This window comes from Molothrus aeneus, chromosome 1 (genome assembly GCF_037042795.1).
Source record: "Molothrus aeneus isolate 106 chromosome 1, BPBGC_Maene_1.0, whole genome shotgun sequence".
Lineage (NCBI taxonomy): Eukaryota > Metazoa > Chordata > Aves > Passeriformes > Icteridae > Molothrus > Molothrus aeneus.
The window spans coordinates 48,395,347-48,518,771 of NC_089646.1; the positions used below are offsets into that span (position 1 = coordinate 48,395,347).

General features: G+C 39.9%; 3 protein-coding genes across 3 annotated transcripts; 2 read left to right on the top strand and 1 right to left on the bottom strand.

Annotated features, from left to right (window-relative positions):
- Nucleotides 1-2,438: 2,438 nt before the first annotated feature.
- Nucleotides 2,439-18,219, top strand: NME8 (NME/NM23 family member 8). Its single transcript, XM_066572179.1, has 15 exons — nucleotides 2,439-2,471; nucleotides 2,565-2,622; nucleotides 3,498-3,604; nucleotides 4,633-4,704; nucleotides 5,732-5,848; nucleotides 6,754-6,820; nucleotides 8,014-8,090; nucleotides 9,339-9,431; nucleotides 11,183-11,328; nucleotides 12,607-12,785; nucleotides 14,326-14,470; nucleotides 15,286-15,390; nucleotides 16,087-16,235; nucleotides 17,259-17,403; nucleotides 17,997-18,219. The coding sequence occupies exons 1-15, from the start codon at nucleotides 2,439-2,441 to the stop codon at nucleotides 18,217-18,219; spliced, it is 1,716 nt and encodes a 571-aa protein (XP_066428276.1).
- A 6,594-nt stretch (nucleotides 18,220-24,813) lies between these two features.
- SFRP4 (secreted frizzled related protein 4) lies at nucleotides 24,814-34,936 on the bottom strand. The gene is made up of 6 exons (XM_066572192.1): nucleotides 34,359-34,936; nucleotides 34,123-34,203; nucleotides 33,967-34,032; nucleotides 31,200-31,398; nucleotides 28,448-28,511; nucleotides 24,814-25,966 (listed from the first exon to the last, which is right to left on the bottom strand). Exons 1-6 carry the CDS (start codon nucleotides 34,798-34,800, stop codon nucleotides 25,778-25,780), a joined length of 1,041 nt encoding a protein of 346 aa, XP_066428289.1. The 5' UTR covers nucleotides 34,801-34,936; the 3' UTR covers nucleotides 24,814-25,777.
- Nucleotides 34,937-36,523: 1,587 nt separating this feature from the next.
- EPDR1 (ependymin related 1) lies at nucleotides 36,524-65,153 on the top strand. Its single transcript, XM_066556619.1, has 3 exons — nucleotides 36,524-36,788; nucleotides 60,861-61,069; nucleotides 63,098-65,153. The coding sequence occupies exons 1-3, from the start codon at nucleotides 36,526-36,528 to the stop codon at nucleotides 63,286-63,288; spliced, it is 663 nt and encodes a 220-aa protein (XP_066412716.1). The 5' UTR covers nucleotides 36,524-36,525; the 3' UTR covers nucleotides 63,289-65,153.
- The last annotated feature ends 58,272 nt before the right edge of the window (nucleotides 65,154-123,425 follow it).

A 123,425-nucleotide genomic window follows, 5' to 3' on the forward strand; every position in this document is an offset into this window, starting at 1 on the left:
CACTTGTCTCACAATTTGCAAGTAAGACAGAGTGAAGGTAGATTATTAATTAGGTGACGAGACTAATTTTCTCACATGCTAAAAGGATAAGGTTGACTCTCCTTAGGGTAAAGGAAACAGAGGAAATGGTGACGTTTCCTCCCAGCCTTTCACTCTATTTCAGCATGCCTGTATCTCAGCTGTCTGTGCCATGTCAACCCCAGACTGATAAAATAGGGTGAGGGGGGAAAATGACCCTTGGAGATGGAGCAGAGATGGGGCTGGACAGATAAAGGATGGGTGAGGCAGTTAGGGCCGTTAAGGGGCGGCAGTTGGGTGGCCACAGAGTGTCCCCAGGCAAGTGGCTGCTCCAGGATAGGTGCAAGGGGGCTGGGGGGGTCTGTGGGCTCCTGAGTGGACTCCCAGCTCAGGGCTGAGTGGTACCCAAGCCACTGTGCTGTGGTGTGCTTACTGTGGAGGGTGTGTGACAAACCATGGGGTACATGAGTGTCTGGGAGCTCTTACTGGTCATGACATCTGGTGTAGAGCACTGTTGGCCCTGAACTGGCCTGTGTGTGTGCATTTGTTCACTTACACGTGTTTCTCACTTTGTGTGTGTGTGTATGTGGCCAGATGATCCACCAGAGTGCCACCTAGGAACTCCCAAGGATCCCCTGTCATGCACAAGAACTTATGCTCAGGGTGTTATGTGTGTATAAGCACATACACACAGCAGCATGTCAAAATCTCACAAGCTCTTGGTTGGCTATCTTCATGTATATATGTGTGATGAGGGTTTAGGCTAAGATGTTGGATGGCTATCTGCAAGGACTGTGCATATTTGAGTATCAGTTTGAGAGTGTATCTGAGTGTACACTAGGTCTATTTTTATGTCTGACTAGTTCAAGGAAGCAGTTTTGGTTGTAAAGAGTGTAGTAAGACATGCAGAGTTTGCACGTCCATGGTGAAGTGTGGATAGAAAAATGTCTTTTGTCAGGGTTAGAGAAGCATGTTGCCTGTACCATGGACAAAGGAGAAAACATGCTTGTCTGTCCAGGTTTAATCAGTATAGTACTGATTGCATTATTGAAAGAATGTTATGTGAATGTCATGTGAAAATTTTAATTAAAAGTATAGATGTCACGTGTAGTCTTCACATGTCTGTCACATACAGCTACTATGCCAGACTAATGTGCACATTTGCATATTTTCATACAGCAGCACATGTTTGTGCTGCAGCACTTTGCTTTGCCGTCTGAGTGTGTATGACTGCATATTTTTAGTTGGAGAGCACGTGTAGAACAATTGGGATGTATAGACCATTTTCATGCACTGGTTTATATTTTGCAGAACTGATCTTGCAAAGAATTGATTGCCATTACTCAGTGGCCAAAGGTAACAATGAAAGATAGATTATTTTCATGAAGATTTCCTACTAATATGACGTATTTCCATCTGCCAGTTCCCGCTAGTATCAGTAGGCAGCATCATCTTCTTAGAGTCTTTAAAGGATAGGAATTAATGCCATGCTTTGTACCATCACCTCGTTTAAAGGATTTGAAGGAAGCCTGCTTTTAAAATTATAATTCTTACCAACAATTTTACATGAAATGTGAAACAAGAACACAGGTAAAAGCTCTCATATTGTCTTCTGTGCCTCAGCCTGTGCTGAGAAGGGAACAGCTTTGGTGAGTGTATCAGGATAATTCAAATCCTGGACATATTTGCTGGTTGACTTCTCAAGTAACAATGCCAGAGGAGGTCACATTCAAGGGGGCTCAATCATTTTCCCTCAGGCCAAGACCACCATCTTAACCAAGAATTCTAAAAACTCAAGCTGCCTATGCTGAAGTCAAACTCCACCCACATATGTATCAGAATTGTTGTTCTGTCCAGTTCACAGTTACTTGTCTACCATAAATATATGAAGGACATTATTTATTAATGACAGAATGATGAATGTATCAGGATTCAGTTTGGGAGTTTAGTTATGGGGCACAAGTATGTCATTGCTTTTTATGTATCCCAGCAGACAGGAAGACTGATTTGATGTTATTAGAGTTGAAGCTCTTTAATCAATATTTTTCTGAAATGGTCCAGTGTTACAGCTGCTGTCATCCCATCAAAGTGCCTGTGGCTATTCTGAGCAGAGTGATTATAAGCTTGAAAGATTGTTGAGGTCAAAAGTTTTGCACACCCTAACAGATTAAGATACTAAATTTTCTTCTGTTTCTTGTGCCATGTGGGTTTTGCAAACAAGTTGTATATTTCTCCACAGAATTCCAAAGTGGTGTATTAGCTACCATCATTGTAGGGGCTTCAGTTGAGTTAATTGCAAAGGGAATCAGAAGGCAGTAATACTTTGAGAACCATAAAAATCAGTTCTGTATGTCACATGGTCTTTTAAAAAACTTTAAATATGCTTTGGATTTCAATATTTTTCCTATAATCACAGGGAAATGGCTGGCAAGAAGAAAGATGTTCAGCTCCAGGTATAAATCCTAATTACTTGAACAACTTTAGAGGGAAATAGATGCTTTTTCTGCTTTTTTAGAATGTTAAAATGTTAATTAATTTTGTTTCAGACCTTAATAACCGATCAAGAGCAGTGGGATGAAATGCTGCAGATAAAGGGTATAGTAGGTACTAACAGCTGATATTTTCTTTTTAATCTTTCATGGACATATGTGCATGTTTTCATATTTATATATTAGCTTTAATAGATACTCTAGAAGGCTAGCACCATATCTTTTAAAGAAAGGCTATATTAATATATATTTATAAAGGTATATCATAGAGTCATTGAACCATACAATTCTTTCATTTGGAAAAGACTTTTAAGACCATATATTACAATTATGAATATACAGTATCTTATATGATAAATTCTCATCAAAATAATATTTATTTAAGTCTTATTTTTATATACTGCTGCAACCAATGATTAGAAAATATCTTTCCAATATGGTATTCTCTATGGTAGGGAGTTGGATGCTTCTGTGTGTAAAATCTTTCACAGATTAAATAACTATTGCAGCTTTCCAGAGAGGGCATGTTCCATGACATGCATTATTCCCAGTTTTCAGTTCATTTAGTCCAATAACTGTCTCCTAGGTCTCCTAGGAACTGTTTTTTGGTAAAATGAAAAAATCTGTAACAGGATCATATCTGCAGAGGGATAGTAATAGGCAGGATAAGAATGAAAACCAACAGCGGGAGAGAAGAAGAGAAAATAAAAGCAAAAGGAATATGAGAGAAAAGTTGCTTTTTGGATTAATCATCTCAAAGAGTATTCTGAAGTAGGTTTCCAATGTCAAAAGTAATTGAAATTAAAGAGTATGTATCCAGTAATGTATCCACTGAATCCATTGATGAATTCATGATGCATTCATTGTCTAGAAGAGGACTGAGAGATCCACATAAATGCCTTCCCAGCGCTGCTTCAGTGCAAACATAAATGTTTCATTTTATAAGTTCCTCAAGTCATCTGTTTATAATTCCAAACTATCACCTTTTAGTAATAGATGTGTATCAATCTTGGTGTGGTCCTTGCAAAGCTGTGCAGAACTTATTGAGAAAACTAAGGATCGACTTTGGTGAAGACAATATGCTACATTTTGCTGCGGTAAGGACACAAATCCTGTGTGACCATATTCACATTTAGATTTAAATATATCTTCTGATCTGCATATGCAGAGACTTTCATCTTACTATCCTTATACTGAGTTGCCGTAATTTTGGCCTGGTTGCTTTCCCTGCATATGTCCTCATAAAACTTTGTTTAGAAGTAGATTAGAAATGGCAATAAATATGTAAGAAGATATGATAAAAAAGAGCTGATATCCCACAACTTTTGTTTTCCTTGATGAGATTGAAGAAATATTCAAATGCCAGACTATACGACTTTTAGTTTCAGGTCTCTGCATTAAGGACCATTGCATTTAAAATTCTAACATCCCTGAAAAACTGTTGCATATTTTTTTTGAAAATGTTAACTTTAATTTCATTTTTAAGAAAACAAAAAGGGGGAAAATTAAAAAAAAATCCCAAAACTGTAGTAGTAAAAATATTTGTTTACACTAGCAGTATATATATATATGAGTGTATCATGCCTCCTATTTAAAGTAGATAAATTTGTTTCAAAGACTCAGTTTATCCAAGATGTTGATCAAGTTCATCATTTTTCATGTTCGTGAAAACTTAAAATTCCATGATGAAAGAACTTTTCAAAAAAAACCATGAATTTTTTATACATGAAAAAGACAGGGAGTTATGTTTGAAGTCTATCTCACGTGCTTTCCTACAGTTGACCGCATTTCACAAAAAAATTAATACACCGGATAAGCTCTTCCATCAAGACTACATGGGCTACTCCTTCATTTATATATGCTATTATAACCTACATGACAAAATAGCATCAAGAGAAGATATTTTTCCATGATTAATTGCTGTAATACAAAGGGAGGACAATCCCATATTACCAAAACAGTTCTTTCTTCATCACTATAAGGACTGTCAGTTGTATTTAGGACTGCAGTTTGAGTTCGCAACACAAAAGTATTTAAGAGTGGGGTCTTCCTGTGAGTAAAAAGGTTTTCTTTATATATGCATACTTACTTATGTGAGCAAATAATGATTTTTGTCTGACTTCAGGCAGAAGTTGACAACATTGAAATTCTGAAACCATTTAGGAGGAGCTGTGAACCTGTGTTTCTTTTTAGTGTTGTAAGTACATCACATCAGCTTCTTTTAATGTGCAGCCTACTTCTGTCCTAGCTTTTCAATAGATTTTAAAATAGATGTGAAGCTGTACAAATCCTATCTTTACATTTTATATTATGTAGGATAGTACTGTCTGATGTTGTTTTCTTGAGCCACTTTCCATGCCTGAATCTGGTGGTCCTCAGGCACATTTTTGTTGTAGCTGTTGCACATACAGCCACAGAAGAATTTTGGTAGTCACTGTTTTGGTGATAGTGAGAAGTCCAGGCAAGTTTTCCAGGTTTGCCTTACATAAAGTGCCTACATGTGGTTACACTGAAATTATTTTATACACTGTTTTCATCATGGAAAGAGAGTTTAGATTTCCTGGCATTATAAGATTTTTAAGATAACAGATAAAATTGTGTTTTCATACTTGGGGAACTGTAGCAATTAATCATATATTTATTATATCTCACTGATGAACACAGAAAGCTGGTTCTCCTCAGACTGTTCCCTTAAGAAGAGATGAGGGTTGTTTTAACTTGAGGGTGCCAGGATTTTGAATTTCCATAAGTGAGGACCAAAGATAATGACACTTTCAGGACTCTTTCAGGTTTGAATCTGAATGCTGCCTAGAAATGTTAGCAGTATTTTTGGTCACCATTAGCTTCACTACTGTGCACCTGAATGTGGTAGAGAATGCAGTGAAAAGTCACACACATACAAAAAAAAGATGGAAAACTCCATGGTACAGAAATTAAGAACAAATAAAATCCGTATTTGCATTTTTTTCCAACTGTATTATTAGTATTGAGCCTAGAAATAAACATGGAAAATTTGGTAAAGAAGGAATCAAGGAATTAAATGCACAAAAGTTTCATTCTGAAATAATAAAGACAGTAGTAGCTTTGGTATTCACTTCAGTGGTCATAAGAAATGATTCTGTAGCTGGAAAAAATTAGCAAGATATTGCACGCTTCAAAATTTCAAGTAAATGTGTAAATTAAGTGATGAAAAGTCCCTGAGAGTGTTATTTTCTCTTCAACAGCATGGTAAAATTCTTGCAATGGTGAAAGGTGTAAATGCTCCTCTCATAACCAAGATAGTAACAGATTTAGTGCAAGAAGAGAGGCAAATTGCAGCTGGAGAGAAGGAACGTGCTAAGGTACTCACAAACCAGATACTTATGCATAAATGTATATTTTTATTGCACTTACACTGTTTCTCTAAATGTCTATGATGGTGTTTAGATAATGTCTAATTTTTTGCGTTTTGGTCCTAACAATAAAATTACATATATGATGTGCCTTTTTTTAAGAAATTAAGTAAAATTATCTGGGTTCTAAGACACTTTTAAAGATCATCTAGCTCAACCCTCCTTGCCACAGGCACCTTTCACTAGATCAGTTTGCTCAAAGCCATGGGGCTTGATCTGTACCTGATGAATCCAGTTTGCTACAAAAAACAAAGGCCATTCAACAAGTGTATTCTATCACCTTTGACTCCTGACTTCCAGGTAACATGAGGACATAAGGACAGCTCAGTCTGACCTCAACAGCCTGCACTGTGAAAGGTCCCACAGTTGGAATTCACAGTAGCAGCATCAATCCTCCCTTGTTGCTTGTTCTCCTCAGAACCCCCAAATTTCCATTATGGTACTTTATATAAACTTGACAAATTTACAGGTGAGCCTAGCAATGCAAGAAATTGAGAGATGGATGAAATGTCACTAGCCCATAAATGTTTTAGTAGCCTTTTTTCTTTCATGACTATTGTTTATATATAACTTAGGAACTGCATCATATGAAACAAAGACATGGGAAATAATCATGTCTCATTGCTTGTTTTGTTTAAATGGAGATGAAAGAACTCCACTTAGAGAAAAAAGAGCTTTTTAACAAACAGAAACTCAGTTAAGGAAAATCAGACTGACCAAAGGCCTTCTAAAAATTGCTTGCTTTCCAGGGTAGCAAAATTAAGATAAATGTGTTGTAAAGATGTGACAGCTGTGTTTGGTGACTTTGCTTTTGCAATGGTGATGCACTTTTACTCCATTTGCAATTACCTTAGGTAGAAGAACTCATTTTTCATGATGAAGGTTCATCAGATGGGTCTGCTGAGGAGGTTGAAGAGGAAGGTAAATATATTTGATGTATTTTAGAAATGTTAATGGAAAGAAAGAGAGCAAATATCTTTTGATTAATAATTGTCTATGTCTAGCACTAATAGACCTTCTTTGGGTGTGTTAACAAAATGCTATCACTGAGCTTTCTTCTGTAAGGAATTAATGTACTGGGCTGTCAGCATCAACATTTTCACCCCCACACTGGGAACCCTCAGACTTTGGACAGAAGTGGGATGTGCCAGGGAATTTTCCTGTGTAAAGTTAAGGCCTGAAAGTCACTTCTACACAGTCCCTGTGTGAGAAGTGTACTTCTGTTGAGGTGGAATACCAAGATGGGGCCAACCTGAGAAGATTGTAAGAGTTAATCTGTGAAACAATGGCATGCCTTCTCTCAGATTACTCTTTCACCAGATTAGATTTAATAATAGATTTTTAAAGTACATAAATCCATGCTAGTAGGATAAGCTTCCAAAAAGATTGAAAAATAAGCACCATCCCATTTAAAAGTCCTGTCTGTGATTTATCTCAGGTTTTTCATTAGCTGAGATCTACATCTTTTCTATTTTTATTGTTATCTGTGGTTACTGAATGTTCCTACTGCATTATCTATGCAGATAATGCCATTCTACAAGCCTGAGATGGAACAAACTCCTCCATCCTCTCCTTCTTGATCTTGCTTTTTCTTTTCCCTGTGAGAGGCATTAGATCACAGTCATGGCATCCCTTTTCCTTCCTCTTCATGTTTTGGTTTGGTTTTTTATTTAATTGTATGGTTCACCTGACAAATTCCTGACCTCCTTTAGCCTATATTTTTTTCTCATAAACCCTGTGAGACCCAGAAGAACAGTATTATCATTTAGCAATTATCTACAGACTTATTAATCCCCAAAATCTAAACATGATAGAAAATCAGAAAACAGAGCTTTAGGTCAGGTTCAGCTTCAGGTTACGGGATCTCTCAGACATTGTAATACACTAACGTTTGGCAGGAATATTTTCCTCAACACATGCAGTTGCTTAAGTGTTTGTAGTATTGGTAGCAAGTAGTAGTCTGCTGTTTCCATTATCACTATCTTAAATTATTCTACAATTTTTGGGACCTGATTGAGCTACAGTCAAACACTTAACTGTAAACTTCAGGTCCAGTAAAGATGATCCCTTTATTTTGATGTATGTGTTAGCACATCATTTTTTCCCTTTTTCAGAAGTACTCACTTATTCTGTTGGAATTATAAAACCTGATGATGTCTTAGCAGGACGTGTAGAAGAAATTAAAAAAAAGGTAGAGAGAATTTTAAAATATTCATTTATTCTATTTATTTAAGAGACATAATGGCAAAATGTAAGGTTAAGTAGATCCTAATTTATGCCCAGACTTTGGAACAGAATCTGATAAAGCTTCTCTGCTAAGGATGATAATAGCACAATAATTTTTACCTGAAATAATATGACATTCAAATCTATACTATTGCTTTAATATTCTATGCCAGCAGAGGTTAGACATTGGTTCATATTGCTTCTCTTATGAAAAAATAAAAAGCCTTATGACAATACATATCAAGACCAAATTAAAAGAATTGTAATAAGTATTATGACAGGGACAGTGACCTTTGCAGGAAAGGGAATCGGAGTGCTATATGGGTTGTTTCTGCAATTACTTAATTACTTTACTTTAGCTGAAAAGGAAGGAAGTTCAGTAAAGGAAAAAAAAAAAAACCAGGAAAAAAAAAAAAGCAGTGCTTGAAAAGAGTTTAGCTGGAGCAGCTGCTACTTGGCTCATGAGGTGTGTTCTCCAACACAGGATGCACAGCCAGCCTTGTCAGGGCAGGCTGAAAACACTCAGCAGCACCACAGGGGCTTTTACAGAGCAGAGTGCTGGTATACAGGTTAATTTTGAATTTTGTTGTATCATCAGTACTGGGGCTGGATACTGCCTTGGCTGTAAAAATACCAGTATATGGTACAAACCTCACACCAATGGATTGGGAACTTTGATGCAAGTCATGTGTGCATCTCTCACAAATGCTTGCATTTAGTGCAGTAACGTAGCTCAAAACAGAGAATCATAAAGTAGATTTAATTTTTTCCTCATTTGCTGTTTCTAAAGCCAAGTAGTTTAGCCTTATACAACAACTGTTAACAAGTGCACATTTATGTGACTACCAAGGTTACAATATAATTTATAATTTCTTGCAACATAAGTTGCATGTTGACCACTCACAGTGATCCAAAGGAGTTTAATCGATGTGAAATAAAAGGGATCATTAACTTTTGAATGAATGTACTTCATACATTGAACTGAACTATATTTCTTCTCAAACACTAACTTAGGGGTATTGTAATCCTGAAGTGAAGTGCTTTGAAAGGCTGGAAGTTCAGTTTAGACAAAGATAGAGATTATATTTTGAATATTTCAGAGAATTTATTTAAGTTAGCTTTCAAAACCAATCAATCTTTAGATTTACAATAATATATGATTTTGTATGTATCTATTTTCAAATGCCCCTGAGTAATAAGTGAATAATTGCAGATTATAGATGCAGGATTTGGCATTGAAGCAGATGAGGAGAGAATGCTTACTGAAGAGCAAATCAGAGTATTTTACTCCCGGAATAAAGACGAGGTAAAATCAAACTGAAAACATAAATGAGAGGCTCAGGTAAAACATATAGTTGTTCCTAGATGTACTTGCAAATCTCTGTATGGTAAATTTTAGGTATATTGAAGAACTGAATTAATGTAGATTTAGTACGTAAAAAAAAGATATATTCCCTCTCCCTTTTTTTCACTGACTCATATAAATATCACTATGTAGCAGTCTAATATTCCAACCAAATTAAAATGGCCTCCAATTAAATACTGAAAGATTTATTTCTTCTTTTTGTTATCTAAATGTGCATGATCCTTAGACATGAAGCTAAATTTATAACACTATTTATCAAAATAAAATTATACTGATTTTAAAATGTGTTATAACAGGCCTAGTGACCTTTGTAGGAAAGAAAATTAGAATGCTGTATAGATTATTTCTGCAATTACTTGACCTTGGCTATTAGGTGCTGAAATATGGCACAAATCCAAAATCCAATGTCATCTATGTGAGAGTGTATATCTATTTGACATATATTATTCCAGCCAGAAAATAAATTATATTACATATTATACTTTTTTTTTCTTTCTAGATTTTCTCATGGGGTTGTTCTGGGAATAAATATGTGCACAGGCAGAGAGGGAAAGCATCTCAGCCAAAATCTATTAATTTTTTGTGCCTTGTCCTATATTAGGGGACAAAAAATAGCTAAAGTCAGATATAAAGTTCAAGAAAATAATTAAATTAGGCTGTCCACCATTATATGGCAGTGGTCTAGCAAACTGGAACCTGGATATGGTCATATTTTCCAGCAGTGTGACAACTAAAATTAACTCTTCAGAAGGATGGTTTAAAAAGGAAGTAATGGGGAGATCTTGTAAGAAACCATGAAGAGCTTGGTTTTAGCAAAGCTGGGATTGTAGGTTAGACAGAGGCAATTTTGAAACAGAGGTAAAAGTAATTCATCTTCATGGGAATAGCAGCCAAATTTGAGACTAGTTTGTTAATCTTGGGAAATGGGTTAAGAATATGCATAGATGTGAAGATAAGTGAAAGAGAAAAGCAATGAATTGAAAGCATATATGTGAATACTTCATCCTTGTATTACTAAAGGAAAAAACTATCATATGCAATGACATGATGCTGGCTGATAAGGATTTAGTCAAATATTTAAAAGGAGAATAGATATCCCCAAGAAAAAGGTGGCATGCAAAAAAGAAATAAAATTAACAATTCACACCATAAGTTTCAAAACTCATTTTTCTGATGGAAATGTACTTTTATAGGATTGTAAGTTGAAACTGAAGAAGTGAAAAGCACATAGCAAAGGAAATGAAGGGAGAGCCTACAAATGTCTTGCAAACAGCTCAGTGTTCTATATTTATACTATGACTTTTAGTTTCAAAAATTACTCATGGAACTGTATTGCAGTTTCTTATGTCACACTACATGCTGTATTACAAGCATAGCAAGTGATCACATTGAATTTCTAGATAATTTTCTTCATTCTTGTCATTTGCATTTTAACCTGGAAGAACATCTAGTACTTGTTTAAAGCATTTATATGACTTTCTTTATCTCAATTGACTTTCTTTTTGGACATTTGATAATGTTGTCTCAAATGGTTGATAAAAAAATATTCCCAAACAATATATCAGAGTTCTGAGGAATGTATGTGAATGCCAGTTTCAGGAACAGGAATGTATGAGTTACTTTAAAAGTATAATTGTCTCATTTCCAATGACAAACTCAGAGTTCATAGGGGGGAAAATTTTGTTTTTTAGCCTGACTTTAATGCATTCGTTCAATTCATGACGAGTAGACCATGCCATGTTTTGATAATCACTAAAAAAGAAGCAACTGGTGCTATTCCTCATTGGATAGAACTACACAAAACAAATGAGTCTGGTGAGCCTGAGGAGCCAGTCAAGTAAGTACCAGTGAAAATGTGTATCTATGATTCAGTCAGTGTTCAGAGCACACCATAAGCCAAGGCATGTTCCTACAGATGCAGGTGTGCCCACATGTGCAGGTCCAGGGAGCAGGCAGTCCACAGGACCACCACTAGAGATGCAGCCCTAGTCCTCATGGGAATTCAGAAATTCATTGCTTCCCAGTTAAAGATGACAAGCCAGGGTCATTGATCTCTTTGAACTCACCTTCAGTGGGTTCTCAGAACAATTGGAACAATGACACACTTCAAAGCTGATGTAGTCCTTGTAATTCTGGTTCACCCATGCCACGGGACTGCTTGCACTGCTTGCACTAAAGGTTGCACTCTTTCCCATGTTTATCCCTATGTTCCTCGGGAAGCTGTAGATATGGCCCAGGACAGACCAGGGAACGCCTGAGACATGCTCTTCTCCCTGGGAACACTGTAAAAGCCAGCAGAGAAAGGGAAGCATACTGGGTTGGTGTCCCCACCCTGGTCCAAGATGCAAAAAAATTTGTAAGGATTAGCTGTTCACAACCATGGTATCTTGAAATATGTGGTTTTCTTCTATGCCAAGGGTTTGAGGAGAATTTAAAGGATGATAGTTGTATACACAGCCTCAGACAATAGAGTAGTCACAAAAATTCAAATATCAGATCAAGTTTTATATTTAGACATTTACTTAACGCAACATGAGCTTAAATACTTTGTCCAAAAATTAATTTGTTATTTGTAATTGACATTTTTGTCAATGCCTGCTGCATCCCTTTCTGCATTAATTAAGTACAGCTGGGGAATACTGCATTTTCTACAAGTGGCCAGGAGGGACTTTTTTTACACAGCTAAACAAACAGGTGAGAAAAAATGAGAAGTGTCTCTGTTGTCAACAACTCTGTAGTGCTATCATTTTTATGATCATGTGGTACGTAAATTAAGCACAAGACTTCTATTGATCATTTGTTATACACTGTACACTTGTCAATAGTAATTCTATCTCATGAAACAGAGAAACTGTTTTGGATAAGCTAGAGGGGAATTGTTAAAGTGACCTGGCTGCGGTTTCTCCTTCAGAGCACATGATCATGCACTTTTTGAGAAGATTAATAATTCTCTTCTCAGAAATGTTACTTTACTCATGAATCTGAATTTAATAAAAACTTAGTTTTACATTCTATTCTTATGTTTCACTAAATTTTAAGAAAGTACGTCTTCAAAAATTCAGCTTGTTAACACTAATCAGTGACTTAAACGCTGTATTACTTCATGTTTCATCAGGTTGGCACCACTCAAGGAAACCGACAGTCTGGTAAATTTATGTGATGTGCAAGACAGTATTGAAGATGCCAGCAGACAGCTTGCCTTCTTTTTCCCAAATTTTCATATTGAGGAGGGAGGGCATCATGCTGAAAGGACTTTGGCCATAATTAGACCTACTCTCTTGAAGGAAAGGCGAAGTAAGTGTTAATAACTGCATTTTCTATCAAGGGTATATAAAACTCTCATATTTGAATTTTGAATTAAAAATTCTAACTCAATTAATGATATTTTTTTCAGTTATACCATCTCTCCAGCATTAGGCCAGGAGTAATCTTTGGAATGAAGTTATGAGGTTAATTGTTATAGGAGCCTCCTCGAGTCAGGTTTTATAAGCTCTTGGAGGTCTATAACACACCCAAGATAGCTCAGCTACCCTTGGAGGCATAAAAATCAGAAGGGTGGCTTGTGTTGCAGTGTTGGTAACAAAAAGGTTTCATAAAAGGCAAAATAACAGAGAAAAACCGAGCCAGGTGCCAGAGGTTCTTGCTCCCGGTAAAACACCTCACAAAAGTGATTAGTTTCTTTGTTCACTTCTTTTTGTAGTAAATTGCCCAGGAAGGACTTTTTAGCTCTGTCCAATTGGCTATCCTTAAGTTTGAGGTGAAGTTCCCCACGCCTATGAGGTGGCTTTTTCACCTAATTGACGAAAGAAACTTCTGGGCTTCTTTCCTTTTAGAGGGGACAAAGGATAGTTTTGTCACTCCCTCAACAGGGGGCACACTCCTACAGTTAATGTTTTTCATATATTGAGAATGCAAATGTCAATGATTTTTTGTTCCTTCAATTAATTTTTCAAGAAATTCTGCAGATGAAATATTTCTAGAAGACCTCTCTGAGAAGCTTGTATTTTCAAATATAGTATAAGGGACTAGATTTCTCACCATAATAAAGTAGCTGATATTCTTGAATAGCAGACTCAGGATAAATCAATGGCAGGGGAGAAAATATCCAACCAAAGATGTTCTACGCTGCATGAGGCAGTGCTGCTCCAAGGCAGTTCTAAACAGACAGCATTTCTACAGATTAAATTAAAAAATCTACCCCATTACATGAAGCTTCATCCAAACAAGTTTACTTTTGTCCTCATATATTTACATTTCTTCCTAGATTTCAGATAGTATTTTTATTTCTAACTTGAGAATCACTGTACTTGAGCAATCTTATGTGCAGAGAGCTGAAAGACTACAATTTTGATCTTTTCTTGTGAATTTATGTCACTTATGGTTGTCTAGCATGTCACTTAGAGCAGCAGTTCTGCAGTTCATGTTCAAGTAATTACACATTAATTTTGTAGGTAATTTTGACTTGTGCCAAATACTGCTTACTTACCTATGTGGCCTTATAAGACTTAGTTAAATAAACATTTCACCTATTCAAATTCCTTAGACCTTCTTTTGCTGGTAGTAACATGTATCATATTTCTCAGTCAGGATTTCCTACCAAGACTTTTTAAGCATGAGAAAGCCTAAATATGAAGAGGATCAGTTTTCTGAGTGTCCAGGCAACTAGTGATTCCTCCTAGCAGTTGCTTTAAATTAGTTTCCTGTTCTTGAGTTTGGAAACAAATTCACCCATAAAAAATTTAACATTATCATTGAAAAGTCTGTGTCATTTCTCTACAAGTGTTCAAATGAATGAATGGATGGCAATTTAGCATTATTTAAATATATTTAACAGATTCCATCATTCAAAGGATACAGGACGATGGTTTCCAAATAGCAATGCAGAAAGAAATAGTTCTAACTGAGGAGCAAGTACGTACATTTTACAAAGAGCATGTAGATCAAGACTACTTCCCAGTCTTTCTAGAGCAAATGACCAGGTAAGATTGAAATTTTCACATTTAATAATTGTTGAACCAGAGACTCACAGAATGGTTTGGGTTGGAAGGGATTATTCTTGCCCATCTAGTTCCAACCCCCTGCCACAGGCAGGGACACCTTTCACCTGAATAAGTTGCTCAGACTCCCATCCAACCTGGTGTTGAACACTTCCTGGATAATACATGGCTCCAAGATACACATGTGTCTAAAGGTTCAGTAAAACACAAAACAGGAACAGATAGCTGCAGATAATGGAATAATTTCCAAGTACAACAAATTAAAAAATCCAGCCTTTAAAAGTTACTAGCTGTCCCATATTGCTGTATGTATGATGTGTCAGTGGCCAAGTCCACTGATTCGAGTGAAAACAGTTTAGGTCTGCTCTGAAAAGGCTGCATTTAGGTTGTCTGTAAGAGACCTCTGAAATCTTCAACCCGGCTATGTGCTAGATAACTTGGGGAAGAGAAATAAATCATGTTTGGATATTCCCTTCATGGCTGGGCGTGATCAGTCTTTCTCTGTCTTGCCATTGTGACAAAACACAGTAACTTTGCAATTTAAATTCATATTTAAGCCCCATAAACTTTTTTCAGCCTGTACCTGTTTAAACAATCAGATCAGTTTTAAAGTCCCCCAATACCTGGGCTCATTTTCCTAGTCTAGGCTATATATAATCAAATTACTTTCTAAAAGTTCCAAGAGTTTGGGTTTTTGTTTGGTTTTTTGTCGTTGTTGTTTTTTTGTTTGTTTGCTTGATTTTTTTTTGTTTTGTTGTGTTTTGTTTTGTTTTAATGCTACTTTTCCCCTTGTACAGTGGTCCAACTCTTATATTGGCTCTAACACGAGAAAATGCTGTAGCACACTGGAGAAGTTTACTAGGCCCAAAGATCCTTGAAGAGGCTAAGGAAAATCCAGAGAGGTAATAGTCACAGAAGTAAACCATCATTCACAGCTTTCAACTTACCCTCACATTTCTCATCTCACTCCACATTTCAACTAGTGTAACTGTAGTGCCACCATCTGGAAACAGATATGCATTTCTGCAGTTTTTTAAGCTTTTCTTGAAGGTAGTAGTGTATTACACATAGGAACCTCAGCATTTTTTGAGATATAATGGCTGCTAAACAGAATTAAAATCTAAGTTTTAAAAAGAGCAATGAACTGAAAGGGGAACTCTTGAGCCAGAGAAAAAATGCTGGTAATACATATTCTTAATGGGGGGGGGGAAGGAGGTCTTAAAATACCACCATTATTTTTTCTTGAAATACCACTAAGATTTTCTTGTAGCTTATTGAAAACTTTGCATCAGTAGAATATTTTGTTTGTGACTAAGTTTCTCCTCCACAGTTTATAAACAGACACCTTAGTTCTGCCTGCTTATCACATTGCTTTAGAAAACTGCAATGGTATCACCTTACCTGCTGCTGACAGAAGTGCCATCTCATTAAGAAATAAGTGGTATTTCTTGGAAATACAACAACACCAGTGTTGGGAGGGAGGGTGTTTATATTTCAGATTTCCAAATCAACAGTCATTTATATTCCCTGGGTTGAGGCTAATTATAGTTCAGAGCTCAAAATGGCTATTAAGTAACTTCCCTCTTTTAATGACTTAGTCTGCGTGCACAGTTTGCGTTTGAACATGTACCTATCAACCAGCTGCATGGCAGCTCTACGCCCAGCGATGCTCAGAAGGAACTAAAGTTCTTCTTCCCTGAGGAACACACCTTTGCATTAATCAAACCTGATGCAGCTACTCATAAAGGTAAGGCATTTAGAAAGCATGGGCTGTATCTAGTGATGCAATCATTTCTGCAAAGGCTTAGCAATGCACACTAGAGTAAATCACATCAAATGCATTCTTCTGATTCTCTGAAGTACATTTTCTGTGCAGAGAAATTCTTTTACATGGCTTGCATAATTCAGATCAAGATCTCAAATGTGACATTTCTTTTGGTTAAGCTGCCTACGGGTCTTTCTTCACTAGAATAGTGATGAATTAAAGAAAAAGAGTTCCTAGCTAAGTTAAACTGTTTAAGGCCCTGCCTTACTTCTGCAAACTACCTTCCCAGCATCTTTATTAGTCAAAGGAGAGAGACACTTGCCAAACCTGTATTACTTATTTCAGGCAGGTATCTCTACTGACTCAAAAGGGGTCATTGCTCAGTTAGATGCATTCCCATCCTTGATTTAACTTACCATTAGTCTAAGGGAATAAGGAGAAAAAAATCAAAATAAAAAGAGCACTATGCACAATTCAGAATCTTGCCCTAAGCATGTTTGCTGCCAGTCTTTAAAAATCTTCTACCTAAACCCCCAACTTAGCATTAGTCTATTCTCTCCTAAAAAATTTTGGTAGTTTTTCTAATGCTAATTCATCATTAGCTTTTGTGAGTCTATCTTCCCCACTTGTGAAAATCCAGATTGATTTTGGCCAGCCAGTTGATGTTTGATACAGCTTTACAACTACAATCCACATTCTGTTCAATGTGAGAAATAACAGTGAATGCTATTGGCATAGTTTATTACAATCTGTGTTTGATACATGCATCAAGATGGATAATGCAGTGACATAGGTTTCTGCCTATTTTAGAGGACTGTTGAAGTGTTTCTTGTGTTGTCCATATTTGGTTTGATATTGTAAGAAGAATTCTAATAGCTATTGGTGATTTTTTTTAGAAGGCATCCAGTATTTTCTGAAACTTTTGACGTTTGGGTGTTTGGGGTTTGCATTTTTTGCCTCTAAACCATTTCAAATCAAAAATGAGCTTGTTTGTCACCCTCCTAGATGAAATTATGAAAAAAGTTAAAGAGGCTGGATTTAGCATCTCGAAGGTAAAAGAACAAGCTTTAACTCGGGAAATGGCTTTACACTTTTACAAGGATCACGAAGGAAAACCCTTTTTTGATGACCTGGTGAATTTTATGACACAGTAAGTGTCTTGGTTTACAGTACTGAGGTATGTAAGTACACATCACACTTGCTACAGTGCCAACAAGACATGCTACATCATAACTGGCGCAAGGATTTTACAACCTGTCACTCTTTCTGGCAAGTTTAGTGGCTTCTAGCAAATAATACTCTTCCTTTAAAAGGGAGATTCAAAATTCTTTCAAACTTATGGATAGTTTTATTTTGGATTTTATTTTCCCTGAAAGGGAACTGCTTCCCAATGGGATCTTTTTTCTCCTCATGCAGGACAAATATTTTCCTCATAATATTGTTAGTATAGCTGATAAAAACAGTATGTATTGTCTTGCTTCAAAAATTATTGGGTGAGAATGCCTTTTGGACAAGAAGTCCAAATCCAAATATCAGATCATCACAATCTCTTTGGCTTTCAACTATGGGATTTTTCCTTAAACAAAACATGCAGAAACAAATTTTATTATTTAAGCAGTTTAATAAAATTAAGATAGTTCAATGCTTATTATAACCCTTCATGGTACCTCTGACATTAAAGCTAAGTCTGCATCTCAGAAATCTCAGAATAGTTTAAGAGATTTCTTTATATTGATTTTACAGGGGTCCATCAGTGATAATGGTCTTATCAAAGGAAAATGCTGTGGAAGAATGGAAGAAACTAATGGGTCCACCCGATCCAGAAGAGGCAAAGAAGACCTGTCCTGAATCAATTAGGGCTCAGTTTGCACACGATATTTTGGCTAATGCTGTTCACGGTTCATCTGATATAGAACAGGCAGAGAGAAGCATTCAGTTTGTATTTGGAGAGCTAGATGCAGACTAAACAATTAAGAGACAGCCTCTGAAAATTGATATTCATGTAATTAGATGGATTTGTCTACCCAACCACTATATTTAAGACTACATAAACACACTTATTTTTCTTCAGAGTCCATCCAATTTTAGTTGGGAAGGTTTTGTTATCAGCTCTTCCATATTGCAAAACATAGCAAGGTAACAAGTAACATCTGCTAGGAGTTTGGCACTAGTAATTGTTTCTTTATGTAGGCTTAGTAGATGTTTTTTCTTTTATCATTTTAACAGATTTACGTGTTTCCAATAGTTCCAGGATTCTAAATAGTTCCAATAGTTCCAGTGCTTTGTGTATAGCTGTCTTAAAAAGAAAAAGGGCAAGGGTCAAGGTAGGTGGCTAAAACACCATTAATGGCACGACCAATGGTGATGTGGATTGAGTTCTGCAGTTCCAAATGTGAGCCAAATCGGGCTCCTGGACCCACTGGCCAATTGCGTGTGTGTGCATCCCTGGTGAGACTACTCTGGGCTGTTAAGGTCTATTGATTCCCTCAGGACCCTGAAAAACATTTGCATTGTTTATTCATCCTTTTCCTAAAGATCTTCTAAAGATTACTGTCACAGGTAGGATAATAAAATAAAAGGTCCTTTCCAGTCCATTTACTTAATTCAAATACATCAGAAGAACTAAAATATAAAGCCAGCTCTTACATAACAGCTATTCTTGACACGTACCTCCTTGCCAAACTAGTGAGTTCATATCCTGTCCAGTCTAACTTGGCTGGCCTTCATGAAGAACACAAATATTATCCTGTAGCTGATGTATTCTCACATTTGTTGTCTAAGTCTGTTGAAGGTGGAGGTTCTAAAGAATGGCATTCACTTAAAGCAATTTACTTGCATCGTTGATTTTAAGTGTGAAGTCTAGAATTAACTCCTTCTTATACTTTCTTTATTGTTCCTACCGTATTTAATACAACTAGCTGCTATAAAGACCTTCCTGACAAATATTTCTGTTGTGATGGGGCATTTGTTATTATACACATTCCTCCAGCAGAAGTTGGACTGAGCATTCTCCTGGTGGCCCATTTTCACCTACAGCTGCTTTACTGCCACAAACTCAGCTTGAGGCTGCTAGCCTGTAGGAGCTTGTAATTAGTGCAGAATTTATATGTTGCCTCACAAAGGTGAGTGCTGAGAAACATACTTCAGGATTGCTGTATGATCTTTGGCTTCTTATTTACTTCAAAAACTCATTAAAACTGTTCTTCCTGGCATTATTTAAGCACTCTGGGTCTTTTGGGTCCTGGCATGCTGTACTTTAAACCAAGAAGCAGCCTCACAAAAGAGCAGATTGCTTGAGTAGTGCAATTTCACATACATCAATTCAGCTTATTTCCTCAGATCTTTGCTGGAGTTAATGGCTTCTCAACCAGTGGGACAAATACAAAGGTGAAAGTTTATAAGGATTTATATTTTGACAGGAGCAGAAATGTTGAAAACAGCAAAGTGCTTTTATATCTTATTAAGAGTCCATAACATGTCCGGTGGAAGTTCACAACCAAAGAGCTTGATAAGTATCATAAAGAGGTTATGAATATAGTGAATCACTTATTGCTCTGGTGTGAGAAATTTCAGTTTGCTGTGAGGGTACCATAGCTCTGCCTCTGCCTGTTTAAGTATGGTGACATTTCGTATACCAAGTTATTGCCCTTGCTTAACTATTATCCTCTATGTTGCATCACATCACTCTTAAACAATGTAACATTTTTGTCAGTTTGGTTTAACTATTGGATGTTGAAGGATTTTGTCTATTTGGGGTTCCATATTCATGTGTGTCAATTACAATCCCAGTTTTATGCTTGTTTAAAGTGATCCAGTAGATTCCATTGAAATATTATGCATAGATTTGTGACAGTTTTTTCATGTTGCCCAAGTATCCAAATCCCAACTGTAATGTGGGAACGTTTCATTTATTAATGCTCATCTTCTTCTCTTAAATACGTTCTTGAAGTCTTCTAGAAGATTTGGAAAGGAGAAATTTAACAGATGCATTTTAAAATATCAAACGTAACTGTTTCATTCAGATGATTAAGAGATTCAGATTTGCAAAGCTTTTATATCTTCGAGAACAGAAGATTGTAGATTTTGTGCAATTATCAAAATATGCATTCAAAAGAATGGCAATCAAAATACTGTCAGTATTTTAAGAGATTGCTTTGTCTCTTTAAAAATTTAACTCACCCTGTAGGTATTGCATACATTATTTAAACTGCCATCCGCTCTACTTTGAAAATTATATTACTGTGATATAGACATGGATGCAATTTTTAAGAATTTGAACATTTCTGGTGGGGTCAGCAATTATTTGATTTATAGAGTCAGGAGGACTCTGTTCCAACATAAACTCCATGAAGTCTCACAGATTAAAATCTTCCTGCAATTAAATTTACACAAAACTGCTGCATATAAAACTTACAGAAAGTCTGACTGTGTCTGTTTAGCTCATATCTAAATGCCAGTTCAAAAGAGAATGTGGCCTTTACAACTGTTTATTTAGAAAACATCTTGTCATTCATCATAGAATTAGGTGATGCAAAGATTTGATTATAATTCTTCCAAGACTAACAAAAGATAACATAATTATTCTTCTGATTTTTGTCCCAGCAGGAGAGAAATGGAACCACAGGGCATGTTTATTTGTACCACAAACCACATATTTCCTTGTTTAGGAACTTTAATGAAATCATAACCTGACACTAAAGACTATATTAAAGAACTGTTTCAGTTTAGAATGATAAACAAGCGGGTCATAAATCTTAAAATACTGTTTTAGAAGAATAAGTATGTCTGATTGTTCTGAGATTTTGTACTGAACTACTACATAAAAAAATAAGACAAGTGGAGAAAAAACATTTTTTCCCTGCCAAGAAGATGGAGTCAATCAGCTTGTGGCTCTGTACCACAATTTTGCCTTTGCTCTGACTGCTGAATGAACTACACTGGCAAGTCAGACATTTCAAATATCTGTTCAGTTTATCCACAGCTCTTTGTGAGCAAATTATCAGCTCTCTGGTTACCTTGCTCAGAGAATACATACTGAAGTTTTCAGAGTATGTACAAATTATAGTTTTCATCACACTATAACCACAAGTAATCAAAATACTTAGGGTGTTCTGTTTGGGGCATTTCTTGGTTACTCTGATACAATCATTAACCTTCTATCTGGGTGTAGACTGCCTGATATATTTAAGGTACTTTTGGGGCTTGATCTTAATATCCCCATCTAGAGAAAAGGAGTGTTGCCTTCCCTTGTTTTATGCTCATTTCCATAGTGGTTTATCCACCAGACTTTTGGCAGCAGCAGGAGCCAATCTAATATTAATAGATTACCTGGAAGCCCTCAAATTGACTGCATATCCAAAAGCAAGTTTGAAATGCTGTTTAAATTCCAATAAGGCTGTTGTTTAATTTCAGACATGTGACATGAAATATAGTGTTAGAAGTTGAAATTCACTGCAATTTTTCCAGAAAGCCTTGGCTAGCTCTAATCAGAAGTAATGCACTCTTACAGAAATTAATTACTTGCAAATCATTGGGGAGTGGGGGTATTTATAAATGAAAACATAATTTTGAATGTTTGTTGACCCATATTGATGGATTATATTTATTTACAAAATTAATTGCTGCTGATGTAGCTTACCTTAAAAATCTGGTTGAGGAAATGTTTTCAGAAGCGCATTTACATTCAACTGCTAAGCACAACCAAAAGGCCTGTGTCGGTTGTGCATAATTGGAGTAAATATTTTTTCAGGTTTCATTCATTTGGAATCTAGGTTACAATTCTGGGTAAAAGAATTTAAGAGCTGTTTGAGTATTTTGGACAGGAAAATCTTCTTTTTATTTGCTTAGGAAGTATTTCTCAGTCATATGCACTGACTGGACAAAAGTTGCAACACTGAATTGAAGTGACCGGGTCAGTTAGCTCTTGTTGGAGGAAGGTTTATAGGTTTTTTAAAAATGTGTTTCATAAAAGAGTCTTGATTTGTATTTACAGTGAGCTTCTAAAATGGTGCCAATCATTCACAATTAGAGTAAATATTTTTTCAGGTTTCATTCTTTTGGAACTGAGGTTAGAACATTCAGTGAAAATACTGAATGGCACTTCTAACTAAACTGGGCACATGTGTGTGGGAGGTAGTAAGAAACTCACTAGAAGCATATGTTTGGTGTTCCAGGCAATTTTTATTTTATATTAAAAAAATGCCAAGCCCCTCAGTAAGAAGGCTTAGCAGCAACACTGAGAAAAAATACATTTAACACTTCAAGAATTTGGCCTCTTAATTTTTTTCATCTTTAAATAGTTAGAATAATTACATTCACCCATCAGCAAACTATTTGCCTCCCTTTGCTGAATGGAGGTTTCACGACTCCAGTGCTGGAGTGCACCAGCACAGCAATGGCTACACATGGCCATGGATGTGCAGGAGAAGAGGTGAGTCTGACCTTTAGCCACATGCCAGAGGGAGCAGAGGTGGGGACTGCACCCTCTGGGGAGGAATTTGCCTGTTCAAACAGCCCTCACTGCTCCAACACTTATTTTGTGGGAAGGGAAGGGAAGGGAAGGGAAGGGAAGGGAAGGGAAGGGAAGGGAAGGGAAGGGAAGGGAAGGGAAGGGAAGGGAAGGGAAGGGAAGGGAAGGGAAGGGAAGGGAAGGGAAGGGAAGGGAAGGGAAGGGAAGGGAAGGGAAGGGAAGCAAGAGGGTGCAGATGTTTTGGGTCTAGATTCAGCTGGCAATTGATAACTTCACAGGGAGTTAATAATCATAGGGGATTTTCAAAATTGAATGATTTGCATTAGTGCTAAATTGAGTTAACCTATAGCTTCTTAAAATATGGGAAAAAATGGTTTTGGAAAAACACACTACCTTTATTAATTTATCCCTTGTATGTCTGTTCTTTGTATTATGATATCCTGCTTTTTGTTGTATTGCCTTTCATTCTTCCATATTTTTACCATATTAGGTTGAAAGTTAGTCAGCATAAAGTATACATAAAAATGTTAAGGAGTTTGGAAACACCTGGCTTGGTGCATCCATGTCTATTCCAGCGTATTGGAATGGTCAATCTAATGACAGCAACTCAGAGAAGGAATGGTGACAATTCTCTGGAGAAAATAATTTGTACATTTTTTCCTCTGGCAAAATGAAAAAATAAGTTTGATTCTAACAGTTGTAAAATAATATGTGATGTTGCTGTGGAGTCTAGGTAGCTGCTCCAAAAATTTCATTTAACAAACACCACATTTGACTATGTTCACAATAAAATTTCTTGAAGTGATATATCATGACTTCAGTATTTGTTATTTCAACATCACATTGATGTGAGTGTCACTCATTCTTTAATGACTAACCACATATACATTTATTGGGGTACTTGAAATTGGGACCAATAGGTAATCAAAACTTAAGAACTCCTGCTACAGAGTACATAAAACTATTTCAGAAGTTTTCCAACCTTTTAGATCATGCTTACTTAAGCCAGCATTTTCAAACCTGAATTAGTCACCTGCAAGTGAAATTCTGTCTTCTTTGATTTCCATTTCAGTTCTTCCATTTCACTGAACATGATTAAGGTTCCACCTATAGGCTGTATTTAAGCACCTAAGTTTGTAGTCTGTTTTTTTAGACATGTCAAACACATAATTCCTACTAAAGTCAACATATCCTATATATGCTCAGCATTCCTGGCACCTGGAATAAATTTTAGATCTAATTCTGCAGGTGTTCCATGTCAACAAAGTACTGCACCTGCCCAGAATTACCAGTAGTGCTACACTCAAAGCTCAACAATGACCATTTAGTTTGGTTTCCCCCTCAAATTATTCTATATGCTATTATTCCATTTTCTTGTAACACCTGTGTCTGTCTTAAACATCATAACTTGGCATCTATGTCCCAAATTCACGTTAGCAAATTACCAAGTATGATTCTGCTACCAGAATCACTCCAGCATGTTTTGCTGTGAATTTCACACATGCAAATTTCATTGGAATTTTTGTCATGGCAAAGATCAACATACTGGTATGACCAATTGTTATTCCTTATGATAATCTACACAGAACTCCTTTTTTTTTTTTTTTTCTGATGTAGAACTGCTCTATTATAAAAATCCTCATTTTACCAGAATTGACAAGTTCTTAGTCTTCCTACAGGAAATCTGGAAGGTCTTTCAGGCATCTATCATGAGCTCTTCTGATCTTAACGTTGGTGATCTTCTTGCGTGTTACATGAAAATGAAATCAGAATGTATTGTCTATGCTGCCTCATTGAAGTACACCTCAGAAGGAATAGCACAAATGCCACCTTGGAGTTATATTGATTAGATTTATATCACCATTGTTGTTCTAATACCTCATACAGAAAATGTTAAGTCAGTAAACTTAAGACATAAATAAAAAAATCTGTTTTCCTGTCACTCTTTTCAGAGTAAATGTTACTTTCTGATAAGAAAAACTGCAGATAGCCAGTTGCTTTGAGAAGCTCATTAATAGGGACAAAGCTGATTTATTTATTTATTTATTTATTTATTTATTTATTTATTTAATCTCAGAGAAAGGTTAGAAATATTGTATCAAATGATAAAAAGTTATCCAAATGATTACTGAGCCACTTGAAGCCCTATCTTCTCCTTAATACTGTACAGTAGCTGTCAGTTATCTTTAGAATAAAGCTTCAATTCCAGTTTTCATAGCAAAGCTATATTACAGCAAATGTGTTACTTTTAAGAATTCTACAGATCTGTTAACTTTAATCGGTCCTTTCAAAAAAATACAGATTTTTCAATTAGATGTTTAAATATATTTGAAATTAGAACAACAGAAGCCAGCCTGAAGTACAATTTAAAAAATTAAATGTCTGCTTTGAATGCATTTTTTACTACACAAACCCACAAGATCAAATAATATCACTGTAAGCATATTTTCGGCACACTCATAAAAATAATCACATAATGCATACCCAGATGCTTAATGGTAAACTATGCTTTTGAACACTCTGAACAAGGGCTGTGATTCCAAATAGCAGATATGTTCAGCTCCAGCAGCTGCAGTCATTGCTGCCTGAGATATCTGCCAGAGGTTACCATCCTTCTGCTGCTCCTCAGCTGCCTTGGTCTAATGAGCTCTCAGCTAACTCACAGACTAACTCACCAACTACTACACCAGCTGAGGAGAGAGAGAAACTCCATGCAGCTCTCCAACATCTGGCAGGGAAACAGACCAGGCCACTGGTACAAGGAGTCAAAACCTCTGGCAGCCAAGGCTAGTTCTGTCTAGATGGGAAATCAGAGCCCAAAGATAAAGCTCAGTCAGCTGGAATATGCCTACCTCATATTAGTGCAAACCTACGCTCTATGGCTTGCAGTGAAAGGATAAGCAAACCTTGTAACAGTAAAGTGCAGCAAAGAGGTCTATGTAGAAAATGACATAATTCTTTAAGTCGATGAGTTCCAGATTAATAAAACATGCTGACCAAGCCAGATTGTGACCCTTGTCGTGCAGGGAAAGTCCTTCCTTTTGGGAATTCACACTCATACTTTTTTGGGGTTGATTTCTTTCTGGCCATTTCTTGTTTTAATGGGCTTTTTGGGGCCACTGATCAGTGGGTTGTTGTTCTTGGTTTGTGGTTTCAGGGCTCCACTCTGACCACTGCGTCCCGAATTCTGGCTCTTACTGCGCGCAGTTCGCCGCTTTTGTTCTTGCAGCCTCTGTTCCCACCTCTGTAGAAATGCAGAAGACAAAGAGGATGAGTTAGGGAAGGACATAATTATAAATAATTACATCCTAATCAAAGCTATCCAGAACCACTGATGCTAGTGCTCCCTTTAACAGCCTCATGCTCTATATTGCAAGGCCATTGATGTCAGCATGTAATGGCTATTTGCAGGGAGTGTGTTCTAGGTTAGAGGGGCACCAGTTGATGGAAATGACAATTGCCCATCTCATGTGCATGCTGCATGTGAGTGCCTTCTCAGAAATAGAGGGGATCTGGCATCATGCCATCAAAAAGTCAGGACCAGCACATTGGAGCTCCTTCATAAGGCCCTTCCTTGCTGTCTTGCTGGATGTGCTACTTGACTTTTCCTCAGAAAAGTCTACAGGAATCAAACCATCAATTCACAATATACATTTAAGCACACAGCCACAAGGGGAGCTAGCATTTACTTTCTGCTTCTGCTTTTCCCTGGGGTGGAAAGGACTGGGCAGGAACAAGCTTATGCTATGGACAGGCAATAGCAATGATCACAGTGAAACCACAGTGTTGAGAGTTGCAATAGCATGGTTTGAATAATGCACCTGCAGCTTTATTCAGCAGCATCCCCAAGAAATTTTGAAAAGCACCAATAACAGCTGTCAGATTTTCATATCCAATAATGCAGTAGTTACAAAATAGGTTTTTACAGTAAGTTTGACTGGTCAACTCTCCAAAACATGGAGGGATCCATAGAACAGCAACAGAGACTGCAGACTTTGACCTCTAGGAACAGAAATACCTACTTTAAGGAAAACAAGGTAGGCAGTAGAACCCAGAAAGGATCTCACCTCTCCCCTCTATTATCTTTCCCTTCTGAAATTGCTAAAGGCAGCGGATTTACCCAGTGATCAGAGCAAGAGAAATGTTCTCCAGCTTGCCTATTCAATATCTCTGCACTGACTTTGTTGTAGCTCAGACTCTTGCCCTGGCTAAAGAAAAGACCAGCAATGTTGTGGTTATGTTAACAACTGTCTTCTGTGGTTGACAGCTCAAAACATCCATTGTAAGTGGTAACTCTACACAAAATTTGGATGCAAGTCTTCAGAGATGAATGATGGGCATTAAAATGAAGCCACTGTGATACCTAGCTCCATACTGGCTCTGTGTGGTCAGTTATTTTATGCATGTTTATAAAACCAAAACTATCAGCAGACATTTAGTTGTGTCCCACTCAAATATGTTTAAATGAGGATTTAGTTTCTGAAACTATTAATATGAGAGGAAATTACATGTGCTTTGAAGAGCATTTTTTTGGCAGTCATGCATCTATTTGACAATCTGAAAACTAAAGCCCAAACATGATTCAAGACACAATTAGAAATGACAAAACAGTGTGAGGAGGTGACTAAAACACAATGTGTGCCAGCAACAGGCCATTAAGTTGACAGCTAAAGGATTTCAGGAATCCAAGTCATATGTCAATATTCTTCTAAATCCCACATGGCATCCTCTGCAATTGCCATGTATTTATTTTTTAAAGATTTAAAGCATGTTTTCTTTTCCACACATAAGTTTCAGATGAGTAAGTGAAGAGGGTAGGAGAGAAGCATTGAATTGAAGCATTGAGAAGCATTGCAAGAAGCTGGTCTGTAATCTAAAAGCTTTTTCTTATGGATTCCTACATCTCTTTTCCTCCTCTCTATCAACTGCCAATCAACTCACAATTAAAACACACATGTATGTCCTTAAACATACATGTATGCCCTTAATGCTCTGAAAACCTTTCTGATTTCCAAAAATAACTTTCTTCCATGTCTAAAACTGGGAGGAAGAATCAGACCTTCTCTCAATGCATCCTTTCTTTACCTTAAAAAGAGGAGTTTACAAGCAGAGAGTGATATCAAATGCTATCCTGAAGCCCCAAAAAGCAGGGGCATCTGCTGTGTCTGCCACCCATGTCTCTATACTAAAGACTCTTCTTTCCAGTGTTTCCTGAATCCAGAGAGACAATGCCCAATCCTTTGGGTGGGTCTTAGTAGGGAGTACCTGGTGAGAAGTGTGTGTCTCCAGCCTGTAATCTTTAATGCAGCAAAAAAACATTCATCCAGTGCAGAGGATTTTAACTTCCTTTCTTATCTAATGTGGGCTATGTACTCATCTGCATATCACCTTCACTTTCATATCATTGCTCCTTGTGGTAGCAGGGAAATGAAAGAAATTCCTAGAGACATTACTGTAAGAAACCAGAGTTCATACAAAGATCATCTCACAGGGTAAAATTAAAGAGAAATACAATTTTAGAGACCCTAAACCACAAGATTAAAGTATTCAAACTTTCACCTATACTTGGGTAACTATAAAGGCTGAAAATGTTCAAGTGAAAATAATGATACTCACTGGAGTTACAGATATCTGAAAGTCATCAAAGTTAATCAATCTGAAGTAAAACAAAGGTGTTTAACTTTTTATCAAGAACCTCAGCATTCTTTTCTTTGGTTGTATTTACCTTAAATCTTCTGTTTAGTTGGTCTTTCCATTTTTCAACTAGACATCCATCAAGAAGCATCAACCTGAAATTAAGAAATACACACAAATTATAGATATTTCTGATTTTGATTCCTGAGATGCCATTCCAAATGATTTGACACAGATTGGAGTTGAAATGCACCCACAGGTACTGGTACTGACAGGTTTTATGGATGGGATGATGGGATACCATATGTTTCTCTGTCTGTTTGTGTGAAGAGTAGATTAAACAGATGCATTTTACTTCTGACTTTAAAAAAGAAGCTGTTTCATATGCGCCAGCTAATACAGCTTAGCTGAAAGACAGTAATATAATTATATGATCCCTTACAATTGTATCCTTTTCTACCTATAAATACATGAGGATGGTAGTATGTGTTTCCTACATCTAACTCTTTAATGAGTCCTTTGAGGTGAATTTGGAAGATGCGTGGTTAGTGATACTTGCCATACTTGCCTACCAGTGAAATCTGGCTAGCCCCTGCATGAAAACACTGAGTCTAGTTGTTATGAAATGAACAAAGCAAAAATGTGACTATTAAATATATATGCTTTAAACAGCTCCTAAAGCAGCTTATTCTAAAGCAGGCTGATGTCACAATTTCCATGTTCCAGCCCAGTGACAACTTTTTGAGGCTTTTTTTGGTTGGTTGGTTGGTTGGTTGGTTGGTTGGTTGGTCAAGATACCAGGCCTTAACATGCCCTAATATAAATTCCACTAAAGTTCTGGTTGTATTTAGACACCAGTGCTGGCTGGAAACATCAAGACATAGTTATAAATGCACATAAGATCACACAGCACTGTTCTGGCTGGTGAAGGTTAAATAGTGTAGCAGGACCTGACCTCCAGTTTCTACGAATAGCATCACTGCTCTTAGCAGCTCAAACACAGTACAAAATGCTGCCTCTTGTAGTCATTAGCCTCTGTGCATCCAGTTTGACCACACATAAAAGGCCTAATGTGAGTGCAAACCTTGGAGAATCAGGACCAATATGTTGTACTAATGTAACAGGACTGATGCCAAGGCCATACGGCCATGGATGAAACCACAACATGGAGTACATCTGGCACAGCTTTGTTCAGGTCAAATTATCCAGTGAGGCTCTAACCCTAACAACAGGCAATAGGTATTTTGCCATTGACTGCAGAGGAGGTACAGCTTCCACTCATTCTGCCTCTGTCATTTTAAAAAGCTGCTGTAACTCAAAACCTTCTGTTTTCCTGCCACTGAGTTCAACAGGAAGCACATATAATAATTTATGTTTCTTTTTCAAATCCACTTTAGTACACTATATGAAATTAAAAACCTCAATGACCTTTAAAAACCATCACAAGACATTTAGTGAATCACGTGTTTTTTTCCATAATAATGGAGATGCTGATTGTGATCTTTGACTTATGAAATCTCCCTTTCCTAACAGCCTCCAGAGGATCCTCTGCAACCCAGAGCTCCTCCATTGCTGTTCTGGTCATAGTCCTTCTACATGAGTCAGAGCTTGTATCCCTAAAATCACTAACACAAAGAGAGAGCTCTACATTAATATTTGTGAAATACTTCCAGACCTAGAGGGGCAAAGAGGTGAGTAATAATATAATGCTGTGTCTGCTAGCTCACAAGACAAAAACAAGACAAAGTAGTAAGATATCAGATGGTAAATTTTAGAAACACCTATAAAATGCTCCCAAAATATCAACATAAAGCTCATTAAAAATATGGGCATGGCCCACCACGTCCCACATGTGGATGTTCCGTGGTCCTTACAAGTGTGTGTGGACAATTAACAGTAACATCACAGTATGCAAAACCAGCCTGCACATTTTACAGACAGCCTTGCCTCCAAACTACAACACAAAGGCCTACACAAAACCTGTAACACCACAACCTGCTCTGCTGGCATCTACTGGTGCGCTTGGGGTGCTAATGTGGATGGGATGTTCCCTTCTGCCTCAAGGAACCAGGGAGAAAAGGGAGCTGTTATTCATCACTCCTTCCCATCCAAGCCAGCATGCTGGATTTCCTTCCATGCCTGGGGCTAGGCTGACTGCCAGATGAAAGGTCTGGTAAAGTTAGTTTTGTTTTGTTTTTAATTTTAATCATACAGCAGGACTGGCAAGCTGCTCTAAGAGTATTTACTTTTCATCTGCCATCCGGGAGCTGGAGCTCCAATGGCTGCAGCTTTGGCTGGTCCCGGTACGGCTGCGGGATCAGAAACATCTCATTGACGGCACTGGTCCAAAGTATGGACAGGCCAGTGGAGAAGGCCTGGCTCGGATTCCAGCAGCTCTGCTGACAGAGGATGTGTATCATCTTCTGCCCACTCCCCTGGTGAGGAAGAACCACATGCCTTCCATGTGGTCCTGCCAACACAGACCATCATCTACAGGCACTACTGGGCTTGTTGCACACTAAGCAGCTCATCCCCGTCAAAAGTGGTCCTGGAAAAACACTCCCAAGCTGGAGGTGACTGAACTGCTGCATGATGTTTTATCAATGTGACGTCAGCACCTAATGCCACCAGATTTTACACTTTTTGCGTGAGTCAAATTTTGTAAACACATCATGGCACAGAGCTGAGGCTGATGAAAGTCAGCTGTGAAGGTAATGGAAATATGTAAGTGTATGTATGAGTAGGCTAAAACAAGCCTATGATGAGGAAGAGAGATTTACTGGTCCTCCTTCCCATCCCTCACAGCCATCTCTAACACTTTTCTGCAACACATCACGGCTCACCTTGAGCGCCACTCATAGCACATAATGAGAACATCCTGCTTTGGTTGAAGAGGTGGGCACTGGCAGGAGGAATTTGTAAGAAGAGGCACTTGGGACAGAGGAATTGGCGTTGAAGACTTGAGTATGTCTTTGACTTCAACCACAGTGGTTATCTCATTGCAATTCCCTCTTTCTATGCTTTTTACTTTAGCGTGAATGACTGCAAATAGAAAAACAGAAGAGCGAGAACAATAAACAGTCTTGGAAATTTAAATGCATCTCAAAATTAAATAAAATATATTGAATTGGAAGCTGTTGTTTTGGTTGTGAAACTAGAACTACTTCTGCCTGTGTGGGCATGAACAGTGGCTTAGAATAACAGAGGCCAGATCTCAATTTGGTTTTCAGTAGGACTGTTGACAACTGTAAAATTAAACATGTGCTTAAGTCTTTGCCAGATCAGACCAACCGATCTTGCCTGGAATCACACACACAAACAACTCCTTCAACTCAGACTTGAAGAACCCTTTGCATAAATCTAAGCCATCCTCCAGCCACATCTGGCTATTTCTGATTAAGTAATGAATAATTTACCTCACAGACAGTTGTCACAAATTCAGTCTTTTCAGTAATAAAATCATTTCCTGTAGATTGTAACCAGGAAATATAGTATTTTCTTAAATATAAGAAACAAGGGAAGGCTAGAAACAATAGTCAAAAAACTAAGAGGCTTAGGATTTCCATGACTTACTTGAGCTATACCTTTTTTCATCTTTTGCCTTTGGATTCTCTACCAGTAGTGAGATCCTTATATAATCGAGATACTGAAAAAGGTTCTTCTGACTCTGAATACACAATCATTTGTATTTTTACCTTTCATTGAGGAAAACTGCATGTCTGCACAGATGCAAGAAGCTGAAGCACTGTAGATTGCTCTGAAATGATCCCTGGGCTAACTTTGTACCTACAAAATTCTGGCATCACCTACCACTCCAGCATTTCATCCCTTCTCTCTTGTGAAAAATACCAGATCTAATAAATTAAGTATGATTTTTACATAAAGGATTTTGTCTCTAGGAAATGTCAAAATAGAAAGGGTTCTACTGTCCAAAAATTCTTCAGTGAAAGAAGCATGAGAAGTGTACAGACCACAGGATGATCAGCCTGCCCCTGCCAGCCACGGGGTCAAAAGCTTCCACATAAACCTCATAACATTTCGAATAAACTTCACACAATGAAAACAGGAGACCAGCACTGTTAATGCAGTCTGGGGTTTATGTGCTACCTTTATCAGGACATGTATAACAGACACAAAACATGTGAGGAATTTCAGTTTTGGAGACTCACAATCCATTTTCAAGTCTGTTTGGTACAATTGAAAGCACAATTTGGCAGTATGTCTTATTTTAAAGGTTTTCAGAAAAAAAAAAAAAGATTGATTTTCATCTCATTAAATCTTGTCCCTCCATTCATTTTCCATATAAATAGGTCTATTTATCTCACAGGCTGCTGAATAAATACTTACATCTCAAAAAGAAAAATCTTGATTTCACAAATTCAATGGAATTAAATTTTGGACCCCGACATACAGGTTCTACTCAAGGAACACTCCTACTGAAACCACTGGAATCAGAATTTACACAGCTAACACCTGTCTTTCATTTTGGAACAGACATTTGGTATCACTATTTTCATATGTTTCAGGCAACTATAGAAAATCATTGGTCCACCTAAACATATCTCTATGTTGTACTGACACAGATCAAAGAATTATATAAAAAGAATAAGTCATGTAAATGCACCAAAATGCTATAATGAACAAAAATTGTACAACTACCTAAGCTAGAGGTTCAGCTTGATTATTCCCACCAAAGATGCTAACAAAGAAGCAAATAGCTACAAACTTGCTTTTATCTGATATCAAACAAATAGGAACTGAACTATATTATAACCCTACTGCAGAAGAACTAGATAAATGACTGGGAAAAAACTTGCCATTGAGAAAATACCCACAAAGTGCAAAATGAAGCAATACTGCATATAAAACTCATAGTTAATAGGGGCTTTGTATTGACACTAGGTTTAATCTGGCATTTATCTAATCTTAATTAGAATTCTTCCTGACTCACACCATCAGAAAACTGAGGCAGGGGAAAGCTAAGGGGAAAGAGGGCTGAATACTTATTTTTGTTGCCAATGTCACCCAACATCTAATAAAACGATCAGCTATCTCCACGGCTGGATGGTGCAAATTGTCACTGAATTCAGTTAATCTCTGACAATTCTGCACCAGCCAGAACTCAGGCTAATAAGTAAAAGCATATACAAATTTCTAAAAACTTTTTACTTTGATGCAGCTGGTTCACATTTACGAGTTTTATTTGGGTAGAAAAACCCTGTTTATTCTATCTGCTGGATGAAAACAGGAGCTGGCCAAAGTCATCACACTCACATAAGGCATAACTGCCTTTACTAAAGTGACCTTTGCAGCAGCAACCACCCCTTCTGCAGAGCAGAAGGGTGCACATTACTGACATTTTACTGCATTTGTCAGAAATACACCATCATCTGTGCCATTACTACTACTGCCTGCACATGGTGTGTGCTACAACTAGGTACTCCCTGGCAAACACTCACTTGGAAAGGCTGTGTTGGAGCAGTCTTCCCATGCCACACTTGCTGGATGGGGCCTGATGTGGGTTCAGCACCCACACAGAGCTGCCTAACTTGCAGGGACACAAGGAAGATGGTGGGGCAGGCCAAGTGAAGCATTTCCCCATGCACTTACTGTAGCTGTAGTTCTTGGCCAAGTAGGTTGACAGCGTAGGCTTTGTCTTTTTGCACCTGCACCGCTCTTCAAAGGAAGAGAAGGGAGAAAGGTTGAGAGGTGTCAGATGGACCCTGTCTCCAGGGAGGTGGAGGAGGGGGATCGTCCTAGGCTCACCCTGGCCACGGCTCCTGCAGTCAGGCTCCAGGGGTCTGTCCGGCACCATAAAGCCCTGTGTGAAGTCCGTCCATTTCACATCTGCAAACAGAGGCGCGTCAGAGAGTGAAAACTGTCGGTAGAGGCTCCAGGACTGGAGCGTGGGGGTCCCGCAGCCCCCCCGTCCCAGCCTGGGACCTCCCGCGGGGGTGGAGGGAGTCCTCCCTCCCACCTCTCGCTGCCCCCAGGGTTCTCACCCTCCGGCACGTCGGTGACGATGGCCTCTGGGGAGATGCAGACGCCGCGGTCATAGACGGGGAGGTCGTCGCAAGCCAGGCTCTCGGGCCAGCTGTGGTTGTATCGGCGCATGATGGGCTCGCAGCCGTCGCGGGCGCGCTGGCAGACGGAGCGGCACGGCTTGATGGGGTCGTAGAGGAACTCCAGGGTGCAGATGGGGGCGTACATGGCGCAGAGGAAGAAGGACAGGACCGGGCTGCAGCCGGTGGCCACCAGCTCCTCGAACTGTTCGATAGCGAGGACGGCGTTTTCTTGGGTGCTGTGGTGGAGGTGGTTGGGCATGCGGGTGATATTCCAGGGCATGGAGCGGCACATGGGGATGCGCACCGCCTCGCACGGCGCGCCCTGCGCCCGCGGGCTCACCCGCAGCCACAGGGACACCGCCACCAAGGCGCGCAGCATCCTCTTCCTCCTCCTTCTCCTCCTTGTCCGCCGCCGCCCGCCGCCGCCCCGCGGGTCCCGGCGGCCGAAGGGAGAGGAGCGGCGCTGCCTCCCGGAGCCCGGCTGCAGTCAAGTCGCGGGAGCCGCCGCGCCGACAGCCATGGACATCGCGGGACCGCATTTATACCAGTGGCACGAGTGACGTGGGGCCGATCGCGCTCCCTTGGCAGCCCCGCTCCTCCGGGGGGTGGGGGGTGTGCGTGTATGTGTGCGTTTTGCTGTGCAGGCACGGTGACATCACCTCCACCCCGTTTAATCCCCCGGCGACATCACTGCGTCTCTCGGCCGCCGCTCCAGCTCCGTTTCAGTTTTCATCTGTGTCATAAATTCCTTCAGGTGGAAGGGGGGCAAGGGGGAGGGAAGGAAACCCAAACTACACGGTTCTGCCGCGGGGCTATGCGCTCCGGCGCGGGGAGAGGGAAGGTGACGGTAGGAACCGCGGCTTCTTCCCGTGGGGCTGAACTTTATACGCCGCATTTTCTCAAGGGAGAAGAAACTTTTTGCGGGCTTGAGGGAGCTCCGGCGGCTGTTCCCGACGCCTCCAGGGAGTTGCAGAATTCCCTCCATGAGTTCGGCTCGGACGGGGAAAGGCGTGAAGCGCACGGGCGGACAGACGGGGTGGTGGCTCGTGGCCCAGTTTGCTCGGGACCGGGGAAACGGCGGCGGCCGGGCCGAGACGGGAGCGGGCGGCGGGGCCGCTGTGGGGCTGCTGTGCGGGCAGTCAGCCCGCCGTCCCGCTCTCTCCGCCGCTGTTCCCCACCAATCGCATCTGCACACGAGCGGAAGAAGGGGTTTCAGGCTTTTTCCCAAGCTGTTTTTTATTTTCATTTCCTTGGTGCTCCACGGCCACGCGACCCTGGTGCAGAGGAGTGCCAGGGCCAAAGGGCTCCCTCATCCCTCACAGCCCACCTGTGTTCCCCCTTGCACGGAAAGACCTCCGGGCCCGTTCTTCCCTGTGGGAAATGCCGCTCCCCAGTCTTTGAGGGACCCGCTGAGATAAGAAGATTAACCCAGTGTCAGGTTATCCCAGTGACCTGAGAGAGCCGCAGCGTGGCTCTGAGGTACCTGCCCCGGCCAAGTACCGTGGTGCCACCGGTGTTGTCCCCGGCAGATGCAGCAGAGCTGCAGGGACTGAGCACCTGTGGGGCACGGCCCTTCCCTTAGTGGGTGAGGAAAGCACATCCAGAGCAGGCAGGAAACAACAACTGATACACCTAAGAGGGCGGTGGGAGATGAAGGAATGCATGTGGTGGAGGAATGCTTGGTGACACTGTCTCCCTGAGGGGAGGCACTGAAATGCCCCCCTCGAGGGCAACATTAAAGCGGTTTGTCCCAGCAGGTCACTCCTGTTCGCGTATCCCCTCCCTTCCCAGGCTCACGCAGAGTGCCCAGGGCTTGGAGCTCGCAGCTGCCCCTCTGGGCAGCCCTCGCGGAGACACGGCCAGGGCGCCCAGACCCTCCCGGCTGCGGGGAGGGAGGCCTGAGGGGGCGAGGGTCCCGGTCTCCTGTCGCCGCGCTGCCTCGTGCCCCGCCGGCGTCCGGGCGCTGTGGCGGCGAGCGCCTCTCGCCTCTGAGGTGATGCGGGTTTGGAGGCGGGCCGCCCCCGCCCCTCGGCACAGCCTGCCCGCCCGCCTGCGCGCCGTGCGGGGCGGCCGTGCGCCGAGGCAGCGCGGCGCGGAGCGGAGCATGGCGCGGCCGGCGGCCGGGCGGCAGCTGCGCCCGGGGCCGGGGCCGCCGCTGCGGCTGCTCCTGCTGCTGGGCGTCCTCCTGCTGCGCGGCGGAGCGGCGGCGGGGGCCGAGCCGTGCCAGGCGCCGCGACAGTGGGAAGGGCGCACCGTGTTCTACGAGCACGGCTCGGGCCGCAACACGCGGGCCGCCGTCTCCTACGACAGCCCCAACCAGCGCCTCCGCATCCTGGAGGAGAGGAAGGCGCTCATCCCCTGCAAGAAGTAGGTGGCGGCGAGACCTGCGGCCGGGCCGAGCCGGGCGGGGCGGTGAGGGTCGGCACAGAGCCCGGAGGCGCCTCCCGGGGGGGGGTGCGGTGATGCGAAGCCGGGAAGGGGGGTCTCCCTCGGGCCCCGCCGTGCAGGCGGCTCCTCCCCTGCGTGAGTCGGGGCAGCGCGGGGCTGGCGCGGGCGAGGCACCGGCGTGGTAGAAACAGCTGGCGCTAGGAAACCTGACACCAGCATGGCTTAGATCCGTGTAGATATATGTGTATATATATGTGTGTATATATTGAGAGATTTATGATCAACATTGTCAGCTTTTTACCTTCAGAAATATTTTTCCCCTCCCAGCTCTTTTGCTATTCAAATGGAATTTGAAATTAATTCCAAAATTTGTGGTATAATGGGTATCATGAGGTATAATGAATAGGTTATACTCAAGCATGTGAGTAATACTATGGGGTAAGGGAGGAAGTTCTAGCTCAATAATTTGCTAACAAGTTTGAGTTACAAGTTCTCTGGGCCTTCTTGGTCCTTCTCAGTGCTTGGTCCTAAGTCAGTGCCAGGGTGTCAGGATGCATCCATTACCTGTGGTACAGTGTATTCATTCCCACTGCACAGCCCTGCAGACCTTCCTGTTCTTCATTTATACAGGATGTATCTATTAAGCCCATAATTTATACCAAAAAAATCCCTGTGTCATTGTCTGTTTCTTGATGTGCTGAAAAACAAATGTAGAAAAAAGCTGACTAAAGAAGAGCCTCTTTTTCCTTCCTCAGCCTGCCAAGCTCAGGTTGGGTGGAAGAACTGATTGGCCTAGAGAGGCCTCCCTGAGTGAGACTTTTTTGGCTACTGAGTGTCAGTCACTTTCAGACAACATGACAAAGCATTCCTGCCAGTGTGAGGGTAGCAGGTCTGCCCATACCTCCACTCTCCCACCTACGAATTGTTCAAATAATAGTGCATCTGTCCTGGGGATGTGTGAGACAAGGTAATGACCAGCCTACAAATGCTGTATCATCCATACTAATGGTCTCTCCTGTTAAAAGATCAATATTCCTTTTTCCTGCTGTATTTTTCCTTGACAATCAGTTTCATACCAACATTGTACAGTAATTGTTTTAATCTTTCCAAAGCATGTGCTCTTCTGTGATCCTTTCTCTCCCCTGACACTTGGAGAACTGTTCTGTGTGTTTCATTTTCAAGCTTAACTGTCCCCTCATTGTAAGCTTTTTTCATTACTGTTTTTGCATAGGAGCCATGTGAAGAATGTTAAAAGCAACATAGAGGTGTTTGCTGGTGGTTCTGCTGACATACAGCATGGAGTCTGACACTGGCCATGGGGTGCTCATGTTGCCTTCTTCTGCAAGTCCTAGGTTAACTTTAATGTTTGACAAGCATAAAACTGTGCTACAAAGCCTGACGCAAGTCTTTTCTAGCTTCTGAGTTGTACTACACTCATTTCTCAAGCTTATGTTTACTTTATTTGAAAAGTTTATTTTAAGATTGAATAATCACTCTACATTTTAGACTCTGGGCCAGATTTTGTCTTTTTCCAAGATCTTATCTTTTTACAGTTTTGATAAAATACCTGCTGTGGATGCAGTTTTGTCTGGGTTGGTAGCACTAGAAAGAGGCAGAGTGCAGACAGGTGAACTTGTTGATTTCTCTTGTATTAGATTTTTGTTGTAGACAAATTTCTGACCTCAGAGGTCTTAAATATTTCCAGGTCCATGTTTTCTGCCATTCAAAATTGGAGAGGGGTTGATTTTGTTATATGGGCAGTAGTGTCTGCTCAGGGCATGACCCAGGCTTCCATTTAAGTCAACAGAAAGTCTCCCATTGGTTTCAGTATGTTTTGGATCAGGTCTAGAATTGTGATCACAACTTCATTTCAGTGTGGACACAGTGACTTGTAAACCAAAGTTTTCAAAAGTTAGAGGCAAAGGGATTTATCCTGTCTTTTGAAAAATAACCTCTCCTCCACCCTGTTTTGACATTGACAAGAAAGGGGTAATTATGCCCAGGCAGTGAGTACAAAATCAACAAGAAAATCAACAAAAAAAATAGTGCTGCCCTGGTCTGTGAGGAAATTTCAGTCTAAATTCTCACATTTTGCTCCTATCAGATGTAACTTATGTGCAGCAATCAGGGTTGGCCAACAACCACATTTTTCTACAAAGCATTTTCTGAAGCTTGCAAATGTGGACCTTAATCAGACACAGCCCTGTTTGAGTTATTGGCTGAGGTTAATCAAGGACACAAAGATTTGCCTGTGTGGAATGGCTTGCAGGCTCATAACCGCAGAAAAACTTGAAACTTTCAGGTTTTATTGTAGATCTATGTTTCAAATTCATGTGTTCTGCCATGTGGCATTTTCATACCTACATCAGCCCAGTAAAACATACCTACCTCAACTCCAGACAAGTAGCCATAAGGTAAACACCCAGTCGCTGCTTCATTAACATCACTTCTTCGTCCATCAGTTATTTCAAGATCAGCTGAGATGCAGTGACCACATTGGTAAAGACTGCCCATTCCCCATTGTCCGGCTGCACTGTGTCACCTGCTGCCTGGGCACACACCTCGCTTGCCAGACAACCAACAGAGCCAGTTCATTAGGGAAGTCATAGCTGTGGTTTCAGAAAACGAGCTTGTTGGGTGGATGTTTCTCTAGGTCACACAATTGGCTCCTGCACTCTGGCTCGGAGTGTAAAAGCTACCAGCAGTGATCCTAGGCTGAGATTTTTCAAGGAGAACCTATTCCAGTTGGATTCATTTCTGGGCTTTATTTTTCACTTCTTTTACAGACCCTGCCTTAGCTACACTCTGCTTCTTTTGTTTTCTCCAGCATGCCTTGCCCTGCTGCTTCTTGCCCCTTCAGGATTGAATTTTTGGGGATAGACAGGGCGAGCAGGGATAATCTTAAAGTTTTGTGTGGTGCTCAGTTGATACTGATAGCAGAAGAGAAAAGAAAACAAACATTGAGTATGTTGTGCTGTTTCCTGTTTGGACTAGGTCAGTCCAGATATAGGGGGAGCACTTGAAGCAGCTCCCTAGACCTCTTGAGGCAAAGCTGAGTTCCTGCTGTTAAAGACAGAACGTGATTTTTAGTCCTTTATGGCCTACTATATGAAGTTACTTCCTTTTGTGCTCTCTGGATGTTAAACCTTCCTCACTCTTGTTCAGCCCTCTGTTGGCCTTTATCTCAGGACACTTAACAAAATAGGTAGCAGTCACCAGCATGGTTTGCAGTTGGGGCAAAAGTTTCTTTTTAAGGTAACTTCAAATGCTGTAGATTTGAGTATGACATCTCTGCAAACTGGTGAAAAATCCTGGCACAAAAGAGTCCAAAGAAAAAATCCTACTGACTGCACTATGGCCAGAACTTAATGTCATCCATCACTTTTCATTTTCTTGGAGAAAGAGAGCAAGGGGTGTGCTCTTCAGCACTACTGAAGCCACTCAACAGGTGTTAGTGCTCAGTTATGAAGAAGAAAAGCATGAAGTGAGGAGCAGAGCAGAAATATTACAGCTGGAGTGTTACTTGCCACATGGTGTGTTCACAGTTTCACACTTATCTTCCATACTGTTTTCCACAGAGAGATTTCAGGGAAGGCCCAATAACATATTGTCTTATGAGAAATGTGATGGTGGGAAGAAAAAAATTTCCATGTGGTCAAGAAAGTGAGTAGGAGGAAGAGAATGCTTTTTTGTTTTTCTTCTATGCATATATTTTAATAGTAACCTCCATGGCCTATTGTACAGTACTCAGCACATTGAGATGCCTTTGTATTTGCAACTGTCAGGGTTAGTGTCTTAAAAACTGTAGCTGCACAGCAGAAGAACAATCAGGAGATGTCCTATGATTCAGTGTTGATTTAAAAACAGAACTGCATGTTGTTAAATTCCTTTAGTTCTATCATATTTGCAAAAGATAGGCACAGTTAAGGGGAGGATAAACTCCTCACCTGCCCACACAGACTGCTGGTGTGACAGAGGAGTGACAAAGCTATGTTTAGAGAAATAAGTCTCTTATTCTGACAGGTTCTTTGCCTGTGTGTGTCAATCCCTGTCCTTGACTGACGAGAGGCAGCATAAGGTCAGGTGCAAATACAACAACATTCATCTGGAGAAGAGGTGATGACTTTTCAAAATAAACAGAGTGTGGGCACACGTGTCTGACTTAACTACTTTTTAGTTGTTTTAGGATGTGTGATTGTAAAGGAAAAAACAGCAGTGTCTGACCTATTAAAATCATATAATCCATCCGTTCTGTGGTCATTGTGGTGACTCAATAGGCTAAGTATTGAGCTACGCTGAGCAACTGCAAATTTGTTTCCCAGACTTGGTTTTGGGAGTGGTTTCTGCAGTTTAAAGTTTTGGGGAATGAAAGACTGTCACGGGTAAAATTTTCAGAATTGGCCAAGTTGCCCAGGAACCCAAGTTCCATTTTTTAAAGATTATGTAGAATGTACAGACTTGTGAGACCCTTAATTTGCAGTGAAACAGAAATGAATTTTCCCCAGTTTCTGTAAGAGTAACCTGAGTTCTTGGGACCTAAAATTCTTCATAAGCTGCTGTATATATAACTCACCTCTGAGAACAAGAACTGAAGGAAGGTACTTAGACCTCCTGCATTTACTTTCCTCTTATAGGTGTCAGGGGTTCTTTCAAGTGTCTGCTGCTGCTAATGGCTGTGACTTTGGAAAGATGGCTTTGGAAAGCTGTTGTGCTGGATGCACACTGACTGTCAGATGCCAGGCAATACCCTGAAGCAAGCCTCAGTTGTTCTAATGAGAGTTATGTGGTGGGGTATGGAGGGCTGGCTGTAAAAGCCTTAACTCCTGCATTTCCATCAAAGCCCAATTACAAGTCAGTTTACTGAGTCCCTCAGTGATGCTCCCTGCCAAGGCAGCTGGTTCCTTGGAGAAGAGCACTGTACAAGGAGGGAACTGTGATCTGTGATGGCTGCAAGGGGGAGCATCTTGTCTCACTCCAGCTGTTCATTCTGTTTGTTTCTGCCCCCAGGCAGCAGCAATCATTCCCTCTTCCAAGTTCTTGGTCTTGTTGGAAGTCGGCCAGGCTATACAGCTCAGGAAGGCACTGGAGTTAATTGCTGTTGTTGTTACAGGTGGGTTGGTTGGGGAGATGAAAACACTGCTCGTGGGAGGCAGTTGAAATTCTTCAGCCGTTGAACTGCATCAGTAACAAACAAGTGGACTCTGTTAGAGGAAGTTGGGAACTGTTAGCTTAGCAAAGCTTTTTCTGTCTTGTGTGCTATACTTCCTTGGACAACAGCATCTTTGTTAGTTTAAAAAAAAACCAAAAACATAAAAAACCACCTGAGTATGAATAAAGCAAATCCATTGCTTTGAGATGGCTGTTCTGTTTAGTGTAGTGTTCTTGAAACCATTGTTAATGCTAAGTGCTCTGGAGCCATTTCATACAATACCAAAACACAGCACATATCCAAACTGAGCAGAATAAACTGGCTCTTAAATTCAAAATAGCAGGATCCACAAAACCTTTTAAAGCTAGAGAAAAAATGTAGATAAAATGTCCAGTAACCTCAAATTGATAATTTGCTAGAGCACTGGTTGGTGTACTTAAAAACCACTGTCAGACACTCACTGGGGTCATTACTACCACATGAGTTCTAGATATCGTTTCCTGGATATTGTTAAAAAACAGAGGTTCTCATTAAAAAGTTTTGTTTTTCTAAAAGATGTTAAATGGTAGTCACTAACACCATGTTGTACTTGATACTAGTGGATTGGCTTAAGCATTTTATCCATCTGAACCCTTTACATTTAGGGAATTACTTCTTTCTTCCCTCTTATCATCTCTTGCTTGTCTATTTGAACTTTTTGAAATAATGTGTTTTTGCATTGAAACTTCTGGCTCATTTTGTACTGTTGGACATTATGGCAAAAACTTAAGGCAAGACCAGGACTGCACTGAAAATACAATATGCCTATATATCTATAACTTGGACCAATGTTTTCAGAAGATAAATCACTGTAAATTTGATTTATGGGGGTTTTGTTTGTTTGTTGTTTGTTTGTTTTTGGTTTTTTTTCTTTTTTGGTAGAGATTTAAAGTGGACATGAATAGAAAGAGATTCAGTGTTTTGTGGTCACAGACAGCTGATGGTGACGTGACTGTACAGCTAAACAGACACAATGAAAGACATCTTTATATTCATGATCTTAATTTGGACTCCATTCAGCTTGAGGCCTGATGCAATTCAGATGTCACAACTGACAACATCACACCTATTCTCACAGGACCAAAGGCCATTCATCTGAAAAAGTATCTCCTCTGGAGGTTAAACCAGAATTTTCTAATATAGGGCTTCTGTGAGGTAAAAAAATTATTTTCTTTTCCAGATACAGATCTGATTTGTATTGCATATCAGCAGGCTTATCCATTTATTAGCTTCATGGGACTGGTTTTCAACTGGATGACATTTTCCCAGAGAAGTGAAGTCAGTGAAATGGTACCTTATTATGCCTTTTTTGGTATGCCAAGTCATTGGTTGATTCAAAATTAAAAGGTATGGTTCAGGTATCCTTCTGTCCTCTCTATTTTGCTATAAACTGACTGGTGGCTAACCTTGGCATGGCATAATAAATAATACTGAGCTATTCAGACTTGAGGCCATCCAGCTGTGAATCTGTGTAGCTGCAGCAGCAACAATCCAACTCCTGAACCTCATCTTTATCAGCTTCATCCCTGTCTTCAGATGACTTTCATTTTGGCTTTACCCATAGATTTGCAAGGAATCGCGTGCTTGGCAACTTGAGGAGTTCTCTCTCATGAGGTATTTTTACCTGTTGCTCTTCTTTACTCAAAGGGGAAATTATTTTCTCCAGAGTGTTTTCAAGGCATGGTACAGTGGCTGATGTGCTGGGGAGGGGATGATGTCTGGGTAAAACAGGGCCACTTTGTGCAATATTTTGGCTCTGCTAGAATAAGGAGCATTATGCCCAGCATGGCATTGCATAACGTGAAGGTACCAGTGGCCAGTGAAACTTCTCCTCACCACTGCCAAGCAGCCCTGCTTCTTTCAGTTGTTTTTATTCACTGCCTCGCTTTCATGGCCCCAGGGGAGATATACGTATGTTGACTTGAGATCTGAGATTCCACAGGGAAATTTTGTGTTGTCCTGAGGCTCCAGAGGATGTTTCCTTGCCTGTATCATGGTCACTCTCTCATACCTGAGTGTCATGGGCCAGGGACAGGATTTTCTGCCAAGAATTTGTTCCTATTTGTGAAAGTGTTGAAGGTTCAATACGGGAGACACTCTTTGTTTTAAGTAGTGTATTAATTTCTGGAGCTGGTACCTCTTATACATTCATACTCAGGAGTAAATTGGGGGTTTCCAACCGCAGCCTAAATGTCCTTGTCCAAAACCAATTTATGGTTTTCTTACTACAGGTGGTAGTAACAAAGAAGGGATTATTTGTTTTCATGTGAACTCACACTTTTTTTTCATCTTTCATTAATAAAGATCCCTGGCTAACATTTATTTGAGAATTTATTTATTTGAGAATCAGTTCAATCATTGTTTTGAGTATTATGTGCAGACATTTGGATTTGTGTCCCACTCAATTATTAAAAGATGCTTCCCATGTATCACAAAAAGTCAGAAAGGTACGGTAACTCCTGCAGTTCTTGTTTTTGCTGTGAGAATTTTACTAGCAACATTCCTACAGTCAATAGGGTTGTTCCCATAACTTAGCAATGACCATATTTATGCTTTTACAGATTTGTGTTTATGTCTTTTCATGATTTTAAAAATTTCTGGCATCAGAATGTGAATTTGGCAGGTATTTTCTTCTTGTACAGTACTCACACTGTAGTTACTACAATTTTTCAGTCTTTGGCTACTAAGAGTTCATATGTCTGGGGAGCTACTTTGCTATTCATTCCATGAAAGCTTATTTTATCCCTTTCATTCCTTATGAAATTTACCCTTCCATTCTGGCATCATCCAGACTATGTTTTGTGGGCTAAATCCATCCCAGAGGGAACTTCCATCCAGCCTTCTGCCTTTCCCCACTGAATAGCTCCTTGTTGGTTTAATGATTGTCTGAAATTTGGATCCCTCTGAATTGCTGCCCTTCTGTCCATGTGGGAGGAACAGAAGAGACTGGATACATAGGTTGGAAATCACCTCAATCAACCCTGTGGCTGTGGGTCAGTGGTATACACTGCCATATTGAAGGAGTGATTGAAAAATTACAGTAACATGTGCAGATGCCACACTGCGTGTGTATAGCTTATTTCTTTGGCATATGAGAGTCAGCAATCTCAGGATTATTCATTTCTTGTCTGAAAAAAATAACCTGTAAGATTCCAGCAGTGAAGAAGATGTAGATTGTCAAATATCATTGAGAGATACCAAATCATGTTGATTCTGGAGCTCTGTCTGCATTTTTTTTAATTTCTGTTTTGTTTTGTAACTAAAAAAGGAACATGTTTCCAAGCTTAATAGAGATGCATGTAGGACTGTATAACTGTGTGATTCAACCCAACTGTCCCCAAAGAGTAATCTAAGAGTGATAACGCACATCATATTTATGGAGTTCTAAAGAGTAGAAAATATCTCGATTGCTGCCTTCTTTTAGATATCAGAAGACTGAAACTTTCTTTGCTCTAGCTTCTCCCAAAATCATAAACAAAAGCAATTTCTTCATTGCTGTTCAAATTATTTTTTAATATGAAACATCTAAGAAGTGGCTTGTCCTCAAGTTCATTAAACTCATTTGCCCTTCTCAAATGGAAAGTGATATTGTCTACATACTAGTTATCTTATTTTTTATATGTATTATTTTTCCTGAGGATGGTTCATAATGGAATGTGATAATATGATAGATAGCAAACAATGCAGAAGACCAATATTACCACATATATTGCAACATCTCTTCTTAAGGTTACTTACTTCTTCACTTAATTTAAAAAATAACATTGTAATAATACCCTGCATATTTACCTTTTGGTCAGTTGAATAGTTCACAAGTAAATCATTCCAAAAACGGCTTCACTGACCCTTAATGATTGACTTCTAGTTGCAGTAATATGCTCTTCAGAATCTGTTCCTTTATAGCTGTTGCCAAATATTATTTCATACTTCAGAGTGTATGTTCAAAACACACGGTCAACTGCCTTAGCAGGAAAAGTTTTGTGATGTCTGTAACTAATTTTTTAAGTTGTCTGTTTGGAACAAACCATTTTCTAATGTACATTTTTTTAAGGCTTTAATGGAGTAAGATGAAAAGGGCCCCAAAATACCTCCAAATAATGTAATCCTTATCAGCAAGATAAAGAACAAAAACTTCTGTCTTCATTCTGGTCTGTTCTTATTCGGAGGTTGGGACCAACTGCAATAAAAAATTTTTAAAAATGATAGCAAGGAAGATAAACCACTAATAAGACTTTCCGCTGAGGTTTTGGTCTCTGATGTTACCCATCCCTTACTCTGTCAGTTCTGGTACTTTCACACTTAGCAAGCCTTAATTTGCTGTCCTTCTGCCAGTTCTTTGTGGGAATTCACGGCTGCTACTACATCTGAAAATGAGATGGCTCAGTAGATACTGGGGCTTCTGGAAGTGTGTCTTGCTTTGCTATTTAATTTGGTGAAGCCGTACACAGGAAAGCTGGTATGAGACCTGTATAGCTGCTAAACAGCTGGAAATTTCTTAAGTAGTCTGTCTGCATGGAGACCTACTGTTTGTATGGATACCTGTCTTTTCAGAAATTAATGTTTCTCAGGGGGAATGGCCAGATTTTCCCCAGAATTTTCCAAGGGCAATTTTGTGCATGGCAGTGCTAAAGATTTTTAAACACTCTTAGAGACCAGAGTCCACCCAGTAAACACAATGAAGAAAGATTTCATTTTTCATTCTTTCAGTATCTCCTAATACTATTTGCAACTGTGGTTTTATCATATTCAGATACTTTTCTTGCCAGGAAACTTACAATTCTGCCATACTTTTAGGCAGCCAGCACTGGAAAGTGTACTCATGCTGTGCAGTTATGGTAATTCTCAGAGGATGCTTACTTGTAGAGCAGAATTATGCACAGATTGAGGAATTCTTAGTAGAATTATTTTCCAAATTAATGTATCACTATTTTATTAGATCCAGATTTGTTAACTTACATCTTCTGTACAAGAAATTAATTTATTTTTCTTATCTGTGAGAGTACCTGGGGACTTTGAGTAATCTGGTCTAGTGGAAGATGTCCTTGCCCATGGCAGGGGGCTGGAACTAGATGATCTTTAAGGTCTCCTCCGCCCCAAAGCATTCTGTGATTGTGTGATTATCTGGACACTTCCTTGTATCGTTTTAAGTACCTGTGCCCAAAACCGCACAGGATTTACAGAGCCAGACTGGTTTGTTATCCTGTCTCTTCCAGAGAATAGAGGAACGCACAAACTCAGATAACATGTTGATAAAGTGTGAGATATTTCCTGTGCTTTTTTTATAGATGAAAAAAAAGAGTTAGGGAGAGTGAGAGGAGATAAGAGTATGAGATCAGAGATACCCTATTGCATTAAGTTTATCCCCTTGCTATTGAAGAGGGAAAATGTGAGAGAGCACCTAATTGCTTCAACACAGCAGAAGATAAAAAGTTCCTCATTTTTTTAACTTCTGCTCTGCCTATCTCTAAACCAAATGTAAGCATGAAGATATTGATTCTCAGTACATTTATGTGTATTATCTGTTTATTGACATACTTACACATTTTTGGTTAGTTTCACTGAGTGTTAAGAGTAGGTGACTTCACAAGGTATATACCTCATACCCAGGTTATTGTAAGTTCCTAAATTCCTAAAGTAAGTCATCTAGTCCTCTGAAGAAGAAAACAATTGGTCACTAGAGGTGTTCAGAGTACCTTGTCTGTCACATAAGTTGTGCTAGCATAGTCAAGCCAAGTCAAAGTGATGTACAGTCAGATGATATTCCAGGCACTGCGTCAAAAATGTAGGTACCACAGCTGCTTAGCTGGAGCCACATAGAGGGATCCATGGTGGGTCAAGTGGGAGCCAGGTAGAGGGATCCATGGTGGGTCTTGTTGTGTTTTGGAAGTCTAACATGTCTGAAACAGATTTTGGTTCTTTGGATTTCCTTCCTCTGAAAGAATGGAAAAAAATCAGCCTTACAAGCCTGATTCATGCCCCCAAATATGTGAATGCAGTTTCAAGCTGCAAAACTCCATAGATTATTTTTGTGGATAGTTTTTGAGGTTTTTTTAATGTCCCCTAAAATATTATGAAAAGCAAAACAACATCTCATCATTACAATATGTACATGATGTTTACCAGGATCTTAGTACAGTGTATGAACAAGTATCAAGTGTAAGGAATGAAGTCAGCTGAAATCATTAGCCCAAACTGTTTGTAGTGAAGTAGCACATGTAGAAATGAAGTTTTGTGAGACCTGATCATAGCAGCCTCCAGGTACAATGCCCTTGAGATACACCTGCAGTGCAGAGCACTGGGGCAGGCAGTAACAACATAAGGCTTGGTTGATGCAGAAGGTTTTTTCCATCCTCTCTCCCACTGGTTGCTTCAGTAGCACCTCCCTCCCTCAGAAAACACTTTCCTATTCCCTGGATGAGTCCAACTACATGGTTAGTGCAATGCAGAGAATGTGGGAGATCAAGTACCCCAAGCAATACAGCAGACCAGAAAACAAATGGATAAATGAAAATACTCCAAAGTTTTCTCATAAGCAAATTAATTTTTCTGAGTCTCCATACTCTCAGAGTTTTAGGATTTTTGTCCAGTTAGCTGTAGCAAGAGACTACATAAAAAAGCCTTCCCAAAGGAGAGTTTTTATGACAAAAAAGATGTTTCATATAATTTAGGTGTTTGGAGTCATGGATATAAAGATATTAATTACTTTGCCTAAAAACAAGGCCCAGAACACTATAAGGGAGAAGAAAAAAGAAATATCACAAAACACAGAATATGAAAAAGTTGTGTAAAACTTGTGGAAATATATTTTTGTGTAGTTGAGATTGCATAAAATGTTATGTTTGCCTTTCAGCATCTCCTTTTGTTGCCCATTTGAGATAAGTTGATTGCCATGCTAGGTTTTAAACTTTTTTCAACTTATTTTCTCTTCTAAATGGAACACCTGGTGTAGCATCTGTGAAAATCAGTGAAACTTTTCTGGCTGATTTCACAAGACTTTGGGTCAGGTTCATGTATAATTTTGGAGAAGGGGTTATCAAGCCATATTTTTCCTCTAATTCATAGCTGGTGGATGGAAATTGCAAACAGTAGCAGTTACATGAGGATCTGCTCCTATGATGTGGAAAGAGCAATTGTCTCTTGACAGTTGGAAACATGAGGGATGAGAGAGAAAATCTGATGGGCAGAAAGTGATTTCCACTCATATGCTTCTCTGGAGAGAGAATTCAAGAGTTTCTTATGCAGTCTTCAAATACAAAAAAAAAAGTGTCTAGTAAAATTGGTCACCTCCATTTTGCAATGATTACTCTGACACACTGAATTTTAGAAAATACTAAATGCTGTCCCTCTGAAAATTTGTCCTTTTTAAGTATCTTCATGTTGAATGCCCAAAATAGGAAGCTATTAAAAATCACTGGTCAGTTTTGAAAATTCTGCCCATTAAGTATATAAAATAATGCAATTAGAACAGCAAAAAACTCTAATATGCAAATATGAAACTGTGTAATTTTGAAATAATTATAAAGTCATTTTCTCTTTTTAAAACAAGAGTTATGTTAATATCTGTTATGATTATAGGAATGGTAAAGGAAAAGACTTTTAGCATGCACAAAAGTTCTAAATTCATATGATTTGGCAAAGCTCAAAGAAAACTGTGGCTCCCTGTGTTGTGTGCATGTAGGACACTGGGCTCCATGTCAGGAAAACACCCCAAAATTAGGTAAACATACCAGCCTGCTAAAGACTTCAGTTTGTATTTGTGTCAGATTCTAAATGGTAAAGCTATTTTTGTCATGTTTTAAGCAGCATGGGTAGTCTAAACATGTTCAATAGGTCTAGTGACCTTTTCCCGAGTAATGGAAAACTTTCAGCTGTGCCAATGTAGTATATTTATACCAATATTATTTACAGGCCTTGACCTCCTTGCTACTGCTTCTTAGAACTGTCCTTGAATGAAAAATAAACATGTCAGGGGTTTAATAAAATTGAAATAGCTATAAACATTCTTAAAAATAGAAATGTATGCTTAACCATGCTTCCTTTAGCTGATTGCAGCGTCTTCAGCAACTGTTGTTTCTGTGATGGACTAACAGATAACCTGGGAAATAGTTCTTTATCAAAAACACTGATGTGGTCCTAATAACTTGAAGACAAAGGTTTTGAAATGAATTTTCATCTTCTAATTGCTTACGTATTTTCAGCCCAGCTGATTTTTAAGGACATGCCAGTTTATTGTGCTGCATCATGGCTATTGCTTACAGAGGTTTCCTACAAGCAGTAGGCTTGTGGTGACTGCTGAAAGCCACTCCCCACCCCCTGAAGGTGGAAAAGTTGTTGCCATAACAAAAAGCACAATAACTCAATAGAGGACCAAAGAAAAACAGTTCTGTGAAGAGCAAGTTTAACAGATAGTTCAACCTTCTAATTATTCCTGTGAATGCTGGACATGTTTCATTTGACACCTATCTCGCCAGTCCTGATTTTAGACACTATTTGTCTTTCATTCATTCAGGCACTGAAAACAGTGTGATGGTGTAATTAGAGATAATTGTGCAGGAAGACAGAGCTGAAGGTCACCAGTGTGCAGGAGATGGCACCATCTCTGAAATTCCTGTGTGAAATAAGATGGAGCCCTCTGCTGAGACTCCTCAGAGAGTGCCACTATTGCATTTGTGAGGTCTCAGGAAGTCATCCCCAAAGATTGTTCACCATCTTTGTGAAGGTAGCAGTGTCAAGAATTCAGGTCTTATAAAATCAGGATTTATTGATTGAGCTGGTCTGTTACAAAAAAAAAGACCAGCAGCCATCAATATTCTCCAATCACTTACATGTAAGGCTGGGAAGGTCCCCAAGTTGCCATATAAGCTGTTCCTCCATCCTGGAGAAGAAAAGCTTTACATGGGTTGTCCCTGATATTTTTACCAGCTCTTGTAAAAACTGGAGTATAAGAAGACACAGGCATTTTCAGAGTATTTCCTAAGTAAGCCCTCCTTGCTTCGGGTGACATGGAAAAAAGTTGGTATTCATTTTTAGCTTTGATATACTGACCATCTTATCATCATACCTCAGTCTTGCTGTTGCAGACCAGACATGCTCAATTTCTTCATAGGTCCTGTTTCTTAAACATCCCACTGCCCTTGCTGTTCTCTGAACTATGTCCTATCTGTTTACCTGTTCCCTTAATTGAGGCATCCAAAACCAGGAGCAACATCAGCATTCTGGTCTCATCAGGACTAAGCAGAGCAGAATAAATGACCTCCCTAATGGACCCAGAACTGTAAACTTCCCTTTCTAAATCATCACTGCACCACTTCACAGTGGGTATATATGGAGGGATGGCAATATGCCATTTCCTTTACAACCATGTAGCAATTAACATCTTCCCTAACTATATGTTTTCTTTCACACAGACATTCCCTTCTTTTCCTTTTTCTTCTGTTTTGCACACTTTCAGTCAGTTCCACCTGGAATTTTAACACACTGTATTTGAATCCAGTCATTAATTTGTACACTCACCTAACAGTATGACTTTTGATTGATAGCTACTGAAGGAAGAAGACAAAGACCTGCACAAAGACTTCTGGTTGAAATGAAGTTATTTTTACATTGGAGGTGGGGAGGATGAGTGTAGTTCAGTGCTATGATTTCAGGTTGCTGTATTTCCAGTGAAATGAATCTCCATCTTTCACAAAGTTTATTTAACAATAAGCTATACTCAGATCTTTGGATGGAGGTTGGAAAGTTGAAAAGTACTTAGCTTTCAAATTGTTGCATCTGATTATCTGGCCTGACTTCCAAACTCCCTTGAAAACAGTCACAGTCTTTTTATTTTTTTATATTGGATAGATATCAGAAAGACCTGAATCATCCCTCTTAAGGAAAGCACTGCAGATGGAAGGTGGAAATCATTACGTCTTGGGACAGCAATCTGGTACAAGCACATATCCTCACAAATTTTTCCAGAGAATATTCCATTATGAAATAAAAGTTTGATCTATCAGAATAGGGACCTCATCCCCATCTGTTCCAAAGGGCAATCTGTTCCTCAGACTGCTTCATGATTACTTTTTCTGCAGGAATGCATACTGAAAAGCAGCTAACTGGCCAAGTGTATGCATGATGGGATTTACAATCTTGATGAAGATCATTATAGGGCTCCTGAAATGCATGTAATCCCTGTTCATGGTATATGAAGATGCTTCTCTGTTTTTAAACAGAAGTTTACATGTAAGAAGCTGCAGTACCCAGTTCTAGTTGAAAAAATGTTTTTAATCTTTTATTATTATTTTATTCTAAAATATGTATGTGAAAAAGGGAGAGTATTTTAATTTAGTTAAGGAACTTCATTCTTCTATGCCTTTCTGATGTGTAAAATAGATACTTTCATAGGGTGCAGAGCAAGCATCCAGTTTAATATCCTGTCTCAGACCCTGGTTAAGAGAAAGATGTGAAAACTCCAGATAAATCTGACAATTAGAATCATTAAGTTATTTATGTTGTAAATTACTTTTAGGATCATTGAGTCCAAGAGTTAAATTAACAACAACAAAGGCCACCACTAAACCATGTCCCTAAGCGCCACGTCTTCTGGTCTTTTAAATGCCCCCTGGGATGGTGACTCAGCCACCCTGCTGAGCTTGTTATGATGCTGGAAGAAATTTTTCTAAATATCCAATCTAAACCTCCCCTGGCACAACTTCAAGCCATTTTCTCTTGTCTTCTCACTTGTTCCTTGCGAGAAGACACTGGCACCCACCTGGCTACAACCCCATTTCTGGAAGTTGTAAAGAGCAATAAGGTCCCCCTGAGTCTCCATTTCTCCAGATGCCTAAGCTGCCCCTCATCAGCTTTGTGCTCCAGACCTTTCAGCAGCTCCATTTCCCTTCTCTGAACGCCCTCCAGCCTCTCAATGTCCTTGTAGCGAGGGACCCAGAACTGAACACTGTTTTAAGTGCAGCCTCACCCGGGCTGGGTACAATGGGGCAGTCCCTGCCTTGATCACCCTTGCTGATCCAAACCAGGATGCCATTGGCCTGCCTGGGCACTTGGGCACACTCCTGGCTCATGTTCAGTTTGCTGACAACCAGCACACCCTGGTCTTTTTCCACTGGGCAGATTTCCAGCCACTCTTCCCCCAGCCTGAAGTGCTCCCTATGGTTGTTGTGACCCAAGTGCAGGACCCAGCTCTTGCCCTTGTTGCCCTTATATCATTAGCTTCAGCCCGTTGATCCAGCCTGTCCAGATCCCTCTGCAGAGCGATTGTACCCTCCAGCAGATCAACAACACTCCTGCCCAGCTTGGTGTCATTTACAGATTTATTGAGGGTGCACTTGATCCAGTTCATGGATAAAGATACTAAACAGGACTAGCCTCAGTAATGAGCCGTTGGGAACACCACTCATCACTGGCCACCAGCTGGATTTAACTCCGTTCACCACCACTCTTTGGTCCCGGCTTTTCAGACAGTGTTGAACCCAGCGAACAGTGCACCCATACAAACTACAGGCAGCCAATTCCTTCAGGGTAATGCTGTGGATAATGGTGTCAAACGCTTTACTAAAACCCAGGAATGCATCAATATCCTTTCCCTCATCCCCTGAACAGATCATCTTATCCTAGGAGATTGGGTTGGCCAAGCAAGATCTGCCTCTCATAAACCCCTGAGGGCTGGACCCAATTCTGCACATACTGCATAATGCCCCTCAAGGTGATCGGCTCCATGACCTTTCATGGCACTGACATCAGGCTGACAGGCCTGTAGTTCCCTGTATCCTCCTCCTTGCCCTTCTTGCAGATGAACATCACGTTTGCTAACTTCCAGTCAACTCTGACCTCCTGAGTGAGCCAGGACTGCTGGGAAATGATGGAAAGTGTCTCCATGAGCAATTGTGTGCAGTCTCTCAGTACTCTTGGGTGGATCCCCTCCAGCACACCCTGGCCTCTACTGCTCCCTGTGGGCTCCATTTATACATGCTAGGGGCGCTTGGCCACCATTGCTCCTGGCCTTGCCCAGGTTCCACCAGCCCTTGTGGCACAAGCTGCAGGCTCCTGGCTGGCCTCTAGACGTAAAATTAAAAACAGGAAGACAGGTACATCTTTTATGTTTGGGTATGTTTTTTTCCTTTTTTGAGATACTCTCAGTCATTGTAGCCATGCTTTTTCTGGCTCTCTACATGCTAAATTTCTGTTTCCTATTTCTCACGTCTTTACAACCTCACAGAGAGCCTTAAAATAATTGCACTGTCAAAAGAGCGTTTCCATGTCTCTGTTTTGGGCATCAGCTCTTCCATTTGAGTTATTTACTTCCCTTCTTCATATAGCACAAAGAGGGTGAGAAATGTAATAAATAAATTCTAATGTACCTCTGTCATTTCCCTCTTTATTATTTCATCTTTCATAAGGTTGTTTGTATATACTGAGAGGTGAGTCCTGGCCTTCCTCACTCTTTTTGGTCTCCTCTAAGCCCTGCTGTGATTTTCCAGTAACCTTTATTATTATTAACTTACTCATGGAAGAGTCATTGTACTAGACTTTTTTACAAACCCATAACAGGAAAATAATCTCTGACCTCAAGTATATTTTGATATTGTGTGGTTCTGCTATTATATACCATATTCCCTAGGAGTAGATTCCGTTGATTCATTGGAAAGCATTATGGTATGCTGGCCACATCTTCCATTCCTTTCCTTTTGAGCTGCATTGTTGCCTACTGAGGGCTCCAGTTATGAATATACTATTACTTATGGAAACAGACAGATGCTCTCTATTAAGGGCAGTGCATCTTGTAGCCTCTTGCTTTATTGTTTTTCTGAATTTCAACTTCAATTGCAATGCATTGTTCTCAGGGCTGTGACTTGGTGGATTATTAAGAAGTGTCAAATAGCCAAAAAGGGACAGCAAAGGAAACAGGCTTCTTGCTGAAGAGCTGATTTTCCCTTAGTGTTTGCCAAAATAACTAATCTAATTTATGGGAAAACAATGAAAATAATAAGAAATTGCATCATTTTTACTGAGTTTTGTAATTAAAGTCACAAAAGTATGTCATCCTTTAGCTGGTGTAGATTTGACTTTGCAGCTTTTGATTCCTGTATTTAAGGTTGTCTTTCTACACAAACTGCATTATTAACAGGACTTAAATGGGCTAATTCTCTCTGCTTCAGAAACTGGTAGTGTGGTCAAAGTTCCTCGTTAATTAGATACCTGATACAGGGGGCTTGATCTCCTTGAAAAATTTTGGTTTAATAAAAGCCTTCACAATCTGTGAGTGATTTAAGTTGGACTAAAAGATTTTAGCTTTTACACAATATCACATTACATTTACTGTCACATGTATTTGCACAGTCCTGTATTTGTACAATATACCATAGTCCTGCACCACTGCCAAACATGTGAAATCAAATATGGTAAATGACTGTTGTTGTTGAGGTCTGATATACCAGAAGAAAAACACAAGTCTGAAATTACCGAAAACTTAATGGGAAAGAGGAAAGGAGTTCCCAGAAATATACTAAAAAACGAATGCTTCTCCCTTTTGAAATGAGCTTGCCAGATCCTTCCAAAAGCAGATGAATGTTCTTGACCTGATGGGTGTTTATCAACTGTCTGCATGTCTGCTTGGCAGCTTTGTTCCCTTGAACTATTCTTCATCTGAGGACCTCAGAAGATGGGGTTATGTAGTCACACTTCTAGTAAAGGTTCCCATTCTCCCAGTCCATTTTCAGAAAAAAATGTGTAAAAAAGAGTGGTATCATTGTGAGGTATTTTATCCAGAGGATACAAGATACCTCAAGAATTAAATATATGGATGTACCTATCTGTGCACACTAGAACAGACAATTTAGGATATTTGTAGGGCAATTTCTTCTAGTCAGATGTAGGGTTAGCTTCTTTTGAAATGTTTAAAAGTGTCATTTTACAAAGAGAAGTGGCAAAGAATTAAGTAGTATCACAAAGGCAGACAGATGCTTCAAGAGTTCTTTTAATCACCAAAGAGAAAGTAAAGTTAGCTTGCAAATAATTGCAGTGACCTCAGCTTGAGATATCAAATAGCAAATACTGTTTCCTGCTGAGTAATACAGAATCTCAGATAGAAATAATGCATAAAAATTTTGCTTTGGTTTTTCAGTAGCTTTATACTACTAGGTAATATAAGTCCTGGCTAACATGAATGAGAGTTTTAAGTTTACAATATTTACAGCTGGGAAATCTGAATCAACAGGTTAAAGCCCTAAGTTCACGAAACCCCAGTACACCTTAAACCAGTAAAGTCTGTTTCACCATTGTTTCAGCGTTTTTTTGGGGTGGGATTTGTGGTTTTGTTCTTTGTTAATACAATGCCTTAACACAACTGATTTGTTACCACAGATTTGTCTCTCTCCAGTGCTACAGCAATCAAAGGAAAATAATAAACAGCATTTTAAGGCTCTGGTACTGTAAGTTGATTGTCCAAAGCCACAGAGCAAAATTATGCAGAGGCAGATTTAGCACAGAAAGAGTTTCTATTACCCAGTCTCAATCTCAGACCATTATTTTGCTTCTCTCTAGCAAATGACCTGGTCTGATATTCTTCAATACATCACATGGTCTTGCCAGGCCACTAACAGCACCTCTGCTCCTCTGAGTCACTACAAAGGCAGTTGGACAGCAAGCAGCTCCTTTCTTCTTGGTTTGGCTCTCACAGGGAAGCCCTTGGAAGTGCAGAAGTAAGCCCTGGGAGTCAGGCAGATGTGTTAGGTGATGGGCAGGCTAGCAGGCTTCAGGGTTGGGAAGGACCCAGCTTAGGATGCAGACTGAGCACCTGAAAAGGAGCTGGTAGCATGATCTTAACATTATTGACTTTTTTTCTGACAAATGTTGGAAAATTGTTCACTGTTATGAATTACATTATTAACACGCAAAAAAAATCACCAATTCAGAAGATAAGTTTATTAGTTCAGACCTTTGTGAGGGTCTAGGAGTGTGTCTTTATGTTATCTGGGCTATGTCCTGAGAGGGACCTCTGCCTATCTCCCTAGATTTCATGAGGAGTTTCAGAGCTGGGACAGCATTTGGATGCACAGCCACTCCTTGCAGTACATCCTTAACACAAGTGCTTCACCTTGTGGATTTTGTGGTTGTGGTATTCTGGCTTTGCATTTAACTCACTTGGTCTCTTAGTCAGAAAAATACTTTCCTTAGCTTGGGAGAAGAAAGTACTGAACCCAGCTTGTATCCCACCTATCTGACATGATTGCTTCCAGCAAAATCAATGGAATTATTTGTGCAGGATATGGTCCAGAGTTAAGAAATTCTTTAAAGCATGGGAGCAAAAACATGTGTGTCTTTATATGCTGGAATTCATCCATTTTCAGAGACAGACAAAGGGAGTATTAAGGATCATGACAGAGTCCCATAGTGTATAATGGGGTGAGGCATAGGACAGGGTAGGGTAGAATAGGGTAGGAAAGGAAGGGAAATAATCTCAGTCAGGCAAGTAGGATAATTGTCCAAGTGACTTCTTCAAATCTGTTTCAAGGTGCCTATTTGAGGCCTAGTTGGGGCACTTCCTTTTAGGTTGGGGCTTTCTTGAAATTACAGTTTAATTAAATTATTATAAAAATAATATTAGAAGTGGGTGCAGGCTGCAAATACATTACATTTTTCTGAAAAAACAAACTAATTAAAAATAATTTCCTCTCCTGTTTCTTTGCCAAGACCTATTTTCAGGACTCTGTGCTTCCCCTCAAGAAGCCAATAAAATATCAGGCACCTAAAACAAATAGAGGCAGTACATTAAGGACTTGGCTGGTTAAAAACAAGAAGAGAAAAATATTTCGTATTTTAATTTTTTTTAATTATAATTTTTATATTCATGTACATTTTGCTGTTAATTTTGGCTGGTAAGTACTTCTCTTTATAAAACAACAACTTAACCATTCACTTTTCATGTGCTGTTAAACTCAGATCCTGTGTAATCTTAGGTTTCTGTGCTGGCTATTTCCAGGACACAGAGCAATTCTCTATAAAGCTGGGATGTGAGGCACGTCTGGGTTGAACAAGGACAGTGTAAATCTTGCCCCTGCTTACCCAGGGCTGTCATGCACAGTGAGCAGAACGAGGTTTTCTGCAGATCTCTTCTCGTATGTGTGCCCCCACAGAGGCAGAGTTCATCCCAGCAGCACATCAAGGTGTAAGACCGGTGTCTCCTACACATATGTTCAATCCACCTCTCCCAGAACCAAAAATCTCAGTGGTGGAGCCTCTTACTCTACAGAATGGCTGTCAGAGAGATTATTAGTGCTGAGTTTGATTTGTTTGGATTTTCCTCATTTTTATTTACTTCGGTGTTTCATAATGCCCCTTTTGTGTCTGTGGGATTGTTAAATATGCAAGCAAAACTTCTTTGTGAATTAGGTTTTAAGTGAGGATTTAAAATAAAAAAGAAATGTAACAGTTTTATTTTTATTCCTATTTGTTTGTAATGCTTTTCTAATACATTGGGGTTTTGTGTTCTTTTACAAAATCACTGTTTTATCACTCAGATGTCTCAAACATGGTGATAGAGTCCTCTGTAAGGCATTTCCCATCCCACTTTTATGGGAGCTGCTGGGCAGCCAGCTGAAGAGTAGTTGGGTCAATAGACTCTCATTGAAAACACATAAATAAATGTATTTTAGTGTTCTTGTATGTTCTCTGGACCAAATGTGATACAAAAGTTCTGTATGTCCATATGTGATCTCAGGTTGGGTTTATGTAAGAAAAGAGTTTAAAAAGATACTGAATTCTTCATTAGCGCATCATGACTGTGCAAACCTTGCCTTTGACTAAGAAAATGACAGGCAAGTTTAGGTTGGTGCAAGGCATGGCAAAAGCAGGAATATTTTAAGATATGGGCAGGAGAATGATTTACCATGGGGAAGGTCATATGTAGCCTTGCAGTTTGTCAGCTTCTTTACATGAGTCTTGTCAGTGTGGGGGAAGTTCCCAGTTTCCCACTTGGAAAGCAGGACAAGCCTACCTCGCATGTTTTGCAAGGTTGTGAGTGAGAGATGGGCCCCAGTTTACATCATGTCAGATTCTTTGTCCCATTTTATATTCTCCTTCACTGTTCAATTTGGCTAAGGGCATTTAGCCTGACCGTGTTTCCATGCATGAAGAATAAATGATGCTCTCAAGAAGTGGTGGGAGTGTTGCTCAGATGCTTTTAACCATGCTGAGACATTTCTTATTATGCAACCTTTAAATGCCACAATGTCAGTGGTGGGTGAAGTTATTGCTGTCTGGTGCAATTGTGTAGTGCAAAAATTAAAACTGTAAATTGTTTTGGTTTCGACCCTATTTTATGTAAACTTTACATCCTCCCCAAAAGAATGTGAAGGCTGCAAAGAGAAACATGCAGGAGTTGGGAAATAGAGAAGGGTCTGGTCTTGCTTTTGTGCATCTCTTCAATTGCATTAATTATGCAATGTTTTCTACTAGCTTCCCATCTTTCTGATGGCACAGGATGAACAGTGTTAGGGACAAGCATCAGATTTGTGAAGCAGAAGATATCTGTGTCCAAAGCCTTTTTTTTTGGCAGGAAATGGGGGCAGCATCATGAATGAAACAAGGAATTACAGAAAGATGACTCCTTTTCTCTAGAGTCACTGCATAACAGTAGCCTGTAGCCAAGTATTTGAGTTGAGATATTCAAGGGAAGCCTCTAATAATGAATGCAGAGTATTGGAGGGTTTAGAAAGTCCTTTGCAAAAGATGCAGAGCACACATGACAATGATTTGAGACATGCTGTGAACAATTTCTCATCTGATTGGTAGTGCAAAATACCCTGGAGAAGTTAAGTTTCTGCTATTTCCAGCTGAATGTTCAAGATCAGCTGATACTTCTGATAATTTTGATTTTCTGCTTCTGTCTGTCTTTGTGCACAGTTAAAAGGTAAGGACCATACCGCCTCCTTTTTGAGGGTATGGAAGCAACGTCACAGTACTGGTGGTAGATCAGACCTCTGTAAGAAGAAACTAAATGAAAGTGTCCATATAAATGTTTATCATCTCTCCTCAGAGCTTGGCTTGGTCACTTCATACTCATTAGAAGATTGGTTTTAAATCCTTATTAATTATCCATGCTGGTAACTTCACCCTCTAGCCTCTCAAGCTCATTGAGCTCCACACCTCTCCTTATCTCTGCCTTGCTATTTTGCTCCTCTGCTTTTTTTTTTTCGCTATGTTGTGGGAGAACCTGTGCCTTATGGAGGGTGACCCTGTTCTGCACTTGGAGCCATGTACTTCCCCCTTCACCCCCATGTCCCACTTAAGCTGTGTGTGTTGCCATGAAAAAAACATCTGTGAGGATGGCAGATACCACATCTAACCAGTACACAGGAAGGCTCTACCATGTTCGTGCAGAAGTGAATCTATCCAGCCTATGCAAACAGATTTTTTTCAAAGACTTATAACTTAGCCAAATCCGGGCAACTTTTAATAAAAACTTTTTCCCTGCCAAAGTTTTAAGTCCTTTCTCCAAAACATGGAGGCACTGGAGCTTTTTAATGAAACAGTTATTAAAAAAAAAAAAAACAAAACAAAACTAGGAATAATAACATGTTTTTCTCTCAGTTGTTCTCAGAAGAGTTGTTCTGTTGTTCTCAGAAATGGCTGAACCAGTTCAGCCTGATTTATTTATTTTGGAAAGAATCAGCTGAGACAAACTTTTAGCATGGGAAATTTCAGCTCAACTGGTTAGCATTTCTCAAAGTTTGGCAAGGTTAAATGCAAGTGGAAATGTTCTTATGCTGAGAAGTCAAAGGCAAGCTTACATATCAGCAATGTTCCTTGCTTGGGATAGAAAAAGACTATATGTATATATTAATTGCTTTTTCTTAATGTTTCAGGTTCTTTGAGTATATATTGCTCTACAAAGATGCAGTGATGTTTCAGATTGAACAAGTTACAAAGCTTTGCTCAAAGATTGCTCTGACAGAGCCATGGGATCCATATGATATTCCTGCCAATTCAACTTACGAAGATCAGTACTACATTGGGGGACCTGGAGATGAAGTTATGGTACAGGAATGGTCTGACAGAAAACCAGCCAGGAAATGTATGTGCATGCTTTTGTTTTATTTTAATAATAATCAATGTCTCTGCTGCACAGGGAGAAATAAAATTATTCGTGCTTCATCCCAGGTTTCCATATTTCCATAGAGTTCTCTGGAAGGAGTAATGAAAATGCCCTGTGCACAGAATATCATTTTAATAACAATGTGTTTTTTAGGAAAATTTCATATTTCAGCAGGATTAAATATGTTGAGAGGACTTGATTGTGTTGTATTTGGTATCATACAGAGTTTGGCATGGAACAGCATCATTTTGTGTCTAAATCTGGCAGCCCGTTTCCAAAATTTGCCTAGAGAATAATTGGTACTATAATTAGGGACACACTCAAACTAGAGTCTGTGTAACAGAAACAGAGGAGGTGTCAGTGTTTGTCTACACATGGTTCTGCAGCCATTGAAATCCTTAATATATGACTAAATGTTGTTGTGCTCTTATTGGTAAGAAATATCTTCTCACAAGGCTTAGTTCTGCACTTGGCAGCTGAGCACTTGCATCATGAAAGAAAGGAGGCTGAATTTTCCAAGGTATAGTATGCTAGATTTTGAATGCACAGAAATTTATTAGCACTTTGGCTTCAATTTCATCTATGGTTTATTGATGACCCAGACAACTATAAAAATAATTTTAAAACCTCCATGAAAATTTATGAGAGTATTCAGCTAGTGCAATACTTATGGTTATGAACATCTAATATATAGGCTGATTACAAACTTGAGCATTTAGCCAGAGGAAAATATTTCTTTCTTGAATAAGAGTATAACAAATGAAGTAGAGAATGAAGGACAAGATCATTAGACCTGAAATATCCTCTGGTATTCTGCAAGAGGCAAATAATCACTCACTCCAATAATTTTTTTTTCAGATCTGATATTTTTGGAATTTTTGTGGAATTTTATATCCAGATACATTCAATTAATGATGTGTGATTTTTATCCAGTATTATTTTGTATCTCCAGTGCTCCAGTTCTGTATGATTGTTCATAAGCATAATGTCTGAAAGTTACTTACCTACCTTTCAGCTAGTATTGGTTTGAATTGTAAAAATTATATTTCTTTTATAATTAAAAAAGTTTTAGGGGAGATACAGGCTACTTCGATAGCATCATATTTAACCACGATTTTTTTTATTCTAAATTCTGAGAGAAGGCTTGTTTAGTAAAAGATTGCATCCATTTCTATGTACTCAAAACTATATTAATTAAGGTCAAAATGTTTTTGGTATATTAGCATGCTCAAAAGAGGTATATTCAAATATTGCTTAGCTTGGCACCCTTTCTTTGAATACAGTATAAGTATGTTTCATGTCACCATTTATTTATTTCTGGTAATGTGGTTGTGCTACAGCCTGTGACACAAAACTGAAAGTACTGAAAATAACTGTGTGTGATTGCTGCTAGGTGGGAGAAAATAAGTGTTCTTGGGACTAGAAAAATTTGTTATAGACATTCCTCAGAGGAAATGATTTGTGATCAGTAGGTAATTTTAACATTGTGAGTTTCTGCTATCAAGAGATCTGAAATGTGTAAAACACCAGGATAGAGTATGATTGAAGGGGTAATGAATGATCACAGAAATAAAATAATAAAAAGAGAGATAAATAATAAAAGAGAGATAAAAGCAAAGGGCATTCAAAGGACACCACTTCAATGGTATTACTGCCACTGCCTAAACAGCATATTGGAAAAGGTTGAGGTGATGACGGAGAACAGAAGGGAAATAGAGCAAGGGAACACCTCTGAGGTTAGCACACTGTGGAATTAAAGTGAAGTTAAAAAAGGCACACAGACTTGCTGCATCACATTCTGGAGGAGATCAGCGTTGAGCATAATCTTGAGATAATAAACCCTAGAAGTGTTTGAAAATAATAGGAATTTTTAAAAAAATTAAATTATAATGGGAATCTGAATAGACAATGTTAAACAGAAGCAATGAGTTAAAAGAGACTGACATCTTCATGACCCATTCATCTTGTCTTGTCACCTAAAGCAGTCACATTTCTGGTTGTTTGCAGTGGAATCCTGGGTCGGCGTTTACACCGTCAAAGACTGTTACCCAGTACAGGAAACCTACACCAAGAATTACAGTGTGACAACCTCCACTCGCTTCTTTGACATCCACCTGGGCATCGCAGACCCCTCCGTGTTCACCCCACCCAGCACCTGCCAGACAGCCCAGCTGACGAGGATGAGAGAGGAATGCTGAGTATGGACCCTGGCTGCCCTGGGCAAACACATGTTGGCCAAGAGCATGGTTGTTGGTAGTCAGTTGTTGACATCTAAGCTGATTTTTCAACATAATTGCTCTCTGTGGAATTTGTAAGTTTTCGCTTGAGAGAGAACATAAGCATATAACTGAGTAAAATATATAAAACAAAAGATATCTTTTGATCACATTAATCTGCTCAGTGATGCACTTGCAGTATTATATAGTTACCATTAAGATAATATTTCTAGATACTATTTATTTAATGTTGATTTTCCTTTTGCAAAGATTTCATTATTTATTTTTTTCAAAAAGACAAAGCATAGGCAGACAGCAGCAATGGTACTGTCTAGAAGAAAAAGCTAAATTTTGCTGTCATTCTTCTTGTTACTTCTGGAGACTTCAAGGGAAAGATCACCTGTGTAAAGCCTCATCCCTAAGTGAAAAATATAATTTTAAATTGTACACATCAAAATTGTGTAAATTTGTTCTTTTTGTTTTATTTTGCTTTGTGTTCTGTTTTGGTTGGTTTTTGAGTTTTTTCTCCTCTTCAGGAAGTTGGTAGTCAATTTTTGAGCTAAGTTTTGTTCTTTCTGAAAAGAAACTGGAGTAGCTTTATTCTTTTGCTGATATGCAAAAAATACTTTTCTGTTTCTTGGGAGAATGGTGTGAATGGAAGGGAAGGAGGGAGAAGTACACCTTCAAAAAGAAGTAAGCCAAAGTTTTTTATGCATCTTCCTTTAGGAGAAGGCTTCCAGTAGGGTGTGGTGAGACAAGTTTCAGTCAAATTTTACTTCAGCACTCACTTTTCAAGGCAATACTAGTTTTAACCTATGGAAAGAGATTAAACGGTTCTGCACTCTAAACAGCTTTAATGTTTTGTAACTACTTTCAACAGTCTTCACTTGGGGTGTGGAAACACCTTCATAATTCCAGGGAGGTTTGAAAAAAGAAAAGCTGTTCTTTGTGCATAGTTAGTAAAAGCTGAATCAGCATTCACACACTGCCTGGTGGTCGGGATGGAGAGAAAGACAGAGCCTGTGACCTGTGTAGAGAGGAGGGAGGGAAGAATAGGAAGTACAGCTTTTAGATATGCGGTGTGGCAGCGAGGCACTGCAATCTGAGCAGATCCATTGATGCCTGGTTTATTTGCTCTTTCATCCGCATCTCGATCTTATTATCTCCACATAACCAAAAAAGTGCAGGGAGTGCACATATTTTGCATTAGAAAATTCAAACCAAACCTTCATGCACCTTTGAATCTCTCAGAAGCGTGATAGGTTTTGCACATTTACCAAATGATATTAACTGTTTTATTCTGTAAGGTGTGCGTTTTATTTACTACTTGCAAAAAAATTTAAAGACAGATTTTTTTCCTCTTACACATGTTGGGTAGTTGCTTGCTCCAGAAGTCATCTGGCTGTAAACAGATGTTAACACTGGGAAGTTTGGTGTCTCCAGAGGAGAGATGTTGGGCAAGCTTTTAGTGCTTTATATACTCATAGCTTCTTGTACGTAAGCAAGTGGGACAGTGGTTGTTTTTCTTTCACAGTTGTGGTCAGAATGGCATTTTACTTTGCCCCATGCCTAATGAAAGCACTTATACATACCGGTTAAAATTTAGCTAGTTCATTAAAAATTTCTCTTGGAGCAGGCCGTTTCACTGAAACATGCTAGTGGAGAGAAGGATTGGGTTTCCTTGAATTTAGAGTGCATTTATTCTGTACTCGCCTTCTGTATTTTTGTGTGACACTCTAAATGCTAACTGCATATTGTTCTCATTAGGACAATGATTAGCATGCATTTCTTAATATGTGTCCTGTTAGAATCTGGAAAATATAATAAATCTGGCTAGCAAGCATGAAGCTGTGGTACTGAATCGTTTGGGATGGCTTTGTTGCGGTCGAGCAGATAGCTGGGTAGTCAGGGTGTCTGTATTATGTTTTGCTGACAGTGATACAGTTTCTAGCAATAGCGTTAAGTGTTCCTTTAAATATGAATTTGCAAAAGTCTGGTATACAAAAGTGTTTTAAAATTTTTGCCCTGACTTGCAGGGCAATTTTATATGGCTAAATATGTTCCTCTAAAACAATGCTGTTGTCTTCATATTTATGCTCTACAAATCCAATGCAGAGAGTTGTCAAAGAGATATCAAGCAGCAAAATTTAGGATTGCATATTTTGAATTAGCCACAAACCAAATATGAAGCACAACATGCGTGTGCCTGGTTTGTTATCTTTGTTATGATGTGCTTTGGTTTCTTGTCATGTACCACAAGAGACATCTTGTCTTTAGGCAACTATGCCAGAGACTCAATGAGAAGGACCATAAAAGGAATATAAGGTATCTATATAGTATGCTGCCACAATTGAATAAAAATGGGGGGTACATATGTCTGATAGTCTGGGAAACTTGTTTATCACAGTTAATAATAAATTGGAATGTACATGAGTTATATTGTATTCCTTGGGCCTACAGCAACAGAACCTGGTAGCTGGATAGTGTGTGAGGAAAAGCTGATTTTGTGAGATTTCCAGTGTTTCCTTGTTTCAGCTGGGCCAGAAATAGTGCAAACATAGATGTGCCTGCCATATTTTTGTGTTTCTGCTTGGAGTCTTCTCTGAAAGCAGGATGTGTAGAAGCACAACATTGTTTAATTTAAAGTTAACCAAACATTCCTGAACCTCAAAGAAAGGTTTAGTTTGAGTTTGGGGAGGAGATCTGAGCATTTGGTTCAGTTCCTATTTTAACAGTTTGCATAACTCTAGTATTAGGGACAGATTTTGCTGCCTCAAGCCATGCTGCACGCCATGGAAGTGCTGCCATTTACCAGGAAATGCCAGCTTTCATGAAGACCATAGGAAGTAACACAATAATCCATTGTCAAAGTCAGTTTTAGTCAAGAAATCTCTAAACAGTATGACATTCTTATTTTGGGACATTAGCAAAATTAGTGTATTTCTCACCTTGAAGTTAATTACATTTTAGTGCTTACAGTTACTCCTTGCAACCTTGCATCTCTTTTCCCACCACCCTTTACTTCCTAATGTCAGTGAAGCCCACTTCCAAACAGTGTTTGCAACCTTCACTTGCATTTATTTCTGTAGGAATTGAGCATCTACATACCTGATGGATCTGAGCTGGACTTGACCTATTTATTTTGCCAGCAGTTCTATCTCAAGGGCAGGGGCAGTGCCAGCCATATGTGAGCAACATACACTGAACTACATGAGGGTGTCCAACAAAGAGACCAGAGCTGGCTCATGTGCAATTGCTGCTGTCCCAAAATACCAGTTGATGAGAGGTCTTGGCATGTATGTTGTATCACACCCTGCATCTTCTGCATCCTTGGCCACAAACTGATGCTGGAGGCAAACTGCAGGATGTTTCCACATGACAGAAAGGCACATCACAGGATCATCAGTAGCTTATTCCCTAGCTATAAGGAATAAAGCTTTCAAAAGAGCACCTAATGCAAATAGACAGAGGTCCCTGACTATAAAGATCTGGAGATCACAGTCTTTCCAGGAGTCTGCATGTATGGCATGGACTCAGACACTTAGAGATTTAGTTATCACATCTGCACTTAGGCATAGGAACAAATGGAGCAAGCTTGGAAAGCTTTTTAAACAATCCTGAGCACTTACTGCTTTATAAGGGGAGAGGGAAAAAACTTATGATCCAATTAGTAGTTCTGTAAAACTGTCAGAAATGTAGGACAAGATGCTGCTCTGAAGATGGTAGTGGAAATTCCTAAACACTGCTTTGATTCAGCATGCTCCATGGTAAAGACCCGTGTGGTTTGGTATGGCTATTTCAGCACAGAGCCTGAAACTGCATCCTGAATGAAGTGATGCACATAGCTGCAGTATATTTTGTTTGAAGCAAAGACAAATAGCCCAGCATTGCAAGCGTGAATGCATGACTGATGACCTGCATGTCTATCTACAAGAATGTGTGTGCCTTTAAAAGAGAGCTGCCTGCTGTCTTTGAAGACTGAAGAATTAATCTTCTCACCACTACATCCATAGGAATCTACTTCAGACTCCTTTCTTTCCCACCCTGCAAGGTGGGAACAGTAATTCTACTTTCCGCCTGGTCTTGCCTTTCTGATGGTGATAACTCTGGGCCAACATCACTGCCTCCACCACTGGGGCCCTCAGAGGCCTGGAGGCATTGGGGCAGTAGCACCCATGTCATGGAGGGTTCCCAGCCCCTGCCTTACAACGTGGAATAAAATTACGTGCGTGTGTTACCCATCTGGGCTCACCCTTTGTGCCCTGCGCGCTCGCTCTGTGCACGGGGGTGTTGCTCAGACCTTCAGCACCCGGCTGTCACCATTAATTGGGCTCAGCTCAGCCTTCCAAGACGCCAGGCAAAGGGGCTCATGAGCAAAAGGGAAGGAGAGGAAATGAAAGGAAAACCTGCTGGGCTCACCCTGCTCCCCGCCAAAGTTTTTCCCACGCTTGCCCAGGGCTGATAAACAGCTTTGACGTTCCTGAAACAGCAGCAGCTGAGTTGCCAGCTCTACGTCACAGCCCATGTCACGCTGAAGGAGAGGGTTGGGTTTCACCCTCTGCACTAAAATTATCCTTCAGGCCAGGCCAGTGACTCAGTTTTGTTTTCCATGGAGAATGCATGCCCGCTCCCATCACCTCTGCCACTGCCATCCTGGCCTGTCTGGCAGGATTTGCCTCCTGCCCCAGTCCAGCAGTCTGTGACAGCCCCTGTGTGGCCAGACAATGCCCTTCAGCCTGTCCCCACTGTCCCATCTTCATTCTTCAGATCTATCAGGGACCTCACTGTCCCCACACACAGGCCAGGTCTTCTCCACTTTCCTACAGGGCTTTTGAAGTTGTGGGAAAAGTCCTTCCTATCTTTCCATTGCTGTGCCATTTTGAAATTATTTATGTGGTTTCTCCTTCTTCTCCTTTTTTTTTTTTGTGTGTGAGCTGCTTTTGATAATTTGATGGGATGATTTTTCATATGAATGTTGGGTTTGGGGTTTTTTTACCACAGACTTGGTGCCATGTAGCAACCCTTGTTTATTGCTGCAATACCTCTAATCAGTGACTTGTATAAAGAAGGACATTCTTGATGTTGGCAGCAGTTTGCACTGGAAAGAGCACAGGAGGTGGAAATGCTGAGAGTAATGACAAGTGACAGCAGGGATACCCTTACTGGTGGCCCAAATGACTACCAACTATGATGTGATGACTGTTAAAACTCCGGGCTCTGCAGAGTCTGTAGACACTTAACCCCAGGAAATACACCACATCTCTCCAAAGGAGATGGGCAACTATGCTGGGCAGCCCACATAGCTTTTGCTTTATTAAAGTGAGATGGTGTACTAAATCCTGTGTGCATGACCATAATTCATTCTTGAGAAGTTGCTTCATAGAGAGACAGAAAACAAGATGTCTTCTCCTAGCATTCTACAGAAATGATGTAAAAGTTATTTTCAGAAAATGTTGACTTTTGAATTAAAGAAATTTTATTTAGAAAGCTCCAAAGATTTGTCATGGAACAAACACTGTATCTATAAAACAATATATAGTTTTAATATAAAATTTTTAGCCTTAGAACTTCTGCTTAAAGTAAATAAATAACACAGCTTGTCAGAAGGACTAAACTCTGAATAATCCCTCTCAGCTGGCATTCAGTTTTGAAAGAGGCTGCTTCTGTTGTAGACTTGAAGAGGAGCTCTTGCCTAAAGCTGACTACTTTTGCAACCATATAAATTCAGCTAATTAAAGACATTGTTTCTTCCTGCAGACCCAGTCCTGTCAAAGGAATCGGGTTTCTTTTCTTGTGTGTTGGCTCAGTACTCTGCAGATTTCCAAAGAAATATGATGTTTTATGCCAGCACAGGACCTGTTCTGGATCTTTTGTTTTGTCAAATGCTCTTGCTTGAACACAGAGGAGGCTATGAGCAAAAGGCAGTGTCCATTACCATGGGAGAAAACTCACCCAAACTGAAAACATTTTTCCCTGTTTCCAGCCTGCTGGGACATCCTAGATGGGGAAATCTCATTCAGAAATCTCTAAAGTTCATGTTTCATGTAGGTGAGAAGGGAGAAAAACAACAATAATAGAGCAAGGTGAAAAAAGAACTTATGAAAATTAAAGTATACTAAGAGAGTGGGACCCCAAAAAAACCAGTCAACCACACTCCAAAGAAAAGTAGGGGAGAGAGAGAAGAAAGGAAGATGGAGAACCATGTTTGCCTGCCCCTTTTCAGCCTGTTTTATGAATTTACAGAAAGATATTAATTATGGGGGACCAAATCCATATTCAAAGGTTCCTAAACATCAGCATTTCTTTTTGGGCAATACAAATCCCTGATAGATTTCACCAATCTGACAGAGCACTCATGGGGTTTGCTCACACAGATGCTGTTCACTCAGGGCCTGATGGCCCTGTAGGGACCAGGGCATGCCTTTTGGGTGCCCTGCAAAAGGAAAGAGGCCTTGGATGGATTTGACCTTTCACACTTGCTTCAGGGAAGTACCAAACATTTGCACCTCCCACTGAAGTGAATAGATTAGGCATGAAATAATCTCTAGCTGGTGGAAATAAACAGTCGGTGCTTATGATTCTGTTCTTTCAATTCCAAGAAAAGTTTTCTTAATAGAGCTGCTGAATTTGGACATTGAAAGCGCCCAACTCCCATTTAATTTCCACCTTGTGCTAGCTCACACTGCCAAGATGATATTGCCCTTATTTGTTCCAACAGTCTCACTCTTACAGATGTGGATGAAAAGAACTGATGATCCCCATGGGAAACATTAGGAGTAATAATCAGAGGGTGAAGTCCAGAATGAAGTGATGCAAGACAAGTTCCCATACACCTGCTGCCTCTCCCATCACTGAGCCACCTGAGCTGGACTCGTGAAACAGGCAATGGCAAAAGCTAAGCCACAGGAAGCAAAGCATTATTGTGCTTCAAAGACTGGAGCTCAATGTGGCCTATATTAGAGCAGCTCTAGCATGATGTCAGATGTGTTGCTCACTAACAAAATCTGTTCCTCCAGAGGATCTTTTAAAAAAGCAGAATAAAATATTGGATATTGCCTCTACAGGGAAACATGTCCTTGCCAGCCAAAAGCACCAGGCAAGGGCGGCCAAGCACAATACAGCATTTAAACTTCCTCCTTTATTTCCAGAGCAGCTGCCTAAAACATGGCTGGCAAAGGGCTGTAGAGGAGGGAGACATAAGTGGTGTGTGTTTAGTCAGGTGCCTTGAGCACTGCAGTGAACTTTGGGCACCTGAACCCAAGGGTGTGAGCAGGATCACTGCACTCCAGCTGTAAACAGCACTTGCTTTGTACTGAAAATCCTCACACTAAAGTGCCCTGCTATGTAACAGCAGCCCATAGGAAAATGTTTGCGATGAGACACAAACCTCACATCAGGCCATCAATAGCCATAGTTAAAAAATAAAGTAAAAGAAAAAAGCCAAGTCTCACTTGCACTTCTGAAAAAAATTCCACCTATGGCAGCCAAAAGATGTGAATATTTTTGTATTTTGATGTGGCACTCAGTGCCAATTATATAGGAAGTTATTACTTCCAGTCTGGATTATTGCTAGATACGCACAGGATGGCAATGCAAATAGTACAGCCAGAGCTAATTGGGTCAGGATGTGCTAGTTCAGCATCCATTTGAGTTTGGCTGCTTTCACAATGCCCTGAGACAGCTCCAGGCTGAGGGGTAATAGGTTTTAGACATCTTCTGGGAGGTGTTGACCAACCTGTGAGACAACAATACAGATCTTGGACACATACCTACATGCCTAGAGAATAGCCTGTACTGGTGCTGAGATCAGGAAGGAATTTTTCCGTGGGACAGATTGGCACAGTTTTCTGAGCCTTTTTGGCTTCCTCTGCAGCATCAACCATGACCATTGGTCAGGGCTTCTAGAGTCCCTCTTGCCCAGGTTGCTGCATGCTGCTCATGCCCCACGAAGGTGACCCTCATGCCCCACATCTGGGGAAAAGCAATTTTCTATGCTCTGAGGGTGGCTCCCAGGGGTTGCTTCTTGTCCTGTGTGTAATTGAGCAAAGCCCCTTGCCAGGGCTCCTCTGGGCCTTTCCTACTCTGTTCCTGCCTGCTGCACTTGTGCTTCCAAGGAACCACATGTGCCCTGGCTCTCTCTGGCCCACTGTAAACCTGGAGTGGGAGCGAGCTCTGCTCTTCCCTTGGCTCCATTTCTCCAGAGGTTCTTGCTTGTGCAAAATAGCCTGTGCTTGGAAGGGTTCCAGGCTTGCAGCCCCATGAGGAGCTGCCACTTTACAGCACTCCATGTGGATAACACAAGCACCAGGCAGGCACAGGAGTACTTTTCATGCATCACTACTCAACAACCACAGCAGAGAAAGTTTTGAAAGGCAAAAAGTGTAGTTTGTGTCTTATCAAGGTGTGTCATAATTTGGAAAATACCAAGCATTTTGGAAAATATCAAGGTGTCTTATCAAGGTGTGTCATCATTTGGAAAATACCAATACCACACTTTTCTGTGCAACTGTAACCAATCCTTATTCTCCCTTTTCAGGAAACAGAGACTACTTGACCTGTATTCCTAAACCTAAATTGTTTCAACTTTTATTCCCAAAGTAATACATGACATTGTTATTGTTCTTCCTCCTCAAAGGCTAAAAATCAAAATAATTTTAAAACAGAGAAAAAAATTAAAGTAGGAATGTTTGGGGGTTGGATTTTTTAAATGCCAAAATACAAAATGCAAATTCATACATAAAAAACACATTACCAAACAGAGAAAATCACATTCTTAAAACTTCTGAGGTTTTTTTTTTTTTTTTTCCCTAGAAAGAGTCTTTGTGCATCAGTCAGTTATCAGCTTTCCTGTTTCTGGTACAGGTTAGTACTTTTTAGATAATTTTCAGCGGTTTTTTTCAGTATCAGTGACATATTTTCAAGACTTGTATTATCTGTGGTTTGACCCATTGTCTGGGTCTCTGATTTGAAGGAAACTGGTTTCACCTGGCACCACTTCTTTTGGCTCCAGGCAGTTCCATTGTTTGGGTTATTCTATATGGTAGGGTTCAGGAAGGATGTGTGGTCAAACAAAATATGTCCTGTGACGGAATGATGTTTATAGAGCATCTTGTTCACTCTCTCCAGAGAGAGCCTGGGTGAAGGACACTCACCAGGAAGATAAACAGCCCATAATTCAGAATATTCCAAGAAACTCTATGGGCAAACTTGCCTGGAGAGGTGGAGATCATAGCAACTGTGTTGGATACAAACTGTGCCATTAACTTCTTGCCACAAGAGACAAGTGAGTGAGACAGAAATCTGTTCTCCCCACACAGTCCCGCCAGCAAATGGCTCTCCACAAGATGTAGGGGATTTACAAAATTCTGTCTTCGATTTTGCCAGACTTCAAGTGATGGTTTTCAAGCTAAACTGAGGATTGCATTAACCTGCTTCTGGCTACACCTGCACATTGTGATAATGCTTGCGAACATCTGCCCTGAAATAGAGTCAGAAACTTAACTTAAAATTCTTTATATCCTTTCTGTTGGAAGCAGCTTTTTAGCCATTCCCACACATGACCTTCACATCCTTGTTAAATTTTGGGACACACAATAGTCAAGATGACTCTGCACCAGTGCTAAATACAGCAGGGCAATCACCCCTTTTGACCAGCTGGTTGTGGTGTATTTGGTGCATCCCGAGATGGGTTTGCCCCTGCTGACTTGTATTGAGCCTGCTGTCAGCCTGCAGCCCCATATCCTTTCCTGTGGGGCTGCTCTCCAGCCATGCCACTCCCAATTCATACTTGTGGAAAGTATTTCTTCATGCCATCATTTGTTCTTGTTGTTTCCTGCCACTGATTGCTCAGTGCTCCAATCTATCCAGATCCCTCTGCAAGGCCTCTTGTCCCTTAAGAGACAGCTGTGTCAATGACACATTCCAGTTTAGCACCATCAGCAAACTTCCAACTCCTGTCTCCAGATCATTGGTAAATATATTGAACAGAACTGTCCCTACAATGCTGGTGACTGACCTCCAGCCAGATTACCTACAACCTTTTGAGCCCTGCTCTTCGCTCAATTCTTCACCACGTATCTGCTCACTTTGCAGTTGGATGGCTTGTCTAGAAGAATGTTGTGATGGACAGAAACAAAAGCTTTTATAACTGAAATCCAGAGAATCTTCCTTCACTGCCTTCCCTTCATCCTCTAGGTGTGTGACCTTATGCTAGAAGAATATTAAGTTATACAGGACTTTCCCTTTGTGAACCCGTGTTGTCTGATTGCCTTGTCCTATACAGAGAACATAATACATCAGTATTATGTTCTCTGTAATTTTCCCAGTCACTGAGGCTGGGCTAACAGGTCTGTACTTTACAAGGTTTCCCTCATGCCCTTATAAACTGGAGTAACACTGTCTTCCTTTCAGTCAGCAGGAACCTCTACTGCATCAAACTACCAGGTTCCAGTGACATACTTGCTGAAGTAGCATAATTGGCCAGCTGCACTACAAAAAGGGTGCTTGAGAATGCCGAAAAATTCTTGTTCAATGGTTGCAATGGCACTATCCTTGTAATACAGGCTTCTGTGAAGAGCATCTGGATAACTGCATCATCTAATCTTTTAGAAAGCTGAAAGCCTAAACTTTCTGTGAGTTTATGCAAGTATGGAGTCAAGGTCAGTGGGAGATATACTCGGAGAGTTCACTTTTTATTTTGCTGACAGACAATGAAAATTTAGTCTCACCCTTTGCACAGTGTCAGATAACAGAAATAATGTATTCAGCTTCAGATCAGACTTTCAGCCACATTATTCTGGCAAGTATGACAGGAAAGCAGACATCCCAGTGCACAGTTCAAGACTGATATTGCAATGTTCTGTAGCAGGGGCATCAATGGCTCTGTAATCTGCAGCTGGGCATGAAGGAGCATCATGGCAGAGTCTATCAAATATCTATGGTTCCAGTCTTGTATGACAATGATTTGGGCTCCATATTTGTTCATTGTTCATTGCAATTTTTTAATACCTCTTGTGAAACTTCTTAATGAAAGACTGAAAAACTCGATGAGGGAAAATTAGTGTCTGTAATTTATTCAGCTCTTGGAAGAGCACAGGCCACTTCACTCTATTACTCCTAGTATTTTATTTCAAGTTATCTGCAGTAGCTGCAGGGCTCAGCTGCCACTCATTGAAGTTTAAGCTTATACTTTTCTCCCAAAAGTCTTTCCTCCTCTATCCGCCCTATGGCTGGCCTCTGCTCCAACCTCTCTCACACCACTTTGTTTTTCCAGTTACTCCATCCTGATGCTTCCACTTTTTGAACTTATTGACATATAAATATTTCCTCTTTGGTACTGAGATGCTTGATCACTTTTGAGATGGCAATTGAGAAGACTTCAGCCTTCACTCTTAATGGCATATTATATTCAGTTGTACGTCATGCATTTATGTATAATGGAGGGATAACATATAAAATTGCCAAGTCATAAAAACACTGATTACTATTGCTGTGGTTATTTACTCTTCATTTTACATGCAATAGTTATAACACCATCTTTGGAACTTTCCATCACTTCTATAATCATTATATTAAGCTTTTTCAGTCTTATTAATCTTCTCCTGTTCCTATACTTCAAACCCTTTGTTTCAATCTAACATTAAAAACGGTTGATGTTTACTCATGAAACTCATTGATATTTTGATATTCCTTTGTGGCAAACCCTGGCAAGGTTATCTGAAAGTGTGATGCTCTTTACCACTGTATAAACCCTTAAAATACATTTATTACAAAAAGCTTTTCATTTGAACTCCTGCTATCCTGGTAGGGGTCTTCCTAAGTTAAATATGATCTCTCCAAGAAAGAAGCTTTTCCAGATGGTGTGAGCTCATTTTTGTTCTGCATTTAGTTTTAGTGTTGTTTCCACAGGATCTAAAGATGGGCTGAAGTTAAAAAGCAAGTGGAAGGCTAAATCTCCAGAGAGATGGAAAAGAGTGTTTTCATGAGGTCTGTAAATCTACTTGATATATTCTAAAATTACAGATAGCTTCCTTGGCCAGATTTGATGCTAGCAGTCAAGAAACTAAGCACTAATTTTATATTTTTAAACTGCCTTAGAATGGGTTTACATTTGAATTGGAATTTGAGTGACTCATAGCAATCAGGAGGCACAAAAGACCTTGCTCCAGATCTCTGTGCAGTGCAAAACTGTGTCAGTCCACAGTATCCAGTGTAGCTACTCTGGCACCAAGCAAGTCACTGACTCTTGCATGCTACTTTCTGTCTGTGAAATCCAGGGAATCAACCCTCCTGGAGCTGGGCAGCTCCAAGGGCAGTATCAGAGAGCTCCATGGCTCAGCCTGGCTCAGTCTTGTTTCCATTTCCACTGACCTCAGCAGCAGAGTGATGGTGAACTACCTCTGAAACAAAATATGAATCCATCAGCTTTGTGGTTCTGTCCGTGCAAGTACCCCAGGAGACATGTGACATGATATGGGGGAAGTGACCTCACGGTTCTGAGTGTGACACTGGCTCCTCTCTGGCATGATGAAGGCAGGGTATTTTCACGTCAGCGACACACGAGCACGCCCCTGAATTGACTGTCATTTCCTTGTCACCCTGCGAGGCGCAGCAGACGCCAGCCAGGGCGGTCTGCACTTGCATAAACACACACCGTCAAAGACCTGGAAGTCACACGCTGGCACGGCACTCAGGCAGCGCTCCTGCTCTTGTAATTAATGAACTCCTGGCAGGAGGCTGCTGGGATCTCAGCAGCCCCCAAAGAGCATAGGCCAGACTGCTCAGGGGTGGCACTGGCTGAGATTAAAGACTTGGCCCCAGCGAAAAAGAAAGCGGAAGCAAACAGCAGCCTTCTGCCAGTAAGTGCATTTCGTAAGGCCAAGGCTCAGTGTTGGTGCTCAGCACAAATTGGATTTTCTTTACTCATGCTCAGCTCAGTGCTTGTCAGCATCGCTCACGGGCTCTGTGATGTTGCCTGGGTGTCCTGGTTGATGCACAGGGCCCGTAGGTCAAACCTCAGTGCAGCTGGAGCACCACAAAAGGTCATCCTGACATGATGAACAGAAAAACTTTGGCCTCCCACGTTGTAATGCATGTACAGGCATATGTGAAACTCCAAAAGGTCCCTGTTGCTTGAGGTTTCCATACAGTGTAGATGGTGGCATCCTCTGCTACAAATCTAGGTAGCCAGTTTCATTTGGATGAAATTCCTTGAGAGGACTCAAATTTAGGCCACACAGAGTATTGCAAGGATTCCAAGAGGAGATGTGAACACAGCTGGGCAAAGCTGAGATAATCTACTTGAAATTCTAGAATGTAATTCTGTGCTAACCCTAGGACATTATGACACCAAGTTCCTCATCTATTCAAGGCAAATGAACTCAAAACAAGACGCAAACCCTCACTGGAGGATTGCAAATGGGCATTTTCAAAGTCAAGCCCAAAGGTTAACCCAAGGCCATCAAGGTAACTCCTTATCAAGCTTTACCTTCCCAGGCAATGACTGTCCATTTTTTTGCCATTGTGGCACCCAACACCCAATATCTCAGTCTGAAATGCTCAGCACCAGACTGCATGGGTGAGCAGGAAAACGTCCCACTGTGATGCTTCACCTTTGTGAAAGCTGCTGGATCACAGACAAGGTACAGTGGATTTCATGGAATGTTTTGTTCAAATGAGAATTTCTCTGGCATAAACTCTGGCATAAAACAATGAGTCTTGCTCCTAACCCTTACTCTTCAGAGCCAGCACAGCTTTGGCCTGCTTTATGCCCCAATTTCTAAGTTCTGTTTGATACTCATTACCCTTAATCTTCAATTTTCCAGCACTGGAGATTCCTTACTACTCATTTTAAAGTCACAGTAAACATTAAGAAATCAATTCACCTTGCTATTTATGCTTGGGTGGATTTATAGTGTTAGAAGTTATGTTTAACCTCTTATTTTCTGACCTTCTTTTCTTATATTTTGAATTTAGGAAGAAACTTTGGACAGGCGTGAATCTTATTTTGATGTGAAAAATGGACATATGAAAGAGGGCAAAGTGGCACTAGGTAATGAACATATATAACCAAGTAGAAATGTTTTTTTATTTAATTTTGAAAGTAACCCACAGACTGAAAAATAACCTATAGCCCAATAACATTTTGTTCTGTCTTTTGGAGATAACATACGCAAGCAAGCAGGCATCTAGGTCAAAGACTTAGTGACTCATTTCATATCTCTCTAATGGAAATAAACAAAATATTTCAGTTTATCAGGAATTTTTAAGCTCAGTATCTGTAAAACAAAAAAAAAACCCAAAGTCATAGATTCAGGTTTGTAAAGTTTTGTTGTTGTTGTTGCAGGTATTATTGCCTTATACTGCAAATTTTAACAAAAGTTGCTATGAATTTTCCTGTAGATAGAAATATCATGAAGTGATTAATTTCCTAGATTTTTTTTTTATCCTTTATCACATAACTGATTTCTTGGAGTATTATTATTGTTATCAACTGATCTGAAATTCAGACCTGTAAGTCTGTAGCCATGCTTTTCATTTACTTAAATAGGGATCGAATACTCCCATGGCAGATGATAAAATGGGACATCTATTACTTTGATGAGCAAACAAATATTTTCTCTTCTTCCAAAATCTGAGGAAGCAAATAATATGTTTTGCTAATCTCTGCAGTGTATTGTCTTTAAGTGAGAGGAAAAAAATGCTTCTGTTTGTTCAAACCACTTCATGAAATTGAACCTTGTCAATGTACAGGAAAAAATCTTTTTAAAAAATTGGTAAATGAAAGCAACTCAGCTTTCACAATTCAGTTTCTTAAATTCACATTTAAGCACTTCAAAGATATTATCAAAGACTGGTTTATTCAACTGGTTCAACCCCTGGAAAAAAAATTTAAAAAAATTAATATTTCAGTTGCCTGTAAATTCTCTTGAAACATAACTTCTGACATTCACTTTCAAAAATTAGAGTCAAGACTTTGATAACATTAATTAAAGGAAATAAATTGCTTTTACGGACAATCTGGGGAGATCCAGATTCAATGCTATATATGCTTTCTATATGTGAAAGTTACTTTAGAGTATGTTTTGGACCCACATTTCTTCAGAAATGTGTACAGATAATACTGAGAAAAAACATCTCTAAGTTGTAATTGCAGATATAAACAATTGCAAAATCATGTTAAAGGATACACTTACTAAACTTATTAATAGATTCAGAGAATTGTTTAGGCTGGAAAAACCTTTCAGATTATTGCATCCAGCCTGTAGCATACGACTGTCAGTGGTTTTGTCTACTATAATATTCCTTGAAAATGAAATTTCCAATTTTTTATTGTGTCTTATAAACCTTCATTTCACACTACAATATTTTAACTTACAAGATGCTGAAAAGAGCTGAAAAGCTAAGAAAATGGAGAAAACTCAACTGCTTTAGAGTTGCCTTAAAACAAAGAAACTCAACTTGGAGTTCATGTTCTGTACACTGAGCATTGCCTCACTGAAGTGAAGACTGTAGGATAAATTAAAGAAAGGGGAAGCTGAAGCTAAGGAAATGAGAAACAAAAAACGAAAGAATAAAATGTAGGGGCTCCTGAAAGCAGCCTATGCACTGCAGATTTCAGTTGATATCTCCTTGAAATGTTCAGTTCCAAAACCACGTTATCTCCCAGTGTTGTTAGAGAGTTAGCAAGCCATGTTTTGACTCCCAAATATGAGTTATGTCTCTGTCATACTGAAACTTATTGCTAGTTGAAGGTGGTGGAAGGTTTATCTGCCTCAATAATGATCCCCATTTGTTCTACTGCAGCTAGGGTATGTGCTGAAACCTAATGAAAGCATTGGAAAGGTGCCCATTGATTTTGAAGAGATTTGGATCTGGTCCTGAAGTGCTAAAGAGAAAAAAGCTATTCGTCCTCTCCTTTCCCAATTCTAAAATAAATTGTGAATGTGATTGCATGATCATGCTGGAACACAGATATTGTGATAACAGAATAACAGATAGCAGGCATCTTTATGCCTCAGTGCCTTTGGTGTGTGCATCATACCCTTACAAACACAGACACACACAGCACAGTTCTTGCTCACTTAAATGATTTCATTATTCCTGTGTCTCTCATAGCTGACTCATCGTCCTCCTGCATTAGGGTAAGGATAGATTTAGATCAGATATTTGGAAGAAATTCTTTACTGTGAGGGTGGTGGGACACTGGAACCTGTTGCCAGAGAACCTGTGGACACTGGAAGTGTTCAAGGCTAGGCTGGACAGGACTTTGAGCAACCTGGTCTAATGGAAGGTGTCTCTGCCCAAGGTAGGGGGGTTGGAACGAGATGATCTTTTATGTCCCCTTCAACCTAAAACCATTCTATGATTCTGTGATTGCTTGGCATCAGCATCCTACTGCATCTCTTCCTGACAGTTTGATGTCCTGAGGGTGGCCTGTGGGGTGAAGAGAGTCTGTGGCAGCCCTGTTTAGCAACATCCCACTGACAACATGGCAGAAATAGTCTTTACCACAGATGGATCTGTGTTGCTGTTTGCAATTTGTCTGAAACAAATGACTTCATAGAGGTAAAACTCTTGAACCTCTTTTCCATGCCCTGGTCAGTGCAGGTCACAGACTGGGTTACACGCACACTGCACAGAGACAAAGGAAAATTTTGTCTGGGTGCTCAGAACCTTTTTTAATCTCACCCACACTATAATAACTTGTCCCTGTCGGACAGCAGTGCAGGGGCTGGACAGGCTTCCTGCATTGTGCTCCCAATGTCTCCTGGCTCGGGAAGTGACAACATCTTGAACTAATTTTTTTAAATGGGGGTTGATTTTAAGCAACATATTTTCCAAACTGTTTTTTTAAGTGTAAGTCTAATTATTTTTTTTCTTCTTTTTTCCCTTTTTTTTTTTTTAAACCACTTGGCAGAGAAAGGAATTCCATGCAGGACCTTGAATGAGGGGCACTCAGGGCAGCCAAAGACATCAGCAACTTCTGCCAGCCGCCTCTGGAAGGCAGGAGCATCTCTAAGGGCTGGATGTAGGCTCCTCCATCAGCGAGCCCTCAGCCGCAGACAGGATCAGTAACCACAACCCAATCTGCTGCTCTTTCCACAGCAGACAGTTGTCCTTTTCCACATGGCCAGGTACAACACTTCTGGGATAAATCTGGGGGTATTCATCACCAGTGGTGAGGGTGTGGGAGACAAGTTTCATCCAAATAAAGGACCACCTTTGGGTCTTCAGAAGAAAGGTCTCATGTTTACTGTCCTGCAAATTCAGGGAGAGATTTTCACTGTACTTTCTCCTCCTGGATGTTAAGAGTCATTTGAAGTGAAGTGAAATAATGAGTAGCCAAAGTTTCATCTCCCCCCACTGTCTTCTCACCTTTGAGCCTCCACTTGTGGAGCTTCCTTGGCACATCATGAATCTGCACAACAGGGAAGAGGACTTGGCCAGCCCCAGCTGCTTCAGGCCTGTTGGCTTACCTTGTGTGGAAAATCCAGGAAGCGCCAGATATCATCCACTGAGGCTGTTTTGCCAGCCCCAAACATCCAAATGTCAAGAAAAATGCTCCCAAATATAATTAGAGTGGGTTAAAGCCCTAAAATTAGTGTGTTAGATTGTCAGTGGATGTACAGTTGTTTCTTTGCAACTCATGGTCAAGCACTCCTGCATGCCAAAGAGGACAAGTTTCCCAAAGGGATTTTCCTTTCCTTAGGCTTGCCTTGGGAAGTGGGCTGGTGAAGGTGCTGCAAGACACCCCATGGTCACACCAGTGGGAGGAGACGAGGTCCCATGCCATGCTCAGGGCTATCATCTACTGCAGAACTTGGGAGGGTGAACCCAGATTCTTCACAAAGGTTCAAGTTTTTCTCACTTTGTGAAATTTTCCACCTCCCTCAGACAGGGTTCTCTGGCTTCAGGCTGGTTTCCATGAGGCTGGATGGGAAAGCTTCACAGCAGCAGGACGTTTTATTGCTGCCTTTTGTATTTTGCCCAGACTGCATTCCTCTGACCATGTGCCCATTGTCAATGAGATTTTTCTTCGGTGCTTTGGGTGCTTTTATCTTCCTGAAAAGCCAGCTTCTAGAAGTATGACTGGCAGGTAGCTAAAATTTAAGCTAATATTTAATCCAGGACTCAGTGCCAAGGGCTGATCTCTACACAGAGAGGTCTGGATCCTGCCCTGCAGCAGAAGAGCCTTTACCACGTGGCTCCCTCAAGCAAAGTGAGCAGCTGGGTGTAGGTCCTGACACGCAGCCTAATCTCTCTGGCTGTCTTCCTGAAGCAAGGGGGAGCTTTTAATCTAGATTTGGTGTTTTATCCAAGGATAGGATATACACTCATATGAGGTGTAGCCCAGGGAGCATCTTGACTATGGCCAGGTTTCTAGTTCCAGTAAAGTTACAGCCCCACTTTTCCACATTAGTCTTGTGTCTGTCTCATGTCTTGACCTCTTACAAGGGGCAAAACTAGGCTGTAATTAGTTTTAGCACCTCCACCTCTCCAACAGAAAATAGTTGTTTTAAGCAACATAAATTTAGTTTCAGGCTGTAAATTATGTATTTTTCATCGTATAGGTTGCTTTACACTGACAGTTTTTGTCCAGGTCTGCACAAAAACATTAGTCTGTAGAGGTCTGGGCTTTTTAGGAGTGGGTAAATTTGGGAAGGGAAGTTTACCATAAACATCATTTCACTGCAGCTGAGGTACCAAGCTCAGGTTTCCTACAATAAAATGTTAACTACCAAAACAAAACAATATACCTTAGATTGAGCTAAGAATTGTTTTCAATATTTAGAGATCGTGCATAACAATCAAATGGTACTATACCAAAATTTTGCTCTGAGGGACCCTTGTGCCATTGCACCCCAACGCTTGGTTTAAACTTCAGAACAAAGTGGACAAAAGAAGCCAAACCATCAATTTTGTATTAAGAAAGAGGGGAGAAGTTTTTCAGAGGGGCCAAGAAGCAGCTAGCTCAGCAGCAGGTGGCAGGGAGGGCTCAGGCCCTGCTGCACGCGTGTTTCTTATGCAAGAAGCAGGATCAGGAGTGTGTTTCAGTGCCCTAGCTAGTCATTTCACAGCAGAGGTTTTCAAAAATCATTGATCTACATTAGAGCATCTATTACCAAGGCTGCCACTGAATTTGATCAAAATCCCCAGAAATCTATTGGGAAAATGTCTCATTGTTACAGGAGCAGACAGGAGCACAGTCTTAAACTTGCAATTTTGTCATTAAAGGATTCAGATGCCCAGCATGGGGTCTGGTAGCCCCCAGTCCTGCGAAAATATTTTACAATTTAATGCACTTTTCAACACTATGAGGTTGTTGAAATGCAAATGCAAAAGTTTTGGCAGGACTTGATGCAAATTCTTCACCAAGTTCTAACCCTGCCACTCAAAGTACACTCAACCCTGCTCCACACTGATGTGAAATGCTATGGAAATGCAAAGTGCTGACCAAGAGGTGAGGGTTGCAGTGCTTGGGCTATGGATGGAGAGGACATTCCCCAGGAGCAATAAACCCCACTCCTGCCTGTCTTTCCTGCTCCCAGAAGCAGCATCTGGCTTCTACAGAGCTTCTGTCCTGCTTCCCTTTATGCTTTGGGATTTTGCCTATGTAAAATTGATCTGTGTTGATGCAAAAAGAAAATAATTGAAAATCTGGCTCATACTCATATGACACCAGTACATACAAGACCAGTGAGCACCAAAAAAATCTTAATTTCAGGTAGCCTTTTGATTTCAAAGCACGTTGCAGATGGCTGAATGAGATGGAGCTAAGACTGTTATGCTCCATGGTAAGATGTAGGACTATACTTTAATGACTTGGAAATATTGGGATCAGGCTTAGCAGTGCAAATATGCCAAGCAAAGAGGTGAAACTCAGCACACAGATACCTAGAGGTATCAGTAAGAGAAAGTTAACCCTGGGCACATTACAGGTGTCTCCTACAGATATGTTAATTTTGGGAGTGAGGGGGCTGCAGGAGGCTTGGGACAGACCCAAGGAAGGACTTTGCCCTTGCAAAGGATGACCCAATGGCCCTGTAAGATCTCCAGCCTGAAAGGATGGAGTGTGCATACAGCAGCAGAGGTGGCTGGCCATGCTTGTCTGCAGATTTTGTGAACTTTTGTTTGCCAGAGCCCTGAAATGGAATATTTACCACGTGTCACTACTGCCTCTCAGACACAACACTCAGCTTTTATCCAATTCTTAGTTTCCCCTTTGTTTGCATATCCTGCAGGGGACTAGAAGGTATTATAAAGGCAAAAGTGCTAACATAATGTTTCTCTTCCAAGGCCCAAAGTGAATTCACTTGAAAGATTCCAATTAACTTCAACAGGCTTTGGATCAGTGTCTCAAGGAAAAGATGCAAACTTTGATTTGCAATCTCCTGTACCATCCAGTTGATTTAGTTTGGAAAGCTAACTTGTAATTTAGCACTTACAACATTTTAACCACTGTTTCTGAGGAATTTTAAACCTAAGCAGTATAAAAAATCATTACTCATGGACACTTTCATATAGTCAAGTTTTTAGTTTGCATTTAAGTCATGATTTTATCAAACATTTTCTTTTTTTCTAGGTGGGACTTTAAATTCAGAAAACTGATCATTTATGTTGCCATATCTAGTAGAGGGCTAGAAAGCCTCCACTGATGTTCATAAAGCCTAGCCTTATGTCAGATTTGAAGATTGTGGCAGCCTTGTTTATACTATAGTTTGATAGAGGATGGCCTGTCTTTTCAAAATATTTTCAGCCTTAAAATGCTAATCACTGGACTTAAAAATAGATTTATGTCTTCCTATTTAACTACAATGACTTTTTTTTCCTCTGTGAGACAACATGCAAAGTAAAAGTAACGACAAACCTACTTTTGGAAATAATTTTCAGAGAAAAAAAGGTAGTACATTTTTGAGGATTTAAAAAAATGGCACTCATTTGAACTTATTATAGTATCGTTGTTACAGACACAGTGAATGTTTTCTAACAAGGACTTTTCTCTTAAATGAAAATGAAACCCACAAAATAATAATGAACTGGAAGAGCATAACCTTCCAGAATATCCAACAGTTTTCAGCTGCTTAGTGCTGTTGTCAGTTAGCTGCTGACTTAAGTATTTGAATTAAATCCTTTCAGAAGACAACTGGTTTTTCATTGTATGTTGGAAAAAGTGCATCCTTGAGAGAACTTTACAGACTGTTTTCTATAACCAGAGTATCTGAACAAGATTTCTATTCTAAACTCTTCTTCTGAAGCCATTTCTTTTCTTTCACCTTATCTCTCTGAAATGTGAGAATGTTTTTTTCAGTTTTTGCGCACCTACCCTACCTGGGTGTCTTACATGAAAGTCATTTTCCCATGGGATAGCTGATGCTAGAAGTGACTGCTGGTGGCCCCCAAGTCAAACTTTGCTCAGTTCAGGGCTAACTCCAAAAGGAATTCAAGATGCCCAGGGCCATGTCCAGCTGTGTCTTGAGCTTCTCCAAAGAATGCATCTCCAAGGATGAAGCTTTCTCTCTCTCAAGGCTGCACCGCTCACCCATTGGATTTTTTCCCCCCTTGCATCCAGCTAGCACCTGCCTTGCTGCAAATCTCAGCTGTTGCTCTCTGACTTTTCCCTGAGCACTTCAGAGATCCTGGCTTAATCTGATCTATAACCAGACCTCAGGGAGTGAAGGACAGCCACCATCCTTCTTTGCCTCTGTATGTGCCAGCTCAGACAGGTTATCACCACTTTGGTGGGTCAGTGATGCCAGTTGCCCTCACAGGTAGCTCTCAGTCTCAGACACTCAAGGAGACTGCTGGTTCTTGTGTGCACCAAAAGCTCCTACAGCTTAAAATCCTGGGAAGCACCTTCCTCTTCCTAACTCCAAGGGTATTTGGGTGTCAAAATGTTAGTCTTCACCACCCTTGCTGTCTCACCTGCAGATGTTTACAAAGTCTGGGCTATTGACTCCTACATCTTAGTTCCCTTTCTAAGTGTCCCTCAAATGTGTTCAAAGAAGTAGTAGAAAGAATGGAGAATATGGCAAATTAATTACCAAATAACCTGAAGGTTTGAAGACTTTTGAATTTTACAATATTTGTCATTTCCATTTGAAACAAAGCTGTCTAATTTTCAAGCAAATTTGGGAATGAAATGTTGATCTGTTACAGAAGGGAACCTTATTTTGATTTTGTCACATAAAAGAATGAAGAGGCATCTGCAATAGATGAAGTCCCCAGACATAGTGTGGTAAACCAGTAGACAGACTTTGTGAAATGAGGAGTAATTTATGGTCTCTTATTGGAGTATCTTTATGAATAATTCTATCCTGGAAACAACTTAAACAGCACCAGCTACATTTTTAGAAACATTGGTAAAAAGTCAGGTCTTTTAAATTCAAATGACATTTTCAAAATATCACAAAACACAAATGCAGTCATCAGTGTTGATCACCTTCAGAAAACAGAGGAAATAATTTCAATTTACTTCACTTGTTTTCATTGTCATTTAGACTGAGCAAGATCCTCTGGAACTGAAATTTCAACTTTCTGCAGAAAATACTCCAATTTTGGATGCAGCAAGGCAGAAAAGATTATGGTTTAGACTTTTACTTCTATAGTGACAGACACAGAAACACAACACCAAGGTTGGTATACAGGCATGAACTGCATCACTTCTCAATGTCTCAACAGATTTTCCTCAATCACCTGAGAGTGCTGGCTAAGTCAAAACTGTAAAAGCTGCAATTAGTTTTTTATTAAAATATTCAAAATTGATGGATAACTTTAAAAAGAAAAATAAAGTGGTATAAATCTTGGGAGTATAGAGAACAGAAGCGCGGAAAAGTCAGGCAAATTTTAATTTTAAACCTAAAGTTTTTAGACTTAAAGTTTTAAACCTTAGTTTTGGCTTTTCCAAACATAACCTCAGTGGCTGATGTAAATTCACATTCTGAATTAAAACTAATAATTATTTATAATGGAAATATTTTCCTCTACCTGAAGTAAATCATTCACCTACCTCTGAACTAAATAAAGCACCTGGATATATAATTAGGTAAATCAAGAATTCTCTTCAGATTTAATTTACATTTCCTCCAACAACCTAAGAAGTTTCCATGTGCAAGTTGCCATACTGTACAATACAAGGCAATAAACTCTAGCCCTAACTTTTCTGGCCAGGGTAGAGCCGTCATCCTCAGGAAGGCAAGAAACCAAGAGCAACTTTAGTCTCATGTCTATAAATTCTTGTCCCTGTGTACAAAACAGACACACTTTCTAACATTTTCTTTTTCAACTCTTCAGTGCAGCAACAATATTTTTGCAGCTTTGTGCTAGGGTTGCAGATAGCAATAAAAGAATTGCAATGAAGCCTTAGGGTGTTTATCATCCCAGATTCAGAAAGCCTGTACCAAATGGGAAGAATGATACAGGTCCTTGCAGGAAGTGTCTCCAGTGTCAGCACCACCACTGATACACCTTTAAAATAAATGTTAAGTGCTGAGCATCCCTGACAACAAAGACTTTCCAATGACCCTGTGAAGGGTTGCTTTTTCTTCTCCTCTGATGGTCTGTAACCTGGCCATGAAGGGCTGGCAATGACATGCATATCCCCATGGCTGGGGATGCCTTCAAGCATCTGTCAACAGCATTATAAGGAGATTTATGGACTTACAAAGTATTGAATTAGAAGTTCTTTTAATGACCCACTTGGATGGAAAAATAGTTGCAGGTCAGCTGAGAGCAAAAGTTAGATGTAGCTGAATGTCTTTTCCTAAAATCCATTTCCTTCTGCACTGAAGACAGGGCATTTACTGCAATATTATTGTTGCCCCAAAAGGATCCCTAGATTAGACTGCATCTGAAGGAATAATTGGACAAGAACTAAAAAAACTTATTATTTACCAAAAGGCCTCCAACCCAAACCACGTCAGAGACAAAGCCACTACATTTCACAAGACCAGACTGAAAGGAAATTCTTGTGCATCATTTAAAAGGCCATTTATTTTTATAATATAAGACCCTCTAATGGAATAAGTGTTTCACCTTCATCATTCTTATATAATTTTTGGCATATTAAAATATTGCCATCCTTTATGAAGGTTTATGATCATTTTTAAGAATTACAAGAGGGAAAATCCAACAGGACAGTCCAAGGGGATGGCTAATTATAGGGTATCTTTGTTTGTAGTACTGAAAAGACTCTGCTAAGAAAGTTAAAGAATAAGAACTTTAAATATTGACCTTGCCATCAGCTTCTAAATGTATTTTTTTTGGCAGGAGTATTTTTAAATTCCTCTCAAATAACCTTTTGATAATATTTAAACTTTATTTTTACATACTCTTTGAAAACAAACCAGTTTGTTGAATCTTTTTGTTCTGCAAATTTAGCAATCATATGAGATCTCCGGCTTTAACAAAACCAATATTTTAACACTGAGACATCCAAAATTTCCTGCAAATTAATTATCACACAGTAAAGCCTGAGAGAACAGCAATTACAACACTGACAAAGTTACCTTAAAGGTTAAAATAACTTTTCCCAAAGTTCTAGCTTAGTGTGCTCCAATCTTTTTCTCTCAAAGCTCTAGAAGAGTAGAGAAATGGGAGGGTGGGCTTGAAAAAGTACAAGAGTCCCAGACTTCAGTACAGGAACAATTTTTTTTTTAATTTGACTTCAATTTTTCTTGTAAGACCATGCTTTGGTAAAGATTTGACCTTTTACAGTTAGAATTCCAGGAGATTATAAAGATCATTTAAGTTAAGAGTGTTAAATCTACAAGTGGTGAGTAGACAAAATGGAATTCATTCTTATCCCTATTTTTTAAATAACAATGTGTTTGTCATTTTTAGAAAATTTTTTGAGTTAGTGAATGAAAGAGAGCATGACTGTAGGAGCTGGTGTACCTTTCCCTCAATTTTTAAGACATGATTGAAGTTCAAGGGCAGTGTAAACTCAGGCAGGGCAGGATGTGCTCAATGTCAGCCTTCAAGATTGTAAATTTTGAAGTCGATTAAAAACAAAAAAGAAAAATAAAAGTCCTTTGCATAAGCTTTTCAAAAACATGGGTGTTTTGTGCTGTTTTTTTAAAAATAAATAATCTGTTCTTGAGACACTGTTTTTGTTCAGTCAATAATAAATCTAAGAAACAGCAGCTAAAGCATTTCAGTATAGCCTGAAGTCAGATGCAGCAGTTTCTCTGTACCTTCAGGAAAGCCAGAAAGCCAAACACCAGTGGGTTTTCCCCCTGTCTCCACAAGAAAACTGTATCCTCTATCAGTGAACAGGAATGCAGTTCTTGTTGTGGTTTGTGTTTGGTTTGTTCCGTTCTCCCCTCTCCTAGCTTGGCAAGTTGGTCTGGCTCAAACCCCCAGTTATGTCAATCACGGTTTTCCCCTCCTCATTTTCCCTCATTATCCCTTATTTGTCCTTGTATCCCCTCCCCAGGCCTTCTGCCAGTCACCGGCACCCCGCCCCAAGTTCCAGAATCTTCCAGCTAGGGTGTCGAGTGATTGGCTGGTAGGCCTGGGCTCCTCCCCTGACCTATCCCCATTGATCCACACCACCCATCAGTCTTCAATGTATGCAAATTTTCGTTCTATGATTGGTTTCTTGTGTACCCACCCCTTCCCTGTAAAACCCGGTCCCCGGAGGGGCTCGGGGCTCCTCCTCCGCTCGCCACCTTTGGGTGGCCACCCTGTACTTCCCCTACCCTGGATTAAACCAAGTTAATTCACCCAGCAGAGGAGGGCCGTCTCTTTTCTTCACTCCTGCGGCATGGTTGCTTCAATATCGGTGACTGTTTCCTCTCGCCCCACCCACGGTCGGCACATGCCACTGGCTTCGTGCCAGGGGAGTGCCGGTGTAACTGAAGGTGGCTGGACTCTCTAAATCCCTTCAGCCGGGCTCCCCTTAAAAACAGCCACAGCTTCAAGTTCTGACCATGACTGTAAAACAAAGAGCCACAGGAAGAGCCAGGGACCAAGATAAATAATTACAACCCTGCTGCAGGCTTCACAAACAAAACCCAATAGGACAAAACTGTACAGAACTTTGAGCAGATGAGTGTTTTGGTTCCTGGCATATGGATGTGATGTACCATGGAAAGGTGTTGCCTTCCACACCCAGCTATGACCTGAATCCTGTGCTGGCTTCCACTTTAGAAAAAGCATCAGGTGTAGATGAAGTGCATCACAGAAATCAGTCCAAAGTAAACAGCTGAGAAACAAAACCATTCCTCTGCACTAGAAACTTGTGATCACCAACAACAATGGTTTTATGTGATTGACATGGATGTTAACTAACCTCTCAATCATTGCTTTTCCAGGTGATATCACTGCCAGATATTGCTTACTCAGACCAACTGGCATGGAAAACTACTCACAAGATTTTGCAAAGTGAAAATTTTAGGAGATGATCTTTCCTTTGAAGAGTTTTGGGGAGTTCTTTAAGCATCTGCCAAATGTCTCCTAAACACCTTACTCTGTATTTTCCACAGCTGGTCTTACTTTAAGTAAGTGTCAACTTCTTACAATCAATACCTGCACAGCAAGCACTACAGACATGAGGATTTGTTTGAAAACTTTCCTATCTGGACTACTCATTAACACTGTCCATCAGTTCACATTAAAATTAGTACTTTGAAGAGAAATCTGTAAGATGAATCCATACTTGCTTTCTCATAAAAACCATGTCCTCTGTTCCAGATCTGTGGCTGACTTGCTATTCCTGTTGGTAAATCTTGCTTCTACATTTATCGAATTATTTGGTAATATTCTCTAACATCTCTCTTCCAAGAAGAAGATCATGTGCCATATGTAAAAAATAGTTTTGATTGTAGGTGGTGGCTGGAGAAAAATGGCTCTGAGATATTATTTTGATTTTTTTTTTTTTTTTGCAGAGCAGCCACTAGTACATTCTCTGCAGTATAGATAAGACTGGTTAGATAGGTAAGAGCTTTGTCTCACCCCCCCAAAAAACCCAAAATCCACAAGCAACTAGGTGTAGGTATACAACTGAAGGAAGTCACAAAAACTACTGTAAAATATTATAATTCTGCATAAATGTAGTCAGCCAGCACAACAATCCAATGTGCTTCCAAGTATTGCCATTACCATTTGTTCAAGACATTTTTTGGAAAATGGCTCCAGAAGATAGATGCCTGTCCATTAGTCAAAAATTTAAATGTGGTAAAAGTTGTCTAAGGAGTTGTAGGCCAAGTCCAGATAGAAAGCTGAAGCAGCTCAGAGATTGAGCAATCTTGGAACCAAACAAGACAAAGATGTCTAAGATGTGGTTGTAACATGGCATCATACATGGAAGAGCTCCCTTATTTTCTACTTTCTCAAATCCCCAAATTACAATGCATAATTTTAGAAGCAGAACAGTTTTTTAAACTTAAGCATTAAGCACAGAGTATCTGAATATTCAAGGAGAATAAAGGAGCCTCCAAGCGTGACACACAAAACCTTCCCATGGCATGAGGAGTGCTGGTTATGGCAGCTGTCCTTTTTTAGGCTATGTTGACCACTCCAGATGTTCATCTTCAACATTGTGCCCCAAAGTCCCTATGGGAACATCTGTTATCTTGGCTACAGAGAGATGATAAACAATATTGAGGTCCTGGACATAGACAGTAAAGTATAGACTAGTACAGCTGTAGTGCAGAGACCATGGGATGTAGTAATAGATCCCTTCTCTTGGTGGAGGCTGGTGGTATTTGATAGTGGGTAGGAAAAACTGACACAGGCAATGCTGGGAGCCAGTTTCCAGCCTTGGGTAAAGATCCTACTGCAACAGTCTCAAAACAGGGCAGGCAAAGCACATCCCAAAGAGCCTCTGCTGACTCATAGGTGTTAGTGGTGTCAAACTTAACTGGGATCAAGGAACAGTTGCAGACATGTGGTGAATCATTCTTCCAGTTTTATTCTAGGCAAAAACTCCCCACTCCCCCAGCCATATTATTAAAGCATAAAATGTTTTCAAAAACTGCTTCAAACCAACTTTAAGACAACAAAATATTTCCTCCCTGCACCCTTTTAAGACAACAAAATATTTCCTCCCTGCACCCTTTTCTTCCCTGTTGTTACTTAGACAAGTTTGTCTCTTTCTGTCATTCTGTTCGTTGTGCCTGTTTCCGTCCATTACAGGGAAGGGCTTCACCTGCCGATTCCTATTGAGAAACGTAGCATATCCAAGCAAGGCATTAAAACTCTCCCTCAGAGAGTTTTATTTATTTTTAAAATTCCATTTACATTGGTTAGGAGAACGGGATTATTTTAACTGAAATTGCGATGAAGGGTTTATTGTCTGATAGTGTTGCCGCTATCCAAACAATTACTAGCGTATTATCTGCAGATCAGTTTATGTGCTAATATAAAAATATGGGTTTATAGTTGTTTTATTATCTAGAACACGAGTTTTAAGTCTGGAGATTTTACCAATAAAACTAAGAAAAATTATTTAGGCAGCTAAACTCCTTTTGAGCTCAGCATGACTTTAGGAAAATAAATGCAATTTGGGACCTCAGAGACCTGGCTGACTCAGACTCTTTTTTGGCTTCCCAAATCTACAGTGGCAGATTACGTGAATGATTGCTGTTTTAGCATCCCATTTATAAACCAGACAATACTCTCTGCAAATATTTTTTTTTATTATTCCAAAATAAAAGAAAAGAAAGAGAAAATAAGCCTTTCATACATAAGGAGCACCCCAAAGGAACTGTATTGCAGCAAGTTCAAAAAGTTACATGAAATAGAAGTGTGCCAGATGTGCCTGGAAGACCATGCACTTCTGATCATCACTTTTCCAGTTTTTGTTGGTCTGAAACTCAGACTAAGGACTGTCAGATTTCAAGCTGATGAAACAATTTTCATCATGCCTTGATGTTTGGAGAATAAAGTCAACAGAAATTGTCGTGTAATACATGTAAATGTTCTCAAGTTCCAAGCATTGAGTGAGGGCAGTCAAGGGATTATTACTGTTAGCAGCAATGTAAACTGGCATAAATGCCCAAGCAAAATTACTCACATGACCTCAAACTTCTTCTTACAGAACCCTGTGAAATAAGGTTTCTTTCCATTAGCAGTTTTAACTTGGTGCTGACACAACCGTGAACATTATTTTATGGTTTCACTGTTCTGAAAGATTTGAGGGAAAAAGAGGCCACCATGCTAAGGTTTAGGAGACAGAGTGCATTATGGAGCTGAAAGACAGATTTATCAGCCTCATTCTGTTAATCATCAAAGAGATGGAAAATTTCAACACTCGAATATAGAAGGTGCTATTCATTAAAGAAACTGTTGTTTAGAAAAGAAAAAATACTTGCTTGATTTTGCTAGTGCAAGTAGGGAATGGGTTTTTTCCATCATCAATGAACTTCTTTAAACTGAAAATTAAATACTGCCTCAAACAGACTTCTGAATTTCTTCCCACACAGGCTTAGTGAACATCCAGATGTTACCACCTCGATGGCTGATATTTGACCTCATTCTCTTAATGGTTTCACACTTGATATTTCCCATCTTGTGTACCATCTGGTTGCAATGAAAGCATTCCAGGGATTTGCACATCTCAGTCTAGAAATCTTATGTAAAAACCTGCTTATGCAGCTCTGTAAATATGTTAGATCTTAAATATCTTGACCACTTCAGCAGTACCTTCCCCTGCAGGATGTAATTTGATAATTTTGCTGACACTGAAGCTAATACCAGTCAGGAAATCTCTTTCATCTCTGTTATAGCAGCCTGCTCTGGTATGATGGATGAGGAAGACCACAAGGCTATGTAATCATGTGATTAACCAAAATCCTTCCATGTTGCTGTATCTTTGCGCAACTTTTGTTGTTTTGTTGTTTTATTGATCCTTGTAAAACCTTGATGAGTAAATAGTCATAATAAATTTTCAACAAAGGAGCAATTCCAGTCCTCAGCAAAGCATCTCATGTGTAAAACCATCAAAATAGAATAAAAGAATAGTGGGTATATGTAGCATCAGAGTATTTTTAACCAAAAGTTATGGATGTGTTATTTTTCACAGCAACTCCCCACAGATTTTTGACACTGTTTTTTGTCCTAAGCCATTAAAAGCCATTTTCTATCAAAAGCTGTTTGATAGAAAGAACTTGCACTGCTACATCATTGTGCACATTTGCTCTTTTTGGGACACTGTTTCACTACATGTCACATACAATTTTTCACATAAACATGGGCCAAAAGATGTGTTTCTGGGATTTAAGAAAATGCTCCCCTCTTGGTCCTTTCACAGTATGAGAGAGCCCTGTCTAACAAAACCTTTGGAAACAGTAGCTCACAAAGAGTTGCTGTGAGCAGCTCTAGCTTTGATTACCTGGCTCAGTGGACCACAGGATCTTGATCCTGAACGTTTTTTCCCTGTAACCCCAAAAGTCTTGCAATTCTTATGCGAAATGGAATGGTATCTCAAAGGAACTCAAGCATACTGAACATACCCAAAGTGGTGGTAATGCTCGATGGCAGCCTCTGAAGTTACTTAAGAAGCATATTTCTGTGCAGTTCAGTGGCCTTTTTAGCAGCTGTACCTTAATTTGCATGTACTCTGCAATGTACACCAATTCAAATTAAATTCATATCTCTTTTTCACTGCTCCTCTCTATCTTCAGATGAAATATTGCAAGCTAAGGCTTGTGAGATTAATGCTGTCCTGGTGATGTTGCAATAGTGAGAAGAGAGTGACTAAACTGGACAATAAAATGTTTTATTGCCAAGAATTAAAGCATGCTTTCTGTCAATTGCTCTCAAGTGGCATCATACTGCCCCATCTCCCCAGAGTATAACTGCCCAGAATTTCCAGGCAGCCATGAAATAGAGCTGTGAAGCTGTAGTTTCTTTGAAGTGGCATGAGCTCATTTTTAAAATAGCTTTGAGCTGTCACCCATATTTCCAACTGCTGTTTTACCAGGTCAGTGATTTCCACCTCAGTGGGCTGCTTAACTCATCTCTGCTGTCCCATGACTGGGTCAGCTCTAGCTGCATCATTCCTGATCAGCATTTAACCAAACTGCTCCTAGCAGTCTCCAAAATATTTTTCCTCTGGTCATTTACCTCATTCTTTGCTTCCCATGCTCCTAGGACTGTCCTAACTGATGTCCAACGCATAGACATTTTTCTTACCCTTTGAGTATGAAAATTTATTGTTCTCATCACCTTATCAGCAGCTTTTCTTGGTTTAGAAACTTGTGATTAGCCATTCCTTCTTCAGGAAAAACACAACTAAATCCAATCTTTCTTCCAAGACTTTATTTTTCAGGCTCATGCTTTTTGTCATTACTCTTCTCTGTACTCTTTCCAAGTAGTTGTGTACTCTTTCCAAGTAGTTGTGTCCTTCTTAATGTGCAAGCCCCCCGGCTAGGCACAGTTTCAGCTGTGGTTGTGCTGCAGCACAACGCTTGGGCTTTTCCATCCATGTGTCTTATTGGCCATCCTCTACAGAGCCCAGTTTTTATTTTTCTTGTAGCTTTACAATTCTGTTGACTCATATTCAGCTCGTAGGCCATTTCCTACTGGTGTGCTGCCTTGGTTTCCACTCAGTGTCTGCACCCCCCACATTTTTCCCCATTGAAAAATGTTTTGTTTCATTTTGTTCCCATTATGTCCTTCCAATATGGCAAGATTTCTTTGAGGTCTAGCCTTGCACTTCTCCCCAGCTTGGTGTTATTTGCACATTTAGTAAAATACCTTATTCTATCTTTGGGTCAGACCTGGAAATACTGCATCGTATCAGACTCAGTGAGCAGAGTTTCACCCTGTGAAACTCTGCTCACTGCATTCCTTTGATGCCACAGATTATGTGTTTTTCTAGAAGATTTTCCCCACCCCAGAATCCTCTGTTTGTCTTGACCATGCTTCTCCAGCTTATTTATGAGTGTTATGTTTAAAATGCATGACACCTACTGCTTTTGCTTTTCCCACAAAATCTACAACTATGGGAAATTAAATTTCATAGAAAGGTAATTAATCACTGTGGTGAACAGCAACCAGTTGGACCTTCTGTAGAAGGACCATTTTAACTGGTATTTCATATTGGAGATAAATTGAATTTCCAAAAATGCACCCTGATAAGAAGGAACATATCACCAATTTTCAGCCCAGGAGCTGCAGACCACCCTCAGTCTGCCCACCAGACATGAAAGAGGTTTGGTTGGACACTCACACAGAAATGTGGGGAGGTTGTTGACGCCTTTCTTAAATTGGGCCAGGGCTGGCAGTATGAGAGACAAGGGTAAGTGCTCTGGCAGTCACATTTTTAACATTTGTGGATTTTATACATGTGTATGAGCCAAACTGAAACCTCATGACATGTCTTAGGCACTGGTAGAAGGTCACGAAATCACAAACCCCAAAATTCAATACTTGTTTACCCAATAGCAGATGAGTGTAACATATCTGCTTTTGAAAGGTTTCGTTGCTGGGATTTTTTGTAAAAAACAAAGAGCCTAGAAACATGACACTTCTCATCAAACATTGATTATAAAGAATGCTTAATTAGGCAAAGAAAATATTCCCAGGGCTTCACTAAACACAAGTCAAATTCAAAAAATGGAGCAGCTGCATTCCTTGTTTTGTGGAAGTACTCCACATTTGAAGCTACAAGTGTTTCCTCATTCATTCACGTTACATTAATCCATTATAATCATCTACAAAATAAGGGAAATTATTTTGTTTTTCTCTGTATGAATAAGAAGTTTTCTTAAATTCACCTTTCCTACCAATCAAGAGAGCACTAGGATTTCTTGGACCACAAAGGTCAGGTCCTTGTATTACTACACTTCCCTTTCACAAGAACAGGGTTGCTCCATCTTAAAAATAGTCATGTTGTTTTGCTTCCTGCTGCTCCTATGAGTAGAGTGTTGCAAGATCTCTTTAACAGTTAGACAGCTCCTACTTTCCATCTTGAATTTATTCATGCCTAGTTTATAATCTTTTGCTGTTCCTTTATCAAGGAGCACAAGCTCAGTTGTGGGGGTCCATATTACTTGCATCTGATGGTGCATGCCTCTCTTCCCCTGTTTCAGCCCTACCAGGAATAGATATTCAGTGAAGAAAACCAGTAGGGAAAGCCACAAGGGTTGTGCTGGAATCTTGCAAGTAATGAATGTAACATTAACTGAGCAATGTCTGAGTCAGTGAAGCAAAGCATTCACCCTAGCATTGATTATCTTTCCCATCACTGTCAGCCACTTCAGCTCTCTCACAGAAATTCATTCAACTTGGTTAAAATTTCTGGGAAGGGAAGGTTTCCTCTGTTGCCTGTCCAAGTCCACAGCTCTTAGAGTGGAAAACAAAGACGAGTCACTTCTAGCAAATGGCTAATGGAACTTGTCTTTATTTCTGGCTACTTGAAATCTTTTCTTCTCACACACAGGGTTCACATGTGCTGTGCTACTATTATGGCCATGGTGTGTTAGCACTCTCCAGGCACATTCCAATCTTAAATATAATTCTCTAGGTCAAAAGGGAAACTCCATAGGTCTCTGCTAGCCCTCCCTGCAATGGCCTTCCCCAGGGTATTGAGCAGGAACAATGATATCAGACATGGGGAGGGTATGACCCAAAAGGGGAGGAAGTCCGTGCATGTCTGTGTTCTAAAGCTGCCTAAGCATTCAGCTGTATAGCACTGCTCAGCCAGGCTCCTCAGGCCGAAATAACCTGGCAGGACTTCAGTGTAGCCTCCTGGGGTGCAGGAGGAGGATACCAAGAAGAGGGCATTGCCCTGGAGGCTTTCAAGGCCCAAAAGGACACAGGCTTGTGCAATGTGGTCTGAACTCAGCTCTGACCCTTCTTTGAGAAAGGACTTCATGAGATCCCTCCCTTCCTCTCTAAGAGACTCCGGGAGTCTGTGCACAGAGAAGGTGCAGATGGTAATCTAATCCATGACCAGCTCATGGCTAACATCCTTCATGCGTATAAATTCCCAAATGTCAGCCACTAACAAGCTCTTCAGTTGAGAGCTGGAACTGAAGAAAGGTAAATAAATTCCAACACTGCGAATTCAGAAACAGTCATGTTCAAGATGAAACAGTCATGGTTACTTCAGAGTAGATACTGGGTATTGGAAAACTGAATCATGCTGAAGAGCTGTGTAAAATCAGTTGGCCTCTGCTTTCAGTTACAGAGACTTCATTGCCTCACACTGAGATTCTGGCAAGCATATTTCCTGGATATCATCTATTTGGAAAATGTATACAACAGGAAAATTATTGATTCCTCTTTGACACAGCATTGGATCATCTTTGGAATTTAAGTTTCCTTATGTTTGGCAAGCAATTTGAATTATTAGAAAATGGAAACATCAGAATACAAGTGTTGGGTAATAAAATCTGTGACCACATTGTCCAAGTGACAGACCTGTGCAGTATCACCTGTTTAATGCTGGCTATTTTTAAGCCTAGAAAAGCAATTGATTTCCATGCAATACAATTGTTTTCTGTCAAATTGCTAAACTGAATGTTTCTAGATTTCACAACTTCTCCAGAAAGTTTTTTGCACCCATAATGTTGCAGGCAGGAGAATTACTAAAACCAGTGTTGCCATTGCTGACCCCACTTGTTATATGGTCAGTTCAGAAGCTGATAAATTATTCAACCATTTTGACATGATGGCAATTAAAATAAATTTATTCAGAATTATTCCTTCATTGTATTCAGTCTTGCGGTCAGAAAGCAAAACCTAAGAGTTTGTGAAAATTGGTCCTTGCTTAAATACACAGCTAGTAAAAAGACAAAGCATGTTGCTGCAGCACAGTACATTTGCCACACTCCTTCAGTTTGTTCCAGAACTCTCATGCTAATGCCTGTTCCAAGCAGAATGGGTGATCCCCTGTTCTGTATTGGTTTCATACAATTCACTTGAGTAAATTCACAAGGCATAAATGTTTAATGCAGCAAGACTATTTCTCCCAAACAAAACCTAAGTTAGAAAGTATGAAAGAACCAGAAAATGTGTTCCCTTCCCAAATTAAACATCATACCAGTGCATGTCTTTTCTGCCTCCAATAACGGCCACAGACTATAAGATTGCAGCACTTTTAAGCCTTTCACATTCCTGTGAATGCATAAAGATTGCGAATCCATTTCTGACTGCAATGGTACCTCAAATTGTTGCATAGGCTGTATTGAAATATTCAATGCAAAGTTCATGTTTTGAGGGAAATTTTCTTTATATTTCAATCCTCTTTCTGTTATCATTTGATAGGTCTCAGTTCCTGCTCTTCCACTTCCAAATGCCATTTGCATCCCTTTATTCAAGCTCAGAAAACTGGTGGTTTCTGCTCAGTTGCACCAAGTTGCCATGCTAGAGCATCATGCATCATGCAGGATGGGGATAGGGAGTCTATTGTGTGTGGGATCTGGGACCATATGGTTGCAGACATGGAAGGATACTTTTTGGGTTGAGTTACTGGCCAAGAAGGCCCAATATTGGCAGCCCTTTCCTGGGTATCCTGTCTATACATGACTCCCTAAACACCTTGAGGCTGTAACTAGCTCAGACTCAGCCTTCACACATCATTGTTGTGCTGGTGGAGAAAGGATTGAGCATGAAAACCCAGGGCAGGATACAACTGGTGGCATTGTGGGTCTTTTGCAAGCCTTGCGGAGGCTTTTTGGGTGCTCCATCTGGGAAAACCTAAATGCCAAAAAAGGTGTTATCCTGTGACAAGCACTGGTTTTGTTGCAGTTTCCTTCACCAGCCCTTAGTCCTTAAACTCACTTTGTTGCCATTCTGTTGCAAATCAGGCTTCTTCAGCCATTACTCCATTAAAAACCTGCCAAAGGTATCCCTATTCCCCTTACTGAGGCCAAACACTTTATTTCCTCAGTCTCAATTTCATCAGCCACTGCTGAACTTTACCCCAGGTTTTTTCCAGGGTAAGTCCCAAGCCCCACTCCTGGGCCAGCACTTGGAGACCTCTCAAAATGTCTGAATTGTTTCCCACAAACAACATTCTGGCTTCATTGGATGCTGGAGTGGACACCTCTGTCTCACAGCAAGATTCTGATGCCTCAGCCTCACAGGGCCGCCCTTGCAGAGAGAACATGGAGCTACTCAAGCACAAAGGGTAAATCCTGGGACAATTTGGTTCTGCCATAGCTGTGTGTTCAGCTCAGTTGACTTCTCTGATGTATACATACCACAGTGACTGAGCAAACTTCTGGGGCCAATAACAACAGATGTTTCTGGAGCTTAATTTAGGAAGGCACCTATTGACCCTGGTTGTGTCTTCTTTGGCTACACTGGTCAGTTCTGATCTGTAGCAAGCCAATGTTAATGGGCTCTTTGCCTAATTGCACTTGCCAGGTGGCCACTGCCATCACGTCCTGTCTTTTCACTCCAGCTGGGTTCATATTTTGAAAGCTCTGCTTTTCATTCTTCAGGAATTTATTACACGATCAAATTAATCTCTGGTTCCTCTTTTTTATCTATACAAGTCATGTCTACAAATTTTAGAAGTGTAATTGGAAATGGAGTGCATTTTCCCACTGGGTAAATTCCCACTTGGGTTTACTTATATACCCAAAGTAGCTTCAGAGATTTTTATAGAACTTTATTTTATGGTAGAAAATTCATCCAAAACTTGGCAGGACACGTATTTAAATGAATTGAAAAGTTTCAAGGGGGATGATAGTATTTCTGTGCATTTGTTGTTTTCACCTTCAGAATGAAGACACATTCATCCATAAATAACTTCCAGGCTACATGTTCTAGTAGAAATATCACCATTTTTTCAAGTAAAACCAGATTCAATGTAAAAATCATACCTTATCATTTATTCAGACAATCTGATTTATAGGCACTGCTGTACTTGCTGCTAGTCATTCTCATTGCACCCTTGTACTTCTCTGTGTGTTCCTAACACTATCTCACTTTGTGCCAATAAAATCTTGTGTGTAGCACTTTTATTGGGCTTTCCCTCATTTTTTGGATAGAAGTTGATTATAGCTAGTCACTCAAAGCCACATCCTCTACTTGACAGAAATTTGTTTAAATAAATTTTGACAGTACAGCACATTACCTTTCCTTTTTCTGTATCCACATATCTGTTTGATGAGAAATATACCAAATAGAAACAGAATTGGTACCATTTTGTCATCATCCTTTTATGTTGGGTAAAAACTTTCAGGGGTGATACAGTGTCTTGAAAGATTTAAGTGGGTTGATCCTGTCTTAGTATGAGATTTTATGTACAGTACTTCTTGCCAGACAATATAAATATATATAAATACATGTAGTATAAAAGTATACAGAATACCAGACTGTAATCAATTTATGGAAATATTATTTTTTTCCACCTCTTTTTCCAAGAAGGTACAGTACCCCTCTGTACACAACAAGAATTTCCACTGAGTTGTATTTCCAGTAGTCTGGAACTCATTCTTGTCATGTGCGGCTGAAGAAGAAATGATCATGTATTTAGATTGTTTGGGAAGGCAGAAGCTACTAAGCACAGGGCCTGGAAGAGATGAGATGTTTTGGAATTTCTAGAAAAGGACAGTGGTTTGATTTGCATAGTTTTGCTGCAGACTGGTGGCCCAAAATTCGGACAGCATCTGTTTTATTGCATCACCGTTACTGGACATCACGTGATATGATAAGACTGACCCACCCTGGAATGACTAATCGAGTGGGATGCTTTAAAAGTTTTTTTCTTTTTTACAACCCTCAATTACGGAAACCACATTTTCCAGGGTAAAAAACAGTAACTTTTAAGCATGTGTGAATGTGTATGTGTGTTGTGCTTTATGCCTTTGGGATTTTTTTCTGTTTCTAACAAAAAAGACTCTCCTGCCCACTAAAGAATTTGGTCAGAGAGACTTTTTGTTTTTATACCTGTAGTAAATCAACATGAATCATCTAATTTTAGCCATCATCTTTATAGTTTGAAGCAGAAAGTAAGACTTATTCCCTAGGCAATGCAAAAATTTATTTCCTGGCTCATGCAACTTGTCTCCCCGTTTGTTTGAGATACGCAGCCACGTTACTTTTCCCGCTTTCAGCTATGCCTATTGGAACTGCAGCTACACCATTTCCCAAGAATATGCTTGGTGCGTCAGCTAACCTTTAAATATTAAAAATGGAGAGTGGCTTTGCAAACTTATGCCAAAATGGAAAGGTGTAAGGAAACCGCAGTCTGGAACAAGGGAACTTGACGTTCCTAATGCTGAGGCCTCTCTGCATCTTTCAGCACTGAGGCCATGGGTGGTTTCTAGAAATAATATTGTGTTTGTAGCTGTGCACTGCTAGAAAATGGTTTTCAGGCATACCTGTTTATAACAAAGCCCCAGGCAATAAGCAACCCTCTTTTTTTCTCTTTTCCTGCTGAAATTGGCATGCTTAACCCCTCAATGAGGCCTAGGTCACACCCTGCAGGATGCATGTTCTACTGACCTTGGTAGGGCTTAACTTTAGCACACAGCAGCAGACTGAGCATGGGACAGCCACCATTTATTTAATATATTCAGGTCTGTTGAGATCTCTTCAGTAGTTTTGTAAGAGTTTGAGAGTGAAAGTTGACGTTCATCATAGCTTACATAGAGGTCCTCTATGTAAATTTATCACAGGGCAGATTGGAAAGACATCCTACACATCCTACTAGACACCACAGGGCAATGATAACTATCCTTCCAGCCTAGTTGTTTAGGCTAAGTAGAGCAGGCAAACAGTTGCTGAGCCAGGTTTTGGACTGCTGAATTTGGAGATTACTAACAGGCAGCCTATGGAAAACCCCCAATCTTCACAGAGTCAGAGGCCAGACATCAGATGTGGCAGGATCCATGATGTCTGACCATACCCATAAATAAGTTTGGGGCTTTACAGACCATCTTTATATGTGACGCATATGGTTGGGGTTTTTGGTTACTGTTTCCTTGTCTTCAGTAAGGTTTGAATCTACTCAAAACTGGGGAATGGGAAAAGGGATTTCTTTGTTTACTGCATCTGTCCAAGGACGTATCTCCACAGTAGTTATCTGCCTCTTCTAGGAGCTTCAAGACCTTTCCTGCGGGTTTTGGAAAAATAAGGTTTTGGAAAAATAAGGTTTTGGCAGTGGTGTGGTGATGAACTCTGTGTTAGCAACCTGATCAGTCTTTATCTGCCTGAAGGTACTGGGATGACAGAACGGACCATTGGGGTTTTATTTTTTACACAGAAAAAAGTGAAGAAATTTCCTTGTTCCACCACAATTTTATCTAAAATTCCTTCTAGCTAGACTTTTTGAGAAATGCTCTTGGTCATGATAAACAGTACCCTCATAGACAGCTTTAGGGATGAAACATCCTTTCTGTGATTTCCTAACCTGGTTCATGCACAATTTCTTGACAGTTGTAGAGAGGGACAACATATTTTCTGCAGACTTCGTATGCTACCTGAGTTACTTTAAACAATTACAAAAGACCTCCCACCCCTCTGAAAACCTCACCCTTTATGTATCCCCAAAAGGGAAGTATGCAGCTGGAGCTCTAGGGATGCCGAAATACAAGCAAACTCCTTCAGGCAAATCCTGGGTAAATGAAAAGCCAGTGAAATGCTAGAGAACAATTGGAAAAGCACAGCTAGTCCCTCCAGAGCTTATATTCCTGTCAGGTATATGCTCTAAAACAGTGGAGAGGGGTTGTGGTTTGCAGCTTGTAGTCAGCTGGTGGATTTGAGCTGCCTGCAGGGCCTCCACAAGCTGTCAAAAGAAAACAAATGGTGGCTGCTGTGGCTGCAGCCCAGGGAATCCCTTGGGCCACTGGTCACAGTCTTCACACCCCAAGCTTCAAACTCACAGTAACAAAACAACTTCCAGCCCAGAGAGCTGAAGGCAAACAGGTCCTATAAAAGCATCCTGATATGTTATGGGAAGGATCCCAGCCTGCTGTAAAGGTAACAGTCTGTCCGCAAAAACCACTGGTATTTTAGGGAGCTTTCCTGCTCACTACAACTCCTCCTTTGGATCCATAAAGACAAGGCTGACAGGGAGTACAGCAAGTGCAGGACAACCTTCACCACCTCCCACTCTGGCTGCACCATTTTCCCAAGGGACATCTGAAGCAACAGAGCTCTCATCAAGCTGGGGATCTCAGGAAAAGTTATAAATATGTCCCAAGCCTCGCCTGATTTGTTGAAAAGGACTGCACTCTAGGCAAATGGCCAAAAAGTACCTCTAAAATAAGCTGCAGACAAAGCCCAGGATATGTAGCAAAATCTAAACACTCTCTTCTTCTGTTTCTTCCCTAGAAACCATTATTTAGCTGAGAGTATATCTGGAAAGTTATAAAGAACTCAAGAAGCAGTATGTAGCCCTTTTTCTTGCTGCCTAATCCTGCCAGATGGTCTGAATTGAGAAACTTTGAAGGATTAGTCAAGGACAACACAAAATCCTGGGCCATGCCTTAGCACTCTGCCTTGATGGGCTGAGCAGGTGAGCTCCTGCTTCCAGGGCTGCCTCCAGGACATGCATCTGCTGCCCTCTCCCTCTGCTCCTGCTGAAGTATCCTGGGATACTGCTGCTCTTCAAGTCCCAGCAGGGCTTGTAGAAGGTGCCCATGGCTGCTCCATTAGGTCCCTATTAGCAGTTTTGACAGCAGAGTCTGCCCCATCTCCTCTTAGGGCAGGACAATAGGGATTGCATGTTAAGGGCTGCTCACAGACTCATCAGCCACAGCTTTTGAGCTTCTTATTCTTTAGGACAGCAAAGTGTATTTGAAAAAAAAGAGGATTTTGAAAAATGAGTTATTTATGCTTTTGTAAAAATCTGACACACATTTGGAGATAGTGATGTTGTTTTTGTGCTGGCTTTTCAGTTTGTTCTTTACCACAAATTTCCTATGGCTGTAAAGGCAAATACAAGCATGTAATTAGCATGGTTTTCATCATCCAGCGGCATTAACTGGCTGGTTATGGTGGCTTTTGTACTCCAGTTCCTAGCCACATTCAACATTCACTCCTAAGTTTGGTCCCTGAGTCAGATCCATAGTTCATGTCTTATCGTGGTAAGTTTTCCTTTAGCTCTTATGTACCTTGCCAACCCCGTGTCTGCTTGCAGTTACTGTATACATACCCCAAAAAAACCCCTAAAGCAAAACTTAGGGTAAGCACACAGAAAACTCAGCATGAATAATGGTGAATGACTGATTTAGAAGAAATATGTGCTTTGATTAAGACTGCTATTAGATGAGCTTTTAAGGTGTTAGGTAGAGTACAACAAAGCAAGCATTTTGCAGGGAAATCACAGGAGGTTAAGTGGAGAGATTATTAAATATCCACATTCACTGACTGGGAGGAGGTCCAGCAGAAAAGGACCTGGGGTTGCTGGTCAATGACTGAACATGAGCCAGTTTTTTCCCAGCTGGTCAAGAAGTCCAGGAACATCCTGGCCTGCATAAAAAATAGTATGGCCAGCAGGACCAGGGCAGTGATTGTCCCACTGTACTTGGGACTGGTGAGGCAGTGCCTCAAATCCTGTGTTCATTTCTGGGTCCCTCACTACAAGAAAGACATTGAGGTGCTGGAATGTGTCCAGAGAAGGGCAACAAGGCTTGGGAAGGTCTAGAGTGTAAGTCTTATCAGGAGAAGAGGAGGCTCAGGAGAGACCTTATCACTCTACAACTGCCTGAAAGGAGATTGTAGCACAATGAGGATCAGCCTCTTCTCCCAAGACAAAGGGACAATCTGAAGCTGCATCAGGGTAAGTTCAGATTGGACATCAGAAGGAATTCACAGAAAGGGTGGTCAAGCAGTGGAACAGGCTACCCAGGGAAATGGTGGAGTCACTACCCTTGGAAGTGCTCAAGAAATGACTGGACAAAGCACTTAGTGCTTTGGTTTAGTTGGAGTTATTAGTCAAAGGTTAGGCTCACTTATCTTGGAGGTCTTTTCCAAGCTTAATGATTCTATGATTTTTTTCTTAGCAGAAATGGTGTGGCCATGGAGATAGTAGTGGAGCTCCATAGCTATGCCTCTTCTCTGGGAACAGATGATAGTGACACACAAAGAGGAAGCAAAACCTTCCTTGCACTCCTGAGCACTTACACATAAATCTGTGCTTTACTATAGAGTAAGGAGACAGATTCAAAGGAGATTCAAAGGAGATAGAGATTGGGTTACTTTTTCTATCATCCATTTGATATAATTACCATTTTCATTTAAGTAATGACATGAGATTTTTTTAATGGGGATAATTAAGTTTTGATCAATGGATAATCTCATGGTAAAAAAAACACTTTAAATCATTCACCAACTCATACAGAAATGAAATATTAATTTTTATTTCTTAAATAATGCTTACTAAATAATTATTAAATTAGTAATACTTTTTAAATGAGCCAGTAAAATCAGTGGAACATGATTTTAAATGCCCCTTGAAAAGACCTGAGCTCTGCCAGTTGTAGGTGTAAAACATGAAAGGAACTTGATATCAGAGTGAGCAAACTTAGCACAGTTGAACCAATCATAATAAAAGCATTGCTGTCTTTTCATTTGGAGTGTAATGGAAGCCTGTAAGTGCATGAATCTTGACACACAAAACTTTAACTGCGTGAGTCACAGGCTTTTAAGAGTGCCAGAGAGCAGCAAATCCTTTAGTGTAAGGAAAGTTTTACTGTGATCTAGATGGGAAGGAAGGTTCAGCAACTGAAAGCAGAAAGTTACTCTCATCTTCATAAACAGCTCCTGCTTAGAAACTCTATGGATCCAAATAATCTATAATATATAAAAACAACATAGCTGAAGAGATGAGTTTTTGTCAATATATCATTGTCTGCAAGAGATAACTGTTCTACAGTGCCCTGACACACAAAGTGAGCTGAGTAACGCAACTGGCTCTGTCACACTGCCCACTTTCCTTCCTGACCTGAAATCTGCTCCTTGAGCAAGTCTGGAAGCCAGAATTTTACAGACTAAAACATGAAGCACTGTCTGGCTTGATCAAAAGAAACATGAGCCATTAGCATAGCATAAAGGTCTTCACATATTCTGGGGTAAGACACAAGCAGCCTTATCCTCCAGACTTTGACGTAGGACTACAGGATGATTCACACTAAACAGAATAAAAATGCCAGGTAATTTATGATTACTGGGTGAGTGATCTTTCCTCTTTCCTTCCCATCCTTGCCTTTCTTCCTTCCCAGGCCCTAGAGGCTGGCTGATTTAGGGACCTGTAGCATTGATTATATAATTTCCACTACTGCTGCAATACGTTTAAAAGGTTTTCCAAAAAAACAGTGTAAGCAAGCAACTACAGCTCAGTTTCTCATTATTTGCAGTGAATTCTAACTCAGCCACCAAGGTCCCACAGCTCCTTTTGTCATAAACCAGTTTTAACAGGCATTGGGAGCCTTGTTCCCCACCTGAATGTCTTTTAACTATTTGTTTTTAACATGTGAAGGTAATATCTCTGAGGTTCAGTGTGAGGAGTCTTGGAATATTAATAAAAAACAGAATTACAAAGGTTATGGCAAGTACCCAATGCACATGTGAACAACCCCAGTTATTTTTAAACTCTGCTTTCTGCCCAAGCACTATACAACACTAGAAAGCTGTATAGTCTAACTTTGACTCAGGTCTGGCAGGTGGAACAGTTATTAAAAGAAAGGCTGCAGTGCCTGGAGGTTTCATTTCCTTGTACAAACATGAGGGTACATTGGAGCATGTGGTGTTGATGATACTGTGGGGACAAAGCACAAACTACTCAGGCCATTAAAAACCCACATCCCAGACTACGCCACATGGCAGCACAGAAGAAAACCCAAGCATTTCTTGCTAACACAAACCAATTAAATTATTTTTAGCTTTTACAAAAACAAAAAACACAGCAAAAAAGCAGCCACACTGGTCACTAAGACAATAAGCATTTCTAAGATTAGTCTTGAAATTCTCTAAATACGTGCACCCCTCCCCCACCTCCCAAAAGGAAAATCATAGTAACCATTAGGATGTCTGCATTTATGACTAAAGATCATAACACAAAGGTTTAGATTTAAGGTTAAAGGGTTTGCTTTTCCTTCTATTGTGCAGAAGGAATGGTTTTGCTCTTTTTTACTCCCAATACAATGACCTATGTGGCCATTTTCTGCAACTGCATATTTAGCAGGGTGAGATAAAGGATCTCTGATATGTGTTATTTTCTTAAGAAACAAGTTAATGTGTGTGTGTTTCTCCATATAGATATGCACACATATGTAAATATGAGTGTGTGCGTGTTTCCAGATGTGTATCTAAGAGTCCCATGTGTGGACATCAGGGCCAAATTGTAAGAACAGGAGACTAGAAAAACTTTCTTTCATAACCTATGAGTACGCTTAAAAGCAGCCCTGAGTTTCAGGGGAGAATTTCAAAGCACAGTGCAAGTTCATGCAGTGAAAATATCCACTGAATGTGCCATGATATTACTCAATGAAGAAAGACAACTTGTAAAAGATTATGGTTGGCTATCATGTGGCTCCTAGAAACAGCAGACAAAAAACCAGCTGGACTTCAGATAACATGGAATAGTGTTCTCTGAAAATTTTCCCTAACATTATAAAAGGTGAAATTCCTGTTCCATTAACGAGCAGTGACATGAGCTGTTGCCTCTACAACCTGAAATTTAGCTTGGTGATGGCTGTTGTAAATTTTGAAAAATAAAGACATAATTATATATTTTTAAACTCCTTACATCCATCACTAACAAGCAGTTCTCAGAACTGCCAGCTTAAGCAATTGTCCTTTGCCTTGCAGAGGTCTGGCTGATGGCCTGGGGCAAGAACAGCTCTCCTCTGAGAGTTCGGGGTGTCTGCCCACTGTCTCTGAGCCTGGATGTCTCACAGAGGAATCTTTGGAGAGCTGAGCACATGGACCAGTGGATGGCCTATATAGACCTAATTAATGTCCCTAGTTACCATATTTTGGGATATTTCACTTGAAAATCATTGGGTTCCTAAAGGTAGGGAAACTTGGGTATTTACTGCCCTGTGGGGAAAACCATAGGCAAATCCACTGTGCACAACATGCCCAGAGTGAATGGCCACCCTAATTAGAGGCTAAAACCATAGATTAGCAAAACATTGGGCAAAGAGGGTTTTTTAAGAAAGGAAAAGACTCCTTTCAGGAAACCTTAAGTTTTTATGTGGCAAGGACTCTGTGTGGATCCCACATGCCACTGCACCCTCTTTAAGGAAATCACTGACTGACATAGACTGCTACAAGGTCCACCCCAACCACCATGACTAGAGGAAATCACTAAACAGGGCAAGCAAGCCAGACAGCTGCAAGGATGCTCAACAGAGGAAATGGCCTTTCATGGTGAAAAGCACAACCAGTGGGGAGCCTTGGTGCAGTAGAGATCAGTAACAGCAGGTCTCTATGGCCTGTGACAAACTTCTTTCCCCACCACAGTACCCAAGGGGTAAAAAAAAAAAATTTTACAGCCATATGTTTTTCACCACCAGTCTTCACTGTGTGGGGTGACATAAGGTGCAGGGTGCATTTTTCTGAAAAATAGTCTCTGGGTAGATTAATGGTCACCAAGGGAGGTAAGCACATGCAACAAAGCATTATTGTTGGGACATTCATTGACATTTCTCTGTTGGCTTTGGAAGGGCTTGTGTTCTGCTTCTCATGCTCCTTTCCATGGTTTATGTTGCTTGCCATTAACACAGTCCTCTGTCTTCATGGCAAGGCTTGGCTCAGCAGCATCTGCTCTGCCAGCTCTACTTGAGCACCAAGGAAAAGGAATCACCGCACTCCTCTGTGCCAGCTCCCCTCATTTCCTGCTGCTAGCACTGCCTGGCACAGTCCATCACCTTCAGTGATCTCCTTCTGTGCAGGCTGGATAAGCCTTGCACACTCCATTGATACATCTCAGTAATATTTTCTCTCCATTTTCTGCACCAAGAACTTGATATGGGCTGTTCCTGTGATAATCATAAGGAAAGCAAATCCATGTCCATCCATACATTGTGCTGTTTGGTCTTTCAACTTCTCACAGTTACAGGCTACAGGCATCTGAATTTGTCTGTTCTTTCAACTTCTTTCCCAACAGTGGTAGTATTCTTCAAAACTGAATCTCTTTCTTCCTTGTTATCCCTGATTCTTTGCAGTAAGATACTTATTTTCTCAAATTATACAGGTTTTGTTATTATGAGAACACTTTTATTCAAAGTGCCATCCAGAAGCAAATAAACCATGGCAAGTTCAGTGCATGAAATAAACACTCTGTATCATGCCACTGATTACAAGGCTATCCAAGCAAGGTCCTGAACACCCTTTTAAAATATTTTAGAAAAGCAGTGTTGTTACACCACTGGCTTTGATGTCTAATTTAATGGATTCTGTCTGAGCAATCACTTACTTAGTAAAGGCTGATCAAGGATGTCAAAGCCCAATAGCCAGTCCACAGAATGTACCTCATAGAGATATATAATACAGATCTTTTAAAAAAATCATTATAATTAATCAGCAACATTAATGCTTTCCTTTTTTAGGATTTTAATTTCACTTGAGTGAGTTTCAAGTCTCCCTTTAGTTTATGCCAGAATATGGTCTAAAATCCTGGCCTGACAATTCATGTTGCTGACTCCAGGGAAAATGGAGCTGCTTATTCTAATTAAAACAAATTATTCTCTAGTCTGGGTTAACAATTATTTCTGAAGACCAGCAATTTCATGGATTTTATCTGCGTTTTGCTTCAAATTTAGTGATGACTCTGCTGTCTGTCTTCCGACCTCATCCTTCAACACCCTGCTCTCCCAGTGAGTCATTTCAGAAAATTCCCCAGCAATTGTCTGGTGTACTGATTTATGTCTAACTAAGGCAGCAGCTGCCTGGGCTGCTGCTGTCTGTCAAACATAGCACTTATTTTAATGAGTCAATTGCACAGGTATCATCTATAAACCCATTTAACACTTTTCTTATTTCTGCATATAATTATATAAAAATTTCTGTTGTAAAAGGTTTAACAAAATACCAGGATAATTCTTACTGGTTTTGTAATGTTAAAGAACCCTTTTACATTATCACATAATATTGTATTTCATTGCTGGTGTAGATTTTTTGTAGAACAAAAGTACTTAAAATTTATTGTATTCCATTTAACAAGAAAAAATGGCTTCAAAATCCTCAGTTATATTTAATTATTAAATTTTATGAAACTGAAAAATAATAATGCATTTTAAGCATGAGAATTTGTAATAAGCTTGGGGAAAGCTTCTATTGCCCACTGTGCTGTATTCATAGGCCATACCGACCATGTGAGTACATAGTCTCCCTTTGTGACCAAAAGTCCTCTCAGAAATATTTTTTGGCCACAGCCAATATAAAGTTTCCAACCCCACTTTGACCACTGGAAAACAAATAGATTTATTTTATGCCTAATCTTTGTAACAAGACCCTATGTCCACACTGTGATATTTTGTTCTAGTTTCCTCCATAGCAAACGATTGGATGAAGCACAGTTAATCTAGAAAGGGTTAAAGTTTACAGATGAGGTGGTTGGTTAATTACACTTCATGGAAGTTACAAGCATATTGTCCAGATACATAATGCCAAAACCCTTATTCAAAAGCCCAGAGGAGAAACCCTACTGCTCTCAGTCTACCATTTCCCATATTTATAGTCCCTGACTTTATCACATGTTTACATAAATTTTTGCATTACATTTTTCTGAATGAAAGGATTCGAGTTCTGTAGCATATGTGTTTTAAAAAAAGACAAAGAACAAATTTGCATTTAAAATAGTTTCATATACAAAATGGATTAAGTCCTTTTAGTCTAGGAGAAATCTCAAATGTGTTCCATCAAACTTCAGATGTGACAGCAGTACTTACCCCAAGGGTTTCTTGAGCAAAGAGGAAAACTCAGTTTCCTTGCCCAAACCACGAAGATGTAAGACATTCAAGAAAGCAAATGAATTGTGGAGGCAGTGGACAACATCAGCACCTTTGGCCTGGAAGGGCATAGAAACCAACATCTGTAGAACTGGCTTAAAACCTTCAGCAGCTGGGCAGGATTTAGAGACAAAAGTGCAACTTCACATCAGAATTCAGATCTCTCCTACCTGCATTCTGCCAAAAATCATTTAGGCATATGAATGAAGCACAGGAGACCCTGGGAAAAAAATTACATGGTTTGATCATCTTTTATCAAATAGGTACCAGGAGAACTTCCTAAATACAGGCATGCCATAAAAATATTGACACATCTGAATAGAGGTGTTTCTAAAGTCTAGTCAGAAGTGGCTGAGAGAGATAAGTAATTCAGATTCTTCAGCACCAGAGATGTAACAAGAAAAATACTTGGGAGGATTTAATTCCTCAGTACTCATCATAGGCACTCTTTGATTGAGTTGCTTAGGAACAAACATTCTCACATTGGACCTTAAGGGTCAAAATAAACTCATTGAGCCTAAAACTGTTCATAGGCTTACTTCAATCAATCACTGGAGGGCCTCTGAAACCCTCTGAATAGTACAACGTTGTCCTCATTCAGGGACAACTGATGCTACTGACCCTGACTACTGAAATATGGATGCTGACATCCTTAATCTCCTTTTAGAGTCCTAAACCTTGTTCTTCCCCTTTATCCTTTCATACAGGAGTTGCCAGACCTCAGACAGATTTGGAAGACCTCAGGACTTGGGGAGGCACAAAATTGTTCTTGCAGGTCTGTCCTCTTGCTATGTGACTGAAGAACCTGCCCAGAGATAGAGAGCAGAGTCATGGAGCATAGCTGTCTGCTCCACAAAGGGCATGGTCAGCCCCAGAATGTCTTAACCATGTTTGTGAACATAGAACCACTCCAGACTGACTAGACCTTCCCCAGATTCACTGATCTGTACATAAAATATTTATCAGGAATTCAATGCATCAGCCAAAGCTTTGGAAGTGAGGAATAGCAAATAATCTGACAAGTGTCTCTTCAGTTAATTTAATAATTCATCACAATTCTATCCAAGCTCAAATACAGCAACAGACCCTGCCAAATATGCTTGCCCAGTGCTCATGATACAAAATCAAAGCAAGTACTGCATTTGGTGTTACCCTAATCACTTGGAGTACATCTAATGTGGAATATGCACTGCTCATGGGTTTGTGCTTTTTTGTCAGGTTGGTTCAGTTGTGTGTGTCAGTAGGTCTTCCAGGATGGAAAAAACCCCAAAAATCTTGCTTTATGAGAGTTGTTGCAATGATGGTATTAATCTTTGGTTCAGGATCCTTCAAGATGTAAGTTTGTGACCATGGAGATCATGTCACGGTAGAAGCCAAGCTGCAACAAGTTTCAACAGCCTAGTTGACTTCCCCAAATGTCACTACTTTTTTTTTTTTTTTTTAATGGGGGTCATGCCAATTGTCTCACTAGTCGTACTCCATTTACTTCTAGAATAGAACACAACAATGCTGCAGGATGCAAGGGTCTATAGATTGTTATTGGGTTCTCTTCTAGTCATTTGAATTGTGTGCATCAAAACTGATCAGTATTTCTCTTCCTCCAAAGTGAATTCATAGATTATATCACAAATTATATTTCCTTGTGGTTCTCCATTCACATTTCTCTTCTCAGGCCCAACTGAATAAATCAGACAGTAAAGTGCTGGCAAACATGTGGGCCAGGAGAACCTCAGAACTAAACCTTTTGGTGTAGTGAGAGGGGTCAGCACTGTAGGGAACAAAAATCTTTTTCAAATCATTACCAAAACAAGTTCTTCTGACAAACAGGGACTTTTTTACCTCTGCACCTCTCTAATAATTACTACTAACAATAGTGGTGCCCATCAAACCCTCAAGTGACTGCAGTACCCGCTGCCTTCTCAGCCTGTCACTGACCATGCAGACATGGTCACTATCCCATTGTTACCCAGTACTCCACCACCACCTGGTCACCAATTTATTCATCTGCAGATTCATGTTCTTTGTTTGTCCCCCCTCTCATCCAGACTTAGATTGGAGCACAACTCCAGTTTTGGCAACAGACAAAACTGAGAACTCTCAGTGATAGAGTTTAGTAGATGAAATTTGTTTTCTTGCCTTCTGTTCTAGACATTTCTCTTTTAGCAGTCACAGCCACAGCAAGAAACATCTGTTTCAATCCCTTCAGCACCCACAGATATCTCCGTGTCCCTAAATTCTAACAACCACCCTGATGCATGTGACAGAAGGACAAATAAATGATTGGGAAATGCATTAGGAAATTCCACTAGCAAGTTCCAGGCTGGCACAAAAAGATGAAAGGCCTTATTTTGATTGCTGCATTCTTCAGTGAGGGCAGTTTTATCACTTTTCAGCAATAAGCAGTTCAAACCAGCAGGAATTTATTAACAACACTTTAAGCACTTCATTTCTTCAGAGAGACTTGTAACAGCAGTGTCTTGTTCTCATCTGTCCCATGGGGCTCCTCTTACAGAGAAAGATGTCTACTTTTCCTAACAGCCCACACATGAGCAAATAAAGCTCTTCATTCCCTCCCCTCCATGTCTGCTATTTATTCACCATGCAATGGGGTGGAGTGAACTCAGCAGGCCAAGGGCCTTTTGCTGGGCCTGGATGCTCCTCCTGGGGAAGATGTCACCCTCCACTCTACATGATGATGCTCTTAATGTTGTGATAAGCATGACTGGCTAAAGATGATGGTATTGACATTTATTTGGAAAATAGTGTATTGATAACCATTTGTTTCTCTCTGCTAATAGCCCAACAACCTTAATCTTACATTCCACTTTTATCTTTTTTCAAGTTTTTTAGTCTGTGCTGAGGCTTGTGTGAGTATAACATAAGTGGAGCTGGAAGCACATCTGCCCTTTGGACTCGGCACTTACTCTTCCCAGAAAGTCTCTCTTATTATTTCTGTTCAAGAATACATGAAGTTGGCTGCATGCCTGGATCTGCATCTGGTGTCTAAAAAGAAAAATAACAATTTGCTTCTACGCTATATTTGGAGATGACAGAGGACAAGAAGAAGCTGAGGCTGAGCAAGTTTGTCATGGAACTGAGCAGCTATACACCATAGCTTGAAGATGATGGTCCTGGGCCTAAGATCAGGAGCCAGGGAATACAACACTTTCCTTGTATACATATCCTTGTAAAAACAAACCTAATTTGACTAGACAAACCTAGTAGACTAGAATGTGTTACATTTTTTTCAAGATCCCACCCATTACATTTTTTTTTTTGTCACTTTTCTTTTAGAAGTACTCCAGACAGGGGGAGTAAAGTTCATTCTCCATGAACTAAGGAAGATTTGTGCCAACCTGTCACTTCTACTCTGGACATTTATTGAGGGAATGCAGGTAGTCTCTTGACATCCCACCTCTATTGCATTTCTACCCTGAAAAGAAGCTTAAGGAAAGGTCTGGTGTCCCTGATTTCTTGGGTAATCAAGTCAGCATGAGAAAAACATGTACTTAACTAATCCACAGCCCTACTTAACTAATCTCACTTACTGTAGTGAGAGTGTTTTGCATAGTGTCAGCATCTTGGCTAGCTAATAACTACCTGTAATAACTATCCTGTTCTTACCACAGGATGTGCAGCCTCCTAATTTTTGCGGGATAGATGATCAGTTTTCGCAGGATGGGTATTTCCGTGGATGGGATCCTGTTTTGCTCAAGTATGTCTCTGTGAAGAAAAACTCAGTCCTTTCCCAGACTTGAGATCTGCATTGAAATGGAAGACAATGTTCAGCCTTCTGTAACTATTGACCAAGTGAATGTTTCTTTCCTCAGACTGTTATTTAGCCAGGATTATCCATGTGATTCTTCAGTCACTCTGAGTCCTAGCATTATTTTGGATGCCTATTTAGGGAAATCAATGTTCCTGTGACTTTAAACATAGCTTTATAGTAAAAATGCCTATTCCAAATATTAATGATGTATTGTGGCCATGGTATACTGTGGATGTAGTTCTCTAAATTTGCTCTAAAATAACCCAGAGAAAGAACAGATGGAAAAGATTTTTAAAGTCTTCATAACAAATCCCAAGCAATTTCCAGAAACTAAGTCAGTCAGTATAATAAGCAATTGCACTCACAGTTCTTCCTTTTTGAAAGATTTGGTATTGTATGTATAGGCCTTCTTAATCCTGTATTGCATTTCTACAGCTTTTGAAGTCTCATTTAAACTTTGGAAAGTGAAGTTATTGGAAACTTGGCTATTCTTTTATACTTGATGGCCAACCAAAATACTGGATATGTCTTGTCAGATGTAAATGATAGGATGGTATGTTGTGATGTGTGTACTCTAGCAACCAAATCCTTGTTTGTAGAGGTTTTATGTTGACATGGGAATCATGCACCACTTCATCAGTAATTTCACCCTCAAACCAGGGTAATTATAATAAAACACAATAGAGTAGAACCAAGCCACAAGTGAAACATTAGCTTTCTATCCTGTCCCATCACTTGTGAATGAGATGTGAAAAGTTCAGGCTTACCGTAACTCTTTCCTAGTGCCCAATACACAGGATTTCAAACAATAAAAAACATTTTCAAGTTCTTACTGTTTTGGGGTTTTTTTCCTCAAGCAGAAGAGCCTACAAAAACACTGCCATAATTCAATAGAACCTCATTTTATGGTGTGCCCATCTCTTTCAAAATTTTCTTTCCTGATTATCTTTCTGTATGGTGCCAGTCTGATGAAACATGCTAAGCTGAACTCCTCTTTACTAAGGTACCTACTAAATAGAAAAGTTGCTGATACATTTCCAATTACCCATACTATCATTTTTTCTCTACTGTTTTGTTGCTTTATTATTTGTATTTCTGGCAGCCTTGCCATCCTTAAACAGTACCCCAGCTGCATCTGTTAGCCTTGTGAATTTAGGGCCCAGATAGCAAATTTACTGCACTGCTGTGATGCTTTCATTCTTATATCAGAATAATTGACACACCTGAGGCAGTCTGGTTCTCCTTCAAAAAGCAACAGCACTGCCATGTCCATGCCAAGAGAGCTGTTCTCACTGATTTTCAGGATTAACTAATGTAATTAAAAATAGAAGGGAATTGGTTCATACTTCACCATTAGTTCAAGAAATAAAAATGTTTCTTTAATTAACCCTAAATGTATCATAAGTTGTCTTCAAAATAAGAAGAGGAAAGGTTTGGGTTACATTTATGGCTTAGGTTGAAGGAACATTAAGTAAGCTTACTTTGGCCCTGATACACTCACGTTGTAGTGTTTGTTACTGTTCGATTAATCTGAAATCTCTTTCTAAGGGCAAACAGTAGTTTTAACCAGAGCAGAGCTGCACCCATTCCTTGTATCATGCCAAAAAAAAAAAAAAAAAAAAATTAAAACAAGAAAAAAATCATCTAGGCTTAGATCCCAAGGGCTGGGAAGAAAATAAACAAATCAGCTCCAGTTCTTCTACGTAGAGAGTCAGGCAGATAATACTTTTAAAACAAACGTTGTCTGAGAATTTCTCCTTTGGAAGCTGAAATCTCTTTGAAGGCTGTAACGTGGTGCTCAGAATATGGTCTACTGCTGCTGCCTGCAGATTTGAGCTCTTTACCACCTCCTGATGGGAATACATCTATGGATATTTACAAAAGCATTTACCAGAGGAAATGTATGCACATTTCTGCAGCTCTCCATTCATAGACCCTTACATATTCTTGCTATAAAAAGCTGTAAGATACTTAAATATTCTTAAGAACTAAGTACAGCTGAATGGAACTTCTGCATAAAAGGGAATAAAAGACAGTATCTAAGTATTACTTATTTTCTATGCATATATGGACCTGTAATCTATTCATTTGTCTAAATCCCTTTTTGCATTAATCACCTTGAACTGTCTTTCTGCCCCTGCTTCTTGGTCTCTGTCCAAGAAGCTGCATAAAGTGTGGCCTATTAACTTTTCAGTCTTCATATGTAGCTTTCAAATTTATTCTTTTTATTTGGTACAAGAGACTGCTAAGTATTCTTCTCTTCAACTAATGCCTCACCTGTTAAATTATTGCTCCAAGGAAAATCCACCCTGAGAGTCCCTATTCCAGCTCTCCTAAAATCTAGGTAGCACCCTCAAACACAAGTAACTTTGTCTTCATCTTAAGCAGCTCAGCATAGTGGTTTTTAAATCCTGTATCTTTGAAGAAGATCCTAGGAATGTTTTCTGCCAACACAGTGACTAAAAAACAGAGGAGAAGATGTTTTCCAAATCCTCCCAGGATCTGAAATGAGCCAAGGATGGATGACCTTCTGCACGTCTTCACCAGCTAATGCATCTGCAGTACACTTTAGCCTTGGTAGTGATGCACCCAGGTGCCCACCACCCTTACAGGCAGCATCTGCTGCCACATGTGGTCAGAACCCAACTTTTGGCAGAGCTGCTGCCTGGTGGGGGAAAGGTTTAGGTTGTCAAAGCCATTGTGCAGAGACAGGTACCAGCTTGGAGCTGAATAACCACCCATTAATTGCCCACATGTTTCTTCTCCTCAAGGACAATCACAGAAAGAGAACAAGACAGTAATTCCCAGCAATGAAGTAAATGTGAACACACTTGGGAAATGCATAATTGCAGCATGATCCTAATGTAAACAAGAGGAAAGAAGTCACTGAACCCAGGATGAAGAGATCTTTTCCACCAGCCCTTTCTCTGTGAGCGCCGTGCCCATCACACCTTCCCTGGCCTACAGGTGTGTGGCAGGATGTAACCCTGCCCAAGACAGGAGGGTTTCCAGAGAAGTTTGATGAGGTGTTCCTGAGCAAAAGAGGCTGTTGTGAATGAAGCCACAACCCCAGCAACTGCTCCAATCATTAATAAGGTACAAGTGCAAAATCAAAGCCTGTCCCCCCCAAAAGAGAGCCAGTTTGTGGGCTCAACACTGTGAGATGACAATTCAAGAGTTTCTCCTGTGCGCTAGAAAGGGAATCAGCTGTGTTTCCTGAATTAACTACCAGTCAAAGCACACTTCAAAAATCAAATCCAGCTCCCAAAATCAATGACCAAGGTTGCAGCCCACAGCTGCCTACACTGCTCTATGGTCTTTACCTAATGGATGGGATTTTCCACTATAATGAGGACAGTTTTACGTTTCCATAACAGATTGAGAAAAATAAGCATTTCCTTTCCTATTTCTGTAGTACAGAGAAGAGTTCAATACAGCACAGAAGAGCAGCCTCTCTTCCTTTTTAGGTAGCTCTACCAAGCACATGACTTTGCAACTGAAATAATTAGCTTTAACATAAGGCATCTCAAGCTGTCAACACTTTATGTTTACAGTCTCTTTAAAGTGAAAGTCGTTTCTTCTAGGAATTTCATTAATCAGGTTAAAGAATTCTTAGCTAAAAAGTATTATCAAGATTTTCTAAAGCTATAGAAAAGCTTCATTATGTAAAGCTAAGGTTAGATTTTTGAAGCTGATGATTTTGTTACTTCTTTCATTTGCATTCTTTTATCTATGTAGTGGCTATATAAATAGTGTTCTCTCACTTGAGTTACTATCAATATGTGCCAGTAAAAGATTATACAAAATACACCACTATGAGAATCACTATGATTTTAAAATTGCACAACAATTAATTACAAATAAAATACAGTGGAATGTAACCTTAACATAAAAGGGAATAAAATGTGGTCTCTACTATTACATACAAAGCATCTTTCTCTAATACATATGTGAAGAAATATTATGCTCTCAATTACTGTTTAGTTAATTTATTTATCCAAATTAATCTACATGGGTACAAATTATTGTGAAATTCAATGTGTTTTCACTAACTTAAGAATTCTTTAATATCTGTAATGCATGTGAATTCGACCTATTCCATACAGCCCTCTTTTCTGAAAATTGCAGTTCACTGTGACACAAATGATGAAAATGCCTCCTCTAACAAAAAGATGGCTGCATAACACTGGAAGTTTCCCTTTCAGTGTGTTATTTCCTGGACAAAAACCTGGAAATAATATTTTCTGTTCTTTTTTTAAAGCCTCTACAAGAAGTTTTTGCTCAAATATGGCTGTTGTGGGTCAGACAATATTTTTTAAATTTTCATTTTTCCTTCTCTTTATAGCTCAATGTGTCAGGATTGCTAGACCAAACCCCAAGAACAAGAATGGTGCAGCGTTTCATCTGGGATGGCAACCCAACAAACGCTGACAAGGTATGTCACACATCTGAAGGCCTTTTGTCTGCACGTGCTGTTCTTACACATCTCATCTCCAGCACCCAGCTTCTGCATAAATGAACTTCTGACTTTTCATCCTTTCATCCTTTCATCTGACCTTCATCCCTTCATCCTTGCTTTATGTCTGCACGTGCTGTTCTTACACATCGTCATCTCACCTCCAGCACCCCGCTTCTGCATAAATGAATTTCTGACTTTCATCCTTTCCAGGATACCTTTTTCTTGCATTATATGTGCTTATAAAGCATATAGCCTGGTTTTGGCTAGGATAGAGTTCATTTTCTTCTCAGTAACTGGTACAGTGCTGCGTGTCTCCGCGTACGCCGAGGATGCTCCGGGGCAGCGCAGACTCCGCCGATGGCCCGAATCCATCCCTGCCTCCCGGGATGCGGGAGCGGGACGTGCAGCACGCCGGGCTGCCCAGGAGAGGGGGCTGGCTGCCCGGCCCGCCGGCCTTCCCGAGCCTTTCCCGGGAGAGGCGGAGCGCCTGCAAGCCTGATCTGCGCCTCACCAGGCTCCCGGGCATGACGCTGTGCGCTGTGGAATGTCCCTTTGGCCCTGCTCCCTTCCAGCTCCTCCTGCACCTGCTCCTGGCAGAGCCGAGAAATCCTTGGCTCAGCATAAGCTCAGCTCAGCAACACCTAAAACATCAGCGTGCTATCAACATTGCTCTCACGCTGAATCCAAACCGCAGCGCTGCACCAGTCACTAAGAAAATTAACTCTAACCCAGCCAAAACAAGCTTATGTGCTTTATATCCCACTCAAGGCAGAAAGGGCTTTGCAAGGAACTAATCTGAAGAAATTGGTGCTGTACCAGGTCCTGAACGGTAGCTCCAAAAAGAGCATCTCATTTTGGAGTGGGTCACATAAAAAGATGCAAGTGATGCATCTGATATATCAATGAAGTCTGTGACAGTGTTCACAGGGGTCCGGGGATGAAGGAAGAGACGAAGATCTGACTCCATGTTTCAGAAGGCTTGATTTATTATTTTATGATATATATTATATTAAAACTATACTAAAAGAATAGAAGAAAGGATTTCATCAGAAGGCTAGCTAAGAATAGAAAAAGAAGGAATCAATAACAAAGGCTTGTGTCTCAGACAGAGAGTTCGAGACAGCTGTCTGTATTGGCCATTAATTAGAAACAGCTCTATGAGACCAATGACAGATCCACCTGTTGCATCCCACAGCAGCAGATAACCATTGTTTACATTTTGTTCCTGAGGCCTCTCAGCTTCTCAGGAGGAAAAATCCTAAGGAAAGGATTTTTCAGAAAATATCATGGCTACAGACATCCATGTATATTATTTTAAAAAACAAACTGCATGGGAATTGTGCAAGAAAATGCCATTGTAGAAACAATAACAGAGGTGGAAGGCTACATGACATCTTTTAGATAGGAGTGAGTTTAAAGAACAGAATATACAACCTTCCAAAAATTTGATTACAGAAAATCAAAAGATGTGTTTTGCAGTTTATTCTGATGGTTTTCTGCATACTGTTTTAGCAGAAAGTCCTGTAGATGTTTTAAAATCTGATACTAATCTATGTGACCATGTGCTAAAGCATGGAAAAAAACCCTAAAAATAGAGGACATGGTTTTTAGTGATTTCAGATTTTCAGTTTTCTTGCCACTTGCATAATTCTCTTAATCTCATTTTTTATTTGCTTGATTTAGTACTTTTTTCATCCACTCAGAATTCCCCATCCATGTTTTTTTCAGAAAAACATTTATCATTCAGACAGGAACAATGTATTTTATACTAGTGGTGTTCCTGTTAGGTCATCTTTAAAGCAAAACAGAGAGGAGAAGAAAAGGGGAGAGGAAACAAGGGCTACTCATTCTAAAGCAATTGAAGATGAAAAGAATGGAAGGCAGATACTTCAGCACCACTTTAAATGGTTTTGAATGCCTACTGCCAACACACCCTTCAAAGTCATACTTTTGGTAGAAGCAACATGTCAGAATTTTCATCCTTTCTATACCTGACACTGCTTTACACCTTATTTCCTTCTTTCAGTATGTTTATGTTCAGAAAATGTTTCTGGACATCACTGGAGGTTGAGAACTTTGCATATATGCAATTTATCCATGAAACAGTTGGGGTTTTGTTAGTACTGCAACATTAACCACATAAATCTAAAATCTGAGAGGCATTCACTCTCTACTGAGGTGATGATAGTTGTACTGGTAATACCATAACTGCAAATCTGTTTATTGAAGGTTACGACAATACTTTGTCAGTCTGCTGTCTCAGGCTTTGCAGAATGAGCATTATAAATACACCCTGGGTAAAGCCCAGTTTGGTGAGAATGTCTTGCTTACAATAATCTAGACATATTATCTCTTCTAGCAGAATAAAATGTAACAAAGGATCACACTTAAAATCTCTACTCAAGAGTGTTAGGGTTTTTTTTTCCCTTTTCCTACTTTTTACTTCTCATTTTTCACTTAAACATGTTAGTTTCAATAGATCCTGTCACATGAATGGCAAAAATAAGGTCTCCCTTTTAAAGCTTCATGAAACTACCAGATGTTTTTTTGGTCTTACAAGCATATAAACATATTTCTAAAGTTAACATTAGTAGATATATTTCCATGCACGAAGACATTTGTTTAGGTGGAAACCATGGACAGTTAAACACAGAAATACATAAAAACAGATGAAAGAAAATAAAGCATTTAGAGTAGTTTATGCACAAAAATATAGCTAAAAATGGGGCAATTATTGGTGTATACAAGGATTGCAAATAGAGGTTTTTCAGGAAAGAGTTTTAGCTACACGTACAGGATTTATCATCAGTTTCTAGCATAAATAAACTGTAAAAACCATCACTGAATGTTTGAAATTCCTTATTTTTTATTTTCATTAAACTCACAATCTGTAACTGAGTGGAAGCACTTTTCCTCAGAGAGAGGAACTTGTCATGAAACAAAAAAAAAAGCACAATCTGAAAAGGTCAATTTTTTTCTAATGTCAGACAGGTCATCTGTAGAGGGAACAGAGAGGACTTGATGAGGGGAAATTAATCAAAAATAATAATATTCATTAGAAAGATAAAGCAGTAGATGTGGAAGAGCGAGAGAGTTTGCAGAGAGATAAATGTGAGTGTGAATGGCCAAAAAGTAAGAAATTGGCTCATAAATGGCCCAGAAGCATTCTGTGTGCTCAAAGCACTTTCCAAAAGCCAACAGAAATTCAAAATGGTCTTTTGTTTAAAAGTAAAGTACAAGCATTTCTTTCTTCTTCCCAAGTGAATAAGCTCTTATCTTTAAGATAGAATTTGTCTTGTGTTGATGACAGCCAAGAGCTCAGAGAAGAACATTTCTGTCACTGAGCTGACTAGTGAACTGCTGTGGGTTACAGTCTAATAAAGTTCCCATTAACATCAGAGAAAGAAGGATTTTTGGACTGTTTCTTTTCCAGGGAAGGAGAAGTTTTCTTTATAGCATAGGATCATAAAATAATGATTCATGTGCCTGTGAGAAATTTGGAGAATTTTATCATTTGATAAAACACGTGTAGGAGGGAGTTAGCTAATTTCATGGAACAAAAATAATGCCTTCAAAAGCAGCACGTCAGCCTGTTAATATGGTTACTATGGTTGTTATGAAATATGCTGAACAGGGCTGTTCAGCTGCTGCAGTGAATATTAAACAGCAATTACTGCTTGCACTAACTTTACATTATCTGGGAAAAAAAAAAAACCTCTAAAAAGAATGTGTTTTATTTCTATAACTGACAAATGTTTGGAGCTTGGCTGCTGGTTTTACTTTGTCATTTTCTTGCTGCAGGGTGAGCTTAAATTTCCTGCACAGGGGGTTCATTTGCTTAAACTGAACCATGTCATGGAGAAGGAATTACCAACAGCTTTAACACTGGAGTGGGGTGGCCAAGTTATGTGACAATCCTAATTTTATACTTGCCTTGTAATTTCTTAGTCAAGTGATTGCTTTTCTTCCTGTCCTATTGCTGAAATACTTAATCACATCCTATCAATATTATCTATTTGGGAAGCAA

Bases quoted from the DNA above. Each gene is read 5' to 3' on its own strand.
- NME8 (XM_066572179.1), top strand. From the start codon at position 2,439: ATGGCTGGCAAGAAGAAAGATGTTCAGCTCCAG. The intron at 15,391-16,086 runs GTAATAGTCACA...TTAATGACTTAG, and splicing joins GCTAAGGAAAATCCAGAGAG to TCTGCGTGCACAGTTTGCGT. The intron at 17,404-17,996 runs GTAAGTGTCTTG...TTGATTTTACAG, and splicing joins CTGGTGAATTTTATGACACA to GGGTCCATCAGTGATAATGG.
- SFRP4 (XM_066572192.1), bottom strand. From the start codon at position 34,800: ATGCTGCGCGCCTTGGTGGCGGTGTCCCTGTGGCTGCGGGTGAGCCCG. The intron at 34,033-34,122 runs GTGAGCCTAGGA...CTTCCTTTGAAG, and splicing joins CTGCAGGAGCCGTGGCCAGG to AGCGGTGCAGGTGCAAAAAG. The intron at 25,967-28,447 runs GTAAATACAACC...GCATTTCTACAG, and splicing joins AACTAAACAGAAGATTTAAG to AGGTGGGAACAGAGGCTGCA.
- EPDR1 (XM_066556619.1), top strand. From the start codon at position 36,526: ATGGCGCGGCCGGCGGCCGGGCGGCAGCTGCGCCCGGGGCCGGGGCCG. The intron at 36,789-60,860 runs GTAGGTGGCGGC...TTAATGTTTCAG, and splicing joins GCGCTCATCCCCTGCAAGAA to GTTCTTTGAGTATATATTGC. The intron at 61,070-63,097 runs GTATGTGCATGC...GGTTGTTTGCAG, and splicing joins CAGAAAACCAGCCAGGAAAT to TGGAATCCTGGGTCGGCGTT.